At 37.5% G+C, this 144179-nt stretch overlaps 2 protein-coding genes across 3 annotated transcripts; one reads left to right on the forward strand and one right to left on the reverse strand.

The window, feature by feature from the left end:
• Positions 1-2822: 2822 nt before the first annotated feature.
• Positions 2823-88797, reverse strand: Micu3 (mitochondrial calcium uptake 3). Of its 2 annotated transcripts, XM_048456615.3 has the most exons (15): positions 88417-88797; positions 50938-51091; positions 47077-47108; positions 37302-37380; positions 34048-34095; positions 30978-31060; positions 28445-28516; positions 25911-25949; positions 17769-17864; positions 14593-14693; positions 13967-14138; positions 11244-11352; positions 9077-9234; positions 7571-7639; positions 2823-5331 (listed from the first exon to the last, which is right to left on the reverse strand). In XM_048456615.3, the coding sequence occupies exons 1-14, from the start codon at positions 88771-88773 to the stop codon at positions 7571-7573; spliced, it is 1569 nt and encodes a 522-aa protein (XP_048312572.2). In that variant the 5' UTR covers positions 88774-88797; the 3' UTR covers positions 2823-5331. The 2 variants fall into 2 exon arrangements, with proteins under 2 accessions (XP_048312572.2, XP_048312573.2); XM_048456616.3 differs by lacking the exon at positions 25911-25949.
• A 22582-nt stretch (positions 88798-111379) lies between these two features.
• Fgf20 (fibroblast growth factor 20) lies at positions 111380-119065 on the forward strand. The gene is made up of 3 exons (XM_048456546.3): positions 111380-111847; positions 117039-117142; positions 118225-119065. The coding sequence occupies exons 1-3, from the start codon at positions 111559-111561 to the stop codon at positions 118468-118470; spliced, it is 639 nt and encodes a 212-aa protein (XP_048312503.1). The 5' UTR covers positions 111380-111558; the 3' UTR covers positions 118471-119065.
• The last annotated feature ends 25114 nt before the right edge of the window (positions 119066-144179 follow it).

The raw sequence follows: 144179 nt of genomic DNA on the forward strand, positions 1-144179 counted from the left end.
GTGAGTCCATAGGTGAAACACTGCGGTGTCCAGCACCGCCAGCGGATAAAGACCTGGGTCAAAGTGCAGCAAGGAGAGCCTACACGAAGCGGGATTAGCAAAGACTGTGGTTTCCAAGGGGGAAGGAAAACAGGACAGGCATCTTGAGAATAACACTGAAAGCTGGAACCCAATGGGGTCATACTTTAACAATTTGGAGGGAGAGATGAAGTACGCCATTCTAGACTGGTATCTCTGGATAGATGATCCCCAAAGATCCTTCAAAGCCGGAGTAAGGGTGTTTTCAAAGCATGCAACTACAAAATTTCCCTTACTATGTGACTTTCCTCAGGGACAGTGGGACACTTTCCACTACAGAGAAAGCAAGCAGGGCGTGGCCTGGAGATGGTGAGTGGGTCACCCTCTAGGTGGGCCAGTGAGATGGAACCTGTCCGCAGGGATTTCCAGAATAACAAAGGCTTCCACGCTGCCAGAAGTGTTCAGATTCGTCAGCAGCACACACAGCTTTGGAGTGTGCTGAGTGACTTGAATCTTGAATGACTTAGTGACAGGTAAATGAGGGACATAAAATTTTTAGTAAAATGAAATGGAGAAAGTTACTAATTTTGACTAAGAATGAAACTTTATAGCTCTTTGGCTTTTAAAATATATACATACAATCCAGTGGTTCTCAACCTTCCTAATGCTGTAACCTTTTAATACAGTTCTTCATGTTGTGGTGACCCCTAACCATAAAATTATTTCCTTTGCTACCTCATAACTGCAATTTTGCTGCTGTCAGGAATCGTAATGTAAACATCTGTGTTTTCAGATGGTTGTAGGTGACCCCTGTGAAAGGGTCGTTCAACCCCCAAGGGTCATGACCTACAGGCTGAAAATCACTGACATAGTGAATACAACTGCAACACAGGACTGTGTCATGAGAACGTATGCTGAGCACAACAGTAGCACACATTTTAACCCCACTGTTCTCACAGAAACGTCTTGCAGATGGTGTCATGTCAACGCCATTAATGAACCTCCTACTGTTCTGTGACATGCCATGTCAATGGGACCACAGACTTGCGGACATAGATGATTATAAACTGTACGTGTATCCACTGGGACACTGTGGTCCAGAGGTAAAGTTCGGGGTAACAATTTTGTTTCCTTTAGAAAACTTCAGCAGCGCTGGTAAAGGGCACCAAACTGCCCCACGTACTCATGAGCACTACATTCTACAAAGCCATCTTTGCCATCTGGAACTCACGCGAAAACACATATCATATTTTACCTTTATGTGCACGTACTTAAAATTATTTTTCCTCTTAGTCTTAATTTTTTAAAAAAATCTTTTCCTATTCAGATCCCTTTTCCAGGTACCCTATTTCTCATTAGTATGTGTCCCTCTTGTCTTTCACAAAGTGGACAAAATTATCCTTGCAAGACAAATTTCATAGTAAGCTTTTTTATGTATTACAAGCATTGCATACTTACATATATAATGTTACAATTATAGGTATGTTCTTATTTTAAGATGTCAAAATACTTATAATATAAAGACAATTGATTACAAAGATGATATTTCACAGATCATAACATGGGAGAATAAGCCATTATTTTATAAGCTACTAAGAAGGTAAAACTGCTGTCCACCAAAGAAAAAGAAAATATACTTTATTATTTATGATTTTTATTTTATCTACTGAATAGCACACAATTCATAGCTTTACATCCTTTGGGAATACAAGCACTGCACTTCAAAAAACTGTTTACTTACTGACAGCAGAAGTGGGTTGAGGTGCGGTGACGCACACCCAAGTGTCAACAACTCAGGAGGCTGAGGTCAAAGAACTGCTTGAGTCAAGGCATTTGAATTCATTTGTGGTGATTTGAAAGAAAATGGTCCCCAAAGGGAGAGACACTACTAGGAGGTGTGGCCTTGTTGGAGTAGGTGTGGTTTTATTGGAGGACATGTGTCGCTGTGGAGGTGGGCTTTTAGGTCTCATATATGCTCAGGCCATGCCCAGTGAGACAGATCACTTCTTATTGCCTTTTGATCAAGATGCAGCCAGCACTATGTCAAAGGGAGTGGCACTATTAGGCAGTGTGGCCTTGTTGGAGTATATGTGGTCTTGCTGGAGGAAGTGTGTCATTGTGGAGGTGGGCTATGAGGGCTCATATAGGTTCAAGCCATGTCCAGTGAGACAGATCTCTTCCTGTTGTCTTCAAGTCAAGATGTAGAACTTAGCCAGCACTATGTACTGATGGTAGTGGACTAAACCTCTGAAAACGTAAGCCACCCTTTATAGGAGCTGGTGTGGTCATGGTGTCTCTGTACAGCAAAAGAAACCCTAACAAAAACACCATCCTTGGGTACAAAGTGAAACTGTTCAATTAAACTAAAACCAAACCAAAGTAAAACAGTAAAGAAAGATAACTAATAAATTTTTAAAATGTAATTTCTAGGTGTTCTTTTAATAAGATAACTCCTGTAAAATAGTAACACTAGCAACATGGACTAATGTAATTTTGGCTTTATTTTAAGCCATTTAAATGATTAATTCTTTGAAACAAAATAGACACTCTGTTAAGTCCCATGTAAACTTTATGAACATTTTTCTAGTGCGAACAATCATAGTTCTCTCTGAAGTACTCTGAGAAGGCTTCAAGGCTCTGCAGTTTACTTATGAACAGAGGTGCTATGAGTTCAATTTGACGGCATGTAATACTAGAGGAGTGGGTTTAAGAACAGTGGTAACCCATAAAAATCCCCCAGGTTAGGAAGTGATGTGTTCAGGAAGAGATTAGTTCGCTGGTACACACAGCAGCAGACTATAATGTTTCTTGGTTCAAAGGAGGTACATTTATTTTAAGATAATATAACAATGTAAGACACGTAGCTTTACAATTAAGATTTATAGTAAAACTCAGACTTTAAGCTAAAACAATTTATTATAAACTATTCTGAGAAGTACCTAGTATCATTTATCATGTAGACTTTCTTAGCATAACACTAAAATTCTATGTAAAATTTTTATAATTTGGAGAGGGAAATTTTGAAGCTACTGTATGTGCATTTAGTACATTATTTGCAAAACATTTAATATATTTCAATTGATGTAACCTAAACCCCAGGAAGATATTTCTATCTCCATTTTATAGACAAAAATGTTTAAAAGTGACACATAGGGAATAATTGTGATTCACTATTCTCTTATATTAATCAGAATATTTTATTCATTTCCATTTTTATATTATCTTGCCACCTTATAAATAGACCAATTCTCAATAAAGCAGTAAAGAATAGTGACTATGCTTATATTATGGGTGTTATTTCCTTGGAACAATGACAAGACTTATAAAGGATTTTTAAATAGGTTATTTAATTTTTAAATCATAGTAACAAGGTTTCTACTTATGTATAATAATATAACTTATAATCAAAGATTAATTTGTATGTTTTCAATCATTTTACATTCGTGTATTACCAAGAACATTCCAGGTGTGAGGCATGATAATATGAGTAGGTAGGTATCTCTGTCTAGACATCAAATGACTAAAATTTCAAAGTAGGTGTAATTAAACAAGTATACTATACTATATATGCCCATTTATATTTCTATATTGGTGCAATAAATAATACCAGACTAAGAATGTGGAAAAGTCTAAAAAACACAAAATCAATACTAATAACACCAAAATAACATTACTTTTAATAAATAGGCTGATGTAGATCAATTTCACATTCAATAACTTAGAAAAATAAAGCCAGTGTTTCCTATTTTCATATGCAAATGCAAAGAAATGGTTGGAGTGTATGCAATTTATACTAAATATGTCTTATGGAAGAAGATGAATGAACCTATTAATATTTTAGATATTAGATTAATAACATATAATACATGCAATATATAAATATATTAACTTAAACTCATTGCTTTATTTTATAATACCTTGTATAAACCAATTTTATCAGGTAGCCAAAGTTATATTAAGTATCCTAAAATTCTTTTTCAATGTAAAAATCTAGGATTTTGTTTTCCTCTTTCCCTCTTTTATTTCATTCTTTTTCTTCTTCTTCTTCTTTTTTTTTTTTACTTGTAGTGTTGGGACCTAAGCCCGAGGCCTCACACACGGCAGGCAAGCACTCTGCCACTGAGCGACTTATTTCCCCAGCATCTCTATTTTGGCAGGGTTCTTCTAAGCAGCCCAAATGCCTCAAGCTTGTATTACAGCCCAGGCAGGCCTTGAGCTGTAACCCTCCTGGCCAGTCTCTTAAGTGGGGTTTTTCAATAGAAAGTTTTATTTTCCCTTTTAAGACATATTGTTTTGATGTAATGAATTATAGAATTCATCACTAATGGCTGTTTGGATCAATTTTGCATGTGGTCCTTTTGCAAGAAACAAAAAGATTATCTTCTACCTAGTAAATATACATCAATCTTCTAAACCATTTATATTAGCTTTGATGCTACAGACATATATTACAATATCCAATATATTCCTAATATTATTTCTACATATTGTACTTGCAATTAGGAGCACGTTTTCCCCTGTGGTAATTACTACTACCACTGTGCTGACTCCTAACATCAGCATGTGATCACTAGGTTTTCTTTAAAAAAAAAAAGCTAAATTGCTTTTTAAATACCTGAAATCCTGTTGACCGTGGTACAAAAACAAAACAAAACACACAAATAGCAAAAACAAACAAAAATTTACACAAATCCAACAATGTATATTACATAAGTACTTTTAAAAGTTGAAAGTACAATGTAAACCATCATATTTAGTAAATTTTCACTTGTTTTCTGAAATTACTTCAGTGTGATTAAATACAAGGTAAATAACAGGTACTTATGAACATGTCTAGGGGCCCTAAGACAAATCAGAAGCAATATTCCTCGTCTGAAAACAGGTTCACAGCTCAAACCAGAAGGAAACGTGTTTCTGTTTTTAAGCCATCTATATCCTATCATTCATAACTTATTTTGAAATAAATGGCATTTCTAATAAATAAGTAATCTAAACAATTGTGAAGGGAATGAAAAAGTTCAGACTTCAGTCAATCGAGGTGCATGGTCAACTAATTACGTTTAGCATCTGCAGGAAGTTTTCTCTTGGTAGTACTAGGGGTCAAACCCAGGGCTACTGTTCGCAACTAGAAGGTTCAATCTTCCTTCGCTTTACACTGACAAACTCAGTTCCAGGAAAAAATATAATTTCATAATATTTCACCTTTCCCTTTATTTTCTGCATGCTCTGACTTCACACTTGGATCCATGCTCAGAAACTTGCTTCTTGCTTTGCACATAAATCATAATCCTTCAAACTTTGTTTTAAGAGGATCTAGTTAAAAACAAAACAAAACAAAACAAAATAAAATGCCAAACCAATATTTATGTAATTCAAGGTAATGACAATAATAAAAATTTTTACAAAATTTATATGAAGCAGTCATTAAAAACTAATTAAAACTGTCCACATGAAATATAAGAATCAAGTATTTAAAAACACTTTAGTTTAAACGTTTAAAAAGCTTTCTAAAATTGTATTTATTTTGTTTACTAATATGTGTGCATGGAGGCAGCACGCTAATGTGCCATGCTGTGCATATGGGAGTCTATTATTACCTGCCATCAAGTGGGTTCAAGTTGGCTGGCTTAGGGCCAAGTGCACTTATCCACTAAGACAAGTTCATGTTTTGTTAAGAAGCTTCTTTAGTAGTCGGTTTCAGAAAGGAACAGGATTGGGTAACCAGTTTGCACTATGGTTCTGTGCACTAACACGCTGTCAGTAGGATCTGTGGGATGCTATCACAAGTAAGACGGGGACACTAAACACAGGGATATAGAAACGCAACGGCACTAATTTGTCAGTGTGCTGTTCTTGTTTCGAAAGGCAATGCACAGTTCCTTAAAATAGAAGTATGGAAGACCCTGGGTAGCTAAGTCACAACAGCTACCTTAACAGATAAATAAGCCTGTGTGTCTCTTGAATCACTGCTTCCCAAACTGGATTCCATATACTAGACAGTAGATAGTTAGGCCTCCAAACTACCTCACAGAACACCCGTCACTGCAGTTCCTTTGTAGAAAGACAAAAACAAACAGTAGCACAGGGAGAGCTGATAGATTCTACGAGGACCATGGCACTCTGGCCATTTCTCTTACATTTCTCAGCTGACAAAGCCTGACGGTTGGTTAGTGCTGACGATTTGACAGAATCTCCTGGGAGACGTGTGAGGAGTTGTGTGGACTGCACAGTGTGCTGACTGGGATTCTGAACTGCATAAATGGGGCAGGGCAGTAAGCTGCAGCATGCAGCCACTGCTCTCTGCCCTCTAATGGTGGATGCGGTGTGCCCAGCAGCTTCCTGCCAGGACGGGGTGAGTCCCCTCAGATTAAGAGCCAGAGTAAGCCTTTTCTCCTTAAACTGCTTTTGTTGAAGTATTTTGTCACAGTCACATAAAATATAAAGACACAAAGCAACTTCCTTTTTTCTTCTTAAAAGCTGTTTACCATATGGAAGCACTTTGGGAAATATATAAAGAGCTTCAAGCTTGAGGGAAATAGTAAAAAATATACATAAGAACACATACTCATTTCTAAATGAGCAGCAAAACCTCCATCATGGGATCCTAACATGACTGACTAAAATTATACAGTTATTATTGATGTTTAAAAACAAAAAACAACCTTCTTTAGGAGATGAACAAATTTGAGATATTTCTCTGTTTCAAACAAAATTAGGAAAGACTTCCTGAATTACTCAGGGGTACAGCTGTGAAGGCCTATAGTCCATGTACTCTGAAAGCAGAAGTAGGAGGATCATGACTTTAAGACCACAAAAATCAAGAGCGAGGGATGTGAACCAGTGGCAGATCAGCTGCCTTGCATGCCCAAGGCCCTAGGTTTGATTCTCAGCAATGCAGTAGATGACAAGAAACATCCCTACTTGTGAGACCTGAAAGAAGGACAATCTTAGCACAGTGACACGCACCTAAACTGTCTTTAAAGGTAAAGCTGCCATTTTTGTGGCAACAATTTAGAACCATGCTCCCCAAACAGAGTAACACAAATTCCGTAGGTGCTAAAGCCCTTCTATTACACAGCACAGCTTAGATGTATCGTCCTGTGCCTGCACAGGTACAGAACTGCAAACTTAACATAAAAGCATCCTTCCTTCCGTTTTCCTTCTTTTCACTGAGCTTGGCTTAGAACTGGATATGCCGCTGAGGATGACTCTCCCGCTAATACCTCCAGCGTTGGGAAAAGAGGCATGCACCACTACACTTGGTTTATGTGATTTTGGAAATCAAACCCAGAGCCTCATGCATGCCAGGTGAGCATTCTACTAACTGAGCTATGTCCTCAGCTTTAAACCACGCCACTCTCATTGTCTACAAAATTGTAGGTGATCATTATATTTCTTTCAGCTATTTTCTTCTCTTGTGGAACATAGAACTTAACATGTGCTCTACCACTGAGCCCTAACCCTAATCCCTTCCCAGCTATTGCTTAGATGTCATAAAATATCTATTCTTAATTATTCCTGGGTAAATTAGAATAAACATAAGTTAACATACTTATCTGCTATGAAGTTCTTTTTTCAGGCAGGATTTGAAGGTTGGATATTTCTGAACTGTTTTATAGCCCTGTGGAATAGAAGATTACAAATGTCCTAATGAATGTGAGTGAGATCCAGTATAATTTGATTCATATGTAGAATCTAAATCTAAAAGCCAAATTTATGGACACAGAGCAGGATGCTGGTTTCCAGAGGCTGGGAGGGTTTGCAGACACAGGAATAAGCGATCCACAGGTACAAATTCCAGTCACACAGGAGGAATGCATTTTCAAGATCAATTGCATAGAACAGTGATCACAACTAATAATCACATTTATTTCAAAACTGCTTTAAAATAGATTTAAATGCCTGAAACTACAAAGAAGCACAAGATTATATCAACTAGATTAAGATAATGAATCTACAATGTATTCATGTAACAAGTGTGCAAACATTACACACATAGAATAGTGAACAGAAATGAGACTCATGGAACTTAGAGGGAAGACCATGCCCAAAGCTTACAGTGTAGTTCATACCAAATTAAACCTTGTTATTTTTGAGGAGAAATAAATGGATTCCTACGTATATCCTTACAAGTGTCTGCAGAGTCAAGTGAAATGTTAACAAGCTACCACTAGGTGGCACTGAAGCACAACAGCCTGGGCGGAAAGTCATTAAGCAAATCTTTGAATTACAATGTTCTACTTCAAATGTTTGTCCTGACACAGGAGGAAGACTGGCTACAGCAGCTGTCAATTGAAAAGGATTTTTCTCCCTCTCCTTCTGGAATGTCCATTAAGTACATTAGCAATATAAACATTTATTAAACCACACTGGAGCTGAGATCTTAAAAAGCAATTTTTAGAAAAGGAAGGATGATCTCCTGTAACTTTTTAGTATGTCAAAGGAAAAATAGTAATGAAAAATTATTTTCAGTTTATTTTATACATAGGAATGTATCTGCAGTAGCTTAAGAGCCTCAGTTTCCTAAAGGAAACATTCAATGTGCAACAAGGAATAGTGATGTTTCCTTGTTTACTACCAAGTCTGAAGGCCGATGACAAGATTACATTAAAAACAACAACAAATGGCAATACCCTTTCCCCAAAACAAAAGTAAAGACATCCCCCTAATTGAATATAAAAATGAATTAAATGGGAAATGGTGGTATATGCCTTTAATCCCAGCACTTGGGAGGCAGAAGCAGGTGGATCTCTGTGAGTTCAAGGCCAGCCTGGTCTACAAAGTAAGTTCCAAGACAGGTTCTAAAAACATAGAGAAACCCTGTCACCCTGTCTCAAAAAACAAAAACAAACAAAATCTTTTATCACCTTTCATTGTTTTTGAATGTAGGTAAGGAAATCTTAGTTTTTTTTTAAAATATCATTTCATATATATATATATATTATATATATATATATAAAACCTCATATATATAACCTTAAACTCTCACATAAACTCTTTTTTATGTGAACTTAGATTTAAAAAGGATTATCAATAGGCTTGAAATCTTCAGACTTACCCGGAATCCTCTATGGAGTCTGTCTTTCATAATTCCAATAAATTCTTTATAACTTAATTGGTCATCTTTGTCAACATCAAAAATTTTGAAGATAGTATTCACCAAATGTGGTGACAGTTTAAGTCCAGTAGCTACGTAGACGGCACGTTTAAATTCATCTAGATAAATATCACAAAAAATGAAAAGGTAGGAAAAGGTATCTTTTTTAGTATATAATGCTAATTATTGCAAAGGCTGTAAAATGTTTTTTGCTAAACATGAGCCAGGATGGTAAATGACACACGACTGCACTGTCACTGACGGAAGAAGAAGACACTGTGGTTTTAGGGAAAAGAGTGAGCAGGGGCTCTACTGGGTTAATAATACACTCCATCAATGAAAGCTGAATCAACAGCTACTGCCAGCAAGAGACTCTTTATCAGTTAGTAAGATAAATTCCCAAGAAAGAGTTCAGATGTGAGACAAGATTCTCCGAGGTAACTATTATACAGGATCTCATAAAACTTTCCAGAAAGTGCTGAGAATGTGGAGATGAGTGATTAACTGTGTCTACAGTGTGGGTAAGGGAGGAGGGAAGAAAAGCGCACGCAACGGTTTCAAAAGGCTGTGATGAGGTATTGAGCTAAGCCCCACAGGAAGGATGGTTTCAGCAGTGGGAGAATCTGAAGGAGCATGTGCTGTGAGGGAGAAGAGACCAGAGTATGTAGACAATCGGCAGTCTGGGTGAGGACCCGGGGAAGCGCTGCACAGACAGAGAGGTCAGGAACCTGCACACTCTCTAGCAGGTACTGGGGGAACTTGAACAGTTTTCCCACAGCAATTATAGCAAAGAAAGGTGAAGTTTGTTTTAGGGGAGTCTTCCACGTGTTTCAGGAATAGCTCGTGGAAGGAATGCCACTTAGGTGGCCTTTGCAAATCCCTTTAAGAAGCAATGGCCTGAATTGTTGTGCTGACAGCAGCAAAGGAGAAAGGTATTAATCCAAATATTAATCTGAACATTCGAAGAAGTGAGACTAAAAAATTTTCCTCTTTTATAGTCCCACAAAATAAGAAAGCAGCTTTCTGCTCTGAATCAAATAAACAGATACTAATTTATTTTTAAAGGATATATTATTGCCGTAAGATATATTACATTTTAAGTACATGATATATTTCTATTGTTTGTGATGTAAATATTTATTATCATATAAGTATCGTTTGGAGACATGTATATTATTTGTGATAATATATATCATTTGTGGAGACATGCCTTCCAACGTCTAAGCATATAGTTTAGAGAAAGAATGAAATATAAAAATTGTTCAGGTCTGTCTTATTCAATGAACAAAATGAGGCTGTATAACAGACGTAACATGGGTGTTGAGTGGTTCCGAAGCTGGCGGTTTGAATTCAGGCCTTCACGGTTTAATGCTCCGACCCCTTCTATGCTTTTGAGAGAACTAACTATCATCAACATTTTGGGGGGGGAGAGTGTAGTGTGACTTTTTCCTAGAATTTGAAAATAAAAAATTCAAAACTATAATTTGAGATCTAACATAAATAGGTTCTGGTAGAGGCTAGTAAAATTGACTTGAAGACATCACCACACCACACAGCAAGAGGACACGGTTATAAGGGAGAGAATCCTAGTAAAAGGATTTGGCTTTTTAGTCAACCCATGAGCAAAGAATGAGGGAGTCCTGAAGACATCAGTATTTGAAGTTATATGACAGATGTATTTCTTTGTAAATTAAAAAAAGATATTCAATTTTATATATCAGTCTCAAAAACCAGTTAAAATAATTTAATGGCTAAGTGGCTCTGCTCATGTATTTTTGGTTTCTGATTAGGCAAACATCAGTGAGAATTTGTGCAGATTGCCATGTGTTCCCTGATGTTACCAAGTAGCCTCAAGGTTTCTTCTTAGACCTTCTACAATAAACTTTATTAGTTCTTCCTCATAATATGAAATGAAAGGCCAAAAATAAACCCAGTAAGAAATCAGCACATTCCCTACCTAGACTTTACATACTTTTAAGTTCCAGAACTGATTTCCCACAGAAATTATGAAGCCATACTTTCAGGTAAGCTGATGCATGACCAAACATATCTCACTAGCCTCTTCCAAAGTCTCTGGGAATGAGGTAGGGGTATTTTGACTTAAACATTTTGAAGAATGATTTCTTACCTTGTCCTATGGAACGGCTTGCAAAGTTATACATATTGAGGGCTATTGCAAAGTCTTCTAAGTTGTTCAGAAATTGGAAAAATGACCTGAACTCATCAAATGTAATGCCCTATTTTGGGAAAAGAAATGTGAATCGATTAGTATTGACAATTAAAGTATTAAAATAAGTGCAACACATTTAATACAGGAAAACATTAGGATGTGCAATATATTTCATAATCTAGCACACCAGGCATATTTGGAAAAATTCTCTAAATAAAGTGTAGGATTCACTCAGACTTCCTTTCATTGGGTAGCACCGCTACTCTGATAACAGTGAACTGTTTTAAGACACTGTCCTGTTAACATCAAGTGTCAACAAGTGCTGCAATGAAATAACTGGAAAAGTTCCAACTATGATAGTCCTCTAAACACCATTTCTTAGACCTACAGGATACCCGTAAAAACAGATTTGCTTTGCATATTTATTCTTTCACCTGATTCAGCATCAGGTCATCAATATGTTTATAATGACAATGCAAAAATCAAGATGCTGACTAAGCGTTAATTGTTGGGAAATGACTTTTTCAGTCATTCAAATGCAGCCGAGACACCTGGGGGAGGTGCAGTAGAAGCAGAACATGGCACTGACAGACCCAGCCCAGGAGGGCACAAGACTATGAAGGAGTGTGCTCCTAATAACCTGCTCTGGGAAGCTGTGTTCACGGGCCACAGTGCTACCACTGGTGTTACTTCGGTTAAATAGGAACAGCATTTGAAATAAAAATAATGTATCTCAGGTTTGGATGTAATCAACCAAATTTAAACAACTGGAAAATGTACAGGGGGAAAAAGAGCAGAGAGCCAATGGTTCTAGCTTCCCAAATCTGGCTTTGACTGCAGGGGTAAGTGAAGAGGAGCACTCATAAAGGAGTGGTGGGTGGCCAGGGAGCTAATGAAGAAGGTAGTTTTCCAGACTCCCAACTTTCAATCACTCTGAGTTTCATCATTAGAATTACATCTAAGCCCCCTTTTTCTTTCATCTACTGAGCTCTATCAGACGTACCTAACTTTCCCTTCTCACCACCTACTCTGTTCTTGGTTATTATTTTTATTAGTTGCCAAAGCATTTTCTCAAATAAACTAAGCCTGTTCTGTCCCCAGGCCCTCCTGTCTAAAATACTCTTCATCCAGTTTTTGAACAGCTCACTCCACACAGGCCCTGTTCAAAGGTACTTCTGAGGAACTCTAACAGCCTGCCTTCTCCATCAGTCTCCACAGGTCCTTTCCACAGCACTTAGCTTTACCTGAAAGCTGATATCTTTGTTTATTTAGTTTTTCTAGTAAATTATAATCCTTTGTGCCTTTAGTAAGACCTTATATTTAATATCTCTGAACGAAAAGGAAGTGTAGAATGGGAAGTGCCATTCAGATACCAGGTTTTTCTTTTCTGTTATTAGGGATGAGTGGTAGATGAGGGAAAGATCTAAGTAGAGTACAGTACAAGAAACACTTGCTTAGAGAGTCTTGGACAAGTGTCCAATGTTCTTAGTTTCTCCTTTTCTAAAAGAAATCTGCCAACACCTGCAAGGTTGTTCTGAAGATGATGCAAGAGTTCAGAACAAGCAATTACCATTCAATAACATCTGTAGAGATATTTCTACAAACTGGGCTTGCAAAAAAGCTGAATTTAACTTTAGATTTTTTACTCTGAAATAATTTTAGATAGGAAATTAATTTACAAAAACTATGAAAAGTTTCAAGATAGTCATCCTGCAATTTGACCTTCTGAGTTAATACAGACTAAAAGCCCTATACAGTATTACATAGCTTGAATAGCACAACTTAACGATTTTTATTTCAAGAGAATTATCTACTGGTTAAGAAAATCCAGCTTAGTGGGTAAAACAGATAAAACTCCTTTGGTTAAAAGATAATGCAAAGTAAAAGCCAAATGCATCAAGTCTTTTTTTTTCTTCTTCTCATTCCTTAGGTCAGTCTGAGAATTGTTAGAACTCACAATGTGTCCACTCTAAACAAACTCAAACTATTTGCAAGTTTTCTTGAACAGTTTAACCTGATCCTTCCATAAACAAACAGAAGAAGGCAATAGATCCCAAACATCCCAGGCTTAAAGGGAGACTTTTTACAGCAGTTTCTATTGGATTGCAATGAAGCATTCAAATACCATTAGATAATGCAACTGCTCAAAAGGGCTGACACCACACAGGCTACCAAGCAAATACACAAGGAGTTGTCCTGGGTTCTTAACTATTCATGGCATCCAAACTTGCTGAAAAGCCTCACTTCAAATGCAGATAAGATCACTCACTCATCAATGGCACTTTTCAAATGACCTTTTATTAGAGGTGTTACACAAATAAACAGAGGGTGGCAGAAATAATGTCAATATCGACTGCCTTACAAGGTTTGCAACTAGTCAAAATATCTAACTCACCAGAATTCTTCTGGAAAATAATAACAGTCATAATTTGAAACAAACAAACTAACTAATAGTTTTAAAGATTTTTCAGTATTTCTAAGAATACTGATCTCTACTTGAATTCAAAATTAACAGGCCTTGGCATACAGAGGGGAAGAATGATATATATTCAAAATAGTTTTTAATTCACAGAGGAGTTAGATTAATAAAATCATTTAATAAATCTATATAAAATACCATTTATTAGACAATGTGTTTCAAGATAATAGATGTAACAAAATGAAGATAAGGGGTTAAATACCTTTTCTTCAGGAATACTGTAGCGCACATTTTCCAAAAATACTGCTGTATTTTCCACATTAGTATACCGTAGAAGAATATGGGCAAAATCTTCTTCACTGATAGTATTCATTCCATTAGAGTAGGAAAGAAATTCTATTTCTAGAACTTCTGTTTGTAGGTTATCCATAAATCTGTGGTAAAATAATGAAAAATAAACAAGATAAATGATCAATTGTTTACTGCACATTTAATTATAGGAAATAATTTAATTATGTAACAGCTCAAAGTTTCTGAGGTGGAGAGGAATTACGGTCACAAAGCTGAACCTGAACACATGCTTCTCTTTCGGGCTGGAGCCTGCTTGTCTACAGAATGGCTACATCACCTTGTTGGGTAGAAAGAATATTGGCCATTATTATTGTGGCTTACTGAGGCTCAGAAATTAATGAGGAATATACTTCTAAAAACACAAGACATAATAATTATATGTATTTATTTTTTATTTTTCAGTAACTGTGTGGCAGTGGGTACTACATGGGGTACCTTCTGTGAAGACCAGCGTGGCTCAGTACCACTGTAGTAGATGATTTCCCGAGATCCCTTGACTTTAGTAGTCTAATAAATTTCAACAGAAATAAAGCTCACCTATAAAAATCTTCAAAGTTGAGCTCAGCTTTTCCTTTCTTTCCAAAAAAGTGTACCAGAAGTGTAGTGTCTGCTACTAAGCTTGTGATGTCATCAGCACGCTTAAAAACATAATTTAAAGTTAGCAGTAAAAAGAAAAAACAAAGCAAAACAGGATATTCACTATCTCCCAAGTAAGTTATCAAAATATAAACCAAGAGGGGCAGCAGAGATGCTTAGTCGTCAAGAACACTTGTTGTTCTTCCAGAAGACCCAGATTTGGGTCCCAACACCCACACAGCGGCTCATCTCCACAGGCACAGGGCCAGACACGGTACACATATATACATGCAGGCCCGACAATTTTATATATAAACATAAACACATCGAAAAAAAACCCCAAAAATGTAGAGGCCCAAACATTAGAATGAAGAGCGAAGGATACCGTCATGAATGCAACTACAACTAAAGTGGTCAAATTTTAAAAACAGAAATTTGAGCAATATTGACTTTTATTCTCAAAAATATTAAAGTCATAGTTACATTTTAAAATTATTCTATCTGAAATTATTATGGTCATAGGATACCTGTACTTTATATTATCTAAAATAGTTTAGTTATTTAGACATCATTTAATTATGCTGCTTTTATATAATTATTTAGAATTTTCTAAACAACATGAAAAATTCATTCAAAAGAGGGATATTCTCCAAAAATTTTGATTATATGGAGATGACAGAGAACGAACCCAAACTTTTATAAAACAGCTTCCTTTAGCCATGTTTATTATATAATAACTGATTTTTTAAAATGTCATAATACATTTAGAAAGAGGAACTAGAATAGTAATTTATCACTATACTTTTTTTCAAAGAAAACCATCATGTAATTTTTTAAATGGTCAAGAAGTTAATTTAACAGGATTTCCCCTTCTTTACTCAACTTAATAAACTACATTTCCACAAACAAAATCCTACTGTGTCTGATTACAGCCCTTACAAACTCAAATGCTTTACGCAGCTCCCCACTTCAGACCCAACTTTAGAGCTTCGTTAGCCTTTCCCTCTTCTTTCCTTTCCTTCTCTACTTTATAAATTCAAGTGCACAACTCAGGAAAGTCAAATGATCACAAAGCTCCACCGTTAAACAGCTGTGCACATCTGCTGAGGGTGCAGCTGAAATGGTACTCATCAGAAGTCAGGAAGCAGAATGGTTTTCTAAAAAGATGGGTCTCGTGGTTGCATATCACTCATTGTCCACAGGGTACATTTGGCTAAAAGTTATATTAGCTGGGAAGCAGCTCAGACGGAGTAGGATATAGTTTAGAGGTAGTGAGGTATTGGTCAGTGGCAGTGCGTGTTAGCACGGCTCAGCCTAGCACCAGTACTAAACACATAAAAAGTTATTTTAAATTTCAAAATTTGTATAAAATACAAATTCATTAAAACTATAAAAATAAAGTTTTAAGACTGTCTTTTAACAAAGTCTATTGATTACAATGTGAAAATAACCTTAATCTCCAGAAAAGGGAAACTGTCAAACATAATATAATTAAGTTTCTAAATAATCCAATGGATAAGTAGAATTTACAGTACAAAATATTAAATTTCATTTATAAAAATCAAAATAATTTTAAGAGTACTGGTACTGACAAACTGATTTCAGTACTTGTACAATATACTTGTACTCTTGAATTATGTTGGTCAGAAATTAGTGCCAGCTGTGACATATGCAAATTTTCTTTATGTAATTTGACAGTAATTTTAAAAACATGGTTTCTCTATAATTTAAAATACCAATAGTTTTAAGCAGTTGTGAAATGATAAAATGAGAAGCTAAGATCGAAGTTACATAAAATATTTTAAAAATTGTGTATTATATGTAATGAAGAAATACATATGCAAATTTCTACGTTTTCCTTCTCACTCAGTTTGAATCTTGAAATAATTCTGTCATACTACTATCCATAGTAACATGAGAAATTATAATAAGTTGTGACTCATAGTTAACTTTCCTTTTCTATAATGTAGGGGTGCAGCAACAGAGATACTCTCCAAATTAGGCCCCACTTCAAACTTTAAAGAAACAGAAAATCAAAAGAAGTCACAAATGTATTTTACAATTGTGTGTGTGTGTGTGTGTGTGTGTGTGTGTACACAAACATGCACATATGCTTTCATGAGATCAGGAATCAATGTTAGATGTCTTTCTTACACTATCCACCTAATGTTTTTAAGGCAGGGTCTTCCAGTGAACTGACTTTGTCAATGCGGCGAGACTGCCTGGCCAGCAGGCAGCAGCTACTGTCCTCATCTCCTCCTCCTCCCTGCTGGCACTGAAGAATACAGAATGTGCCTCTGTGCCAGCCCTTCCCATGGATGTACGATGGCTGAGCTTGGGTCCTCATGCTTGCGTGCCAAGCATGCCAACAGTAAATCATACAGTTAAAGTTTAGAAAGGAAATTAGATGTCAAGTTTAATAGTACAGACTTAAAGCCTATTGATGGTAGCACGACATGAATAGGAGAGGAGAGGCAGCCCCTCCTGAGTGCAGCACTACAGTGTCCATCGACATCAAGTTCACACAGAATACAACAGAATCTGAGCTGGCTTGATTCTTATTTAAATGGGGACTGGCAATCTTAAGTGATACAATGATCAACAACTTCTCCATTCCTTGACTGAATGTTTATATCACACCCCTGGACATTTTGTATCCCTGCCCTTGTTAAACTGTTCACTATTAGTTGGAGAAGTTTAATTGTTTAAAACTAACATAAGAGCCAGCCATCTTTTATAAGTGAAGCATTTTAGTATTTCATGTAACACTGTAATGTTGTAGGATAAACAATTTCAGTTGAATTTACAAGTAGCATAGGCTACTATTTCAAGTTTCTAGTCCTTAATTAAAACTTACTATTATTTCCTATTAAATAAGTTGGAAAGTTACACTTTATATAACAAAAAAGGTCAATTAACCCAGACAGTAATAACAGGCATCTCTTGTCAGTATGATGCATATATTAAAATACTCTTTCTATACAGTAATTATACATGGCACATAGTACTTATCAGTTTACTAAAAAAGAAATAGAAAAAGTGGTACATTTTTTGCTTCATTTTGTGAGTCTAAAACCAAATGTAGATTAGATTAACAAAATGGCACGTGCAAAGACCATGTGGAGGCTTCACTGTACCTCTGCGAGGTCTGAAAAGAGCGCTTGGCTTGTGTTACGTCTCAGGGTATCCCAGTAGCTCCTGGAGACGAGTTCCTCAGCATCTGTTTTAAGTACCTGTAGAAGTTTTAAGAACAACACCATAAGTCTACGAATTGTCACAGTGAATGGCAACTTACATGCTTTATGTCTCTTCTAACCAAGAGAAGAGAGCCCATTAACTTACCTTTATGTTGTTCTGCTGCACACAACAGTATTATATTACGCAGCTAGCAGACCCATGGTGCTTTCAGGGATGAAATGGTATATAACCTGTTTCTAAGCACAATGCGGCTATGTCAAAAAGAATCAAATTCTTCAATCTCATCTGTCTCTTTGTTGAGACATATATTAACGTCTACAAAAGTATGACATGAAAATTTTATTTACACTTTGTGTGAAGTGGTATATGGAGATTTTTTTGTAAATTTGTGGTAACCGATTAAATGTCTATCTAATTTAAAAATTAGTTGTTTTATCATTCATTTCATTAGACTAACAAAATCAAAATAAACATATGCATACCTTATAGATACAAACTTTAATACAAAGCTTGTAAAAACATATAAATCAAATGTTGAAAACCTGTTCCAGTACTTGACAGCTGTGTCTACTCTGAAAGGGAAGGTACATTAATGCTTTCAAGGGCAGGGCACTCATTTTCATCTCATTACTGGCTAGAGTGATGGTATTTCTAAAGTTAAAAACTACAAGTCTAACCTGAAACTCTAAACAAAAATAATTAAAATCAGCTTCTGTCTGGATGTTCAATGAATACTGAAGTTATCAGGCTTACAGATCTTTTGGTTAGAGAGAGAAGACAATTTACTATGGCAGGATAGTAGAACTTTTTTCCTTTTCTTTTGTCTCACTTTTTAAAAGGCAGTTATCAGTGAGGTGTGGTGCATGTGGTTATATTCCCAGATACTTTAGAGTTCAGGACAGGAGACTGTTAGATCCTAAAAGTTCAAGGCCTGATTGGACAGCATAGTGAGACTCTGTCTCAGGCAAATAGACAGGAAATCTGGAGGAAATATTAAAACTATAGCATGCACTAGGAATATTTCAAAGGTATTTTTCTAATTTTAGCTAGCTTCATAATTAACTAGACAACACTGTCCACTACTAATTATTTGTTGATAATGAAGTATTGTTTAGCTGGAAACAGGTAACAGACATACATGCTGTGTGTCCACGTGGCCCCAGAATCCATGTGACAAGGATCTGTCATTACTGCTTTTTCTAACTTAGTTGATGACAATCAGTTACAAACTATGCCAGGAAAACTGGCTAAATACAAATGTAGCACAGTGCATTTTCCTTATAGATGCTAGATTAACAACGGGCTCATTTTATTGACATATTTTCAACATTTTTACATTTTATCTGCCACTTAGGACATTAAAACATGATTTTTAAAAAGGTTTATTAAACCTACTGAACTAGAAAATATGGCTTATTGACCCTATCACAAGAGCTAACGGTAACAACTTTGTGAATTCATGGTTTTTACATGTATAGAAAAGAAGCAACTTTATGAAGTTAGAGCAATACCCTGCATGGTAGGGTATCAACCTTTTGCCTCTTTCAGCTTCCATATAGTTACAATACTAGAAAATTTATATTTGTCTGTATATTTTACTACTTTAAAATTAAGATATTCAAAATATAACAGCTATATAGACCCCTCAAAGCTTTTCTTAATTCTTCACTTAGCTTGAATCTAAATCATGCTAAAATATGAGCTTATAGAATGCTGTAACTGTCTCTATTTTCTGTTTTATACCATCTTTTAAAATATAATGCATCTAAGGGAAGATCCAATATTTTCACAGCTATTATTACTGTAAATAAAAGATGTGGTATCCTCACTCATGCCCATGTATGTCTACTCTCAAACTAGTATTTAATTTTTAACAAATAACTTCAATGATACAATTAAGCATGAATGTTTGTAACATGCAAAACTGCAGGAAGATTTAACAGAAGAAAAAAATATAAATAGGACTGCAATAAAGTCCTTTCCTCAAATAGATAAGAAGCTTAAACTAGAATATAAAGGAAGAAATACAGAGCAAATTCAATATCAGAATATAGGTATATAGACTAAAGAAAGCGTACAACTGTAACCGTGTACTAAATGGTGATAAAGAGACAGCCCTGAGGCCTTTGTGTATAAACGAAAGGCAGCATGCAAAGGTTTCTTGAAGACATCTCACTGTGTGACCTCAGCTTTCAGCCCTGCACCAGTGGAACAAGTTAAGTGTGCACTTTCATTAAAAGACACGGTTCAAAAGAACTTCTAAAAAGGATGGAACAGGCAAAATGATGTTCTACCTCCTAAGCCTGATTGATATCTATCTCTATCTATATATTTTGGTCAAAACTCTGAGGCTAGGAATTAATGGAATTTCTTAAACTTTGCAGATTTAAGAATTTCTAAGTTTTTTTTTTCTGTTAAAGCAGGGTCCTATTCAGGTATTCGCAGTGATATTTGTGATAGGAAGAAAGGAGTGCAGAGAAGGAAGAAAGAAAGGTCAAAGGAAGTTCTGAACAAAGACTAACTTAGAGATAATGATTTGTCACTATGGTAAGCAAAATCACTCCCCAAGGCTAGCCATGACTAAAGAGCAAGTACTTCACATACTAACCCACGAACAAAACAAGTAAAATTGTCTTTATATTTTGTGCTGCTGTAGCAAATGTGGCAAGCAAGCAAACAAACAATAAAAATAGCCCAGAGACATGGAACTATAATTTAATGCTGTGTTAGACTAGTTTTTCACCTGGTCTGTCAAACTTTCAGAGAGAAGCTAACAGACAGGGAAGACAAAATGAGTGTCCCTGAAAGTTCCAGAAAGCAGTAACAGAGAAAGATGGAAAATCCATTTGGGTAATGGCAGTGAATTCTCAATAATAAAGGGGAGACAACAATTTCCTGTTTTTGAAGCTCAACAAATCTCACCAAAGAGAAAAGCAGAGCAGAGAGGCTCCCTGCAGCAAGACTACAGAAAAAAGACAAAGAAGACTTAGAATGACATTCTGCTACACTCAATGGAATCAGAGCTCTGCTCCACCATCATCAGAGAAGGTTCCTTCTGTGGCAGATGGGAAAGAATACAGACCCACAGTCAGACAACATACAGAGAGTAAGACCTTTGCACACTCTATCCTACAAAAGGATGCTATCAAAACTAACACATCCTTCTGTCTGCTTGTCTTGTTCAAGTCTCATGTGTTAGTTTCTGTTTTATCATATTATATTATATTATTCCTTAAAAGCCTGTATGTTATCTAATAAGAGAGAGAATGGGCGTTAATCCAGACAGGAGGGAAGTGGGGGAGGAACTGGGAGAAGCAGAGGGTGGGGAAACTGTAGTAGGATACATTATATGATTATATGAGAAGAAATCTATTTTTAGTAATAGGGGGGAGGAGACCCAGGTCACCTACAAAAGAAAAATAATTACATCCAGAGTTGACCTTTTAATTTCAATTATAGAAGTAAAAAATCAGTATATAAATTTTATCATTACATGCTGAGAAGCGTAAGTTAAATTAGAATAAAGACATTTTCAAAGAGAGGTTTTGCTTGTTTTCTTTTTGGTTGTGATGTGTATTGAACCCAGAGTCATAGACATGCTAAATAAAATTCAATGATATAGTTACCCATGAACTATATTGCTAAATCATCTTTTTCTTTTTTAAGGGACTCGCTCTTGAGGATGCATTTTATGAGTATTAGATTACAAAGGTTAGAAAGCAGTGAGATTAACCATGTGGTCTGGTGTCCACATATATACATGTACATACGCACAGGGCAGACAGCAACCTCAGTTATCTTCCTGCTTCACTCCCCACCCATGAGAAAGACACTGTACCTGGAGTTCATCAGCCATGTTAGACTGGCTGGCCCATGAGCTTGAGGGAGCCATCTACTCTTGTCCCACATCCCCTAGTGCTGGGGTTATAGACATGTCCCATCTACTTAGCCTTTATGTGGATTCTGGGAACCAGTCCTCAGAACAGCAAGTACTTTACAAATGGAGCCTGGTCCTTAGCTCCAAAAGAGAAATGGGGTAAAGAATAGTAAATATACAGGCAATTCTAAATAAACATTGATGGTCAGGAGTAGTGCACAAGCCTGGAATCCTAGCATTTGAGAGGCTGACACTGGAGAATCAAGAGTACAAAGGCAGCCCAAGTTACACAGTAAAATAATCACAAACAGATATTGGGGTAGGTATTTAAAATATCTAATTTGAGATATTAGAAAGAAGAATCATGCAGACACTGTACAAGAACTCCAATTATCTGTGCGGAGAGATACAAAGTTAACTAGCCTAAGTTAACTTAGGAAGTTAACTTAGGATTGTTACTAAGGAAGAACATAAAGATATTGCCTAGGACTTTTTATTTTAGGTATATCCATCAAAAACTAAGAAAGCAAACAAAGAAATACACTGAGTATCTTCAAAACTTAAAAAATAAATTTCAGTTAATCTAAAGAAGGAAAAACTAGGAAAAAAAGAATGATTTATAGAGAAAAAATAACTAAATTCCACATCAGAAAGTAATCATACAAATGTAAGTTGACTGAACTTCTAATTAAAACTTTCCCAGTTAATGAGAAAAGCAAAGCTGAAAAGGGTATAGCAGGTTACTGTGGATGAGAGACCAGTAATTAGCACCAGCTTGCTCAATGAAAATAAATGAAGAGGCCAAACAAAAATCTAACACAGACACATCTTAAAGGTTCTTACAAATACTATTTGCTTTTGGTTTTGGATTGACACTTGTACTTACAGTACAGAAGCAAGAGTAAGAGTCCTGCTAACTCCATACAATGGGTTGAGACCGTGTCATCAAAGACCTACATCACCACGTTCTTCAGCGCCATACACTCACACTGGAGCAAAGAAGACTCCATTTAAGGAGGCACTTGCTCAAACTGTTGAGTACAGAGTTTGGACATCTGCTGTGGTAACACAGGAAGAATCCTGGTGCACCTCTGCTACATTACTCAGGTGTTGGAAGTGCCCAGCTGAAGACAGTCTGGGTTACAAGCTGAACTAGCTACTTTCTTCATGAACCACCATGCTCACTTGGTAGAAGAACTGATAAACCCACTGCCAGAAACAATAAAGAGACCGAGCAAGAACTACCTACAAGGATTCCATTCATATAAGGTGAAAATGAGTAAACCTGGAGCATATTTTCAGAATGCCTAAGTAGTGACGTAAAGACCATTTGGGGGACAGACAAGAATTATGACATTATAAAGGGGATTCTGGGGCATAGCAACATTGTAGTTTTTGAATTATTTTATAATTATTCATTTTATTTGCATTAAGTTTGAGCTAAAATACACTTTTAAAATCAGAAAAAGCTTCATTATCATTACAGGGAACAATAATTAAAAAGTCTAAAATATTAATTAAAAAGGTAGTCTATACTTGTAACTAAACTAGATGGCAAAATATACCCAGAAATCTAGTATAGTGCCTACTGGAAATTTAGCTAATAATAATTTATCTATATTCTCACACACATAATGTATCAAAATAGATAAAATAAAAATGAAAACCATTTTGAGTAGACAATAAAATCTATAATTGTAACATTTAGTTTAATATACCAATTGACAGATTAAGCAGACAAACTGCTAATAATGACAGAAAAGGCAGAAAACATACAATTAACATGCATGGTAATATATATGTGTAAATATATGTACATATATATTACAACTCTGCATCATAAACAAGAGAAGACACATTTTTAATAATAAAGATTATTTATGAATATTGACATTTAGCCCATAAATCACATTTCAACATATGATAAAATACGAGAGAAACTGTATTAAAAAATTAACACATTTTCTGACAGTAATATAATTAGGGTAATTAAGAAAAATATTCTAATAAAGGATGCTGAAGTAAAAAATTTCTAACCTTTGAGATATTTGAATTACTTATTCTTTTGAATTTTCTCTTTTGTGGAAAAATAACCAAAACTTACTACGTGAGAAATCTAAAATGAATCTGGGTTACTTAGAGTAGAAGATCTACTGAAGGTAACTGCTTTATTCATAGGCACAGGGAGTAGCTTCAATCTTTCACTGCAGTAGGAAAATGAAAACAGGCAGAATTTACTGCAGGAGAAAATAATCTTGGGACAGGCTATTTGAGGGGTCAGGGAGTGTCTGCCTTCATGTCCAGACCCCACCTCCTTCCTGAAGGTACTTCAGAAAAATCATTACTAACAGGTAAGAAATTTTCTGTGATATGAAAAAGTTCAAAACATCAAACAAAATCTTAAGAGAGTTAAATTACGTAATCCACTTGAGAGTGTAGAAGACCATGAAGTTATATCACATTCACATGTCTCTTACATAAAGACAGAAATTGTCCTCAATAAACAAAATGAAAAATGTGCTAACCAATAAAATAAAAAAGATAATATGTTTTTCTGATCAAGGGTGATATAAATAAAATACAGACTGTTTATATCTGGCTAATCTCTTAGCTCCCGAGACTGTAAAGGACACACAGTTTAAACTGTATGGTAACTACTCATGAAATTAAACGAATTATTGAAACTGCTACAGTTAAAATGTGGTTTATACAAGGTTATGGAGTACTAAAGTCATAAATACTATTAACTATATGTTTAAAAGTACATATGATTTCTAATGTGAGACTTTCATTTTGTAAGTTTTTACAAAATTTTAAAGGATTAACAGAGAAATACTTTTAAAATCAACTAAAAATTGCTCTTTTTTGGAAGCAGCAGTACATTTTATAGAAAATGGTTCCCATTTCTTAAACAAATTTAAACACTTGGGTATGTGATTCCCATAGACTTGGCTTGCTTTCCAATAATTCCCTGTTGTTCCTTGTGAGTAGGCAGGATACCTGTGCTTGCTTGATGCTGAAACTGCCTTCAGTGTGAGTTTAAGTTTAAAGTAAGAGTTTTACAGTTTAGAGTAGCTAATTTGATATGGGATAACCCCTCTGTATGCTGTGAATATGTCTTATTACCACTGGTTAATAAAAAAGCTGATTTGGCCAATAGCTAGGCAGAATAAAGTCAGGCGGGAAATCTAAGCAAAGACACAGGGAGGAAGAATACGGAGTCTAGGAGACGCCAGCAGCAGCATGAAAGCAAGATGTGAGGTAACAAGCTTCATGGTAATATATAAAATAATAGAAATGGGTTAATTTAAATTGTAAGAACTAGTTAACAATAAGCCTGAGCTAGAAGGCCAAAAAGTTTATATATTAAGACTCAGAGTGGTTATTCGGGACCTGGCGGTGGAGAGAAAATTCCAGTTACACTAATTAGACAGTATGGAAGGTGAGTGCCCACCTTAGAACTGCACGTGAAACCTTTGACACGTGTCCCCTGAATTCAAGGACTTCCCAAGCTTGAAGGATACCTGGGAAATTAAATGAACTGCACATGTTTATAGGAAAGGGTCAGGTCTATTCTGAGCAGGTTCCTATGTGCTAGACTAACCAATAAGTTTGTTTTCAAGAGAATAGAAAAGTCAGAATTAAGAAGAATATTTATAGAAATTTTCACAATGAAAGAATGAAACTCATAATTGTCTCTGTGTAGTAATACAACAAGCAGCATCTTATACATCTTTTAAAAAGACTAGAGCAAGTAGGCAGGCAACAGAATTTCTGAAAAAGATGAAAACTAAAAATTAAAAAATCTACTCATTAACATGCTTTTATTGGCATTGACCAATCTAGATTTAGTTCTTAAAATACCTTTATTCTTCAGGAAGAGAGCCTATCTGCTCTATTTTTTTTGTATAATGCTTCATACATTGCTGAAAAATATAAAATTTCAATTATTCTACCAGAATTTCTGGTGGTACCTGTTCACTCACATTTATGTTAATTTACAGACATACAACTAATAAAGATACACGATTACTTTCTATATTTTAGTCTTAAAAAAAAACCTTTGGCTTGATTGTATCTTACTGTATTCAATAAATTCCAAAACATTTTAAATAGCAGATATTGCTTTAGATATAGAAATAACATTATCTAATATAACAGGTGAGGGCTATATACATAAAAACATTTAAAGGGTTGTACATACACTATTAGTAGGAGAATGGTATCCATAAAGTTGAAGACGCTGACATAGAGCACAAAGGGCCAAATGAAGTGTCACATTTCAGAATGAACCCAAGTACAGCGAAAGAAAAAAGAAAAAGACGACAAAATAATCAATTAGGAAGGGCAAATCATTATGCTACATTCTCTATAAAGCACACACACAGTGAGATAAATGTTAAAGATGAGTAGCAAAGTTTTTAATATCTAATATAATTAACCATGAAATGATTCTGTGCTCATTTCAACCACTTTCATTGTACGTGAGATGACTACGGCTGTGAGCAGACATGTTCCTCTTAAGCATGTCGTCTGTGATAGGTCCCAGGACCTTACATAAGATGGCAATGCTAGACTCGGCAGCATGGTGGTGACAATGGTATGAGAGGCCGGCCCTATTCGCTACTACGGCTGCTCTGATGATAGACTTATCTGTGGAGTACTATTAATACTTACCTGGCGGAAATGACATGAGGACTACATGAGAGTACCATTTTGTACGACCTTAACACAGACCTCAACACACTGTTCTTATTGATATGGAAGACACAGAGTCTTATTGATATGGAAGTATTTTGATTTGGATATGCTAATTTTTTGTCTAAAGAAACCATGACATTGTTATTAAGTCTACTAGCTAATATTTGTAATGTTTATTTTATTTTTAATTTTATTTTTTAATGTTTTATTTATTTTATATTTTAATTATATTTTCTACTGGTAAGTATCTAAGCATTTTAGCTCATTTAATCCTTATAAAATTACAGATGGTGACTACACTGTTTTATCATTTTAATTGCAAAACTAAAAATCGCGAGACAGGTAGGTTAAGAATCTTGCTGAAGATTCCACAGGTAAAGCACTATACAGGTAGTAGTCAAATCCTTCAAACTGGCTCAAGAGCATGGTTGACTTTCTTTTGAGGCTTTTTCTTATTTTTTATTTTAAGATAAATTTTAGTTGCTTCAAGCTCAACCTAATGTTTAGAATACATGTCTACTATCATTTGCATCAGCTTGACAAAAGCATTTGCATTTTACTTGATCCTCTATAGATAAAACACTATAAAGTCTATTCAGATTTGATTATTTAAAATATTAGTAATACACTGAAACCAAGGGCTGGCTGTTCCTATCAAATACAAGAAGGAGGATTTGCTGTTAGTGAGAGGCAAACTAAACACTACTTCAGAAACACTGAAAGGAACATCTCCTAACTAAGTTAAGTAATGAGCTCTTAACAGCGCTATGTAGATTAACATCAACACCTCTGAGGTGCCTTTGAGATCAGGCACTGTAATGAAATCCTTTATGTACGTAATATAAAATTATATACAACTTATTTGTTATTTTTACTTGCTCTTTAAAACTACATTTCCTCAATATTTGCTAGGGAATGCATCACTAACATGTGGATATAAGACAGGTCATCTAGGAGAAGCTGAGCTAATATAGATTTCATAATCTAGCCAGACTTCACCTAATTAATCCAAGATAACGTGATCACTATTATAAAATAAACACCTTAAATGTGTCTCAAAGCCCTCTATCTTGGCTTTTGTGTTGACACCGTAGCTTTCCCACATGTGCTGTGTGTTGTGTTTTCCTGTTCTCCTTTCCCTTTGTTATCTGGTGTACGTATTTGAAAAAAAAATTACTAATAACTAGAATTGATACTTCTAGTTAAATTCTTATTACATGTCAGCAAAACTATTTCTGATATTTTAAACAGCAAACGAATAACTGAAGATGGATAAATGTACAGAACTCAGAGTGGCCACCACAGGCTCAAACTGTGGCTTTTTCATTGAACAATATTATAGCTTTAGATATTTAAACTTTATAATGATCAGCTTCCTCATCCTTAATTATGTACAACAGGAAGGTTGTTGGATAGATTAATTGACAAAAATGCATGAAAAGCAGCTAGCCTTGCATTTGACAGTAAGGACTGAGAGCCAGTTTTTATTATGTAAACTGGCCTATTATCAAGACTGAAATATTTGGGACAAATAAAATGAAGACTGAGAGGATAAAATACTGTCAATTCCAACTTTAGAACAAAGCACTGGTATGTAATCCAGAAAAAGAATTTATACTACTTCTTATAGATGCAGAAAGTCCACCTTATTTCCTTATATTTACCACTCATTATGTAACATTATCATGAAATCATTCACATAATTAAACCTTTGCATATTCACCTTTAAATTTTTACATGCATAATGATCTTATTAATCTATTATATGATATATACCCTTCAAATCTCACAGATAACAACAGTATGGATGAAATGATTTAATGAGTATGACTGTGGGTACAGATATTTAATATCAATATTTAACAGAAATATTGATATTGATGTATAAGATACTGAAGTAATTTTACTATATTAAACCTTAGGAAACTTTTCAATAAAGGAAAAGATCCAAATTCTAAATGTTACACTGTTTCAACATGTAAAACATAGTTCTCACCTGGAAAAACCCACCTGAAACTACCATAAAGTATGTCTTACCAGCAGCGCACGTTTCTCTTCATCTCCTTTAGTTTCTCTCTTCTCGTTTTTTTTCCTGAATATCTCCTGAAGCTATAAGGAAATAAATCAGGAATCGAATTCCATCAGAATTTTAAGATACCTACATAATACTCTATGCTAAGTACATCCTAAAAATAAGCAAAATAGTTTCATCAACATTTAAACTACTGTAGTTACATTTTCACAAGAAAACCACATTCTTTGGTACTGGCAATTCACAACTGAGTTCCATGTGTCTAATGCTACAGTTTCCCTTGATCTCGATGACACAAAGACAGGGAGTCTGAGGCCTAGACAGAGAGAACACAGAAGCAGTCCTCCAGGAATCCGTCAGAGCTCAGCTCTGGTCTCACTGTTATTTCAGGCCACTCAGCTCCTACTGCTCTACTGAGCTTATGTAGGAACAAGGACAAGTTCTCGCAGTAACTGCACTGCAGACAGTAGACTGCTGACATCATTCCTCAGATGAGTTAATTCTCTGAGGTTCATTTTCTGTACTTGGAACATAAGGAACATCCCTTGCCTTATGGAGTGCTATATAAAATAAATACCACAACTAATTACCTAGCACTTTGCCTATTATTTCTAAGTAAATGTCAGCTAGTGCTATAAACAGTATTATTCTTTAAATTCTGTGGTTTTAAAATGGAAGCTTGCTCCTGCTTCTTTTACTGTAGAGGACACGAGCTCCCTGTGCTCACAGACGAACACTAAGGAGACTGAGAATGTAAACATGCAGGGTTGTCTCTTCAAAGGAAGACATGTTTTAATGTTTAAAAAAAATAATTTTCCACCCAGACAGCTGGGCATGGATGTGGCTAATTGCCTGGTGACCTTTGTCCTACCTGTATGGACAGGCCACACCAGATCCTCCAAAGACCCTTAAGAAGTCACACGTGGTCAATCTATAGAACCCATCTTTATGGGAGAGGTCACATGTACTTTACAAAGAGTTTTTTTTCTTAAACTATTTTTCTTTTTATTACTGTCTATACTCTTTTCCATCTCTCTCCCAAGCCTACATACATTTTTTAATAAATTTATTTATTTATTAAAAATTTCCACCTCCTCCCCGCCTCCCTTTTCCCTTTCCCTCCTCTCCTCCCCCTCCCTCTCTAGTCCTAAGAGCAGTCAGGGTCCCCTGCTCCGTGGGAAATCCAAGGTCCTCCCTCTTCCACCGAGGTCTATAAAGGTGAGCATCCAAACAGACTAGGTTCTCACAAAGTCAGTCCATGCAGTAGAATCAAAACCCAGTGCCATTGTCCTTGTCTTCTCAGTCAGCCTTCATTGCCAGCCACATTCAGAGGGTCCAGTTTGATCACATGGACCAAACAAACAAGTGGGTGTAGCTATACTAATATCTAACAAAATTGATTTCAAAGAGTTTTGAAGTAGTCATGACTTAAGCTTTATTGCGCTCATGGGACTGGGTTAATTTTCACCAGGAAACATTTTCTAAATTGTGCTGTGCTTCAATATGGCTAAACTAACCTGCCTGGTATCAGACTCTTTAAGTTTGAGCCAACACTGGCTACTGAGTCGTGCTGCACTTCCTTCTTGTCTCATGCTGATCACACTCTGCTGGCCATGATGTTTGCAGAGACCACATACACATTCTTTTTATTACCAATTTTCTGGATAGTTCATCATTCTTGTCTATGGAATTTAGACAGCTATCTCAACTTCATTTCATTTTCCCATCCCACAAGCAGACACCATTCCAAAAGACACGTGCATAAAGAGCTTTTAAGAAATGGGATTTCCAAAAGTCAGTGTTGATAAGAACACTTGTTCAAAACTATTTTAATAAAAAGGTCTGTTCTGAAAAAAAATAAAAGAGCCCTTTATATGCCACCTTTTCTTATTTCTAAACAGAAGATATAAAAAGATGGAACTGAACATTGATATTAATACAAGATTTTGCTACTCTAAGAAATAAATTAACATTACTTTTTATGTCAGAAAAAAAAAACCGGTGAAAGCATTCTTGCCACAGAAACAGATGGAAACAGAAGCAAAAGGAAAACAATTTGGGAGGAGAGATGGGAAACCGAGTAGCAGAAGAGGAGGGCCAGAGATCAAAGCTCTTGGTCGAAGGAAAGCAAGTGTGCAGGCAAGTGGGTCCACACACCTAAAATATAAGGTAACAGTGAATGAAGAGAAAAGGAACAGGAAAGTGAGCTCAAACTGATAAAGAGAGAAGTTCCTATGGTAAAGACAGTAGCAAGGCCAGCGTGACAGCAACTGAGTACCAGCAGGACAAACAATCTCAGAACTGCCTATTATCCATCAAGTAGAAAGTGTCCAACAAATTCCAAACTTCTAGCTATATTCATCTTTAAAAACTCAATATATTTATACTTCCATAAGGTAAATATTACTTGAGGTATATCCTTGCTTATTAGATTCAAGTGAAGCATCACTTTCCAGTAATAGTCACAATATCACAAAAACATAACATATTAGTGAGCAATATTCAGTTACTAGAAAATGCAGTAAATCATGTACCCACCACCAGAAATTCTTTTTTATCCACCATCTCATTTCCATCGGTGTCAAACATGTTGAAAGCTATTCTAAAACCTGCATGAGGTTCTGCCAGAAAAAGAAAGAACGTTCAACAGACATACAGACTGCAGAAAATAACCAATAAAGGAAAAGCAACATGTTACTATAAGTTAAATACAGTGAAAGGTATACTGAAGGACACATATTCCTGCCCCATGTATTTAAGACTTAGTATCAGAACTAACAATAAGCTTTCTAAGTACTTTACTGCTCTTTACTGCATAGCATCAAACGAAATATTTGACTCCATCCCTCTATAAACCAATATTCATATTTTGCCTACTTGTTAAAAAAGAACTAAGAGGTTTCTACATTTGAATTTTTTCTCTATGTTCAACTACTTGAAGTGGCAGAAAAGAGTAAAAATATAGCACAATGCACCAGTTCAATGTCTTCAGAAAAAATTAAATTTAACTAAAATCACCTGTAGAATAAATGTGATCATGAGAGGGTACAGATTTGTGGTTAAACTTCTAAGCACTTCAAAAACCAGAAACTTTCATAATACGCTTTAATGTGTAATTGGAGTCCTCCAAAATCCAAGGAACAAGTTTATTTGAGGAAGACTCTTATGCCCTATGTGTTGACTTAATTTTATGATCCTTTTCTGGATGCCCATGCTTTGCTTTTGTTTTGTTTTGTTTTGTTTGTTGTTGTTGTCTTTTGTTTTGGTTTGGTTTCTATAAACAAGAAAACCTGGATGAAAGAAAACTTGGATTACCTTTCAAGGAGAGGTTCAGTCTTTGGACAAGAATTCACCTTTTCCTCTGAAATGGCTAGCAGAAATCTAAATGTTCCCCCTACCCAACTAATAAACTTGCTAGCTTGATTTGATAGGAAATCCTGAACTTTGCCAAGAGCAGATAACCTTTCTTGCTTAACCCATCATAACCATCTTTGGAAATATCAGAAATGGAAGCCCTTCCCTTATTGTAGTGAGAGTTCATTTATATTTTAATAAATAAAGCTTGCCTGAAGATCAAAGAGTGAAACAGCCCCACTGCTCAGCCTTACAGACAAGGCAGTGGTGACATGCACCTTTAATCCCAGTAGTCATACTAGCTTGCCATAGAATCCAGGCAGTAGTGGTGCACGCCCTTAATCCCAGAACTATAGAGCATTATAAAACAGGAGGAGACAGGTCTCAGACACAGTCTCATTCTGAGATTTCTGGAGGCAGGATCACCATTTCAGACTGAGGCAGAGGTAAAAGCCAGTGGCTGTTTTGCTTTTTTGACCTTCAGGCTGAACCCTAATATCTGTCTCTGAGTTTTTATTAATTATGCTACACCTTATGAGTTCACTTCTTATAGATATTTTAGAAATATGCATTTGCTTTTATTATCATTCATGAAAACTGATACCATATCTGATAAGCAAGTTTTATATTTTTAAAAGATTCTGAAGAAAATATATGTGAAATGAACCTTTATAAGCACTGCTTAGAAGGCAAAATGACTAAAGGCCAGAAGGAAGCACTCACAGGTACATACCACAGATAATATGGCCACTCCTCCATACTTTCCTCTCATACTTTTATTAATTCTAATCACATGACTTCCTATAATTTTTCTGTCACACTCTTGGGAAATGTGACTGCACTAGACAATTAAAGCAGTCTATAGTAAGCGAGCTGATTATGTGTTTGCCTTAACCCCACACAACACCCTGCCCCATCTAAGTGGCCTCCTGACCAACAGTGTCCTTCTTAATTCACCATCACTAAGCTTATTACATTTTTTACAACTTGCAATTTTGTGTACAAAGAGAAATGTAAATTCATCTTTGATGCCCTCTCGACGTTGTGGTTTCACGCTAGGATCATCACAGACTAGACTGGCACTGTTGCTAGTGTTCAAGCTGGCTCAAGCCCAGGCGGCCTACTAACAATGGCAGAGCATTCTTTTCCAACACTAAAATTTAATTTCATTATGGGAATAAACAATGTTAAATTTTGATATGAACAAGTATTCACATGTTCACACTTACCCTTTACATATCACTCACAACTAAAGTAAGATTCGCACAGTAGTATAACATTTCTAAGCATAGAAATCAAATTTGAAAAATGAGTTTTACTAATGTTCTTCTTTGTATACATCTACATATTTCCTCATCTGAAATTTCCTAAATATTCTAATATTCTTTTTTTCTTCTTCATTAATTGGTTTCTGAAAGAATACTAGGAATGAGACATTGTTCTTGATATAGATGGCCCAAAAGAGTAACATTTAGCAATTATAGACTTTTCACAGTCATCACAAGAGTGACCACATAAACCAGTAATTTCAAATAATCTAAATTCTATGAAGAAAATAAAGCATGATGAAAAGATTAAAGGAGAATGGTCAGAGAGCTACTTGAGGAGTGGGGCCAAGTAAGGGCTCTTTAGTGTTTCTGAATGGTGCTAGTCTGTGTTGAGAGAAGCACTGACGGCTCAAAGAGCAGGGCTTCCTCCCTGGGGACAGAGGCCAAAATGGTAAGGCCAGGTGCCCCAAGCTCAGTGAGTACAGCACACAATTTCCTCTTATGGATGAAAACAAAGTCAAGCAAAAGCTCTAGTAAACCTTCCATGTATTTCATAAACATAACGTGCCAGAGAGCTCGAGCCACTGCAGTGGACAATGGCAGGCATTTGTATAGGCTCCCCAGCATTAGGAGACTCAAGACTTGCCGCTCTTTCACAGTAGACTTACAGAAAACCTGCTTTAAATGCATATAATAGAAGCTTTATAAACTATTATAAGTTCTGATCTTTAGGGTCTCATGTACCTTAAACCCCAAAGAATAATATATTTATAATTTATGAAAATTTTATTATTGTCACAAGCCAAGATATATAGGGTTTTAACTCTGACAATGTTATACTTGACATTTTCCTGTGATAATTAGACATGAATCTGTACAACAGCTGACATACACATGAGCTAATTTCCAATAGTATGCTAAGAAAGACACATTTTTAAGATCATAAGAAAAATACATTTAGAAATAAATTTAATGAGTATACTTACTTGTTAAAATACATAAAAGAAAAAGATATTCAGTGTAAGAAATCACACCTAGAAGAAAACAGTATGAATTATGCCTTATAAAATATTAACTTATATTTCACAAACATAAAAGCTAAATGTTGTATACAATAAAAACTATTAATAGTTTTAAGGTATCTGCTAAATATTGCTTAAATAAAACTACAATATTATAAAATCACTGCAAATGTTAAAAAATTCATTTTATTTAAATTTTTCACATGCCTCTATAAAAATTCCTACAAAATGCCCATTCATGATAAATATGCTGGCAACAAGAAACAAAATGTTACATTTATTTATAGTTTAACTTTTAAACTTGTTCTTGTTGTTACTCTATGAAACTGACATAAAACGGTCAGAAATGCTATAAAGACTTAGTCACTTTTTAGTAACACTTGAATGAAACATATTTACTTGCTTAGAAATTTGATGTGTAACATTCAAAAAAAAAATACACTTACCAGTCTTTTGCTGTCAAGTGGCCACTCACTACTTTTAAAACAGCTTGTACCCTTAACTGACTCTAAGGGTTTCTTTCTTAAACGCAGTGGTCCTATACTGAGCTCTCTGTATCCCATAATTACAAATCTTACCAAGAATGTGTATGAAGTAAATAAGTACACATTCTGCTACTGCATTTTCTACTTCTAGGCTACTCTTTCGTATTGTTAAAGCTAGAATTAATTGTGTAACTGACTAAGAAAAGGCTAAAAAAATTAAGTTCAGGAATAAGTCTGCAATATTTACCTACATTGCTGTTAATCTTGATGTTTGGTTAAAGGTATGAAAAAAAAACACCTTTCAATACATTGTGGACTTTACCTCTTCACTTATCTGATATCCATTGAAGCTTCACTAACTCTTTGTATAGAACAAAGAGACTAGGAGTCACCACTAGGCAGTTTGTCAGGGCCATGAAGGTAACTGCCCACTAGGCTGGGAAAACATTGCCTCCTGTTTATACTAGAATATGTGACCTAGAGACAGATAGTTCTGGATGACTGCAAGAACGTTATGGGAGAGAGATTCTGAAACAGTCAATGGCTGTAGAGATACAATTATCTAAGAATCCTCTTACTGTTCTAATTCACTTAGTAGGTGACAAAGTATTACAGCTCATATAAGGAACTTTAAAAACCATATAATTACTAGAACTAATTCAAGATTAACTTTACGAAAGGTTTAATTAACAGGAGGACTGACTGACTGCAGAGGGTCATAGCATGCATTTTGTTGGTAGGGCTAACCTGGCTACTGAGTTGGATTAATATTCACACAGGAGGAGAGAACAAAGTGATATAGCTGAAAAAAAAAAGTCAAGGAAAAAAGAAAATACTGCTGCAGATGAATTATAAATTCACAATTCTTTCTAATTATAAACACAGAAAACCAGAAGAAAATGAGAAGAGCAACCCTTCAATCTACTTAAGGCTAACTTAAGTAGGACAAACAATAACATAAAGTCAAATGCTACTCTAAAGTAATGGTAGTTTTTACAAGTACAGAATAAAGAACACGTCAACTAAGTTACAGTAATCAAGAGGCAGGAGGACTGTAAGTTCAAGGACAGCTTTGGGCTATTTAAAGAGACCTTGTCCTGAGTAGTGGAGAGGAAGGAAGAAGAGATGACAACTAGTTTTTAAAAATTCAATTTAAAAATTTAAGAATTTCCATAAAAACATGACATTGTTAAATTACTATTTCTTAATATAAGTGTTACATACTGCCTTTATGAAAGGCTGCTGAATTTTTTTTACTGAGTTATAGCTAAAAAAGTAAAATCAATTTAAAAATAATATTTAGTAATTTTAAAGATTTAGCTTTAAAAATTTCTGACCACTTAATGTTTGTGGGCATGTGTGTGCATACACACACACACACACACGTGAATACATATATACATATACATATATATGTAAATCAAATAGTTCAGTATCTCTCAACCACTTAGCAAGGAGATTCTAAACTCTTACAAGACCATGAATTAATGATTTTGCTAATATCAAGAATATGAGACAGATATAAAGTTCCTGTAGGTAATCAATGGGCAGGTGTAGTTATTTAAATTTAGACTAATCCAAATAAAATTATATTCTTCAGTTACTTTAGCAAAATTTGAAGAGTTCAATAATCATAACTTGCCAGTGGTGTCTATACAAAATAGAAGAGAAACATGAACACTTCCAACACTGCAGACACTTATTCTGAACAGTGCTAAATGAATTCTCCCCTGGAAATAAACAAAACAGACAGAAAACATTAAAAAAAAATGTATATAACATGTGGAGAGGTAGGCCTTCCAGGCTAACCTTTGCTTAGATAAAAAATATTTCTTTCCTCTATGCACTGTTTTCAAATTATATTGATCCATTTACTTTCTCATGAGATATATAAGACAAAAAACAATAAAATTCATTACACTTATCTATTCCTTTTGAGTTTTGAACATTCCCAATGCTATTAACTCACTCTAAAACATGAACAAAATTTCTAAGAGCATTTTATGTTTTGAGATGTCTTTGCTATGCAGTCTACTTTGGACGGGAGCAGAGAAAAATGTAGAGTTCAATAAAAAATATAGAACCCCCCCCCCCCGCTCAAAATCGTCCCACTTCAGGCTCCAGAAAAGCTGAGATCAGTGGAATGTATCACCATGCCCAGATCTCCAAGGAGTATTTTAATATACCTGAGCCCAGTATTTAAGTCCTAGTTTTAAAAAATGTCCACAATAAAAAAGCATCTCTTTCATTCATATTACATAAGAAAAATTGGGGAAATATTATAGACAAAAACTGCAAAGATATCTTTTACTTTTTCTTTTCTTTTAATCAGGGCATCATGTAGCACAGGTTAACCTTGTATATTCACTTACTGGAGAAGTAACAATTATTTCTTAGATACAAAATGAAATGAAGAAAATTAATACTTGAAGACCTAATATTTTTGAAAAGTACGTTCTATGTGCAAATGTAAATTTTTTTCAGTATGTTTGAAAATAATGAAGCTAAAGAGGTCATGAGTATATGTATATAGTGATATATCATCCTTAATCACACTATACCAAAATACCATTACTTACCCAGAAACATTTGCATTTCGTGGCATATATGTGTGTCTGTCTGTCTGTCTGTCTGTCTATCTATCTATCTATCTATCTATCTATCTATCTATCTATCCATACAATTTTAAATCCATGTCAATATTAAAATGCATAGGCACTAAGGTTCACTTACCTCTTTCTTTAAGATTTCTAAAGAGCTTTGATGATCCCTTCCAAACTGGTGGAGTTTCTGAGAGCATCTGACTTAATTCCTATAAAAGAAGGATTGAGATACTGATTAGTATTCAACTTTCTTACAACATAAATCTTAAAAAAGTACGTATCCTCCCCAGGAAATTCTCCTTTTAAATGACAGAAATGTGACATTAATCATCTTATTCTATAACTGTGCTTCATTCTGCCACAATATTTGCTCATAATGCAAATATCAAATAAATGGTAAAGATGCTATATTAAACTTAGTTAGTACGATTCAATTTCAGATAAATTTCCTAACTAGATGCATATAGCCAAGACAACTAGGTTGATAAAACAGCAAGCTTAAGTTCTGGAGTGAGGAGGTACAAGGGACTGCCCTATAAAAAGCCATGTAGATTTCCTCATGAATATCAGGTGATCAGTTGGCTCCATATTCTTCTTTGCTGCATGCCTGGATTTATCTGAGTTTGAGCAAAAGAAACAAATGAGTGAAGGAATATGCTAGGAATGAGCAGACTGTTTTCACGGGAACCCAAAGAGTCTTACTACTGGGGCAACAGAATATTGACTTCCACTCAGCATTCTAAAAGTAATTATCACTACTGCTGAGAAATTATTGGAGAATGTAAACAGTTGAGTCATTGCTTATATAAAAATATTTGAACAGATTATGCATATTCTGAAAAATCATAACTATAACAAAGCAACAATTGTAATAGGGTTGACTGTGAGGAGAACTAGTGAAAGAATTTGGTAAAATAACAAAATATTCTGAAGTTTAAAAATGACTTTTCTCAGTAACACATTTTTAGTAATACATTTTCACTGTAGAAGCCACTTCTCCTTATAGATTTGATCCTTATCTGTCACACTGTGGTTTCCAACAATTCTAGTGTCATCTGAAAGCTATGGAAATGCAGAGTAGCATTTGACCTTTTGAACTAGACTCGTGTTTTTCCCAACCTCCAGGTGATTTTTATGCACATTCAAATTTGAGAATACTTCAGACTTTTCCTAGTAATTGAAATCCAGAAAGTGCTCTGTGATGTTTATTAACAGTATTCTTAGACTGCAAAGCTGAGGAAGCCAGAAAATAAAGAAATCCTTTGGATGTCAAAAACAGGAACATGTTTAGGGGCTTTCCAGACTGTGTGTAGATTCTAGCATTCATTTCCTTCACAGGACTTTATCTGCACTGCAGGCAACAGATGCTAAGCTAATGAGTAGTTTCCAATAGGAGACTGCGGCAAACAGGTAAGACTTCAGCTGTGAATGACAAGGAGACTGGAATATTTACTGTTTAGAGAAAACTAAAATATTTGTGTTAAATTAAGAAATTTAAAAAAGTCTTCAGTATACTTTACATACTTAAATTTATACTATTTCTATTGTATAAATATTAATCTTCTCCCATTATAACTATATCCTGTGACCTCTGTTCTGATTTTTTAAAAATCAATTACCTTTATCAAGAGTCCTCTATGTGATTAACAATGAACTCGTAATAGCTCATTTAATTCTACTAACCAATTCTTGCACGTATTTTACTTAGACCTAAATTGGACAAGTAATCTTCCCAAGTTAGGCATATAAAGGAAATTACAGAAACTGATCCTAATTGATTTATTATTATTTATTATTTATTATTTATTATTCAAATTATTGAATTTATTATTCAAGCATTTATTTATTTATTTATTTATTTATTTATTTATTTATTTATTTATTTATTTTTGATTTTCGAGACAGGGTTTCAATGGAGTTTTTGGTGCCTGTCCTGGAACTATCTCTTGTAGACTAGGCTGGCCTTGAACTCACAGAGATCTGCTTACCTCTATCTCCCGAGTGCTGGGATTTAAGGCGTATGCCACCACCGCCTGGTCAAGTAGTTATTTTTAATAAAAATATAGTTTCTCCATGCCTAGATCATCTAGTTGCTTTTGTGATCATTTTTGTTTTCTGCTATTTTTGATTTTTAACATTTACTAAAATCTTTGTACATCTATTTATGTTGGAAATTTGTTTCTTCACTTGCAATACTTATATCTTCTATTATACTACTGTGCTACATAAAATGAATTTGGTCTTTGTCTCCAGCTCCTGGAAGAAAGACAAAATCCAGTGTTGAGTGTATATTAAGAAAATAACTCACAATCGTGTTTGGTCACAGAAGAAAGGATGGGAGCAAGGATAGGAAGAGACTGAGAGATAAAGACATGATTGGAAACTTACACCTCAGAAATAAAACCCAAGACAAGTCTAGACACTAAGCACACTGGAGCCCGATGAAGATGCTCGGAGGGCAACAAACCAATTCCACATGGAGAGAGGACAGACACTCTTGTTTAGGACACTTCCAGACCTAATACTTTTCTTCGTCATTTGGTATGTCTTAATATATGTTCTTTGTCTATAACCAGAACTACAGCAATTTTTGAGTTCCATGAGTCATTTTAGTCAATTACTAAACCAGCTGTAGGAAAACCCTGGAACTACAGCCAGTAAGGGCAGAAGTGAGGTACCTTGAGACCTCTGAACTGTGGTACTAACCTGAAAAAAAGAGCAGACTTCTGGGGCACTATGTCTTTAAACTAGTGGAGTCAGATACTAACTCTGGGTGTCCAGTGTTAGAATTAAATTGTAGTATTGCAAGTAGATAACAAATATGCATTTGCTGAATTAATTTTACTTTCCTAATGTTATGGTGCTTTTTATGTACTTAATTTTTTAATCACACAGTGCAAACATCCCCCTCACGCACCCTACACAGGAAAATTATAGGTTTAGAAAGGAAATTTATATTCAAAGTCAAATCAAACTTAAATTTTATTTAATATTCTTTTAATCTAACTTATAAACATCTTATAAAAGATCTTTTTATTGTAAATATTAAATCTTTACTGTCTATATACTGCTTTGTACTTTACTCTTTGACTTTTACATAATATGGACATATCTTCATGTCAAACAGTCTTTATTTTGATATTAACACCTATACTGTGACTGTTCATAATGGCTTTTAAAAGTTAGCTATTTACATTTTAAAATTCTATGAACACAAAAGATGTTCATCTGTATTGTATTCATCAGTGTTTATTTAAATGTGAAAAATGAAAATGTAAAGTATAAGCATATACAACCACACACTCCATCGGCTGTCCAGAATGATGACATCACTCATCACACAACCTTTAGAAAAATCTAGACACCTGTGAGTGGCCGAGGCCGAATAGAACCGATACCTTCTCAGAATCAGGAGACCTACTTTGATTTCCCAGTGACTTGCTGTTAGGTCTCCAGTTGGATCCACACAGCTCTAACAGTTACTCATTTACCTGTAGTACTTTGCTATCTGTAGTATGCTATTTACAATTATTTGATCCATTTCCCCAGTGAGTATACTGTTTCTAATTTTTTTGCTTTCCCATCTGTGTGTCAGGAAAGATGAACAGGATAGCTGATGTGAACATTTAGACATTTCTCTAGCATACATGCCTGTAGATAGGACCCCAAACATACATTGTAAATTTCATCAGTCATTATCAAAGTGAAGGCATCATTTATTTTTTTCAGTTGGTTCCTTCACGCCCTTGCTCATTACTGACACTGTCAAATTTCTGGAAGCTAGCCATTGGTGGGTATGGAATAGAACATCATTGCTTCAATTTGCCTATCTTTGGTTATTAATGAGTTAAACTACTTTGCATGTATTTACTAGCTATTCTAGCTATGCTGTCCATTATTTCTTATTGAAATGATTATCTTTTAGTATCTATTTACACAAGTTCTAGATAATTATAAAATCCTTTTACAAAGTTGTTTTTGGACAATAAATAATGAAAGCATTTTCCCATGCATCAAATTTCTTTTAGTGTTGTTGATGGGTTTGAGTAACTAAATTTTTTAAGTATTTAATTTAGTAAAATCTGCCAGTAACTTCTTTTGAGGTTTGCTTCATGTGTCCTGTCTAAAAAGATCCTCTCATGTGTTCTTCAATTTTTGCATTTTATCATTTATACTTTTTAATCATACATGAAAACACAATATAAAAACAAGCAAAAGCACAACTGACATTGAGAAGTCTGATATTACTCTTGGTGACTTCCTGTTCCTCCACATAACAAGTCTATATTCATTGTGACACTTTTTAAACATTTTTGAGTTGGGGCACCATGGAATTCTTTTAGAGTTGGATAAGAGCTTCTGACATTAACTTCTCTCAACAGTAATCATATGTATTTTTCAAGACAGTTATTTTCTTTGGTGGGTACAAAGATCTCTCCCTTTCTTAAGGGAGTGAGTCTTCCTTTTTGGTAGAAAAATCTCCTGACTTAGTACATTTGCATGTAACCTCTTCTACACATGGGAAGCAAGATACTCAGCCCTGACCTTTCAGCCGAGCTCCATCTGTGGGGCTGGTTATTATTATTATTTTTTAATTCTAGGTGGTAGGACTTGAGACTCAGGTGGGTAGAAGTTATCATTTTTATCACATTTTCAAGGCAACAGTGAAGGTGCTGCTCTGACAAGCTCTGAATTTTATGGAAAGCATCTCTAGGTGCTGACTGCACCACTAGCATTTGGAAGCAAGGACTGAGAGACTCAACTGCTTGCACTATAAGTTTTTCTTCTCCTGTACATGGAAGCATCTGATTATACATTATAATGTTCCAGATTTCATGAAATTGTCAGTTCTGGATCAAAGTTATGTTTATGGGGAGTGAGGTGAAGCCTGAGAATTTATGAGGGTAAAATATAACTGAAGGCATCTCTAATGCTATTTTTCAGTTCCCTAGAACTTCTTATTACCTCTAATACCTCCGAGCAGGAACATTATCTCTTTGGATACTAACAATCCATTGATATGTTAATGTTTACAGATAGAAGAATAAGGCAACCAATATATGCACAATCCTCAAATTTGTTTATAATTATACCCAACTGTTCACTAGACTATCAATTTACTTAGATAGTCATGACAGTATTTGATACATAATAAGTTATTTAGACATAATCATCATATTTGTGAGCGAATCATTGGTAAAAGAAGAACATTTTTGGTAAGTATCTATGGTGTCAAAACGTACAAAAAAATATACTTTTTACAAATTTGAGATAACTTTATAGTAAATATATCTATATAACTTCAGTGGTATATTATGATGTATTCATCCTTCAAAATATATGATATATACTTTAATGAAGAGTAAACTTACTAGCATCTAGGACTGCCCAGGATAGAAACAACTGGAGAACTGCCATAAGTGGGCTGCCTATGCATACTTAATACTAAAGCATTTCTGGGGCATAAATTATGAAAATGATGATGATAATGAAAGTTACTAGCCATGATGCATGGAGAAAAAAAGAACACAGTCTACTTCCAATTAGCTTTTATATATGCTGGTAGGTTCTGAGGATTAGCTTCATTTGCCCCCACAGGAAAAGCTATTATTTTAAACATTATTGAGGCATCAGTCTTTTCTCTATTGGTTTACAGATGTTCCTTGAAATGCCTCTGGATTTTTCTATTATCTATTAATTATCTTCATTTAGTTAAAATATTATTGTAATGATCCAATATTATTTTAATTATCAATATGATATTAATCTTATCAATCTTATTAATATGAGACATTTGTTCTCATCTCTGTCACCTTTCTATTTTCTTTTCAAAACCATTCTAAGTATGTCAGAGTCCTTATCCCAATTTTTATTTTTTTGATACTGGGTTTCTCTATGTAACAGCCCTAGCTGTCCTGGAACTTTCAGGTGGAAGTTCTGTCCCACCCAGTCCGGCAGCCATTCAGTCCCAAAGAAACACAGGCTTATTATTAACTGGCTCTTAAAATGTAAACTAACCCATAATTCTTGTCTATGTTTAGCCACGTGGCTTGGTACCTTTTCTCAGTGAGGCATTCTCATTTTGCTTCCTCTGCATCTGGCTAGTGACTCGTCTTTGCCTTTCCTCTTCCCATAATTCTCTTAGTGTGGTTGCCCCACCTATACTTCCTGCCAGGCTACTGGCCAATCAGCATTTTATTAAACCAATATGAGTGACAAATCTTTACAGTGTACAAGAGGATTATCCCACAGCAGAAGTTCACTTTGTAGGCCAGGATGGCCGTGAACTCACAGAGATTCACCTGCCTCTGCCTCCCAAGTGCTAGAATTAAAGGCATGTGCCACCATCGCCTGGCCCCAAATGTTTTAAAAAGTGAAAACTAAAATCAATTTTGTTGAAATTATATTAGAGTAGACTAATATTAACACTAATTTTTAGATAAATTTGATAAAACTATTATTATAATTTAGTCCCCATGAACATGATACTGTATCTATTCCTTACCTTGAAAGACAATTTAAAAATGTTGTACATGCTCTGTTAAGTACATGTGGTGGTTTGAATGCAAATGGGCCCCATGGATTGATCTCTGAATACTTGAGTTTCAGTATATACTTAGTGGCTGTTAGGGGAGGATTAGGAGGTACGGCCTTGTTGGAGAAAATATGTCACTGGCAATTAGTGACCTTTGCTATTTTGTGTTAGTTTTCAGATAGAGATGAGCACTTTCAGCTATTCTGGCTACTAAACCTTTGTTCTGCCATCATGATGCCCTACTCTCTGAAACCATAAACCCAATTAAACAGTTTCTTTTGTAAGTTGCCTTAGTTCTAATGGTTGACACAGCAACAGAAAAGTAACTAAGACAGAAGTTGCTATCTGGGAACGGGCTGCTCCTGTCATGAGAAATTTGGATGCATATGGAAGACTTTGGGAATTTGGAGTAGAGGAATGGTTGAGTGCACTAAGTAGGACTCAATGGGCCATCCTATACTAGGAGCCTGGGAAACAGTCCTGAGAGCTATGTGGACTGTGGAAGCTCAGCTCAAGAGACGTCAGAGAGAAGCAAGGACTTTAACAGCAACTGAGCCAGAGGCCATTCTTGTGTTATTTTGGGAAAGAATGTGGCTGCTCTCTGCTCTTTTCCTAAAAATTTCCTTGAGGTGAAATTAAAATGCAATGAACTAATTTCTTTGGCAGAGGAGATGTCAAGACAGCCTGACTGTGACTCCATCACACTATCTGTACTTACTATTATGCAGGTCCACAGTGAAAAAGCACAAGTAGGGAAAAAGAAATAGAAGTGTACAGTTGAATGGAGAAAATAACATCAGAAAATTTAATGACAAAGTCAAGGTTTGTACTGAAAGAGATAAAATTGAAGAAAGGCCTGATCTAAAATAGAATAAAAAAAGTGGTGTCCTCATGGGGAGATCACAAGTAGCTTTCACTCTGTGAAAGGGAAGGCCTGAGGAATCTCCTCCTAAGAATGATTCGAGGGCTCAATCCCAGTGGGCAGCTGAACTGGCAGCCTCATCACATGGTATTGGCCTTAAAGCCATGAAGCACATACCAGTAATGGGTTATGCAATCTTCTTCCAAGAAAAAGGAGAATGACTGAGGCCAGGCACTGCATGACAGGGCAGTCCCTGCACGAAGGTCCGGAAAGGCCATTGTGTGAAGCTGTAAAAGTGAAGCCTGGATTGTGCTGGAAACTCCAAGATGTTAGAGGTGATGGAGACATGGGATATCTTCCAAGGAGAGATACCAACAGGGAGTAGAACCATCCCAAGAGAAAAGTATGTTGCAGGCAGCAAAGATGAAAGGACAGAGCCATTTCAGCCCTCTACACCAAAAACAAAACCACAGGACTTGGAGTCTGCTCCTCTGGGTTTCAGTCTTGCTTTGGTACAGTATTCCCTTACTATGCCACAATGCCTCCCTTATGGAATGGCAATTTATATATTGTGCCACTGTATGTTGAAAGTACGTAATTTGCTTTTGATTTTGTAGGTGTTAAAATTAAGAGATTGCCTTGAGCCTCAGAAGAGATGTTAGACGTTGGACTTTAAACTGGTTTGAGATTGAACTCAATCATGAGTTCATAATTGAAGTCAATTATGAGGACTTCTGATGTTGGACTAAATTGATTTTACATTATGATATGGCCACTAGAGGTCATGCAGGCCACGCAGTAGAATGTGGCGGTTTGAATGAGAATAGGCCCCAGAGCATAATATATTTGAATATTTGATTTCTAGTTGATAGCTGTTTGGGGAACATTAGAAGGTGTGGCTTTGTTGGAGAAAGTATGTCAGTAGGGGTGAGATTTGAGGTTTTCAAAGACTTGTTCCATTTTGAGCTAGCTCTCTGCTTCCTACTTTCAGATCAAGATGAGGGCTCTCTGCTAACAAACCCATTGAAATAATTTCTATCCTAAGTTGCCTTGGTCATTGTGTTTTGTCACAGAAATAGAAAAGTAACTAAGATGGTACACTTTTAAGTACCTGATAGATTTTGTTGCTATTGTGAAATGTATCTCAATGCAGTGTTATAATCACTATTATTAATTTAAAATTAAATTTCACCATGTTATTAACTTTGATTCATCTATTTTAATATAGAGCAATAACTTGCAATACTTTTATTGGATATGATTTTTAAAATTGTTAATTGCTACTATTGTAGTTCTTACAATTCCTCTTCTCCACTCCACCCCTCCCCAACCTCATCTTCCCCTCCTCTTTCTCTTTGATATACTATATTATGGCCATAATGCAGCACCTGAGAACCTGGCTACTTTGTAGACAGGCCCTTTAAAAGTACCACTAATGTTATCATATAAAATCCCCCTAAATTATCAGAGGAAAGACCAAGTGAAAACAGAGTGAGAAGATGGCCACAGAAAGGATAAAAGCCTCAGAATAAACCACCTTACTAATACTCTGATCTTAAGTTTCTACTTTGCAGAACTGTGAGGTGATAAACGCAGTGTAGCCACTTAGGACGGGACACTTTATCAAGGCAGTCTAGAATCCGCAGCTAATGAGGAATGTCACTTTGCTAGCCCTCTAGCTATGACAGCATGCCCCTTTATCTTACATTTAACTGTAAAGAGATGTTTCTCAAGTTTCACAGGGAAACATGCATCTGCCATTATAAGCTCTGCAGAATTTCCTTTTACTAGTTAAGGAAGTTAAAAATAGCTAAGTTAAAAGCAAGAAATCATCAGTATGTTAGAAGTCACTTTGAGGCCCTCCCTGATGTCAGTCTCTACTATCTGAATATGTTAATTTTCCCCTTTCTTTTGGCAACTGTGGATGTATCCTTACATAACTATAGTGTTATTTCCCCAGTTTTGATTTCTGCCTGACTGGAGTTATATTTTTTGAAAATTTATTAGGCCTATTACTCATATGCTTTTTTTTTTAAACCCATGACAAGCTGTTTACAGACTTCTGAACCTCTTTTGTATGTAACTAATAGTTTCTCTAGGTATGAACACCAATATGAAATAACCTAGTCATAAAGTTGATTAAGTTTAACTCTGCTAGGCACATGTGAATGTACTGCTGTAGAATTTAACCTCAGGTATGGACTTGTTGAATAAGAGTCTATAGATATCTTCAATTCAGTAGATAATGCAACTGTTTCTAAACAAGGAACACTAATTTACACTCACACACGACAATTAGCCTCTATCTTCACTAGCACATGGAACTGACAACCTTCTTTATTTACTTACATTATAAAGACTAAAAATACTATCATTATGTGATTTTAATTTGTAAAAACCACACACAAAAACATATAACTATCTAATCAGATAATGTGCATATGTGCTTACACATGTGTGTATTGTGTGTGTACATGCATATCTTGTATACCAAGAGCTTTAACTTACCTGTTTAGAAAGTGACTTCCACGTTTTAGCAACTAAAATAAATATAAAATAATTAGATAATATTGTATGTAATGTATATCCATATTTAGTAACCATATATAACCATAACTCAAAATCAAGCTTTTATGTTCAAAAGGCAGATGATTTTACCCTCAATATTTGAATCTAATATATGATCTTTCCATGTTATCTACTTGTTTTAAATATTGTAACTTACAGTAAGTAAAATCAGTGTCACAGAACATTTTTCCCCCATAATTGGATTATGATTGGTCCTTTCTGGATCCATAGCACAAGTTAAGCTACTTAATGTTAAATATTTTATGTCACTTGAAGGACAAATGAAGATACTTATAAAATATTCATACTGTAATCAGATGAATGAGTATTTCTGGAAATAATTCCTTGGTGAGGTCTCTCCAAGATAGAAACTATAGTGGCAAAAAGAAGAAAAGTAACAGGAGAGCTGGGAAAGTTCTTATCCATGTTCCTTCTGTAGTTGTTCTAGAAGTATCTTAGAGGCAGAAGTGTAGTAGCTGAATAAAACATTTTCTTTATCATGTCAATGATCTCAATTTAAACAGTAAAATGCAGGTACATATGAACAGCCAAAATAGTTGTTCTTCTTGTTCAGCTCCTACCATTGCAAATGGCTAAGAATTATCTCCAGGTTGATAGTAATTAATTCCTACAGTGTACATGCATTAGGAAAACTGGTAGACTAATTGGATCTACATAGCAAGTCTGTATAATTAAAAATATATCAAATTTAAAGTTATATGGAAGACACAATGCTATATAACTCTCATTTTAGGGCAATACACTAACTCATCTTGAGATCAAAGGTGAAGATATACTTTTAAAATTTGGAAACTAATTTTTCTTGGAGATCAATTCTTTATTTCATAACAAAATCTTTCTTTTACCTAGCAGCATATGTCAACAGGCGATCAAGCCCTGAAATCACAGGATTTTGCTGGTAACCTTACCTATGCTACTGTGCACATAATTCTGCAATAACTCTTTTTAGGGAATAGAACAATGAAATAACAGCTTGAAAAGAGTGTAAGAAAAATCCATAAAAAGTACAAATACATGGACATGGCTTATGCAATGCTCAGAAACTATTTATCCAATGAAGAAATTAGATTTACTCCTAAGTTTTTGGTTTTATAAGATTCCACAATAGATTATTTACAAAAGACATATTCACTCTGCAGGATATGTACCATGTTTAATATCATTAGTTGTTAAAGAAATAAAGACTAAAGGACCAGTAAGACAAGTCTTCAATGAGTGTTCTGACTTTCTATATTCCTTATTTCATAGTAAATCATTGAGTATATAAATATAACAGGTAGAGGGAGGCATTGAATCTATATTAAATATTAGAAGCATTTTATTTCTCAGGTTTGTAGGCTGTTGTTCATCATATCTGTGATACATTTTTGTATCTGAAATATTTTAATACTGTATTTTTAAAATACAAATTAAAATGATTCTTGATACTATAAAAAATAATTACATATTTTAATCCTAAAAGGGGAATTTACCTGTCAGACTCTATTCTAAAGAGAAAAATAAGAAAAATTAAACAATACAATTAACAATGTGGTATATTTCTACAATTAATGTTTATTTGAGCTACAATTTCTAATACTTAAATGCAGTTTTCTATTGAATGTCATTATAAAGATGTTCAAAGTCCTGATTATGAATTTGATAACAGTGATGAAGACAGATCCAAAACTGGTTCTAGGCTACTAGTCACACCCAATTTGGTCTCAAAAAATTCTTCATGAGGTTATTATTATTTTCATATTAATAAAATTAGTATAGAGTGCTCAAAAATAGAGAATAAATAAACCACATTATACCATGTCAATTAAGTCAAAGGGCTATAAATTTTATCTTAGTCTTATAATTACTATTAAAGAACCCTACTTAATTTTCAGCCTTTTTCTGCCCTACACATTTACAGGTGGCAACTGTAAACATACTATTACTCTCTTGGTTTGTTTATTCTCAAGACTTTCCCGCTTGTAAAAAAACAACTCCTACTTTTAAATTTTTTGGGGATTAAAATCTTGCATCATCAAGTCTCTACCTCAAATTTCAATCCAGCTACATTTCCTTTCCCTGACAGAGCCAAGCATCTCAAACAGGTACCTGTCAGTCACTGCCTTCGTTTCTTCATCTGCTATTCCACTATACAATCTAGTTTTGGTCCTAGTCAATTCCATAAAATGTCTGTTTTAAAAATCTTTAGCAACCTTCATATTAATAAATCTGGAAAATACTCTGTGCTAATCTAACTTGACTTTTCAGCAAGTCCGCTCCCTGAACCACCCCAATCATTTCCTTTGAACTCTATGACTGTACCACTCTAGGTTTTGTTTTTGTTTGTTTTCCTGTGTCTCTGGACAGTGCTCTTGAGGCCTACATTCTCTAGCATTTGTACATTCATCTTTTGAAGTGTAAGAGTTCCTCCCAGTCATGTAAAATAGTATAGTATTTCTCTGGAAAATTTCAACATACGTAACATTAACTGCTAAACATGTACAGACAGATCCCTATATTCAGACCTCTTCCTGATCTCCACCGCCGAGTACTTAAAGCATCAAAAGTCAATCCATTGAGGGCTGTGATAAAGCTCAATAGAAAAGCACTTGCCCAGCATATACAAAGCCCTGGATCCAATGTACAGCACTGAGGGAGAAGAAAGAATTAAAAGCTAGTCTGCACAAGTTTGATGAATTATTGAAAAAAAGTTTAATGTTTGGTTTTGCTTTGGAGGAAAAGGCCATGGCTGTTCAATTATCATATATTTTTATAAGAAATTAAAGCAAATATTAGTCAATTTTATTTGGAGTATTAATTTTAGTTATCTTTCAGTGAGCTAAAACTAGACAAATTCAACTTTTACATATCTGATGCATCTCAAATACATCAGTGAAAAGTTTAGTCATCTTTTTTTCCTTCCTCAACCTCATTATTACAGCTCAGCCATCCAGTTAACCTAGCCCAAACCCCTTCATACTAGAGAATGTTTCAATACCATCTTTGGAGATTTTGAAAGCCTGCACTACCACTAGCAGGTTGTAACAGTGTAAAAAGAATACCCAAGTTCAGAACAAAGTCTCCTGCCCTTCCCTGACTACCTGTTATCTGTGAGGGGGATTTTCTTTCCACACTTCACTGAGAAGAACATATTAAAATAGGCTGGATACAAAAATGCAAAAATCTTGCTACGTTTTTAAAATCAGTTACAAAGCATTTCCAGAAAATGAGCAATGGTCCAAATGTTTGAAAAGCACTCCTTTAGCATAAGGAAAAGTGAGAAAGAATTAGCCAATCTTTATACTTCAGGAGGTAGGACAAATGCAGAAGACATAAAAGCAGAATTCATGAGCAAGGATAACTTCAATGCCAGTTCTCAATTACTTTATTCATTTTGGATACAAGAAATAGTAGGAAGAACATTTATCTCTTATAAGAATATCTAAAATAAGGTAGTGTTTAAGTGCAATATGTAAGGGAGTGACTCAAAATTCTGAAATTTTAGAAACAATAAAGGTTTTAAAGAAATAAGTCTGCAATCATTGCATAACAATGAATTCTGAATTGTCACATTGCTTTTGTAATATATTCTAAAATACGTATACTGTTTCATATTTTTACAAAATAGATTTTTCTCTTCAAAGTTCATTTTTATTGTCACCTATTTATCCTGACCAGAACTGCTTAGTCTCTATTACTTTTTTCACCATCTTTGAAAGTGTTTGAAAATTATCATACTACTAATATACCAAAATTGTTATAAAGGTAGAATTATGAAGGTAATTTAAAATCTCTACTTACATTTGGGCTCATCTGTTGTAACAGCCAAAATAAAATCATATGGAGTCATGAATAACTGTCCTTCACATTCTATAGATGCAAATAATCGAAACCGCCTCTCTCGAGATGTAGCATAGAGGTCCAAATCCTCAGTAACGGCTCTGCCAGTAGCAACCTGTGGTTAAGAAAGCAGGAAAATATTACCTGGGTGGAGTGCCACCACTTTTAAGAAGACTGATATTTTTAAACTATTAAAAGAGAATTATTCAAGTAAATGTGAAAGAGTAAAAACCTCAATCCCTTTATAAAACCCCAGTCTCTTCATAAGGAATTTTTTTACAGTAATAAAATGAATTAATGATTGAAAGATCCTACCACCATGTTATTAAGGGACTGAGGATTTTAAACAGTCATCCCTCAGAAGGGTTCTTAGGGCTTAGTCAGAGAGAATATTACAGACCCACTGGCACTGGGACACCAGTCTTTTCCAAGTGCTTAGTATGCATTCCATGAGCTTGTCTGTCTTTTTTAGGGAGACCCCAATGCCTTGAGGGTTGTTGCTTATGGCTTGTGATATGTCTACAGAAGCCTTGGGATGGTGATGTTTGAGGGTTGGAGCTGAGGTCATAATCTAGAACAAAGTACAGTTAGCACCAACGATATTCTGAATTTTGAATAGGATTATCAGGTGCATATACATCATTATTTGGAGAGTCCTCTGCTTCCCTCAAGGCCCTTCTTTGTAGACAGACACATCAGGCTTGAAAATATTTAACAGTATCTACAAATATTACTTTGGACTAAATTCCTAGAATTGATTTGTCAAATAGTCTCTTAGATACTAGTAAGCTGCCTTCAAAAAATTTATTTACTTGATTATAAATTAAGTTTTTACATGTTAAAAACTATTTTATATTAGACACAAATCTTATTTAGAATGAGAAGATTACCTGTCTTTACTTTTGTTTGTGACATTTTAACACAAACTATTAAAATCATCGAGGTACCTAATACACTGGGACTATTTACGAAAAGAACCTAAAAGAGTTTCTACAAGGAGACTACATTTTTAAATTCACACTATATTCTATTAAATGAAAACCCAAAAAACTGATTAACCTTTTCCATCATTTTCAACTCTTCTTTCTGAAAATATGAAAGTAGTCAAGATTTTACTAAAAAGTTTCATACCCACTCCCCCAGTCACACCAAGGACTGTGCACAAGTTACTAGGTCCTGATGGCCCCTTCCCTACTTTTTAAATAGGTATATAAGAAATGGAGCATATGTTATCTGTCCTGAAGGAATCCATATGAAAGAACATAGCACTCGTTAGAGGGAAAAGGAGACAAACATGGAGACAGAGAGTCAGTCAAATGAAAATAGAAGAAAAACTGCATTGCAAGTGGTGGCTAATATGAAGGCCTGGCAGGGGCTCTAGAGAGCTGGATCAGTGGTTAAGAGCACACAGTGATTCAGCACATACTCTTCTTGTAGATGTCCTGGGTTGGTCGCTGAAACTCGGTCTGAAGGCTCACATCCTTATGACTATTATATAAAACCCTGGGATTGTATTCTTAGCCGATCACCAGCTTCCACCAACCCCAAAGCTAAGAATGAAGAAGGGTCAGAGGAACAGGGACTAATCTAGGAAACAGGGACTGGCCCTTTAAGAAAGGCTTCTCCTTGCTCTGGCACTTACCCCAACACCAGAGAGGGAGGCAGGAGCCTGTCAAAACTCTGAAGCAGAGTTCACAGATTGAACTTCCATCTTTGGTGCCCTCCCTGACCTTTCCAGGAGTTTGCCATTCCAATAGTTTGTCATCTTGCTCTTTTTCCCTCAGTGGTTGGTGTTTCTCTGTTCCCATCAACCTGTAATTTTGTGTCCAAGACTCTCAGCATCTCTACTTTCACTTCCAGGCATGTAGCACCTGCTAGAACATTTCTTTCTCAGATTTATATACAATGCCTGTCTGTCATATTCATCCCAGCTCCCTCTCTCTAGGTCCCCCTTCCTCTCAATATATCTCCCATCTCCCTCTAAACTTCATGTCTTAAAAAAATCCAATAAATCCAATCAGCACCAGACACACACACATGTGTGGGATCATCCACAGGCAAATAGTCAACTTACCAATGTTCCCCAACACACAACAGAAAAGTATCTCTCTCTCCCTCAGCAGTCATCAGCTAGGAGGGGGTCATCAAGAGTCTCTCTCTACTTATGCTGAAACTCTTAAGTCGACTTTGTGGCAGGCTTGGGCGGGTAAACCATAGCTGCTCTGAGTTTAGCCATGTAACTGTCACGTAAATCTTTATATTTGTATCTGTAGATCTGACTGGCTCTTAATCTTGGATTTGTTTTCAAACTCACTATTAAACTCACTATTCTCCCACTGAATAATTTACCTTTCTAACAAATGCCATATTCTTAAGTTACCTTGTGAGTATGTCCTCATATTAGCTAATGGACTTTTACTGTCAAAACTTTAAAAAAATGTTTTTGGTGATTAATATGCAATATTCCCACCTAGATAAATGCTTAAATTGGTGTCAAATTGTTTTTTAAAATCCCACTGGTATTTGTTTTGACTGACACTCAATTTTTAAATATTCATTGTTGTTAAATTTTCTTTTACTCTAGCCCCACATTGGATACCAAAATGTTGTTGTGTTACCCACTTTATTCTTTGGCCGTTTGGATTTTTGGGGGGGCCCTCCACCCAGCTCCCAAATAAATCACACAGAGTTTTACTCTTACTTATAAATGCCTGGCCTTGACTTGGCTTGTTTCTACCCAGCTTTTCTTATCTTAAATTATTCCATCTACCTTTTGCCTCTGGGCTTCTATCTTTCTCTATTTCTGTATATCTTTCTTTACTTCTTTCTCCAAGGCTTGGTGTATAGCTGGGCTACTGGCCCCTGATGTCCTTCTCTCCTTGTTCTATCCTGCTCCTTCTTTTTCTCCTCTAAGATTTCTCCTATTTATCCTCTGTGTCTGACAGACTTGCCTATCCTTTTTCTTGCCTTGCTATTGGCTGTTCAGCTCTTTATTAGACCATCAGGTATTTTAGACAGGCAAAGAATCAGAACACTCCACCCAAATAGGAAAGAATATACCTTCTTCTCTGCAGTTCATGGAACCTTCTCGAAGATTGACCACATACTCGGTAACAAAGCAAACTTCCACAGATACAAAAAAATATTAGTAACCACATGTGTCTTGTCAGATCACCATGGATTAAAATTAGAATTCAACAACAATGCTAACCCCAGGAAGTCAACAAACTCATGGAAGTTGAACAGTCAACTACTAAATCACCCCTGGGTCAAGGACGAAATTAAGAAAGAAATTAAAGACTTCCTTGAATTTAATGAAAACAAAGACACAACATACTCAAACCTATGGGACACTATGAAAGCAGTGCTAAGAGGAAAGTTCATAGCAATAGGTGCCCAAATAAAGAAAACGGAGAAAGCACACATTGGAGACCTAACAGCACACTTGGAAGCTCTAGAAAAAAAAGAAGCTGATTCACCCAGGAGGAGTAGAAGACTGGAAATAATCAAACTGAGGGCTGAAATCAACAAAATAGAAACAGAGAAAACAATCCAAAGAATCAATGAATCAAAAAGCTGGTTCTTGGAGAAAATCAACAAGATTGACAAACCCCTATCCAAACTAATCAAACGGCAGAGAGAGAACATGCAAATTAATAGGATCAGAAATGAAAAGGGGGACATAACCACAGACACAGAGGAAATTCAGAGAATCATTAGATCTTACTACGAAAGTTTATATGCCACAAAGTTGGAAAATGTAAAAGAAATGGACATTTTTTTAGATAAGTACCATATACCAAAGTTGAACCAAGAACAGGTGAACAATCTAAATAGACCTGTTAGTCGCGAAGAATTAGAAGCTGTTATCAAAAATCTCCCTACCAAAAAAAGCCCAGGACCAGATGGTTTCAATGCAGAATTCTACCAGAACTTCCAGGAAGAGCTAATACCTATACTCCTTGACGTATTCCACAATATAGAAACAGAAGAGTCATTGCCTAACTCCTTTTATGAAGCTACAGTTACTCTAATACCAAAACCACACAAAGACACAACCAAGAAAGAGAATTACAGGCCAATCTCACTCATGAACATTGACGCGAAAATTCTCAATAAAATACTGGCAAACCGTATCCAAGAGCACATTAGAAAAATTATCCATTATGATCAAGTCGGCTTCATTCCAGAGATGCAGGGCTGGTTCAACATTCGCAAATCTATCAATGTAATCCATCATATAAATAAACTGAAAGAAAAAAACCATATGATCATCTCACTAGATGCTGAAAAAGCATTTGACAAAATCCAACACCCATTTATGATAAAGGTGTTGGAGAGACTGGGAATACAAGGATCATACCTAAATATAATAAAAGCAATATACAGCAAGCCGACAGCTAACATCAAACTGAATGGAGAGAAACTCAAAGCCTTTCCACTAAAATCAGGAACGCGACAAGGCTGTCCACTCTCTCCATACCTCTTCAATATAGTGCTTGAAGTTCTAGCAATAGCAATAAGACAGCATAAGGAGATCAAGGGGATTCAAATTGGAAAGGATGAAGTCAAACTTTCGTTATTTGCTGACGATATGATAGTTTACATAAGTGACCCCAAAAACTCTATCAAAGAACTCCTACAGCTGATAAACATCTTTAGTAACGTGGCAGGATACAAGATCAACTCCAAAAAATCAGTGGCCTTCCTTTACACAAAGGATAAAGAAGCAGAGAGGGAAATCAGAGAAACATCACCTTTCATGATAGCCACAAATAGCATAAAATATCTTGGGGTTACTCTAACCAAGGAAGTGAAAGACCTATTTGACAAAAACTTTAAGTCTTTGAAGAAAGAAATTGAGGAGGATACCAGAAAATGGAAAGACCTCCCCTGCTCTTGGATTGAGAGAATCAACATAGTAAAAATGGCAATTCTACCAAAAGCAATCTATAGATTCAATGCAATCCCCATCAAAATCCCATCAAACTTCTTCACAGACCTTGAGAGAACAATAATCAAGTTTATATGGCAAAACAAAAAACCCAGGATAGCCAAAACAATCTTATACAATAAAGGAACTTCAGGAGGCATTACCATCCCTGACTTCAAACTCTATTATAGAGCTACAGTATTGAAAACAGCTTGGTATTGGCATAAGAACAGAGAAATCGACCTTTGGAATCGAATAGAAGACCCGGATATTAACCCACAAACCTATGAGCACCTAATTTTTGACAAGGGAGCTAAAGGTATACAATGGAAGAAGGAAAGCATCTTTAACAAATGGTGCTGGCATAACTGGATGTCAACCTGTAAAAAAATGAAAGTAGATCCATATCTATCACCATGCACAAAAATCAAGTCCAAATGGATTAAAGACATCAACATTAATCCGTCCACTCTGAACCTGATAGAAGAGAAAGTGGGAAGTAGTCTACAAGATATAGGCACAGGAGTCCTCTTCCTAAGTAGGACCCCAGCAGCACAGACAATAAGAGAAACAATGAATAAATGGGATCTACTGAAACTGAGAAGCTTCTGTAAAGCAAAGGACACTGTCAGTAAGACAAAAAGGCTGCCTTCTGACTGGGAGAAGATCTTCACCAACCCCTCATCAGACAAAGGTCTGATCTCCAGAATATACAAAGAACTCAAGAAACTAGGCACTAAAACTCTAATTAACCCAATTAAAAAATGGGGTACTGATCTGAACAGAGAATTCACAACAGATGAACTTCGAATGGCCAGAAGACACTTAAGGTCATGCTCAACCTCCTTAGCGATCAGGGAAATGCAAATCAAAACCACTTTGAGATACCATCTTACACCTGTCAGAATAGCTAAAGTTAAAAACACCAATGATAGCCTATGCTGGAGGGGATGTGGAATGAGGGGAACACTTATCCATTGTTGGTGGGAATGCAAACTTGTGCAGCCACTTTGGAAATCAGTGTGGCGGTTTCTCAGGAAACTGGGAGTCAACCTCCCTCAGGACCCAGCAATACCACTCTTGGGAATATACCCTAGAGATTCCCTAACATACTACAAAAGCATTTGTTCAACTATGTTCATAGCAGCACTATTTGTAATAGCCAGAACCTGGAAACAGCCTAGGTGCCCCTCAATAGAAGAATGGTTAAAAAAGGTGTGGAACATATACACATTAGAGTTTTACTCAGCGGTAAAAAATAATGACATCTTGAATTTTGCATGCAAATGGATGGACATAGAAAACGCTTTACTGAGTGAGGTAAGCCAGACCCAAAAAGAGGAACACGGTATGTATTCACTCATAAGTGGATTCTAACCATAATTAAAGGTCTTTGAGCCTATTATTCGTGATCCTAGAGAAGCTAAATAAGAAGACGAACCTGATGAAGATTATTTACCTATCCGCCAGGAGGTAGGAAATAGTCAAGAGTCCCAGGTAACCTTGGGTGCATGGGGGGGGGGCGGTGGGAGGGTTGTTGGAAGGGGAGAGGGTTAGAGAGAAGGGAGTAGGGGAGGAATGGAGAAAGCTCGGTTGACCGGGATGGGGGGAAGGGAGGAAGGATGAATGTGGGATCAGGGAAGAATATATTTCAACTAAGGGAGTCATATTAGAGTTTACAGGAAACTTGATTATATATGGGATCCCAGGTCCAAGGAGAGATCCCCAGATTGTTCTCTGGACAGAGGAGGGGGTGCCTGAACCAGCCTTGGCCCGTGACCATACTGATGAATATTTTGCTTATCACCATAGATCCCTCACCTGGCGTTGGATGACGATACAGATGGAGGCCCGCGTTGGAGCACCGAACTGAGCCCCCCAAGTTCCAAACGAGGAGCAAAAGGAGGAAGAAAATGACGAAGGACTGCGAGGGATACTATCACCCACTGATACAAGGGGTCGGATCTAATGAGAGTTTACCAAGGCCAGATGGACCGTGACTGAAAGAGCATGTGATCCAACCAGATTCTCTGAATGTGGTTGGATTTTCTGAATGTGGCTGGCCTGCAGTCTTTCCGAGAAGCCATTGACAATGACACTGGGACTGGTTTCCTCTGCATATACTGGATTTTTGGGATCCAGTCTGTTTGGATGCTCACCTTCCTGGACCTGGAGTGAGGGGGGAGGAACTTGGACTTCCCACAGGGCAGGAGACCCTGACTTCCCTTGGGGACAAAGAGGGAGGAGGAGAGGGAGGGGGGGAGTGGGAGGGCGTTGGGAGGAGGGGCGTAAATGGAAACTTTTTATAATTTAATAAAATTACTAAAAGAAAAAAAAAAAAGAATCACAGCTTCACAGAGTTAAACAAATGTAACATAAAAGAATGCAACACATCTTTGCATCATTAAAATGAATCGTTCACAGCATAAAGAAATGTAACACACCTTAAAGTAATATTCCACAATAATTCATTCTTTGAAAATTTTGTACACCCATACAATGTATCTAGACAGACTGTGTTTACTCCTCCTCCCCCCACCTTCCCTCAGTGACCTTCAACCTATTTCCTCCCAACTTCATTTCCTCTACTTATTTATTGTTTCTGACAGTCTGGAGTCCAACCAGTGCTATCCATATGTACATGAGTGTGGGGCCATCAATAGGCAAAATATAAACAGCCATATTTCCAAAGGGGTGACTCTTCATTCACCAGCAATTATCTACTGCCCACAGATCCTCCCCCATTCATGTTGGAATTTTTAAAAATTAGCTTACAAATTAGTAGATTTCTGTAAGGATTCTTCATATATCTTTAGTATTGCTTAACCTAGTCACATTCCCTTCTTTCCCCCATCTCTCTGGCTCATATCATATATAGATCAAACTGGCCTTGAACTCTACACCTGGCTTGAATGATGTTTTTTATGTAATCTTGAATTCAGGTTGTTAATATTTTATTAAGGATGTTTGCATTTATGTTCAAAATGAAGACAGGCTTACAGTTTTATTTCTGTCTTATTCTGGTTTTAGTATCAGAGTAATACTTGCTTCATAAACAGAGTTAGAGAGCCTTTCTTCCTTTTCTATTTCCTAGAATAATTTGAGTAGTATTGGTATTGAGTCCTCTTTCAAGTTTGGTAGAATTCTGCAGTGATTCCATCGGCCTGAGGCTTTTCTTAGTGGAGAAATCTTTTTGCACACACTCCCTGCCCCTGGATGCTTATGATTAATCAATAGCCTTAATAAGGTAGTTCTTAGGTATATGAAGATATGTTTGTTAGGTAATGAGTGATATATTATAGTATAGGAATTAGCTATATCTTATTAATAATTCTAAAGTTTTAGCCTAATAAAAAATTCTCCAGCATAAGTTGCCTTTGTGTTTGTGTTTTAGATATTCTGACAAGTATAAGATGGAATCTCAGAGTCATTTTGATTTACATTTCCCTGATGGCTAAGGATGGAGAAATTTTAAGAGTTTCTCTGTCATTTGATTCTTGAGAATTCTCTATTTAGATCAGTACTCCATTTTTTAAATTGGATTATTTGTCTAGTTTGATGATGTCTAGTTTCTTGAGTTCTTTATATGTTTTGGAGATCATCCCTCTGTCAGATGTGGGGTTGGTGAAGATCTTTTCCCATTCTGTAGGTTGCCCTTTTGTCCTATTGACAGTGTCTTTTGCATTACAGAAGCTTTTCAGTTTCATGAGGTCCCATTTAGTAATTGCTGATCTTAGTGTCTATGCTATCGGTGCTCTATTCAGGGAGTTGTCTCCTGAGTCAATGTGTTCAAGGCTGTTCCCCACTTTCTTTTCTATCAGGTTCAGTGTAACTGAAATTATGTTGAAGTCTTGAATCCACTTGGAATTGGGTTTTGTGCAGGTGATAGATATGGATCTATTTGTATTCTTCTACATGCCAACATCTAGTTATGTCAGAACCGTTTGTTGAAGATGCTTTTATAACCCATTTTATTGTTTTGGTTTCTTTGTCAAAAATCAGGTGGACGTAGATGTGTGGATTTATGTCAGGGTCTTCGAATAGATTCAATTGATCCAGTTGTCAGTTTTAATGCCAATACCAGGCTGTTTTTATTACTATAGCTCTGTACTGGAGCTTGAGATCAGGGATGGTAATACCCTTGGAAGTTCTTTTACTGTACAAAATAGTTGTAACCTGTTTTTCTTTTTGGGTTGTTGTTTTTTCATATGAAGTTGAATATTGTTCGTTTAAGGTCTCTAAAAAATCGTGTTGGAATTTTGATGGGAATTGTGTTGAATCCTCCTGATCCATAAGCGTGGGAGATCTTCCCATTTTCTGATATCTTTTAAACCATTCTGGAAATTAATATGGTGGTTTCTCAGAAAATTGGGAATCAATCTATCTCAAGACCCAGCAATACCACTCTTGGACTTATACCAAAAGAATACTCACTCATACTACAAGGACACTATAAAACTTTTAAGACAACTCTGAGGTCTCTCAGCCTTAGTGCTTTCCCCCCTCCCCTGGGAACCAAAAGTCTAACAATTACCCACACACGTACTGAAATGTTGAAAACTTTGCATCTCCCTGAGTCTTTGTGAATGTTCTCCAGATAGAACTCAGTTGTTGAAATTGGGGCAAAATAACCCATAAGATGTTGACTCAGTTCCTGATGTTTTGACTCAGTCCCTGGGAAGGGGCCAAAGTAACCCTCAAATGTTTCCTCTTACCTCACCTGATCTGGAAACCACCCTCCAGTCCTGGCTCAGACCAATCATTGTTAATAGCCCTTTGAATAAGCCAATCCCAATGGTTGGAAAACAACCTCCAAGTATCCCCCCCCCCCTTGTTTCTATGGCTTTTTGCTTTAAAAGTAGCCTGTGTCAGCTATTTGGGGTCTTTCTGGCTTCTTGAATGCCGAAAGACCTTGCTGCAACAGAATTAATTAAAATCCTCATGCTTTTACATCAACTGAGGTGTGAGAGTGTTTTCTTGGGGTGACTCCTCCTCAGTAATTGGACTCCAGGGTCCAACAGACACTTGCTCAACTATGTTCCTAACAGCTTTATTTGTAATAGCCAGAACCTGAAAACAACCTAGATGCCCCTCGACCAAAGATAAAGAAAATGTGGTACATAAATCCCTCTGATTGCATTAATGACTACCCTGGTTATCAGTGGACAGCCTTCATTCAGTGACTGATGGAGGCAGATTCTGAGACCCATGGCTAAACACTGGGCTAAGCTCTAGAAGTCCTGTTAATGAGCAGGAAGAGAGTTTGTATGAAAAACAGAGGGGTCAGGAAATTTCTGGAAAACCCACAGAAACCACTACTCTGGCTCATGGAAACTCACAGAGTATGAACCAACAATCAGTGAGCCTGCATGGGGCCAACCTAGGCTCCCTGCATATAGGTGACAATTGTGTAGCTCAATCTATATCCTGCTATTCTGCTCCCATTTACTTATTAGTTAGCTTTGGCTAACTATTCCTCATACTGGATTGCCCTGCCCAGCCTGAATACAGGGGTGGTGCTTGGTCTTATGGCAGCTTGATATGCCATGCTTTGCTGAAGTCCATGGGACGAGACCTGCTCCCTTCCTGAGTGATTACAAAGGAGGGGTGGATTGAGAGGGGAAGGAAGAAGTAAGGGGTGGGAATAGAGGGAAGGTGGGAGGCTGTGGTCAGAATGTAAAATAAACAAACTAATTAACAAAAAATTCTCAGTGACTTATACATTCAACATTACAACTTAAATCTATGTTTTCTCATCAGTCTCAGCAATTAAATCTTGCTCCATGTTGGAATTAATGAAAAATCCTCTTGCCAGAGATCTATTCTGGGAACACCTGAACTCCTAACTCCATTTCACTCCTGGGTGCTGTCCTTTGGTGTTCTTCCTGCTGTCCTCTACCTGGGACCTTCTCCTTTCCAGGCATTTCCCTGAATCACCGTATATGCTTTCCCACCCACACCATCTATTAGGTACTCACCAGGTTTTCTGAAGACTTCTGTTTAGAGTCTGCTAATTAGCAAAGCAGCGAATGGCTATTCAGTATATTATTTTAAAAGAACCACTTTCTGTCTTAGAAACTCTTCCTTTTGTTGATCTATTCTACTATTGAGACTCTCAACTTTAAATTCTTTTGCTCTGGGATATTTGTTTGGTTCTTGTGACCTCTACTTCTACTTTTGAATGTTTTTCTAGATTTCTTTATAATTACCCTTCTCTAAATTACCTTACAATCCTTACCTTGAACTCTTTTCTGTATCTCTAGTTATTTTTCTTATCTTTATGTTTTGCTGCTGGAGAAATTACTGAGCCCCTTTGCAAGCACCATGTCACCTTGTTTCCTTCCTCTTCTGATGGCCGATGTTGACCAGCTGGTGGGCCAGTTGCTTTTACTTTTTGTAGAGTAGCTTTTGTGGTGAAAAACAAAATGAAACAAAACTCACTTCTTTCCTGACAATTTTTCTTAAAGTGATGGCTGGATAGGCTGTGGTAGCTTTGGTTCCAAGTCCAAGTTTCATTGTGATGTATAACTAATTTCACTACACTCAGCACAGAGTGTCTTGGGCATCTCAGTATTTTCACTGCAGAGGTTTTGGGCATTCACTACTAGATGGGACACAGCTCATAAAGTAGCTTCAGTTTGCTGGTCTCTCTGTCTGACATGGGTTCAGCTGCAGGCATGGGGTGACCATCAGTTTCTGTGAGTCACATAGGGGCTAGGCTAAAGGTGTGCTGTAACATTCCTGTAAGAAGAGTACCTGTCTATATTCGAGACTAGAGAGGGTTGGCGAATAAACAGGCCACCCAAGGCCACCTTTCTAGAGTCAAAGGTGTGTTGACAAATCCCCGTCTTCCTCTTGGGACCTCATTGGGCACACTTCTGACATTCAGTTGTAGTGACATTTCATTTGTATTTTAATAAATAAAGCTTGTCTTAAGATCATCAGAAAAGTAAAACAGCCACATTGGCCAGCCTTACAGGCAAAGATGACACACACCTTTAATCTCAGCAGCTACAATGACACACACCTTTAATTCCAGTAGCACCTTTAATCCCAGAAGCCACTCTAGCTGCCACAGAAACCAGGCGGTAGTGGTGCACACCGTTAATCCCAGAACTAGAGAGGATTATAAAACGGAAGAAGACAGTTCTCAGTCACAGTCTTATTCAGAGATTCCTGGAGGCAGAATCACAATTTTCAGACTGAGGTCGAGGTAAGAGCCAGTGGCTGGATGCTTTGCTATTTCTGGTCTTCAGGTTGAACCCCAATATCATGCTACATTCAGTTGTTCAACTACTTCTAGCTGCAGGAGGAGTTGTGCTGGCAGCTACTTTACTGAGCCACACTATTTAGAGTTGGCTTTGAACAGCTTCCTGAGAGCTACAGATTATCAGTCTTCAAAAGTAATAATGGTAGCTAGGCCGTGGTGGCACATGCCTTTAATCCCAGCACTCAGAAGTAAAAAGCAGGCGGATCTCTGTGAGTTCGAGGCCAGCCTGGTCTACAAGAGCTAGTTCCAGGACAGGCTCCAAAGCTACAGAGAAACCCTATCTTGAAACAACAGCAAAAACAAAACAATAAAGTAATATTGGTAATGGCAGGGTTAACTGTTTCAATAAAAAGACTTCTGGGATTTTTCATCTTAATTATTTTAATAGAGGGAAGATTCTAGTTTTTAAAATCTCATATGCAGAAATATACTAACACAAATCTGGTTTAAGTATTCAAGTTGGAAACAATTCTTTAGACATTTTTCTAATAGATTAAAACAGAAATATGCATATTTAGATTTTATTTTATAGTGATCGTGTGTGTGTATATGTGTGTGTGTGTGAGTGTGCATGCACATGAGGACCGAAGACAAATTTGTGGAGTGGCTCTTTCTTACCCTTATGTAGGTCCAGGGATCAACCTCGGGTGTGGCAGCAAGCACCTTTACCCACTGAGCCACTATCTGGCCCCACATATTTATATTTTAAAAAAGGTTTCTATATATGTAAAAAATGGTTATCAGGTATATAAAACTACAGTTGATTATGTAAATCAATTTTCCCTACTGCAAAAGTTTTTCCTTATGTAATACTTTTTCAAAAGGATTTTATAAAACTCAAAAGTTACAAGAACAACTGGACAATGTTTATATATCAGGAAATTCTAAAGAAGGAAAAGTTAGATTTTAAAATTTGAATGACTATTGGGTGTTCAGACATAGGGAAAGCAGTTAGTTGTTGGACAAAAAGACAAATATGGACATCACTTGGAAGGGGTTGAAAGTAGGCAGGATACAGAAGCAGCTTCACAGAGGGTCTGAGAAGCAGTAAAGAGAATGGAAAACCAGAATAGGGCACTGGGGAAGATGCAGCATAGTCCCCAGCCAAGTATAAGACCAAGCTCTGGATCTCAGCCAGGACACAGGTGATACTCAGAGGTTCAAGCAGCATGCACACTGCTGCAGTCCACTCTTCAGAGATGAGTGAATCAAGTCAGGAGAGCAGCCTGGATTAGGAACAAGTATTTTAGTCCTTGGAAAATTAGCATAAAGTCACTGGGGTACAAGGTGGGAATTTAGGAACTTTCTTTAGAAAAAACGCTGGGACTAAATCACAGGGATCAGTTCCATCAATGTTTAAATGGGCTCACAAGCAACTAACTCACTCCTTATATATTTCTATTGGTCTTGGTATTTGATGTGAAGTTGGAACTACAGGTGCACAGTTAGGTGAACTTTACAAGAAGAGAATACAGCAACTAGTCCAGCTGACAGAGTTATCTTCATTAAAAAATCATCTCCTTTCCCAATGATAAGGGCCCCTTTCAGTTAATCACTTCTCTATTTTGTTAATTAGTCTCAATTTCTCAAGTATAATAATCAGTCCAACTATGACAGAAGAGAGTTCATTTCTTTATTATCTATGGATCCAGGAGGAATATTCTAGGACTAGGGTTGGATGTGGGCTGAAATAATTGTGCTTCATGCAGCAATTCATAGACCCAGTGTAATGGTGACTGCCACAATCCATCAAGGAGAGGGTGAAAAGATGTCAAGAAGTTCATGTGGGAAGTACTTTAGGGTCAGGACGAGGACAGGTATGATCTGCCTCTGCTTACATGGGCAGTCACTTGGCCACACAGCGTGAGAGATGCTGGAAAGTGAGGAGCGATCTATACGTTAACTACTATGGAGAAAGAGATGAGACCAAGGTTAACAGTTTACACTCTGCCACACCACCTTTGGAACACCAAGTACTCATGTGTCAGAACACAGTCCAAGGATGGAGTCATATGAGGAGGATTCTGAGTACTTGTGAGAAAACTCCAAGAAAAGAAGAAACTTGTGACCTCGGCTTCTTCAAAACGTGGAGCTGTTCTTGGAATGTGCTTTCATGCCCCTCCCAAGTGTAGTGGATAGGCGTGAGCTTACTTCAGTCTACTATTCATTACAGCTGCCTACTGTTATCTGTTTATATTCCTCCAAAGAAAAAACATGGTTTTGCCACAGGCAGCTTGTCCTTGCAATTTTACACTTTACTCGGGTGACTCGCTTTAGCCCTCAGAGTATAAACTGCCTGATGTTCTGAATAAAGTTAGCTATCATGTGAGATTTTACTCCATCTCATTTTTTAGATCTCTGTTCCCCCAGGTTTATGCCACAAACTAGAAGGGTAAACATTCATGTACTAAAAAGGATGAGGGAGAAAAACACAAACACTATGTATGTAAGAGGGATTTAAACTAACAATAAATAATCCAAAACTGAGGTATTAGAAGGTTAATGGCAGGTAACAGCTAAGCTGTCTTCATCAGTTTGCAGGGACACAAAGCTTCTGTGACTCACTTTGGCTGACAGCCTACGTACACATTTATGGCCATGCAGGCTGTGTCTCTCCAAAGTCTTCAACACAGCCATCATTGATTTGTAATTTAATGTTTGTACTCGCTTTACTTCTAGCTGTGTATTTCCAAATTTGTCAAAATGCTTCTGTACCTCTTCCCCGCCACCCAAACACTGCCCTATGATTAAGAAGCGATTCAGATCTGGTTCTCTGATCCTGGATGTTGAGATACTCATATTTTGTTCTGTTTTTCACTCATATGAGATGGACCTATTTTTTGCTCTTTTTCCAAAAAATCTCATCTCTGTATCTAGAGGAAGCTGAGCAGTAACTGCTCTATAGTTTATAAAAACATAATTTCAACTAAGTATAGCTGAGAAGATTATGATGTTCCTATTTTACTCTCTAATTAAAAATTGAAGTACTCCTAAACTAAATCTAGTGACAAGTTCCTATAGTTAAAATATCAACCAAAATAACTAGAGCTCTAACTCTAAAATTCTGAAAGTTAAACTTCTTTCATCATTGTTAACAAACCTCATTCTGAAAATGAAGTACCAAATTCCAAAATAATGAAATAACACATGAATATTTTTGATAAATATTAACAATTAAATGTAACACAACTAGAATTTTGTGGCTTTAAATTGAAATATTCTAACAAGACTTTGAAAAAAATCTTAGAGCACTATTTTTTTTTTTAACAAAAAAGGCAAATGCAGACACCATGCACTTATGGGAAGGCACTGCCATAGTACTTTAAAATTCTTTGCAGTTTTGAAATATGGTCTGATGAATTCCAGGCCTTCTGTGCAGTTAAGGACGATAATGACTTTCTGACACCCCTGTTTCCACTCCCAAGTTGGGATTACAGACATGCACCACCACATCTGATTTCACATGATGCTTGTATTTAGACCCAGAGCCTTATGCATGATGGGGAAATGCTCTACCAATTTGGCTCCTCAGACCCAAAGGATTTTTACATGTAAGTGAATTTTGATAATGAGAAATGAAAATGGAAAATTTTTACAGCAGATGTTTTAAAACACCTGTTTCAAACTACCCAAGCACAGAACTCAAAGCTAGCCCATGATTCATCGGTACTCACAAGGCCAGAGTAGAAGATAAAATCATAGACTTTTAGAGTTAACAGAAAATTTAAACCTGTCTTTTATTATTATTCCATCTAAGAAATTACATCTTACACTTTCCAGAAAATTAGAACAATTTGACATTCTTTTTCACATTAGTGAGGAACGCTTGGGAAATCTTATCTCTACAAAAATCTATCATTTCTTCACTATTAAAAATTGGTCAGCTTCACTTCACGTTCTAATCTCATGTTTCCTACTCATAAAAAATGGGAGAAATCCGGGGCTGAGTAGAGAGCTCAGCAGAATATTTCTTTTACAGTAATAAAGACATGATATCAAATCCCCTACACCTAAATAAAAGCTGGATGTGGGTGCATGGATTCCTATAACTCCAGAACTGGGGGTGGGAGCAACTATTGAGGCTTACTAGCCACCCAACTAGTGTCAGGTTCAGTGAGAGACATTTACAAGGGAATAAGGCAGTTATCAGGACACCCAGCTGATGGCTTCTCCTGGCTACAGGTACACATAGCAAGGCATCTGTTTACTTATGCACACATATCATGTGAGTGTGCTTGCACATGTGCACATATATAATTTAGTAATAAAAATTAGTAAACATTTCCAATTTACTGTGTAGATCCTCTAAATTCAAGCTGACAGAACTAAGATGAACTTAAAGCAGAAATTTTTAAAAGTTCTATTTTTAATTACTGTGCTTTCCAAAAGAAGCAAAAATAATGTGTCAATGCAATTATGATCCTGGAATTTCCCAGTGCAAACCTTTGCAAACAATATTTAGACGTTACTTATTACTGGAGTTTAACTAGGGCCTCGAGGCAACAGAGTACATCATTATCCTTCCTATGAATAACAGAAAGCAAAGGTTCACTGCCAAGACACAGTCTCGTGTTACTTCGGGTCAGCAATGTGAAAATTTACTCTGTGGTAAGGCCTGGTTTTCCCAGGGAGGCAAGATTAAATGCCAGATAAGGGATTTACTACTAGACAATTAGAGAAATTAATGCCTACAAGCTGATAATACCATAAAAAGGTAATTTGAAACAATTACCTGAACAGTGTACATTGCATTACTTTTTAGCAATCAAGAAACAAAGAAATGAGAATGAAGAATAGCAGGAAAAGTACACATCATTTGTATTAACCAGATAATTCAGAATCAACATCATTACTAATTTCCTTTAAAATACATTTGCTTTAATTAAATCAAATAATACTAAACTTTAAAAATAAAAAATAATGTATTCAATTATACATAGGAAATTGAATACCTGGTCCTATCTGATGCTGGCAACTGTACCAACAATTTTCATAAAACATTAAAGACCAAGTAACTTTTTACATTTACATTTAGGAATCTGTTGGGCAAGGATCTTATGGGCCATATTTATGATTTTCTTCAAGTAGCTACAAAAGCTGTTCATGGTAGTATTATGTTAACTTTCTCATATGGCTTGAGGCTTATTTAAGTCTAAGAAGATAAAAGAGGTAGCACTTTCTTAGCTTGCTGGGTGGCCCAAAGGTTAAACATCAAATTCCCGGGGCGGGAAAATCCCAAGGTACTCAAGGTAAAATGTTTTGATGCTTAAAAAAATAAATCTATATGGAAAAACACAGCTGAAGACAAGCCAGTAGTATATTCCTGGCTGAGATCAGATAAGAATAAAGGTGTTAATAAAAACAGGCCATTTATAAGAGGTTGTTTTGTTTTGTTTTAGGTGCGTGGGTGTTTTGTCTTTGCACCACTTGCATTTCTGATGCCCATGAATGCCAGAAGAGGGCATCAGATGCTTTGGAACTGGAGTTACAGATGGCTGTGAGTCTCCACGTGGGTGCCAAGAATCAACCCTGGTTCTCTGAAAGTAGCCAGTGATCTTAACTGACAAGCCATCTCATGGGCTCCATGATTTATATTATTATGTAAATTGATGCAATAGCTTATTCTTTATAGATTTGTCAAGTACACTTCTTAATAACTGATAAGCTATAAATGAGGACATTCCTAAGAAGGCAGTGCAAAACCATGAACTACTGCTTGGAGCTTCTGTCTTCTTGTTTTTTGAATACCTTATTCCTCTAATACCTCTCTTGACCTACAATTTCATGGTTTTCATCCTCTACTGAATACTTCCCTTTGAGTATGCCTATTGCACTACCACCCCCACCTTAGAAAGCCTCTGTCTTACTTTCCCATTTAGCTAGCATTCTTCTCCTCCCTTCTACTTCTTTCCTACTTTTCCAGCAGGGCTATTGGAGAAAGCAGTCTACATTTCCTGTCTCAGATTTCTTCTCACTTTCCTTTGAACTTAAGCAGGCTCGTCTCTCTTCCTCCACTAAAACTATTTGTCAGGGTTGTCAATGACTTCCTTGTTGCTTAATCCATAGGTCAACTCTCAGTTTTCATCTTACACCATTTAGCACAGTTGATAACTCCCTTGAAAAAATTTTTTGTCGATTTCCCAAACTTGCTATTCTTCTGCAATTCCTGTCCATCTGGCAGTTCCTTTTTGGTTCCTTTCTTTAATTAAAATTTTCTTTTTATATGTATGAGTGTTTGCCTGCATGTATGTTTACTCACCACGCTGTGTTTAATGGCCAGGTATCAGACATGTGAGAAAACTCCATGATACCAACACAAAAGTCTTGTGACTTCAGATTCTTCAAAAAAATTATTTCTTTTTTAAAAAATGGTAAGTTAATCTTTTCAAATTACATACATTTACTCATTTATTGTACATGTGGTGTACGTGAGTGCCTGGCATACTGTGGAAGGAAGCTGAAGGACTACTTGGGGAGTTGTTCTTGGATGGGCTTTCATGCCCCTCCCGGGTGTAGCAGATAGGAATAAGTTTACCTTAGATTATTCAATACAACTGATTATTGTTATTTGTTTATGAGCTTCTATGGAGGCATACACTTGCCTGGCATGTATGGCTTGTCATTGAGATTGTACACTTTACTCATGTGACTCCTCTTAACCGTCAGAGTACAAATTGTCTGATGCTTTGAATAAAATTGGTTATTGCATGAGACTCTAGACCGCCTCATTTATCAGCTCCACGGTCTCACCACCTCTAGGGCGGTGACACCCAAAGCGGCAAGAAAAGGGCATAAGATCCTCTAGAACTGGAATAATACAATAGACAATTGTAAGCTAACTTGTGGGTACAAGGAATCAAACCCTGGTCCTCTGCAACAACAGAAAATGCTCTTAACCATTGAGCCATCTCTCTTAGTTTCCCATTTGGGGTACTTTCAATTTACACCATGCCCTAAAATCAGCCCTTAATCTTCTTTTTCTTTTTATCTATAGTTATTTCCCATGATGCTTTCATTTATCACACAAGCAACAGCAGTTATTTAGTTTCTTGGGTTTCCCGGTGCCTAGAGGAATTTCTGACTTCTACAGGTTCTCAAACATCTGCTGAATGAGTGAATGCATGACTGCAGTTGTAAAGCCTACTGTAACTGTGACTCTTTTAACAGTTAAAATATATTTGTAAAAGGGACATCAAAACTAGAGTGCAATTCAGTGGTAGAGCCCAGGGTGAGCATGAGTGAGATCCTGGGTCGGATCCTCAGCACTTTGAAAAAGGAAAATCAAACAAACAAATTGCAATAATTTGTTATTTTGTTACAGTTTCAATGTTAACTGTTCCCCCAAGATATTCATGTGTTTGAATCCTTGGTCCTCACTTGGTGACAGTCTGGAAATTTGTGGAACTGTTAGGGCATGGGGCCTAGCTGAAGAAAGTGTGTCACTGTAAAGCCAGGCTCATTCCACTAATCTGAGTTGTAAAACCTTTGGGAAATGGGCCAATGGAACAGATCACCTAGAGTAGAAGGGAACAAGTCTTAAGGTTACTGTCCCTTCAGGTTTCCTGTCTTTTTGCTTCCTGAGTGTTAAAGGATGATAAACCAACTGCACCCGTTCCTATCACCACAGAGCTCTCAGCGGCCATGCCTTCGCCACCACGATAATGGACTGTATAATCTTCATCTCCCTTTAGTAGCTTCTTGTCAGGTATTTGGTCATATCAGTGAGAAAATTAACAAATACATATCTATTAAAATATATTAGTAAAACATAGATGCAGAAGTGATATTGTAAAACATAACCATGTGTCCCTCTAGAAGGGGACATTTCCTTTTAGTGATTTATCTTTAATTTTCAGATACACATATTACAGACTGTTTGACATAGAGTTTCATCATATAGCCCTTGATGATATGGAACTTGCTATATAGACAAGGTTGGTCTCAAATTTACCAAGATCCTGGGCTAAGATATCTAATTATTATAAACTACTCAATTTTGTGTATAGGAAATAAATTGAAAACTAAAAACAGGATGTTCAACTTTCAAACCACTAGAAAGACAAAAATCAAGAAAATGGATTCAATCTATGCCAAGAGATACAAACAAAGAAACATATATTCATAAAACAGCAAAATCAATGCAAACGTTCCCAATCGCAATAAATAGATCCAATCTAATGACAAAAGACACAGAAGGAACATATATTCACAAAACAACAAACATGTTCCCAGTCACAATAAATATGATAGTGCTAAAATGCCTCATTAAAAAAAAATTACCTCTTGGGATTAGTGGGTTTGCCCATTAGTAGAGTGAAGGTTTATTATGCTGTACAAGAGTCCCAACACACACACAGAAAGAGAAACTATCATATAGTGCTTTTCAGAAAAGTTTCCTTAGAACTGTCACAGTTAAACATTATTGATAATATCTGAAAATACATGGAATTAAAGGCTAGAAACATTAAATGGGAAAATGAAAAACTCATAACTAACCATGTAATAAATAGCTACAAATCATTGAGTAACTGCTAGAGAAAAGTATTATGAATTAAATGAATCAGAGTTGAGACTTTGGTAAATCTCAACTAAAATGGAAAGAAACCACATGAGAAGATCTGAGAAACAGCACATGTATGGTGCTTATTAATATTATTTCTAATAAATAGACTATATAAACTAACCATTTATCCACTCTTCACAAAATTAACAACATAAAATGTGATGTTATCAGGCTGGGAAATAATTAATAAAAACTTCATAAAAAAGTATTATGAATTAAAGTAGAAAGTCGATTTCTGTATTACATGAAGATTTTAAAAATATCACAATGATTTTCAACAAGAAGCTAAGCTTACTAAAAATAAAAATAAATCACCCATGTTACTTGGGAAAAAATGTGAAAACTATATCAGTTTATAGTAGATACTTGCACATAAAGATCAGGGGTATGTAATTCATAGTAAAATTACCGGCATGAAAATGATAAAAATCTAACTCAGAACACAAGAATAGGCGAAAGAACAGAATAGATAATTTCTAGAAAAGAAACTTTAAAAAGTTCTCTACTACAAGCTGGTCATGGTGGCCCATGCCTTTAGTCACAACACTCAGGAGGTTGATGCAGGTGGATCTCTGTGAGTTCAAGGCCAGCCTGGTCTAGACTCAGGCCAACGAAGGCTACACAGAGAAACCTTGTCTTAAAATAAAAATGTCTCTACTTCACTAATCAGAAAAATAGAAAATAGATTATACAAGCAATCAGTGAACAGTATTAAGTGAAGGTGGAATATGGAAGCCTATTACTAACTGCATATGAAGTGTATCTTGGTAAAACCAACTTAGACAAGAATATGGATAATGAAATGGATACAGTAGATATAGGGTTGATATAAAAACATAGTGGGGAAATAGTTCAAGAATATTTGATCTTAAATTTTCTTGTTTATAGATATATATGTTTATATGTAGATAAAACAATTTTTAAAATGGTATATTATCTTTTTAAACAGATTTGTAACTTTCGTTGAATTTGTTCTTGACAATTTCAGACATTAAGGCCATGCTGGTTACTTTAACTGTCTCCCTCTCTAACCTCCTCTAGCCACTCCACTAAGCCATCTCCTCTCAAAATGCCCTTTCAAACACATTCTCCTTTGTTTCTGAGTCCCACTGACTTTAACCAGAATCACCTGCGTGATCATGGGTTTAGAGCCCAGTGGACACCTCAGTGAATATGTAACTAAAGATGCTGACTGCCCCTACCATAAAATCCTTCTATAAGGAATACTCACTTCATCTGGGAAGGGGTGGCCCATGGGTCCTTCTTAATATGTGACTGATTGCCTGATGGTGGACACAGTATTGTGTAGGGTCACTGTAGACATCCACAGCTGCTGTGAGGCTATGACTACATTGGCTTTGCCATTCCCAAAAGTCAATATTCACAGCCTTTCTCCCTGTCTTCTGGCTCTTACATTCTTTCTGTGTCTCTTCTGCAGTGATTCCTAGCCTTAGAGGTGGTGGTGTAAATGTCCTGTTTTTGGATTAAGCACTCAACTGTTACTTAAGAATAGTGTGTTATCTTTTATAAAAATATATTTTGAGATATTAATTACATTTGTATATTATCTTTTCATGAGAAAATAGAAAATGTATTAGTCTAATCTTGAGAAGAATTAACAACAATCTATAGAGGCTGCCACCAGGGTCATAAAGACAGCAAACGAATCTAGGACTAGAAGTCAGTTGTTTTGACACCTAATCCAGTATTCGTTCCTATTACACAACTTGGTATATTGGAATAAAAGTACACTGCTTTTGCAATCCTTCAGGCTTATGTTCAAATGTCAGCTTCACCACTTTCTATTTAGGTAACCTTGGGAAAAAAAAAACTATCTTGCTGAACTTTAGCTTCAAAACAGATAAATACTAAGCCTACACATTATAAAGACAAAGCAAAAATTAGTGAGAATACTTTCTCTGGTTATCAAGATCTTATTTGGCTGACTCTTGACATAGTCTAAATGCTCAGCTCCATGTCACAGGTTTAAACTAAGTCTTTCTGTGTTGCTATAGGTTGGACACTCACTACATTTGTCCATGAGGATAAAATTATTCCAATTACCTGCATTTCCTACATTTTATCGCTTTTCTCCCAGCCTCACTCACTTCCAAACACCTACTGTATACAATGTGCTGACACTCTTTACTTCTTGAGTCACAGCTAGATTTTCAAGGCAAAATCTTTAGCTATCCACCCAACCATGGCCAGACAGGCCTGGCTGTACAAGGCCTCTGCTATGGCTTCAAGATGAAGGTCCCCATTAGGCTTATGTGTTGAAAGCCTGCTCTCCAGCTGGCAGCACCATTTTTGGAAGTGATGCAAACTGTATAAGGTGAAGCCTCAATCAGAAAGTCAGTCACTCGGGGAGTATTCTGATAGTGTTGTGTCTTATTTCCAGACCTTTTCTCTCATCTCACTGCTTCCTTTCTGCCCTGACATGAGCTTCATGCTCCTGTAGCCATGGTGTTCTGGTTATGGTAGGTCCCTAAATAAAGGAGTTAAGGGCTATATACTAAAATCTGTGAAACCTTGAGCCTAAATGAATCTTTTAAGTCAGTTTTACATATACTTTGGTATGCAGGTTCTAAGACAGTTTTTCTAGGTGGCAATTAAAAGATAGGAACACAAATACAACATCAGTGTTTACACTATTTTCCCCCAAGTAAGTTACCCTGAACTTACCAACTATATTACTCAACTTGAGCTGTCAAAACTAGTGAGCTCAAACAGCAGAAATTCATTCTAATAGTTTGGGAGGTGGAATATCTGAAAACAAGGCACTGGCACATTGTTTGGTTGTAAGGGTCCTCTTACTGGTTTGCAAATGCCCACTTTGTTGTTGTGTCCTCTCTGAAGAGGTGACGGTGCTATCTCCATGTCATCATTGACCTTCATCATTCCTCAGCAGCCCAATCTCTGTCACAGCCACATGGGTCAGAGCTTCAAGATGATCTGTGGAGGCCACCAACGTTCAGTGCATACTGCCAACCAGAGAGCAACTCCTCTGCCCCTTTCTCTACACTCTCACACAAGCTTTAAAGATGTTCCAGCAGGTTGCTCTACTCTTACCAAGTGGGCATTTTACTCTGTGAATGCTATGCATCACCTGAAAACAAACAAGATAGTTCTTAAGATCACACCCAGAATCCTTGGCCACACGGTCCCTGTCAGTGGAACTGTTTGCTTCTTTGACCTACGTCAAGGTTAACTAACCAACAACCTCCCTTGAAACTCCTGCATCCCCAGGGTTTGGGAAATCCACATGACAGCACTGACAAAATGGCACCCTACTGGTAGAATTTCACACTGTCTGTTAGCCTTGGCCCAGTATCTAGAGATTCTGTAACTACTCAAATTCTGACCTAGGCAGAAGGTTTCCTTCCAAGTCTGCTTACTTCTGGGGTATTCTTTCAAATTGTAATCTCTTATTCATAGCTGATCCCTCACTGAGATAATTTTTTATGATATTAAAATAGTTGCCACATACCATTAGACATTTGTTAAAAACCATAAACGTATAACACCAAGAATGGAATTTTAATGTGTCTATATTTATATCTATCAATACTAGGGAGTAATAGTTTGAAAATATAAGTCTATCAGTTGTACCAAACATATCATGCTGCCAGATACTGGTAGTAGGAGAAACTGCATATGTAGGTGTATGTAAAACCTTTACTTTCTGCTACGTTTTGTTGTGAATTTAAATCTGTTTTTAAAATGGCCTGTTATTTTGTTTTGTTTTTGAAAGGAGAAGGGAAACTGTATTTTTCAATATTACTCTTAAAAACTACAGTACACTTAGGGAGTATATATTTCTGAATAAAAGATGTAAAAATATCAAAATATTAATTTTTAATTCTGGAAGATAAATATACTACTTCTTAACTCTTAAGTTTGGAAAGATTATATAAAAGCATATAAGAAAATGCATGAACAAAAAAAGGTATAAAAATTTCAAATGTTCATTTTTTCATTACAGAACTCATTGAAAACAATGTTTATTGTTTTTATTTTATACACTAGGGAGTGGATGCATGGTCTTGGACATGTTATACATATGTTTATATATGTGATATATAATTTGTTCATTAAAATTTATATATTTGAAATTTTCCTAGTTCTTAAAATAAGGGCTTTAAAGTTAAGTTATATACCTTAACTCATTTGAGCAACATTTTTATCACAATGATCTAATTTTGTCCCTTATGTCTTTATTGAAAAAGTTTTTTTCTGTACAATATATTCTCATAGTGTCTTCCCCTCCCCCACCTCCTCCCAGATCCTTGCCATCTCCTGACCCATCCTATTCCACGCCTCCCTTTTATTCTCTTTCTTGAGAATACAAGCAATCAGGTAAACAAACAAACAAACAAAAAAATCCCAAAATCAAATTTTTAAAAAATTTCTTGGGTTTAAGAAAAACCCAAGAAACACACACACACACACACATAGACACACACTTTGTGGTAAGTGGGAATGATTACAGAGAAATCTTTCCCCCTCCCCAAGACAGAGTTTCTCTATGTAACAGCTCTGTACTGGAACTAACTTTTACGGACCAGACTGGTCTCGAACCCACAGAGATCCACCTGCCTCTGCATCCCGAGTGCTGGAATTAAAGGCATGCACTGCCACCGTTCAGTCAGAGATACAGTTTTAAAGTAATGACTGAAACACAACTCTAATTTAGTTCTTACAACATACTAAACTACGCACCCAGCTCTTTGAGACAGGATCTTATTAACTTGTCTAAACCGGTCTCACATTTGCAGTCCCTGCCTCAATCTCCCAAGCAGCTGAAACTACAGGCTATACCACTTTTTAGAACTTGAATAAGTTCTAAACCACAGATGATTTAGTCTTGGCAGTCTATTTCTATCCATCCTACTGATGCTTTTGTTTTGTTTATCTAAGGGTTATTTAAATGTAATAGCAATGAAAGACAAAAAGACATTATCTGGGACCAAGTTTATAAAGCCAATAATTTAATTTATAAAAACTGATTTGAATGACAGTTTGTGAAGAGTTTTCTGTATAACTCAGGATGGTTTTGATCTAACCATGCTGTGGTCTCAGGCTCTCAGGTGTTAAGATTATAGGCATGTATAGCCACACCCAGCTAAAACAGAGATTAACCTGAGAGTTACAGGGAATTGTGGAATGAAAATAAAATTAAAACAACCACTAACCAAATAAGATGCTACTTAGCACTAAAGATCTTGGACTTTATGGATCCTAATTCCATGACACTTCTGAAGGGTTGAAACGATCTCCCTGAAAGGTTAAACAGTTTAATCATTGTCAAAGAGACAGACAATGGCAGAGAAGTCAGTGTTTTTATACATCCTATCGTATCTGAGAAGCGTTTGTAAAGGCGCAGTTAACACACAATTCTAAGTAAGCTTTTATGACTTTACTCTTGCAGACTATTTTCAGATGCTTCTTTAAACTACCTACAAAAGTGCTGGAAATGGCCTCAGTGTGAGATAGGTACCGACACAAGCAGAGAAACACTTGTCATTCAAAGAAATAGATCAAATTCTCTTAAGCTCTTGGCCTCTAGGATCTGCACAGCTTTTGCCAGGGCAGGTTCCCAACTTGCCAGCAGATCACACAATGCTCTTGGGAAATGGCTCTAGGACCGTTGAGGTGTTTAATTTAGCAAAAACTAAAGTCAATAAATTTCTCCTACTATGAGGAAACTCTGGAACTCAAACAAGAAAGCAAATGTCACAGTTTCAATAAGCCAGTGGGAGTGTACTTTTGTGGACTGAGATTATCAAGGAATGAACATATATAGATATGTACACATACACACATACCTATATGTTATATGTTATATAGAGTTATATTTGTTGCAATTCTTAGACTTGGGGTTTTATCTATTTTTATCTTTTAATACTTTTTAAGTAAAGCATAACATTCTTAAAGTGAAAGCTTAAATATTAAGACATGATATTTGAAGTGGGTAGTAGAAAAACTACATTGACTCAATGAATTAAAAGACATTTATTGAAAATGTATAGCCAAAGAGTGGAGGAACATAGAAACAGTCAAAGATTTGTCAATTAAGGAAAATAGTTGTTCTTGATAGCTAAGATAACATATTGTATTTTCTCACAAGAGAATTTCCAACATAGTACTGTGTCAATTTAGAGAAAAGAAAATTCACTTTCAGTGTTTAAAAGATAATATATGTTCATTCTAGCTTCATAGCTTTAGATGGACAGTCAATACGTTGTGCTTTCAGTGTGGCTCAAACAGGAAAAACAGTCTTGGTGGGAACTGAAAATGGAAAAGGGTAATTACCATATTGTGCACTGGAGGAAAAGTTGTTTCATTTTGAGGTGGTTCATCATTAAGGAAGATTCCGCCAATTTCCAATCTAACCTGCTTCTCCTTCATAAGCATATAGCTGGAGTACATTTCTCAATACCTTGCACTTATATATACACACATATTATCAAATTTAGGAAGTGTAATAGCATGAATGGAATATATGTCATTAACAGGCCTGATCCACAAAACATTCTCATTTGTTCTTCCTGTTGTTTTAACCTTGTAATTATGTATGATATCAGCATTCTGATTAATCTTAGAAGCTATCTGTTAAAGAAAACAAGCCTACCTTGCACTCTGAGTCCCTAAATAATCATATAGAAGATAGAAACATAAAGAAGTCTTGTTAACTATATATCTAAAACAATATTAAAAGATTACATTGTGTATTAACTTGAATATGGGTCTTAGAGATGATGTGAATTTCTTAATGGGAAACAAAATGAAAACACATCTTTATGGAGAAGATTGTTGTGAAATAGAATATTTAACTAAGTAAAGATGTGTTCTATTTGTTTTGCTGCAGAATAGTTTTTTAACTATGTAAAGATGTGTTGTATTTGTTTATGTTGCATTTGTTTAACTATGTAAAGATGTACTGCTGTTTCAACGTGATTGGTCTACTAAAAAGCTGAATGACCAATAGCTAGGCAGAGGAGGGATAAATGGAGCTGAGGGATAAATGGGAAGAGACAAAAGGGCAGCTAGCAAGCCAGATATGGAAGAAGCAGGAAGGCAAGATGAACAAAGTTGATGAGGTAAATGAGCCTCAGGGCAGCACACAGATTAAGAGTAATGGGTTAATTCAACGAAAAAAAAAAAAAAAGAAGCTAGCTAGAAACACGCTCTGGCTAAGGCTACTGCTTAATGGATATATGTTGTGGAATATTAGTTGAAGATGTGATACATTTGTTTATGCTGTGGAATATTTGTTTAATGATGCAACTTTTCAATGTTGTATTTGTTTAACTCTGTGAAGGTGTGTTATTTTGCCTGTCTAAAACACCTGGTTGGTCTATAAAGAGCTGAACGGCCAATAGCTAGGCAGGAGAGGAATAGGTGGAGCTGCCAGGCAAAGAGAATAAATAGGAGAAAAAGAGAAGAGGGGGAGTGACAAAAGGAGAGGAGGACGTCAGAGGCCAGCCACCCAGCCAGCTACTGAGTAAGAAGTAAAGAAAGTTATATAGAATAAAGAAAGATACACCCATAGGCAAAAAGTAGATGGGATGATCTATCTATCTATCTATCTATCTATCTATCTATCTTTCTTTCTTTCTTTCTTTCTTTCTTTCTTTCTTTCTTTTCTTTTCTTTTCTTTCTTTTTTTGGTTTTTTGAGACATGATTTCTCTGTAGCTTTGGAGCCTGTCCTGGAACTAGCTCTTATAGACCAGGCTGGCCTTGAATTCACAGAGATCCGCCTGCCTGGGATGATTTTTCTTAAGAAAAGCTGGCTAGAAATAACCCAAACTAAGGTCAGACATTCATAAGAAAGAATAAGTCTCTGTGTGATTATTTGGGAACTGAGAGGTGGGCTCCCCAAAGAGTAAAGAGTAACAAACAAAACATCAATAAAAACATGGAAGACAGTAGTGGTGAATGACATTGATGAACTGTGGGAACTTGGCTCAAGAGGTTACAGAGAAGAATATGGGCATGTTTTCTAGTGAATATTCTCATGATATTTTGGTGAAGAAATTGGTTGCCTTTTGTCCTTGTCTGAAGAGTTCACCTAAGGATAAAATGAAGAGTTTTGGATGAATTCTGCTTGCAGAAGAAATCTCAAAACAGACTAGAATAGACTCTGTCATGTGGTTTGTAGTGGTAATTCTAATAAGATTTATAATGAAAAGAAGCAAGCGGAGCAGGGTAATACAAAATAAAAATTTTGAGGTGAAAATGAGCACCAGGAAGTGGAATGCAGCCAAATTTTGTGTTCAAGGAGATAGATGGAATAAAGGGAGTGGTGACCTCAGGACAAGATTTCACCTAGGTAAATTTACAATTTGTGAAAAGTAACTAAAGAAAAGCTTAGAGGCCTGTGTGGTGGGACACACCTTTCCCAGCACTAGAAAGGCAGAGGCTGGCGGATCTCTGAGTTTGAAACCAGACTGGTATACATAGCAAGTTTCAAGATAGCCAAACTTAGGCAGTGAAAGACAGTTCGTGAAGACGTAATTGAATGAGAGAGCCATGTTTCAGTCGCAGCCAACAGTAGACCTTGGCAGCTTGGCCATAAGGTTCTGGCTTTAGAGTCAAGGAAAGAAGAAAGGAGTTGTGGAATAAAGCTACTGAAGCCAGGCCTGTGCAAAGGGTATTCCTGAACTGAGGTCTAGAGAGGCCATTGTGTGAAGTTGGGAAGTTGAAGCCTGGATTGCTTTGGTGACCCCAAGATGTTAAAGACATGCCAGAACTGTAGGGTACCTTCTGAGGAAAGTTGCTAACAAGCCGTGGAACCAGTCCAAAAGAATGAAGAGTGTTGCAGTCAAGAAAGCTGAAGAGACTTGGAGATCTGAAGAGTGCTTTGACATCAGACATGGAGTTGCCAAGTTTAGAGTATGCCCAGCTGGTTTTCAGTGTGGATTTTTTCCAGTGTTTCCTTGCTATTTTCCCTTCCCTGCATTTTGGAATGGTAATGTATATCCTGTGCCATTGCCATTATATGCTGGAAGTATATGATCTGCTTTTTGATTTTGATTTTTACAGGGGAATTACAGTTAAGAGATTGCAATGTGTCTCAGAAAAGACTTTAGATTTTGAAACAAGTTTGAGACTGTTATAGACTGTGGGAACTTTTGAAGGTGAACTAAATGTATTTTTGCATTATGATATAGCTATAAGTCTTTAGGTGCCAGGGAGTAGAATGTGAAATGACCCCCAAGAAAATGACCCCAAAGGAAGTGACACTATTAGGTGTGGTCTTGTAGGAAGAAATGTGTCACTGTGGAGGTGGACTTTGAGGTCTCTTTTGCCCAAGTTTCCCTCAGTATCTCTTGTCAGTGAATTTCCTGTTGCCTGTAAGATGTAGTACTCTCAGCTCCAGCACCATGTCTGCCTGCATGCCACCATGCTCCTCATCATGATGATAATGGACTGAACCTCAAAAACTGTAAGTAGCCACCCCAATTAAATGTTTTTTTTTATAAAAGTTGCTGTGGTCATGGTGTCTCTTCACAGAAAAACAAAACAAAACAAACAAACAAACCAAACAAAGAAACAAAAAACCCAAGAAATATATACATGTTCAACCTGGAACATGTTTGAGGGTACCGGAAAGAGTATATGCTCTCTATATCCTTTTTTTAAAAAAAAAAAAAAACACAGTTTTACATGATATAATAAGTGCATCAAAACATCCTAGAATACAGGGGTGCAAACTGAAGTCCACAGAAAAAAGCCACACCTATGTTGACTGACTAATTAGAAATTCATGATTGTGGAGAGTTGAAATGTCACAGATCCAGAACCAAATGATCCTGAGATAACTTTGCAATAGCTACTAATTGCCTGCCTGCCTACTCCTGACCTATTCTGTGACTATCACTTGAAATTTGGGGAGATGTATTAACTTAATTGAGCATCAGCTTTCTTTCACCAACCCAAAAGTAATGAATTTTATCAGATAACATGTAAAACCCCCAGCACAGATTTGAAGCTTTGCTATACTCTACCTCCTGGTGTTTCCACCAACTATTGGAAAAGCATCTTTCTTCTGTGCTGTAACAACAGAAATTTCATGAAGTTTCATTAATGAAACTGTTATTATGTTAAAACATGGTATGTGGGAAAGCTTAAATCTGTTCTCCCAGAGTACAGCCACTCATATTTGGCTCCTGAATAACCCATCTTATTCCCTTTGAGGTGAGGGTTTTTGCATCTACAGATAGCCTTCTGTGACAGCTTTCACTGCTACTGTTTTTTCCATGACCCTCTTGGTTTTCTTTCCACATGTCTGGAACTTATTTCTCTTATCTGCAGTGCTCCACTGGTCAGTTCTTTAAGTCATTGATGCTCACAGGGCTTTCCCTTGATCTGCTTTGCTGTTCACATAGTGTAAACCATACCATTCTTTCTTACGATTTTTAACACTTGATGATTCCCAACTTCATCTCTAACACACAAAGAGTTCTCATGAGAGTCTGACCTATGTATCCAACTGGAAGTTTTCCCTTCATCATTACCTTCATCTCACTCTTTAATAATTTAAAAAAAATTATTTTATTAATGGTGATACTGGGGTTTGCCTCCTAGGTGCTAGGCAAGTACCCTGCTACTATACTACCCACCAGCCTTCATTTTCCTCTTTAATAGTTCCTATTAATTTTTCAAGTCTCATCTTAATGGTACTCGTTCCAGGAAGATGCATTTCTAAGGTGTGGAATCTAGGGTATATTTCTTTCCTGTGTGGTTCCATGATACATTCTATTTTTCCCATCACAGCATTGTATTGTGGAACATTATAGTTATTTGTGCTCTCACTAAGTTATAAATAGAACATCCATTTTATTTCATTTATCACTCAATCCCTAGTACCTAAATATTAAAATATTTATTTATTTTGAGAAAGGGCCTTGCTATGTAGCTCAAGCCGAGTTCAAAGTTACTATGCTGCCCAGACTACCTTCCAAAAACTATTCTTCCTGCCTCTGCCTGTCTTCCAAGAGCTGAGCTGACAGATGAATACCACCACATTTGCCCCTAATAAATATTCTACGAATAAAGTATTTAAATGAACAATGGACAGATTGATATATTTATTGTATTTCCAAGTGAAACATGTAACAAAAATCTTGGTACTATATCCGTGAAATTTAAGAGCAAAAAAATCCCAAAGAAACAAAAAACAAGGTTTGGTACGACAGTTTAAAAAATATTAATCACTTAGGGCTAGATGCACAAATTAATAATTGAAGATCTAATTTTCTTGCTCAAAGTCCTTGGTTCAATCTCTAACATCATTAAAATAAATTATTCAGAAACAATTCTTTACAAAGACTTATGGCCACTACCATAAATGATCGCCTCTAGACAGTGCATTATCCTTTAGCAGATTAAGGGCAATGACATGTTGTGCATTATTCTAAAAACAGAAAAATAGGAAGTGAGGGAGTGTCACTGAAATGCCCCTACATGCTTCTCTTCTGAAGTCTTCTTCCTCAATTGGTGGTGCTCTTTAAGGAACCCTATGTGAGGTGAGGTCTAGTGTATATTGGGGATGTCACCGAAGTGAGCCTGATGGTTTCCACTTGGCTCTGTTTTGTGGTCCACCATGATGTCAACTGTTTCCACATGTTTCTGAACTGTGAACTGAACTGCTCTGTACGCCTTTTCTGCCATGAAAGGTTGAAAACTTTCAGAACTTTCAATCATAATAAATCTTTGCTAGCTTTAGTTTATTTTATGTCAGATTATATGATCAAAGTGATGTAGAAGTAACTAATTAGGGATGAAAGGAGCCACTTGCTGACAGAAGTACTAAATTGATAGTTATTATGAGCCAGGTGGTCAGAAGTCTCAATACATAATTTTACATGTGCAACATCTCAAAGTAAGAAAAGCATAAAAGCATTTGCTTGAACACTAATGCTAAAAAAATACATAAGGATGCAAACAAACAAAAATTTTGATTATATGCTTAGAGTGATTGAAATAAAAGTACACATTTTGTACCTGCTATTACAAAACTATAATTATTCTGTTATAATAGCTCATTCTATTATAACTTAAATGTCTAGTCATTAGTCCTCACAGGTACATAGTACAGCATATGACTTGTCTGCTCAGTGACCTGGGTTCAGTTTCTATCATCAGCAAAATAACAGTATACTATGAACAACAGTCACTGTCAATTTTCATGGGGTGATGTGCAATGGGCTTTAATTTTAACATTCATATGCAAAATAGTCATTGAAATTAAGGCCCATAAAACTTAGTAGTGACCCTGAAAACGGCTCTTCATGGAAGATTAGAGCAAAACATCCAGATATAGTATGGTGGCTTGAAAGAAAATGACTCCCAAAGGGAGTGGCACTATTAGAACACATGGCCTTGTTGGAGTAGGTGTGGTTTCGTTAGAGGAAGTGTGTCACTGTGGAGGAGGGCTTTGAGGTTTTATATATGCTCAAGCCACACTAAGTGAGACAGTCTACTTCCTATTGCCTGCAGGATGTTGAATTCTCAGCTACTTCTACAGAACCATGTCTGCCTGCACACTGTCATGTCTCAACATGATGAAAATGGACTGAACCTCTGGGCTGTGAGTTAATTAAATTAAATTAACCTCAATTAAATGTTTTCCTTTATAAGAGTTACTGTGCTCATGGTGTTTTTTCACAGCAATAGGAACCCTAATGAAGACACATAGTTCTAAGTCTTATCAAAACAATGTGGCTTCTCACAAACTATGCCTCAATAAGAAGAAAAGCTCCAGAATAAACAAAAGCTCTGAAGATGACAACAGCATGACAGAAAACACCTTAGAAAATACTATGAATGCAGGTTCAAAACATTGAGATACTTCTGTATAAGATGTATAAGACATCCAGGGTTATAATGTAGTCTACCATTTCATGTTCATCACTAATTAGTACACTTTATTTTTAAACATTCCTTTGAAGATCACTGCATCTGGAGGTGAGAGTCAGCAAGCATGGCAATAAGTCAAATACTAGCTGTCTCTCATCAGCAAGATCTGACTTATACATCAGCGTGAAATTTCCACACTCTTTGCTTCCCAATGTTGGTACTGGGTGTCTGTTAGGTACTGGGAAAAAAGTGAATTGAATTTTCCAAAGTGGATTAGGGTGCTGTAACTTCAACTGGTGTTAGAAATCGGACATTGTTTCTTCTTGAAATGTTTGTCTTAGCTTGATAAATTCAAGGTGAAAGAAAAAAGGAAAACTTGGTAAAGATGGTAAAGTAGCTCAACTCAATCTTTCTACAAAGCATGTGGATGAGTTTCTTTTCTGTTGCTATGATAGGATACTCTGACAAACAGCAACTTAAAGTAGAAAATGGGTTAATTGGGCTTAAGGTTCCAGAGAGGTTACAGTCCATTACTATGGCAAAGGCATGGAGCAGAAGACAGTCTGGCAGGAAGAAGGGTGATCACATTTCATCTGCTCACAGGAAGTAGGAGAACAGGAAGTAGGGCCAGGTTATAGAACTCAAAGCCTGTCCAAGAGACATAACTTCCTCCATCAGGGGTCTACCCTTTATACATTCTATAATCTTCCCAAATAATGCTTCCAGCTGGGTACCAATCATTCAGACAAATGAGGCTATTGAGGATATTTCATATTCAAATGTATATATGCATATGTTATCACATATATATATTTGTGTATATATGACAAAATATTATATGACACATAAATTCATAAATGCAACAAAGTATAGGATTAGTATAGTTGTTTTAATGACTTCAATTGTACTCTTTAACCTTTGGCATATCATTCATTTCTTTTCAATTATTAAAGAAAAATTATATAGCCAGTCTCTAAGAGGGTAGCCATATTTTTCTTAAAACAGTCCAACCCCATGATGGCTAATGTTGGCTGTCAACTCAACAGGATCTAAACTCACCTACGGAACAAACCTCTCAGCATGCCTACTAGGAAGTTTCTAAACTGGCTAATTGGTATGGAAAAAAGAAAAAAAGCCTACCCCAATTGTGCATGACACCATTCCCTGCACTGGACTGAATACAAATCACACTGTGAGCTGAGCATGAGCATGCACCTCTTTCCACTTCCTGACTGTGGCTGTAATGTGACCAGCTGCCTCATACGCCTGCTGCCAAGACACTGTGAGCCAAGATAAGACTTCGCTTTCTTGCAGGGCAGTGGTGGTATAGGCCTTTAATCCCAGCACTTGGGAGGCAGAAGCAGGAGGATCTCTGTGAGTTTGGGCTAGTTCCTGGACAGCCCCAGGTCCCAAAGCTACAGAGAAACCCTGTCTCGAGAAACAAAAACAAGCAAACAAAAAAAGACATAACTAATACAAACCCCAAATCTGGATGAAGTCAAAAGAATAAATATTTCTTCCTTCAGGTTGTATGCCAAACCTAGTCTTCTAAAAGTGAATGTATTTTTGTAGTTAGTGTAGTTAGGCTGAAGGCTGGTTATAATGCTCTGTGAATGCTTTTTTAAAATTTAAATTAGCATTAGAATTAAATTAGGATGTCAGGCTTAAATTCAGACCCATTGCAGTTCCAGAAAAGAAATAATATAAGAAATATTACTAGAAACTTTTGTTTGTTTTGCTTTTAAAGAGACGATTTCACTGTTTAGATTTGGAGCCTGTCCTGGCACTCATTCTGTAGACCAGGCTGGTCTCAAACTCACAGAGATCCACCTGCCTCTGTTTCCTAAGTGCTGGGATTAAATGTAACTACCTCCCAGCTACATCACAAGAAAAAAAATTTAAACATGAATTTCTTTAATAAAAGGCCTTTAAGTACCTAACAGAAGCAATGAAAAAAATGTCCAAGTCAAAGCTCATTATGGTGAAAATTTTAATATTCAGATAATAAAAAATATAAAATGTTTTACAGAAGGAAAAACTACCACATGCAAAAGGTGTGACAACTATAATGTTGAATCAGAGCATATGAGAAGGGTAAGATACAGGACTTTAGGATCATTTTACTTAAGCAATACATGGAAAATTGTGTACAATGGAAGCAATAATAATGTAAATAAATACATATAGCTAATAAAGGGGCTGAGGAGATTATTCAGTGATCAAGCACTTGTGTGGCTTGCATGATGCCCTGGATTTGACCACCAGTGACAAAAAAACAAACAAAAACCGTGAAATATGAATGAAGGCTAAATAAATCCACTGACTGCTTATTACACACCAGCTGTTCCATTCTGTTCCAAATATATTAACTTATTGAACACCCAGAGCACCCTTTGAGCCTGTTAGTCTCTTTCACAGACACAGGAGCTGGCATTGAGACACAGAGACTTCATCTATAATGGCACAACTAGCAGTGTCCGAGTCAGACGTCTGGCTTTCTGAGCACAGTCAGGTGATAAGGGCTTGTAAATCTAAAGTCACTTTTTAAAAAGAAGGAAATAAAAAACTATGTGCATGCTCCCTACCTTGGTAATCTGTTTCCAGAGCAACTATAGTCAATTAAAGTTCTTGCATGGTCAAACAAGATGCTAAGGTCATGCTACTCTCCTAAGTCACAAAATAGCTCCTCTGTTCTGTGGGGATCCAAGGTTGAGTGTGTTTGCCAGCTCTTTATGGTTTTTTGTATAAAATTAATTTACACAGTGTGTTTATGACTTATCACTAAACAAAAGTGAATAGTGTAGCACATATTGCCTAACCTAAATGCACAGTCAACCTTCTCCCAAACCATACCAAAAAAAATAGCTGTGTCCTTGAATCTGCTCACTACTGTATACTTACAGTACAAACACGACAAAATTTTAGTAAGTAAAGGGGCACAGCTGCCATTTTCCTAAATGATTTTCACCAAATCTAGCTTCTATTCTTCTAGTCCTGGAGTGGAAGTATTCTCAAGACCAAGTTTCTAAGCCATTTGCATGACAATTAAATACAGAGCTGTGACAAAACAAAACCACACCACGCCCCTTACCCTTGCCTTACCTTATATCACAAACTCCATTACAGCCCAACATTTTCATGTGTCACTTCGGCAGGAGTGGGCTCCATTCATAGCTCACCATCATTCCCGTCCTATCTATCTTCTGGTTTGTTTTAACCTACTACTCCAGGGATTATGATTTTTAAGGAAAGAGAGAAACGTACTACTTTTAAATAATTTTTTTTCTTTTCCAGTTTGGCAGTATTTTTCATGGCATTTCCAGACACTAATGCGGCAGATTTTGATCTATTTTGACACCTTCAAAACTCATTCTGCACTTGCTTCTCCTATCATTTTTTTCCTTCCTGCCTTGCTCAGTCAGTCTCGTCCTCTTATTCATGTGGCCCTCCATCACTTCTTCTTTTTAATGCCTGTCAAGTCCTTTATTTGTGACACGTGTGTGGTGAGGGCGAGTCTGGTTTGCATTTGCTTTCTCGACGGTCGCTGCAGCAACCTCTATGGTCCTGATGCATCACTGATAGCATCACCCACATCTTCGCAGCATCCCTGTGAACAGGGACGCCTGGCGTTGATCTGCGTCGCTTACTGGAGGTTGCCCACACGCCGTCAGCGTCCACAGGGCCTCCACAACCTCCACTGCCCAGTGTCACGGTGACCCCCGCCCCCCAAACCCTCCCTGCGCAGGTGGGACACCTGGCAGCCCAACTCTCCAGTGTCACCTGCGCGCACGCGCTCAGGCACTTACCGTCTCCTTAGCAGCAGCCACCGGGATGGGCAGCAGCCCCCTGGCCCGGGGCGGGTCTTCGGGTTCTGGGGCCGCTAACTCCGAGGGCTCTGCTCTGGGGTCCCCATACAGCTGGTAGCACACGAGGCCAACCAGCCCCCCGCCCGCCGCCGCCGCGATGCTCAGCTCACCCCAGCGCCGCCGCCGCCACGCCGCCTCAGCCACGGCCCCCTCGTCGTCCTCGCGGCAGAAGGGCCGGCCCGACAGCCCTGGAGCCGTCCCTGCAGGCCGCCCCCACGGTGACAAGAAGGGCTGCTGAGGGCCGAGAGTCGGCGACAGCCGAGGCGGCGGCCACAGAAGCCTCCGGAGCGCAGCCATAGCGGGAGCCGCGGCCGGAGCGGAGGGAGAGAGGGGGGGCGGGAGGGGCGGTGCTGAAACCTCGCGAGAAGTCGCGGCGGGGCGAGCCCGTGCTGCTGCCGAGCGACAGCCGCCGACGCCCGAGCCCTGCCCTGAGCTGCTTGGGGATGTCAGCGCACCCCGGGAGAGCTGTGGAGCCCCGGAAAGGCCAGGCTCTTCAGCTCAGCCACGCAGTCGTCGTAGCTAACGGGCCCCGCAGCCCGCGGCACCTGACAGGGGAACCCATCTCCGGGGAACCGCTCGTGGGCGGAACTCCGGGAGCCGAGGCTACGGGGGCACCCGGCGCCCCTCCCAGAGGCGCCCGGCTCCTCACTGCGCTTCGTCCTCGGACGCCGTGGGAATGACTTGTGGATGTATCTTCACGTGCACAGCATCAAGAAAACAAAGTGACATCTGCTCCAAGTCATAAAGAGTGCATTTCTGAATTTAAAATAGGTGTTTCGACTCCAGAATGATGGTTTCTGGAACTTGGGCAAGGACAGACTAAAGATTTATAGTTAGCGTTAATATTTTGGGGGAACACTAGTGCATGTGATATTACTCAGGTCAATAAAACTCTAGAGTATGTGAAACAAAGGGTTTTCAAAATTCTTAAGGCTCCGTTTTGTCCTTTGTTGTGTGAGGCTGCTGGTAACTGACATGTGCTGTGTCCTCTTTATTTTTCTGCACGTTATACTTTTGCGTACACATTGCCAATGTCAGCTTTATGGCCGAATTATGCTTGCTCTGCTCTTCATGTAGAATGGTGCCAGGAGCCCCTGAAATGTTTCAGATGTAGGACAGGCAATAAAGACCAGTAGTTTCAACTAATTGGTTATGATTCCTGCTATATAAACTAAGGACTAGCAGAAGCAACCAAAATAAAGTTTTCTGGCCTACATCCTTCTACTTCTGTTCCTCACCACTTACCTGCAAGTAACCTATCGCATATGCTGCAATACATTTTGCTTTAATATAGGCTCATAGAACTTTACTTCCTCAAAGCTACTAAAAATGGTAAAAAAGAAATGTCTGTGACATATAAGGGCAATATCTATTTTAGGATATTATCTGTTTTTCCACTTAATGCTGCCAGGAAGACTCCTTACTTTTACTCCTTACTTTTCCCGGATTTTTTTTCTCAATTTTTTTTTTGTCGTCTCTGAATTCTGATGTTTTTAGATTTCCCAAAGCACTTACTTCCCAGAGGTACATAGTGCTGTGTGTAACTTAATTATTCTAAACTTGTCTTCTTTGAGCTGAATGCAATTTCCTGATATTTTTGTAATTTTCCAACATGAACTATTATTAGTAATTTTGGACAGACTAGATTTTTTATTTGTGGCGTGTGAAAAGCTAAGAAGCTTTGAAAAGAAATGGGAAAGAAATATATATATATACTGTTACTACATATGAGGAAGACAATGAGTTTGCAAAGATGACGTTATATGTATATGACATATGCCCACAGTTATCTATTTTCTCCAGTTTTAATAAATTTATAGGTCATATTTTCTCCTAAGTATTTTCTCTGGGGAGAAACCAAATTCTCTTATAAGAGTTACAGAGTACTCCAGTGTGGGATAAAAATGTCTCATTGTGCGCAGAAGTTATCTAACTTCCCACACTCTCTTTCTTCTAAACCCAAACTGTTAAGAAAACTCATTGTTTTCTTATATGCTCTGTAACAATAGCCACAGCAAAATAGCCAAATTGTTATCTCTATAGATAGTGTTCCAAGTTTATTTATCAAAGTAAAAGTGATGAAAAGCCATGGTATTAGGAATTTGGGCCTTTTTGAAATTTCAGATACTATGTTTGGATAAATATAGATTCAGCCTAATTTCCCTCTTCTGGGTTAATTCTAAAGGGAACCAATGACTACCCTCCACCCTTGCAAAGTCCATGCTCCATGGTTAGAATTCAAAATTTCAAAGAAATTGCATTCACTGTGGTCTAAGTGAAAAACAATGTCCCAAAAGAAAAAGTAAAAATGCAAGGATTAAGCCAGGAATGATTCTTGAAGAAAATGTGTCTCTTAGACAACTAGAAATTACAGGTTAAAGATCCAGAGTCTCGTCCTGACTGTACAGCAGCAACTGCAGTGTCTTGGAGGTCACACTTTCAAATACGGGACTGAATAGCTGGTTCACCTTATGGATCTGTTACATAATCATTTTCATTTCATAAACATATACACATGCCTTTTATAGCATGTGTTTGTTTGTTTGTTTTGCAGTTCTCGGACACATAGCATCTCTTACATGTTATCTTCTCTAAACTGCAATTGCCTCACTTGCTTTGTTTTTTCACCTTAAAAATTGCATCTCCTATGCCAGATGGTGGTGGTACACACCTTTAATCTCAGCATTTAGGAAGTAGAGGCTGATGGATCCCTGAGTTCAAGACCAGCCTGTTCTGCAAAATGAGTTCTCCGACAGCCAGGGCTACACAGAAAAATCCTGTGTCTTAGGGTTTTTGTTGCTGTGAAGACACCATGACAATAACAACTCTTTAAAAGGAAATAATTTAACTGGGTGGCTCACAGTTCAGCGGTTCCATCCATTATCATTATGGTGAGACATGATGCTGGAAAAAGAACTAAGAATTATACATCTTGATCATCAGGGAACAGGAACTGAACTAAAGCTCTGGGTATTGCTTGAGCATATATGAGAATTCAAAGCCCACCTCCACAGTGGCACACTTCCTCCAACAAGGCCATACCTACTCCAACAAAGCCTCACCTCCTAATAGTGCCACTACCTATTAGCTTATAGGGGCCAATCACATTCAAACTATCACATTCCATTCCCTGGCTCCCATAAACTTGTAACAATATCATATACAAAATACATCTAGTCCAAGTTCAAATGTTCCTGTAGTCTATCATAGTCTCAATAATGTTTTAAAGTTCAAAGCCTTCGTCTGAGATTGGTGCAATCGCTTAAATATCATCCCCTATTGAATCAAAATAAAGAAACAAATCATGCACTTCCAACATATAATTGCACAGGTTATGCATAACCATTCCAAAGTGCAGGGAAGGGAGCACAGCAAGGAAATACTGGACAAAAACAATATTGGAAACCAGCTGGGAAAACTCCAAACTTTGCACTTCCATGTCTGATATTGAAACACTCTTCCAATTTCCAACTCCCTTCAGCTTTGTTGACGGTAACACAATTCTTTCTCTTTGGTTGGTTCCACTCTCTGTTAGCAGCTTTCCTCTGCAGTATCCTACAGCTCTGGCATCTCCAACCTCTTGGGATCTCCAAGGCAATCCAGGCTTCACCTCCACAGCTTCATGAAATGACCTCTGTAGGTCTCCATTCAGGGACAAGACCGACACATGTCTGGCTTCAACAGCTTTCCTTAGTTATTCTTGGACTCTAAAGCCAGATCTATGTGGCCAAAGGTGCCAAGTTCTGCTACTTACTGCAGCTGGGACATGCTGCCCAACCCCAAACCTGGTCTATTAGCTGCTTCACTAGTTGTCTGTCTTCCGTGGTTTCCTTCACTGCCTAAGCTTGGTTGTTTTGGAATTTACTCTGTAGACCAGGCTGGCATCAAAGAAGTCCACCAGCCTCTGCTTTCTGAGTGCTGGGATTAAAGGTGTGCACCATTACACCAGGCTTTCTTTAAATCTTTTTCACAAAGTGGAAACGTACCTGGGTGGGATCTTGCCCTGAGGTGGCCATTCCCTTCATTCCATTTCTTAAACTGTTTATCTCTTTGAACACAGGACTTAACTCCATTCCACTTCCTGGTGCTCCTTTTCTCCTCAAAATGAACATTTTGTATACTTCCTTGCTCATTTTGCTCCTTCTCATTATAAATCTTCATTAGAGTTAACATGAGTAATCACATAATAGAGTTTATATTAAGCTGTTTTGAGATTTCCTCTGGTGGCAGAAATTATCCAAAACTCTTCACTTTAACCTCAGGCAGATTCTTTAGACAAGGGCAAAAAGCAGCTACATATTTTTTTAAAACAAAAATATCACAATACTAGTCTCTAGGCAGCATATTAAAATTTATCTCTTCTGAAACCTTTTGAGCCAGGCCCCCACAGTTCATCATGGAGCGTTCTTCCATGCTCCTACTGGTATGGCCCATTAAACAACACTTAAGGCATTTAACTGCTTTTCTAATCCACAGTCCCAAGGTCTATATTCCTTCAAACAGTAGCACAGTCTATCACAGCAATACCCCCGTCCCTGGAACCAACTTCTGTCTTAGGGTTTTTATTGCTGTGAAGAGACACCATGGCACTGGCAACTCTTATAAAGGAAAACATTTAATTGGATGGCTTACAGTTCAGAGGCTCAGTCTAAGATCATCATGGTGAGACGTGGCAGCATATAGGCAGACATGGTGCTGAGAGGTCTATATCTTCATCCAAAGGCAGCAGAGGGAGACTATGTCACACTTGGCATGGCTTGAGCATAGACCTTGAAGCCCATCTCCACACACACTTCCTCTAACAAGGCCACACCCACTCCAACAAGACCACACCTCCTCACAGTACCACTCCCTATGAGCTCATGGGGACCAATTACATTCAATTTGTCCTGAAAAACCAAAAAAAATTGCATTTCCTGACCTAAATATGTTAGCCTTTTGATACTTGCCATCTTGTAAATGAGGGTGTATATTTATATGCTGAAAATGTGAAATTTAAGTGTGCCCATTAGGAACAACTAAACGAAACTCCTATGGAAGCTTATCATTTGTCTTAGCTTATGCTCTTGAGCCCCCAAAGCCTGACTAGCTGGAAAAGCAATACAAGCTTTGTATTTCTGCATGCCCACCCTCACCCCCAGGCTCACTCAGTCCTGACTACAGCAGTACTGTAGTGATCTTCTCAATCCCAAACAACCTCCCCAGTCATGGAGGCTGTGTTACTTAGAGGCAGTCTGTACTTTGTGAGATTGCAACCTTCTCTTGCCCTTTTGTCCTGAGATATAGCCACCAGGACCTGGAGCTCAATTCCTCATGTTTGAGATTATGGAGGCCCAGTTGCCTGAGGCACCAGGGATCTGTTTTCTATTTTGAATATCACTCGCCTTCATACAATATTCATACAACTTCATACAATTGAATACAATAATCTGTACTCATCCTTTTTCCCTAAATCTTACCTAGGTTGTAGCTGAGCAACGAGGAGCTAGAATGTTTATGCAGTCCAGCTCCTGCCACACGATAGGACCTCAATAGTGATAGTTAAAATGGAGGAGTTTTATTACAGCTGTGAAGCCGAGAGGAGGAAGTAAGGATACAGAACGGGGTGGCCCTTTTTATATACATGAGACTCCAACAAAAGATTCACATTGAATAAAAGATAGATTTACTTCCTAAAAAGTCAAGCTGTACATCTGGAGATGTAATGGATTCAAATGGGAGGCAATGGTGGTTGTTCTTGATTATCTACATGGCAGGATTTGTAGTTACAGGAGATACCTATGTCTGGGAGAGAGTAGAGACTGAGGTAGAGGAATTAACTAAGAGAGGGCAGATATCTGCCCTCATAGTCACCTTACAGAAGGTGGCCCAGATACAAAACTACAAGGGGGTCTCAGGGCAAGCAGCATGTTCCTGTCAGCCTTCTGCAGCTTCTTCCCGCTTGGATGTGACTATTACCCTATCAGCTGCTGCAGTCTTCCCTGCTGACTCCATCCTCTTCAGTCTTCCAATGTGGGCTAAATACCAGCATCTTTCCAGGGAAGTTTTGGGCCTTTGGTGCCGGTTTGCAACTACCCAGGCATCCAGCTTCATGGGCTGAGCAGGTACCAGGGGTCCTAGCTTCTCTAGCATGCAGGCAGTCATTGTTGGACTCCCTCACCTTATTGTGTAAGCCAATCAGATAAATTCCCTTTTATAAAATACGTTCATTCCATTGGTTATGTTTCTGCAGAGAAGCATTGCCCAATGTAGAGGCCAAAAGGAAAAAATGAAAGGATCAGGTATGGAAGGTGGTCATGGAGAAGGGTTATTTCCAGAACAAGTTTTGAGATTTTAATACAGGGACTAGCACTTTAAATATTACCTGACACAATCACATTGGAGTAGAGCCTTAAATCTCAGTCATTATGATCCACTAAGGACATCTTGCATCATCCATGGTCAAAAGTCACTGGCCTGACTAGTCACACATCCCTTTTTATTCTCATGTATCTCTTTGTTAGCAGTAAGTAACCTAATTGTTGCTAATGTACGTTTATATTCTAACATCAGACTGTTCTAACACCAAGTTGTGTCTAGTCATGACCATTACACCTATTTAGTAATTTAAATGTAATCTTCAAGGTCCTTGCTGTTGGCACTTTATTGCTTATTCCTATTGTGTAGTCCTTAAACTTCCAGTTTTTGCATGGTAGGGACTTTCACATATTTAGGGAATATTATGGAACAGCGGCTCAGAGTTGCTACCAGCAAAGCCCCCTGTTCAAAGCAAGTGAGCCCATCATATTATCATTCTCCTCTTGCTCACTCACATGCTGCGGTAATTTGAATAAAAATGGCGCCCATAGAGTCACAGGGAGGGGAGTGTCACTATTAGGAGGTGTGGCCTTCGAGTAGGTGTGGCCTTGTTGGAGGAAATGTGTCACTAGGAGTGAGTTTTCAGGTTTGTAATGCTCAAGCCAGGCCCAATGACTCTCTCTCTCTCTCTCTCTCTCTCTCTCTCTCTCTCTCTCTCTCTCTCTCCCTCTCTCTCTCTTCCTGCTGCCTGCCAATCCAGTTGTAGAACTCTCAGCTATCTCTCCAGCACCATGGCTGCTTGTGCACTGCCATGCTTCTCACCATGGTGATGACGGACTAAACCTCTGAACTGTAAATGAGCCACCTCAGTGATGTTTTCCTTTCTAAGAGTTGCCATGTCATGGTGTCTTTTCTTAGGAATAAAACTTTGACTAAGATGCAAGTGACAGTGATTAAAGCTCCATGCCCATCGAAGGGTATCTTCTGGCAGAAAATAGCTTCCTATTTCCTTTCTGCTAGTCATCCATTGCACAAGCACAATACCAAAGTACAAGACAAGTGGTGAGTTTCTGAAAACTATTGGCAGTATTTACTAAGACTCAACATTCGCTTGTCCTATGGACCATTAATCCCACACCTAGTTGAAATAACATAAGTGAGAATTTAAGTCTCCCAAAAACACAAGCATGCATTCAGACCAGCATTGCATGTGACGGTCAACAGAGTATAAGCTCCTCATATGCCCCTCGGTGGAAGTGTAGACGTAAGGAGGGTCCTTTGTTTAAACAACTGGATACTGTAAATTAAAAAAGAATTCTAGGCTGCAGTTTGCATGTAATCATATTAATTCATTTCACAGGATAAAACTGAGTCTAAGAAGTCAAACACAAAAGCTCATTTGTGGTGCTGAAAAGATGGCTCAGTGGTTAGGAATTGGCAGCTCTTCCAGAGGACCTGGTTTGGGTCTCAGCACTCAACTGGTAGCTACTAACTGTCTGTAAGTCTAGTCACAGGGGATCTGACACCGGCTTCTGGCTTCCGTGGACACAGATTCAGTATTCAGATATACATATAGTCAAAACAGTCACATTCATAAATTTAAAAATTAGATTTAGTGTGTATTATTTTGTGTGTCTGGGTGTGCACAGGTGCATGTGAATTGTGTGCATGTGGAGGTCAGAGAAACGTCTGCAGGAGTTGCTTCTCTTCTCCCATCATATGGGTTTTGGGGAATCAAACTCAGCCTACCTGGCTTGGCCAAAATGCCTCTGATCTCTCAGCCAGCCCTATTCATTTATTTATAATGTAGAATTCAGGACAGTTGGTTCCCTGGATGGTGATGAGACAAGTTAAGGAAAGAGACTTCCCAAATCCTGTAAATATCCTGGGTGAAGAAATGGCACAAGTCTCTGCTGTTTCAATATCCATAAAGCTATACTCTTAAATCTTGCATGTCTTTTTGTATATGTCACTACATAAAATGTTTATTTTAAATGAAACATTTTCTTCTTGATGCTTTTAATATATATCATCTAGAAAATCTTAAAGAGTTATGAGCTATAAATTTAGGCGCATATGGAGCTAGGTGTGAACTGAAACTGAAGAGTTCGAAAGTTAAAGGGATTTAGATGATCTTGGCACAGACCACAGAGCGTTAACCAAAGAGGGTTTTACAAACTGTCCTTTTCGGTACTTGGAAGCTATAAAAGATGGTCTAGCTATTTTTAAATTTATTTAAAAGGAAAACCAAAAGACACTTAGGATTGTAAGCAAATGCCCAGTGTTTCCCATTCTGTGGCCTATAGAACTCTCTTCTGCATTCTCCATATGGACAGACTCAGCGGGTACCTGCTCTTAAGGTCTGGTGCAGCTAGTGTCTACCCGTGTCTCTGGCTCTAACCCCAGTCTGGCATGTGCTTGATGGGAAATTGCTTTAAGGGTAGATATCCAAACAGAAGGACAACCTTCATGACAGATGGTGAGCTCAGCATAAACAGGGAACCATCAGAAAATCAAAGGCAGCAAGGAGAATTCACTGTACGTACCTGGAGATCACCAGTGGGTCAGCAAACCAGTTTCATCTTTTGCCAACATCTGTGACTTAGGGTTGTTTGTTTAGCATTTGGACCAAGTGAAAATTTCAGGACAAGCTCAGAATTCAGAGGAAAAAACGGATGAGTGGGTCGTCTAAGGGTGAGTTATGCAAATGAGACTGATCACCACAGTTTCTTCAAAACTCACCCGAAAAAAGATGACTTTTCTGGCTGACATGGCATTAAACTAGAAGTGGTTACGACATAGATGTGAACTGTACATTTGAGAGAAGGGCCTTTTTCTTTTGTAAAGAATGTTTAATGCATCCTTATTTTGCCATTGAAGCAGTTGACATTTATTGAAAATCTGGAATGCTTGGTTGTCAAATGTACTGTTCAAATAGTTTTGGCAAAGACATTTCGAGACAGATAATACTTTTTGTTATCTCAGGAAGTTTCCTTCTGCTCCTCCCAATTAATTCACTGTCCTTCTTATCCAGAAGTCAACACTGAACTTATCTCATATCTCTCATAAATTTAATTGTCTTTGCACATTGAGGTATTTACCTTTTGGGGTGTTTTATGTAAATTGATGTTATCATTTTCAAGCAATCTGATTGTCTGGCTGCATTAACTCAGCATGTTATATATATTTATTTAGCTTTTTGTTTATACCAATAATTCTTTTTAGAGAATAGTATTGTACTTGCTCTACTATGATACAGCGATCCATTCTTCTGTTGATGGGCATAGGTACTATATTCAGTTTTAGCTCCCACAATTGTTTGCATGGGCATATCTTTTTTATTTCTTGGAGTAATGCCTGCATGTAGAATTTCTAATAATTTCATAGATATATGGTTAGCCACTCAAGAAACAAAAACATTTCCCAAAGTAGTGGTGCTATTTTGCACCTTCAATAACCAGGGGTGAGCGTTCTAGTTGTTTTATATCTGGCATAGAGGTCATAAAGGTGGTTTCTCAAATTTAAGTGGCTAATTCCTAGATGCATTGCTTGGAAAAATCACCTGATACTTAGTTGAGTTTTGAAAGCCAGTGTTTATTTAAAACTCAAGATTTAAAAGTTTATGCTTGTGGTTTGTATTAAAATAAAAAGATTTTGTTATGTAGGTAGCATTCATACACTAACAAATAGGAGGTTGTAGATAGAAATACAGAAATATAAGGTATGCTTAGGAGAGCTTTAGAAACTTCACCCACTTGTATGCACAAAACATTTATATGTGGATTTATTTGGATGAATTGTAAATATATAAATCCCATAATTAAAATCTTCTTCATCTTTCTTAGAGCTATGACTCTAAGGGAAGGAGAATTTAAGTAATTTGAAGAGACAGACTTGTGAAAATTAGCCTGTAAAGCCAAATTAACTATATTCTCCTATTAAATATTATTGAGAAATTTGGATAGGCTATCTTGGAATATTAGGTTGGATGACAATAGAGACAATCTAGACAAGTGAACGGATTCCTTCTTTTGGCTTTTGTCTGCTGCCCCTCCTTCCTTTCCCCCTCTCCTCGGAACTTCTGTGTATTAACCTAAATGCTTCCCCTTTCCCAGTGATGGCTCGTGTACCCTAGTGCACCCTAGGCACCCTAGTGCCTAGTTTCAGCGAAGCACCACAACTCCCCAACTTGCCACTTCCATCAATACATCTAACAGCTAGCCTATAAGCTTCAGGAAGGTTCCACTACATTTCCCCCCCCCCCTTTTTTTTTACAGGATGGCCATTGTCTGTTAAGTAATAAGAACTTATGTTTTGGTCAATTACAAGGCCCCAGGCTCAATCCTCAGAAGCCCCAAAGAAAAGGAGAAGTGAAAGAAGTTTTCAAAGTCAAGGGTATCATTGTGGGTTTGAGGTCAGCTGGTTTGCACAGCAAATCCCAGGCAAGCCAGGGCTATATTGCAAGACTCTGGCTCAACAAGCAAACAAGCAACCTTCTGTGTTTTTAAAAGAACGGAAGTGTTTGTTTTTATAAAATTACTGAAAATTCATAGCAATTCTTTCTTCAGGGCAGTGAGAGTGTGGTTCAATTATTATTCTAGCTTCAGAAACCCAAGTCAACAATCTTCCAGTTGAAAATAAGGTCGAGCTGCAAAACAAATTTCAACGGTAACTGTTCCTCAGAAATACTTACAGCTTGGGATTGACAGCTTTGAGGAAATGATACCGGATCTGAGTTTGCTGAAGACATAAAAGGTCGCTGCCAAAATTTTTTATGTCTTATTTTATAAACCCAGAGAACGAACTGCTGCTGTAATTATCTTATTTTGCTGCAGAATCTGGTAAACACAGTTTTAAGGGTGTTATAGTTCTTAAAGAAATCTTTAGTGGTTGCATTTGACAGAGTGAACTCCAAATCCAGCCACTAACTTCTTGCCGTTTCATTTATTTGACTTAGCTTTCGTCCTTGAACTCATTTCGAAGCTTCACTGCCAGCTTGAACCTTATAGCTTGTTCACAGGAATAGTTCGAGTCAAATATTCTCAGCGTCAACACTTTCTCAGAGTCCTGACAGCTGCGTAGTATCTGCTGACCTGCCGTTTCTTCCCCGTCAAGACTGTTGGCATGTCACAATTTTCTGTGACTTTTTCGTCTTGTCAATCACCTACGCCTTGTAATTTTGCTATTTTTTTCTTCTCTTCACGTTTGGAAGTCAGAATTACATTCAGAATTTGCCAAGGGTAGAATAGAAGCTGGGAAATGAAACTTGGCAGCGTTTATTGCAGTTTTGCAAGGTCCCCTCTTGGCCTTGTCAAGGTCTTGGGATGTGACCACACCGTCCTCTAGTGGCTGACCCAGGAAAGGCCGGCAACAACTTTCCTTCAGTAATAATGTATGGATTTATGTCAAGATCAAGTGCATTTCCCCCTAAATGTACTTGGTTTTTGAGAGCCAAGTTACATTCTTATATCTCTGAATTCTATAAATTAGAATAATTATTAATTGTGAGCAATGTTAAAGTAAATTCAAGAAATTAAAGCAACTGCTTGAGGTTTCTAAAAAAGTTCCAATGTACATGTCAGTTAAGCAAAAGGATACTTATTTAATATGTAAAATATGCCAGAGTTCATAGAGTATTTGCCAATACAATTGTTACAGTAACTCCGAGAGTTTTAAGCTATGCATGGTTGTTGTGGGCTTTTAACTTTTTCAATTTTTATTGTTTGAATATTTCATGCATGCAATATAATATGTTTTAAATCCACCCTCATAAAACTTCCTTTTAATTTCCTCCCCTGTCTTTCCCTGACAGCATTCCTTTCTCAACTTCATGTGCTCTGGTTTTCTAAAAGCCACTGACTCTATTTAGTGTTGCCCGTACGTGCCTGGGTGTAGGGTTATCTACTGGAACATGGGTAACCTTCCATAGGTCACATCCTTAAAGAAAACTCACTCTTTCTCCCAGTAGCTGTCAACTGACAGCAACACCTTTGCTAGAAACAGGACTTAATGATTCCCCTCCCCCATTAATTGAGATATTTGGACTGACTCGGTTTGGAGCAGGCCATGAGCATGCAGTCACAGCTTCCAAGACTTCATTTGTATATAGGAACTGCCATATTTGGAAAAGACTATTTTGCTGCAGATATTTATTCCCTCTGCTTTTTACGATTTTTCTGCTACCTCTTCTGAGATGACACCCTAGGCCATGGAGGGCAGGAGGTGATATGTATATATGTATGTATGTATACGTTTTAATGCATGTATATGTATGTATGTATTCCATTTTAAGTTCAGTCTTCCATAGTGTGTTATTCTCTTCTTACTCTGTGTAGTTTCACTAGTTGTATGGCTCTGCATTAGTCACCATTACTACAAGAAACAAACAAAAACTTCCAATGAGGCTTGAGAGACGTGTTAATCTAGGGGCACAAAGGTAAGAATTTATTGGGCAGTTCATCACTATGTCCATTTTGCGGAATATACAATTAGGTTCCACCATAGGACCTAGCCAGTCATGGGTTGCCGCTCCAGTTAGTGATCTTAGGTTTGAGTTCTGTCTTGTGGAGAGGGCTTTAAAACCAATGATTTTAAAACCTAGCTGATTGCTCCTATGATATCGATGCCACTATTGCATCAGTGAGTGCATTTTGTCAGTTCTGCTGCTATCGTAGGTCACAGAGTTTGTAGTGGTGTAATGTTGTTGACTACTTTTCTATCCCAGCAGTGAGCGTAACACCTGTCAATGTGGAAGCCAGTAGGGATGACACGTCCAGGTCTGTACCATCTTGATTCCTCCACGCTCTATGACCCTAGGGTGTGGTATCTTCAATGAAAGTAAGTGCTAGAAGATAATCAAGAACAATGGGAATAGCTTACAACGTTTGGGGGCGCATGTAAGGTCCCACAGTAACAAACTATTCAAAAGAGGCATTTCATAGCTGGCACTGGACTTTTTATTTGATGGTGTATTGTCTCTAGGAGGGGCCTTGCTCCAGGATAGAGTAACTCTGCTTAGATTCTTTTTATATGTTTGTATTTCTGGGAGTTTCTACAGTAGTAAGTTTCCGTATGGTATTTGTAAAGTTTTTAGTGTTCATTATCCCTCCTCATACTCTTTCCTCTACCCTGTCCTCTCACCCCCTCTCACTTTAGCCTCCCCTGTTTATTCCTTGATTTATTTCCTTTCTTGCCTTTGCAGAACTTTCATTTTAGCAGGAGTATAATCGCGAACCAGTGTTTATGTTAGGGTGGAGCTTCATCCAGGCTCTTCGTAAGTCAGACAATCTCCAAAACCATACTGGCATTATCTGTGCTCTTAGCCTCAGTACTGTGGTTGGTTTTGTCTTCATATGAGTCAGGTCTCTCTGCCAGATGCACCGCTCAGCTTCCTTGCGTTAGTCCTTCTCACGCTGGATTGGTCACTGTGTCTTCCTAACCTGGGTCGCGTTTAAGAAATTTTAAGTCTTCTTTTCATTCCTCTTATTTGGTTGTCCTCTTGGAGGGATGGATTCTTCCCTATTCCCCCAGCTCTAGTTTGGCTAAACTCCTGGGAAGCTTCGTAACCACAGGCCAGGCTCCGGTTTTTTCTAAACAGGACTAATTAACTCGGACTTCTAATTAAGGGAAAGGAGTGCATAAATAAGATTTTTGTCAGCTTAGCACTTTGCTTGAACTATATAAAATCTCAGGGTGGTTTAATAAGTCACTCATCCATTTTCTTTTTTTTAATTTTTATTTATTTATTTATTTATTTATTTATTTATTTATTTATTTATTTTTGACGTAACCCTCCAAATTCTGTACACTTCATTCCGCAAATGCTACAGTTATAAAATGGATATAATCTTAGGAATTTTGCCCAATTGTGTATCTATACAGATCAGCTAAACACGCCCAAACCTCCAGAGGTAAAGAACTTTTATCTTCATCTGGTCCAGCTGATGTTGAGCACAGTTTAGCGTTAACATTCGTCCCATCGTGTTGAATCCTTCAAACCCGAGCTTGGGTGTACTCCAGTAACTTTTGGAGTTGCGCCTGATCTTACCCGTTTTCATCTGAATCCACTGGGGAACAGGATCATTTTGTTTTTGTTTCTAGGCCAGGAATTACTTGGTTCTGAAAATCTTGTGAGAAGACACGTCGAGAAACAGTCAGGCATGACAGTGGTTGTGTGACTTCTATATTGAACATGCCGTGAACAAATTTATTGCTATACTTTCAGAATGTTACAAAAATGAGTCTTTAAACAATTTTGCTTTGAATATCATTAACATTGCGTTTTTTGTAATTTTTGAACTGAGTAGAGAACTCAGCCTTGTGAGTGTCTGGTAAATGGTCTATTTTGAACTACTCCTCTAGCCTGACACTTACTTGTTTCTTAGGAAAATATTGTAAGAAGAAATTTCTGCCTAGTTTACAAAAGTAATCATTCAAAGTAACATCTTTTCGGTCCTAGTTTTTCTAACAATAGTATCCCCTTATCTGTAACCACATAGTTTTCTAATAGCCTTTTCCTCTCAACATTTTATCATGAGGAATTCCAAATTGAAAATACATTTGAAAGGATGAAATAGTGGGCACAAATATACCAATTATCAGCCTTAACGCTGTGTATTTTGTAACTGAAGGATGCATATAAAGCAGCACATTATTGTACAGCTATGTGCATTTCCTAAAATTGAGGACATTCTTTTATGCAAACAACACTTCAAAGAGAACGCCATTCATCCTTGTTATTGATGTTATTACAGATTAAGCATGCACCTCCACATGTGAAATGGCAGTTTTATTTCTATCTAATTCTAAAGAGACAGCATATTTACTAATTATTAAAATGCATTCCCTATGTTTTATGGAATGATTCAGTGTTTGAAAGAGTACCACTTAAAATGAAATTTTAGTGACAGTTTCATTCTCTTGGAAAATTTAATTTATTTGAATGTGATGATTTAATATTTATGTCATCATAACAAAGACATTCCCTTAGTGTTCATGTGGTATTATTCTTTTCGAGAATGAAGACTGTTTCAAGAATAGTTTCTTTGCTTGAAATGGAAAATGACAAACACCTTAGTAGCATCTCTGGACACATTCATAATGAAATAATAAAAAGGGTTGAAAAGCAGCCTTAGTTCACTGTTCAGTGGCAGAGTTGGGGGCCATCAATTAATGCGTATAAGTCCTTTTCGACCAGTTTTTCATATAATTCAATTGTTTTTTAAAACATCATTTTTATTCTTTTTTATGTATTTGTAGAATTAGCTGTTAATGAACAAAACAGATACAGACCCCTTCCTGCATGAAATTTCATTTTAGTAGGACTGAGTTTCTCTTTAGTGTGGTACTGATGCCAGACAACTTTTAAACATGGCCAGTTTCACGTAACCATACTAGACGGTCTGTGTTCTTAACATTAGCAATGTCAATTGGTTTTTCTTCTTTGATCTGCCTCTGGACAAGTAGGAGGTACCGTTAGAATTAATTTAAATTGTGTGTATTTTTTCACTAGCTTCGTGGTACTGGTAATAATAATAATGAAGTCACCTTACTGTCAAATGAAGCTCTCAGTTGGAGTGATCTGGCCTGTTCCTCCCATGAAATTAGTATTAAGTATTTTTACAGTAAATTTTTACGAGCTTTCAAATGAAAATGAAAGGTTACATGAGACATTAATGGACACATGTTCATCACTGTGACATCGGCTCCTGCTGAAGGTCTCGGTGTCTATTCCCTCAAGCCCATCTCAAAAGAGTATTGACTAGCATCTTAGCTACTTTAAAGGCAGAAGGAGAGGATCACTTGATAGTGAGAGTTCATGATCAGCCTGGGTAGCTAGCGTACAGACCCCATCTCAGAAAAGGAAAACACAATTATGGGTTAAGTTTTCCACAGCAGAAAGCAGAAAATTTCTTTCTTTCTTTCTGGGTTCCAAATATCATTGCTAGTTCTCATGATGCTATAACTTCACGTGTTGTAGGGATTCAGTCCAATAAGCCAAAGGTATTGGGGTGACTATTTTTTTTTTTTTTTGCTATTTATGCTCTATCTTTGCCTTCTTGGAACCTAAGTCAGAACATGAAATGTTAGATGGTCTAACATTCAGGGAAAATGATAACAAATGTAGTAATTAAAAACCATTCCTTGTATTTTCACACATAGTGATCCATGTGTTCCTACAGTACTCACACAAGCTGAAGAGATAAAATTTTACTATTCCAATTTTATGAAAAGAAAAATTCTGAAAATGATAAAAATTTCCCAAGGTCTTACCACAACAAGCAACGCTATCCTGTGGTGTGGTGCAATTCTGTATTCTGTCAATTATGTTTTAAATAAATGTTGATTGACCAGTAGCCAAACAGGAAGTATAGGTGGGACAACCAGACAGGAAGTAGAGGTGGGTTAAGGAGAATAGGAGAAATTTAGGAAGGAGGAAGCCCATTCCTCCCTAGTCCTGCCCAGACATGGAAGAAGGAAGATGTGACCTGCCCTGCTAAAAATGATACCAAGCCATGTGGCTAACATATACTAGAATAATGGGTTAGTATAAGTTACAAGAGTTAATAAGAAGCCTGAGCTAATGGGCCAATCAGTTTATCATTAATATAGACCTCTGTGTGATTTCTTTGGGATTTACCGGCTGTGGGAACTGGGCAGGACAGAAACCCCAACAAGCAGGTCCTCATGTTACAATCCTGCTTACATTGAACAAGACAAGGAAAAAAACACAAAAGAATAACCAATGCGGGGGGGGGAAGGAAAATACATGGTTAAATTATATTATGTGTTTCTATTACTTTGTTTCTTTTTGTGGTTAAAGAAATGGAGAATGGAGCCCCTGTATTCAAATTTACGATTGGTGTAAATACAATTTGTATGATTTTATTTTTCTAGTTGGGTCCCTAGAGTATACATCACATTTAATTTCTAGGTCTCTTTAGTTTTCTTTAACCTGTACATTAAACCTTTGACATTTTGTAAAGAGCATAGGCTAGGTGTTTTGTGCACTGCCCCTCGGCTGGAGTTTATTTGACATCATGATGAAATCAGGTTATGAAATTTCCACTGGAATAATACATAAACAGCATTGTATTCTTCTAGGGGTCATGATGTTAGTGTTCATTGTCAAGTTGACAAGACTGAGAGATAACTCTGGTGATTAGTAAAACACACTGGCCTGTGTTCATCAAGTGTTTCCAGAGAGGACTGCATCAGACAGCTCTGATGTAATCAGCGGATTGATCCCTTGCTGAGATTAGAACATGATAGTGTAATTGAGAAGTACTATTATTGGTATGTAATCACTCATAAATGGATTCTAGCCATAATTAAAGGACATTGAGCCTATAATTCGTGATCCTAGAGAAGCTAAATAAGAAGGTGAACCTAAAGAAAATCATATAGTTATCCTCCTAGATATTGGAAGTAGACAACATTGCCAGGCAAAACTTGGGTGCACGAGGGTGTGTGTGTGTGTGTGGGTGGATGTAAGGGGAGATGGGTAGAGAGAAGGGAGAAGGGGAGGATTTGGGAAAGCTTCGGGGAATGGGATGGGTGGGAGGGAAGAAGGGTAGATATGGGAGTAGGGAAGTAAATATCTTAATTAAGGGAGCCATTTTAGGGTTTGCAAGAGACATGTCTCTAGAGGGGTTCCCAGGTCCAAGGGGAGGTCCCCAGATTGTTCCCTGGGCAGCAGAGGAGAGGGTGCCTGAATTGGCCTTATCCTATAGCCACACTGATGAATATCTTGTATATCACTATAGAACCTTCATCTGGCGATGGATGGAGATAGAGACAGAGACCCACATTGGAGCACTGGACTTATCTCCCAAGGTCCAAATGAGGAACAGAAGGAGGGAGAACATGAGCAAGGAAGTCAGGACCACAAGGGGTGTATCCACCCACTGAGACAGTGGGACTGATCTAATGGGAGCTCACCAAAGCCAGCTGGACTGGGAGTGATGGAGCATGTGATCAAACTGGACTCTGAATGTGGCTGGCAATGAAGGCTGACTGAGAAGCCAAGGACAATGGCACTGGGTTTAGATTCTACTGCATGGACTGACTTTGTGGGAGCCTGGTTTGTTTGGATGCTCACCTTTATAGACCTGGATGGAGTGGGGAGGACCTTGGACTTCCCACAGGCCAGGGAACCCTGACTGCTCTTAGGACTAGAGAGGGAGGGAGAAGTGGGGAGATGGGGAGGGGGAGGGAAAAGGGAGGCGGGGAGGAAGTGGAAATTTTTAATAAATATATAAATTAATTTTAAAAAACCCAAATAAAAATGATCTTTCTCTAATTCCATAATTTGTTTTTGCTTTTTAGTTGGTATTCTTTCCTTTTTATTTTATAAAATTTCCTTTTATCATTGACTGTTTCCTTAAACAATTGCCTGCAAATATTCTTATTTATTTTGATGCTCAGATTGTCATAGATTAAACGTAATGTCCCTTTCTTACATTCTTATAATTTTCTCTCTTTCTTGCTTGCTGGCACCAAAAAGATGCCCCAGTCCTAGACCCAAAGGGATAATCTCTTCAAGCTTCCCAATCATTTCAGGATGTGAATAAATTAAAGAAACCACGGTCTAGATGTTAGGTATGTTCATTACCTGGGCATATGTTTGCATTTAGGCCCTTTATAGTGGATAGAATACACACACACGCACACACACACACTTTAGGGTGGTGGTAGGCAGAGATAGATAGATAGAGAGAGAGAGAGAGAGAGACAGAGAGAGACAGAGAGAGAGAGAAAGAGTAAGTAACCACTTGTAATTCAACACTGCTGAATCAATTCTAGTCTCCTGTGCTTACTTATGTAAGCCCCTCCCCCACCCTTGGTGTATCTATCCGTTTTTTTCAGTCCTCCCATTCTCTAGCTTGTACTGCTGGGAAAAAGAAGCATTCCCACCGTTGTTCGATATTTATTTATTTAGGTGCTTGGAATGGGATTATATAACCAAAGGCCTGCCTTACAGAGCTGCTCATGTTCTGAAAGCAGTGTCTGTTTTGTGTGCATTGTCATTCTATCTGCTTCAACGTATACAGCTAGGTTCTTTTGTTCTTGTTTTTATTCCACCCCAAACATCTTTACTTATTTTATTTTACTTTATAAAATAGTCAAAGTTCTGTAAAAAGTTCTCAGAGAAGTGTTACTTCTCTTCCTTTCCATCTGTCTATTTTGTCCAGTAAGAAGCTTTATTAGTTTCTAATTCATTTATTTTTAGTAAGCATACATGTGTAAACTTCCGTTTTACTTTCTGTCTTATAGAAAACGAGCATTCTGTATATAAATCTTTTTAAATTTGTATCATATTCTAAGGATAATGGATATTACTTTATGCATCATTCTCATTTTTAACCATCTATATAATGTTTCATTATTTTTATCATAATTTATTCTATCAGTTTATTAAAAACAGAAATTTATGTTGCTACTAATGCTTTATAATTATACATAATGGATAATGTTACACATAGAGATTTTTGTTTTATTTAAGGTGTCAATCATGACTTTTAAGTGAGTCAATTTTTTCTCAAGTGAAGTCCATATAGAGTCATTGAATATGTAAAAACAAATGTTTATGAGACTATACTAACTGAAAAGGTGTGCAGGATTGCATGGTCTGCAAAACTGAGACTACATTTTGTGTAAGTAAAAATCATGCCATATATTTGAATAACACCAGGGTAAGTGGGGTCTCTAGGAAGCATAGGTAAGGTTGATTAGATTGCAGTGTATACTTAAATGTTGAATAATGTACCCTTGTAAAACACTCTTCAAAATTATTTAACTTCCCATGATATCATCACAGTATGTGCAAAAAAATCTTTAACGTTATCTTTTCCTGTCACATGACTAGAACAAACAAAAGAACTCCTTATCTTTTTGTTTCTATTCTGGTCTTTTATAAAATAGCAGTAAGCACCATTCAAAAGCTTACACATTAAAGCTTTGCTTTGGGTTGTTTTTTTTTAAGATTTATTTTGCATTTCAGACAAATTGCATTTGCTGAATTATAAAGTAAAAACACCAAAAATCCTACTCAACAATTGAAGCTGTGCAAGACTTCATACACAGAGGAAGCCTTATAGTTTTAAAACCTCTTTCCAATGTGTATTTTCACATTTATGTCTCATAGCAACCTTGAGTACAGTGAACTCTGGAGTGCTGCTGTCTTTATTCTACAAAGAAAGGATGTTAGACTCTGAACTAAAACCCAACAGAATACATGACTTTCCTCCTCAATACCTGGCAATGCTTATCTTTTTGGGTTATTGGTGCTATAGGAATCACACAAAAATGCTAAGGTACACAAAGACAAGGGAGATGTGTGTGTGTGTGTGTGTGTGTGTGTGAGCAATACAAGAGATTTAAGATTTAAGAATTCTAATAGTTATAAATTACACACCATGCGCTGAGAGTGTTTGTGTGAGGAAATACATACTAAGCTAATACTTCTAGGAGCAGGTGGCAACAATATATTCATCGTCGAATATTAACAGTGTTATATGTTGCGTAGAACTTAGATCTTGAAACAAACCTCATTAAAAGGCACTTAATCTCAGTTTAAAACCTTCAAGCACCCCCTCTTTAAAAGTGATCAATGTATGTTCTGGCTGCCTGAGCTATCCTGCTATGAGATTCACACAACTTTGATCTAACTTTCTTTGATTTAACACTGCAATTAAAAAGATTTGGTTCAAAGTAAAAGCTCATTGGTTGATGCTTTACACTGATGTGATAATGTTTACACAGATGTGCTTTGAAATCTTGATTATGGTGGATTTGGGGGTCCCACCACAAAACAGGTCGTTGTTATTGGAAAGGTAAAATAATAAGACATTTACCTGGTACAACCTTTAAGCAAGACTTATCAATGTATGTTTCTAAAGTAATTAATCTGCTTGCTGTTTATAGCCTGGGCTTTTGTTTTATTTTGTGTCTATCAAAGGTAAATCACTTGCTTTAAGGACTCTTTTATAGTCTTGTCCCACAAGGGTCAGTAGTTAGACCTTGGTGACAAAAAAGTGTAACTTTACCTCCTTTAAAGCACCTGCCAATCAATTATCTGAAGGAGCGGGAGGAGGAGGGGAGGAGGAGGGAAATGAGGAGGGTGAGGAGGAGAAGGAGGAGGAAGAAGTAGAGAAGGAGGGGAAGGAGGTAACATTTAGAGAAAACAAAACAAAACAAAAAGTCAAATCCATCTGAGCTTCCAAGGTTAGGCCTTTGCTGAACAGAGCACAAAACAAGACTGGAATTCTAATATTAGCTATTCTGTAAACTCTCTGTGTAGGGAAAGAATAAATCTGACCAGTGATCTCAGCTTTTCTGCCACTTACGCATCGCACTAGCTAGCTCTTGAGGCTAGCTAGTCGTATAGAGTTTCAACATTTAAGTAGATGTATGTCTAACTCCTTCAGGTCAATTTTTCTTTTGCAAATATGTTTAGATACTCTTATATTTTACCAGTCATTTTTGAAATCTCAGACACTCATCAAGAATCAATATAAGCTTAGTTTCTAGGAAATTATAGCTAAGAAAAAGGAAGTGCTCTCAGATTGGATAAGGGCCCAGGGGCTTCTATCATTCCCGACACTATTTGTATTCACAGCAAATTATAGGAATGTGAACCAGCCTATTTGGATGTCCTTGTAACCTCTCGATTCATAATTATACTGTGTTATTTTATTATTCTAATGAGAAGCCCAGGACCTCCACACACAATTTATGAGTTCCACGTAGGTATAAGTCAATCCTGGTTATAGCATTTGCTGAGTTAAGATAAACATTAAAGAGAACTTGAGAAGGGGGGCAGGGTGTTCCCAACTTAAGCTTGATTATGTAAAGAAAATCCCCCATCTAAATGATAAAAGAAAAGAGTAATGCTTGTACATTTTATTAGTGTTTTAAAATTAGTGCGTTAAACTGTCAAAGCTTTGATTTTCCTTTCATGTGTGTCTGGGCAGGCCTAAGCCTCGGGTAACGCCCTTTCCCCTTCTCCCTCCTTGCCTTTCTTTGCACCTGTCCACTGCAGGCTCCCAGCAGCTTCCAAGGAGTCCAATTCTCTTGTACTCTCTTTTTCCTCCTCCCACCCATCTCCGTTTCTGTACTCCCTCCCCCTCCTGTATTCTGCAAGCTGGGCTCCTTCTCCCAGGTCTCTATCTCTGCAAATGAGCTCACTTCAAAGGTGGTACAGGAGCGGCCAGACAACACCGTGGTTGTCCCACAGACAACCCAGAATACCAGGGGTGTCGGCTGAGCCTCCCCGATTTTGCTGGCTGACTGACTATGGCCAAGCGCAGGAATGAGTTTTCCAAGTGCTTCCTTCAGTCACTTCCGAAGAGAAAAACGTGTTGAGAGGAGGCTGGTTTAAGATTTCAAACAAAACCAACCTCCCAGGCGCGCATGAAAGGACTTGATTAGCATATGTCAAGAGGACCCGCATATATACCGGGAGTGTATGTACACAGGACTGTGATCTGATCAGTTTGCTGAGCTGGAGCCCCAGCCCCCAGCCCCAGCCCCAAATCAGCAGTCTCAGCTCTAGATGTTTCTGCAAAGCCAGCAGCCAGCTCTCACCTACCCAAGGAGAGAAGATCGCTTCCAAGACGGTGCAGTGCACTGTCCCTGCAGAGACCTCACAGAAGTAACCCGGCCTTAACTTTTTGTGCCTATTTTGCTATAATTTTTTTCTGCATTAGCCTCGCCACCCACGCTACACTTTATATTGGGGTTCTCTTGTTTTTCGGAATTTCAGCCTTCCTGTACAGCCCCTCCATGGCTCCCTTAACAGAAGTCGGAGCCTTCTTGGGCGGCCTGGAGGGCTTGGGCCAGCAGGTGGGGTCACACTTCCTACTGCCTCCTGCAGGGGAGCGGCCACCGCTGCTAGGCGAGAGACGGGGCTCGCTGGAGAGGGGCGCCCGAGGCGGCGGGCCGGGTTCCGTGGAGCTGGCGCACCTGCACGGCATCCTGCGCCGGCGGCAGCTTTACTGCCGCACCGGCTTCCACCTGCAGATCCTGCCCGACGGCAGCGTGCAGGGCACCCGGCAGGATCACAGCCTCTTCGGTAGGTACAAACATCCTGTCCTTGCGCCCCCAACTCCCCTCCTCTTCTCACCTCCTTCACTCCAAGCTGACGGAATGAGCCTGGGCTGCGAGCTGCCAGAGACCCTGGACCCATTGGGTGCTCTGGGCTTGTGAGAAATTGCCCTGACCTGGAAGAGCGTAGCTCCTCGTGCAGAGTGTGGGTGGAGAAAGCGTGGGTGAGTACCTCACCCCGGGGTAAGATGTCGGTCTGTTTTCTCTGCTGCCTGGGGCCCCAAGTCTTGGACTAGGAACCGTGTTTTACACCGCTTCTCTCCCCCTCACCCAGCCTTGCCCCTCAGGCGGTTTTATTATTTTAAGAGGTTCCTATATCGCGTCCTCTTCCCTTCCTTACACACTTAAAAATCTGTGTCCACTTTTTCTAAATTATTAACGGGAAGCATCCCGGTTGTTATGCGGCTAGTCCTCCGGTGTCTCTGAAGGGATGGTTCTTAAACAGGATATGAATCTTCACAGTTCTACTTAGAGGACTACCTGACTGCAGTTTGCTGAGCTCTTGCCTAGCGGTTGGGGGAGGGTGGAAAGAGATGGAGAGAGGGAGGAGGGAGAAGGACCGAGCATGCCCACCTGGCCAAGGTTCCCTTTAGAAATTGCGAAACTCGAAAGCAGAGATCTTGGTATTGACCTTAGGTAAGAGGAAATGGGAAAGCGAAAGAAGATATGGCTGGGAACACAGAGAATCGTTTCTATACGGGAACGTCCTATACAGCAGTGTCCCGGAGCAGAGGGGGTTAATAGGATGAAGCCGATTCTAGATTAGATCAGTACAGCTTCTACTGTTAATTACTCCTGGGCCAGCCAGGTTACTAGCAAGCGCCCTCCCGCAGTGTAAGTTCTGCTTTCTTGCCTGCACAACACAGGAGAGAGGCTAAATCCGGTGGTTTGCTAAAGGTACCTTCTGATTCTAATATCCCCGGGATCCTTCCCTCCCCTGTGGCTACATTTGTTCCTTTTCATCAGTTACCCTGCTAACATGTTCAAGGGACTTTCCATATCGAATCTGTGATGTCACTGGAGGGTGTCGTTATAGCTTAAAAAAAAAAAATACATGATGCCATTGATTTGTCAACACTGTTCTTTTCCTCACGGAATTTCTCGAGAATCTCCTGTCGGTATTGCGCTCTTTCCTGTCTCATCCCCAATCTCAGTCTTACACTCCCACTTCTTCTTGCACTTGTAGTGCTCATTAAAACTTTGGCAAAGTGTAAATCTCCGTTTCAGGAGCGCGCGTAACCTTAGATGGGTGAGTAAGCATGTGGTGGTCACTTGGCAGCACTTAAGGGCTTAGAAAACTGACTTTAAAAAACCCACGTGCTTGCAGCTTCCGCTGATCTTCCCATTCCCACCGACTATGAGTCAAGGGTGTCATGACCTAGTGGCCAACCTGAGGTCACTTTTGGAAAGTGGTTTTTTTTTTTTTTTTTTTTTTTTTAAATGGAGAAGCCTGACATTGTGAATCTAAAGAACCTGCTGACACCAGGTGACCCAGTTCTCTTTAAGAGCAACTACACTCCACTTTTAACATGAAAGTCTCCCCAAATGTGGCAACTCTTTCAGGCCAAGCCACTGGGAGATAAATGTAAGCAATATCTGACTTCCCTCCCTCAAACCAACGGAGTAAGGAAATTCTTCCCACAAGCTGCTTGTAATGCAGTTGTTACCTCTTCCCCTGCTGTGCTCTGTCTCTTTAGAAGACAGATTCTATTGGAAGAGATTAATGAATACTTGCAGACTTGGTACCTTCAGCTGTATTGAAACCTGATCCTTTAGGAATGGGTGTGGCATATTCTTGCAAGTATACTGTAAAGCTTATATACTGTATGATTGTTTAGGAAAATATGACTTTGATTCTGTGTTGGCTTAAGTCATGCTTTGGTGGGAGATCATATAGAGAAACAAAATAATCACTGTTATATAAAAGGAAGACAACCCATATTAGTATTTGAGCCTAAAGGAACAGCCTCTTTATGATTCTGCTCTTAGTGACCTAGATATCATAACTGACTTCCAGAGGATAAGGGACAAGGTCATGTTTAATGTACGCAACACAATGTGCTTCTTCATCCTCTTTTGCTAGTGCCTTAACAACTAAGTATTTAATGAAAGACATAAAAAACATCACTTCTGTGACATTAAAATGAGAATTTTGAAAAAAAACTCCTCAAGGACGGCCATTTGAAATATTAAATAGCACTACAATAATTTTATAACAATTTGAACACAAAAATAAAAACTCAAATTGTTAAAATTAAAGCCATATTAATTGAACATGAACAGAGAGTTCTCAGTGAGGCTAAAATAATATCCCACCCAAGCTACCTGAATCTCTCTTGCAGAGTTTCTCTGCACAGCAGTATAGAAGGAAGACTTTACCTAACACGTAAACATAGAATCATTCCTTTAGAAAAAAGTGTAGCCTGAGATCAAACATATTCATTTAAAGCCTTTCTCTTTATTCTCCTTTATTCTCTATAGATTTGTCTGATGTGGTTGCATTGTGGGTTGACTCACCTGTTTATTATGATTTGAGAAAAGGCTGGCTTTGAAAACGATACCAGAAAGACAAAGGACCTCCAAGTCTTTTTATGGGACACTGGGCATTAGAAAATCTACCTAAAATCTGTGATTACTTCTTAAGGAAAGTGCTTCATGTCTATTCTTTGGAAAAGAATTAGCTTAGTTGCCACCTCATATTATAAGTAAGAAAGACTTGTCAAATCTCATTTAAGAATCAAACGATTACAAATTGCTATGTGGTATACTATTTCTTTGGTGAGAAAAAGGATCAGAATTTAAAAGTGTGGCTAAAATCTTTGGAGGGCCACAAAAACACACGTAATCTTTTCCCCATCAGTTCCATGAGCCATTGCAAAATCATTTATGCCTGATTATGCATAAGGTTTTACATGTTGTTTAATAAAGTTAAAACTATTGGATATAATTATTCTAAAGACATGTGTAATCATTTTTACTTGTGTAATTACATATTTTGGACAGCATTATCTTCAGATAAGATTTAGTGTGTAGGTGGAGTGTGTCCTGGGGTAGAAACATTGTGTGCACAACAGCCACACATACTTTTTAATTTGAGTGAATATTCAACATAATTTAAAGTAATTACACATTCATAATTATATCCTGGGTGAGATTCCATTTATATGTATTTATGCCAATTATGTTTCAGGTTTGTATTTTTGTTCCTAACACGGATCCTTCACTGAGAAGCTCAGTAGTGAGTGTGATTTTCTCCTGTACCCCCAGTACACAGTTGCTATTGTGCTGTGTCCTGTGGAGTCTAGACCTTCCCTTCCCTGCTCCAGCCTCTCAGTTAGGGAGACTGGCTCTTTCAAGCCTTTTTGCAGGCTGTTTAGTAGTGTATTAAGATCCCTGATAGCTCTAGAGTTCTACTAGTCTGAAAGTCCTAATAGTTTGAAAGAGCTCACCTGTCTTACTAAAAAAAATCTATGTTTTGTTTGTTTGCTTTGGCAAATAACAAATTAATCTCTGGGTAGAACAGAGCTTTTCATATCAGCAAACAGTCAGATTCTATACTTTGTCTTGGCTTTGGGAGTATCACATGCCCAAAGAGGAACCTGTACAATAAATCCAGAAATGAATTAAGAGCAAGAGTCAGGCTACATGGTACACATTTATGCTATTCGTAAATCTTAGGATGTGGTGAGGGCAAAAAGCCACTGATGAAGGCAGATCCAAACAGAATGTGTATGGCGACCCTTTGTCAGCAGTCTAAGGAAAGATCCAGAAAGAGAGATCATTGGTCCAAAAGTTAGTGTGTACAGCATAATAGGGCATCACATAGAGAGACCATGCATCTTTTTAAACTGTAGTTTGTTAGTGTGCTAAGATGAGGACTTTCAAAGATAGTTTATCTCTTAATACATCAAAACATCTTCACAAACTATACATAGAAAAATCTATTTATATACTAAACTTTTGGTATTTGGCTATTATATATAATGAATTATAAAGCCTAAATTATTTCTCTGAACTGCACATTTTATTATTATACATCACAGAATAGGATAGGGCACATTTTGTAATGTACAGAGTCTAGAAACTATTGTATTTCCATGTGTAATGTGGTAGAACCATTAGGTTAGGGCTCAGAAAATATAGCATAAAGCACCATCTTTATCAGTTACAAAGGCATATCAGTCAATATTTCCAAACCTCAGTTTCTCTTTAGCATGGGAATAAAAATATCTTCTCTCTTAATTATCAGAGAATTTTTAAGGCTGAGGCAAAATTATTATCTCTTTATTTTAAAATGTTTATTCTACGTGTATGGGCGTTTTGTCTGCATATGTGCCCTTGTACCACATATGTACTGCAGGGCCCATAGAAGCCAGAAAGGGTATCAGATCCTGTGGAAATAGAGTTGTAGCTGGTTGTTCTCCGCCAATTGGGTGCTGGGAACCAAACCTGGGTCCTCTGCTAGTACAATATCTTACTTAGATTTTCCCATGAACCAAAAGGAACCTGGGGAAGGAAAAGTGTATTTCACTTGTGATTCCCAGGACCTCACTTAAGGAAGTCAGGTCAGGAACCTGGAGGAAGGAAGGGATGCTACTAACTGCCTTGCTTATTATGGCTTGCTAAGTTTGTGTTCTTACAGCACCTAGGACCAGCTGCCCAGAGATGGTACTGCCCACAATGGGCGGGGTCCTTCCGTATCAATCATCAATCATGAAAATCATTATGGCTTTGCCTGCCGACCAACCTGATTAGCATTTTCTCAATGGAGGTTCCTTCTTCTGAGATGACTGTAGCTTGTGTCAAGTTGATAGGAAAAAATCAACACAAACCGCAAGTGCTCTTAGTTGCTGAGCTTTCCCACCCAGAAGAAGCCCTTTTAGAAGCTTTAAGATAATGTTATACCCATACTAAGTATATGGGATTGGTATGGTTATTGTACATGAAATCAAAATAATCAAAATAATTTATGGAAAATGTTTATAACTAAGTGGTAGAACCATGCAAGACCAGAAATAACCCTGTCACCTATTCATCCATGATGACAGTAGCTTCCACCTGCTTGTTAAATGCCTAAAAGCGTTGATCTTTATTACTGACCTTCCTATAGTTATATGTTCATTAATCAATCCAAATCTTTATTTTGTTTATAACTTCAGGTATCCTGGAATTTATCAGTGTGGCAGTGGGACTGGTCAGTATCAGAGGTGTGGACAGCGGTCTTTACCTTGGAATGAATGACAAAGGAGAACTCTATGGATCAGTATGTATTATCATTTTTCAATTATTATTATAATTCTTGAAATAATGATTTTAATTAAAATTTCTATATAAGAATATCTAGTGACATTATTATATGTGACCGACAAATTATTTATTTCTACATATATATGTAAAAATTAGAAATCAATACTCTAAATTTAAGTGTGTTGATGTCATAGTATACTCATTCAGTATTACTTTTTTAAATTTTCAACCATTATTGCCATGATCTCACCTGGCCTCCCTGTCCCGAGTCTTTTCAATTCCTCTATATTTTGATCCTTCCTACCAGAAATAGAACACTGGGTATCAGCTCTGGGAAAACACAAAAAGTATGCAATGTGTGGTGATCTGAAGATAGAATTACAAAAAAATAAATAGAATTTTGAGAAAGTACATGCACACAATGTTCATGGTATGTATTAGAATAAATAAACAATTGTGGTCTCTCTCTCTCTCTCTCTCTCTCTCTATATATATATATGTATATATATATATATAGAGAGAGAGCGAGAATATTTTGAAAATATAAAAAACCATTGGACTTCTACTTCATCTTCCTTGGTATTAATAGTAACATACTCAGAAGCTAATCATGGGGAAATTATTATCGAATAATACATTTATAAGGTGATATCTGATGTGAAGTGATTAACGTGAGTTAGGAAGTTAATTTGTAGCAAGATCTTGATTCTCCCAACTTGATAGCAAAGGTTTAATGTTCGTGACTTTGGCATCTATCTCATGATGGGACAAGATGTGCTATGGACCCACTTGGTGATGGTGGCAAAGAGCTGATAATACAGAACACAGGAAAGCTAAAAGTCTTTATTGCATGTTTGAAAATGAAATCGAGAGTTGGGATATTTGGTTTAAAGTTCCTTGAACTAATCTACTGGATAAAGTAATATAGAAGAAAAAATTGTGCCCAATGTCTGAACAAAATCAAAATAAAACATTATAATTTAATTTGATAAGGAACTTGCTATAAGCAAAGACGTAATATAGAGTTGAGACTTTTATAGGGAACTTATTTCGAAGACATTTCTAAAATGCTGTATTTCTTTTCTCTTTTTTTTAAAGGAGAAATTGACTTCTGAATGCATCTTCAGGGAGCAATTTGAAGAGAACTGGTATAATACCTATTCATCCAACATCTATAAACATGGAGACACTGGCCGCCGGTATTTTGTAGCACTTAACAAAGATGGAACTCCAAGAGATGGTGCCAGGTCCAAAAGACATCAAAAATTTACTCATTTCTTACCGAGACCAGTGGACCCAGAAAGAGTTCCAGAATTATACAAAGACCTGCTGATGTACACTTGATGAACCTAGAGCCATTACTTTTAAGTTGCAGTTCCTGTTCAGTAACACTGAAGAAGACAGTCAGAATATTAATTTTGTTTTTCACCGAGAGACTATATTGGTGAAGAGTATCAAGAATAAGAAATTAACTTGAAGCAAAGCGAGATCATTTTTCATAAATGGATTGTATTTCCTCAGTCTCCTTGGCCCAGTCATGTCAATTGATTGAAGCTGAAATCAATTAATCTGTGGATAATGTGAACCTGCTGCTGACGCCTCACCTCTCTGAATAATGTTTACTTGGACAGTTACCTTAAGGATAGATACTTCATGTTGAAGAAGTGAATTAAGATGACATAATTACTGCCTCATAAATTCTGAGGACCTTGTAGAAATCTTCAGGTTATAACAGTATACATAAAACAAAAAAATCAAAATTCTAGATGACTTTGAGCTACAGAACATGCCACACCAAGATGGAACATTTCTTTTAGAAGAATGGACCTATTTATACATTTTTCAATTTATGAATATTTATTATATATATTTATTTATTAAAGAGTTTATTTTTACTGGTATATGAAGACTATACAAAATAAAACAAACAAAAACAACAACAAAATGTTCTTTATTGTGCCTTTACATTACTTTGGTCTTGGGATGTAAAGAAGACTTCCTTTTTATAACACATTAACCACAGAATAAAGCATTCATTTGGTTTTTAAAATTAAGTACAATGTAGGTTATATTTCTATGCAATGTCTTGACTTCTAAATGTAACATAGACCTTTTGACCTTGAAAAATGTTTTATTGACTTGTGTTGAATTTAGCACAGGTTTGAAAGAAAGTTAAACATTTTCATTTTATGCTTTTGGTAACACTGGTTTTTCAAGTGAGAGCTGTTATATTTATTATAGAAGACAACTTTAAAATGAGAAAATTTTAAGTGCCCTAGGAAAAATCTTTAGTATTTTGAACTTACAATGTTGAAGTTATCAAATAATATAGTCAATTTATGGTTACTTGTTTTCTAGATTTTATATAGGAAAAAAATGTTTCTCTTACCCCATGTGATCATAGAAAGAATTAGTCCTTGAACAACCTCTATGAACAATGGCAAGGTCTTAACTATTGAGTTAGGTGTTCTTCCCATTGGTACATCCAATATTCACGGATGGTTATTACATACTAGACATTATGTTGGGAACTAAGGAATGTGTCAATCAAGAGGAAATCATCCCTGCATCCTGGATCTTAATGTGTGGTTAGAGAAAGTTTTATAAAACAAGAAAATTAACAAATACCCTGTGTGAACTGCAATGCACTTCAACAGGTAAACAAGTTCCATAAACAGAAATAAAAGAGGAGAGAACAGATTCATGGAGAATAGATGGTCCAGAGAAAACATCTCTAAGGAGGTGAAATTTCTGGGGGCCTCCAAACATAAAGAAGGAGTTAACCAGCCCTAAAGGTGTGGATAAGGGAAACAATAAATACTTTTCCCTTCAAGAAACCTAAGCTTCTACATGTCCCATTGATGACTTCAAAGATATTGATGGCCAGGCAACTACCAAGCAGAATTTTCCAGGAGTGTTTTAACCTCAAAGATACTCATATTTATATAAAATATGTGAACATTTGCTTTCCAACCTGTTCACACAGATTTTTGTAAGGGGAGCACTAGTTTTTCTTTCATTCTTTCTTTTCTTTCTTACTTTTTCTTTTTTAAATCTTTTGGTTCTTTAGAGATAGTGTCAGAGTAACTCTACCTGATCTAGTATTTTCTATGTATACTAGGCTGGCCTTGAACTCACAGGTCGTCTTATTAATAAATGTGAGTACTAACCAGCTGATGAGCTTCTGATGGGAATGGAACCTCTACCGGCAGATCTGAGGGAATGATCTGAGCTCTGGCTGGGATCCTGAGCATTCCTGCCTTTACTGGCTCTCCCCACATTTCATATTGTTGTGAGGAAAGATGTGATAGTCTTACCCATACTGCAGCTCTCCTGTTTTGGTATCATAAATAACTACAGCTGCTGTCTGCTTGAGTAGGAGCTTTACTCTCATCAGATTGCTTCTCTGCATTGACTACTTCTCTGATTAGGGATGCTGTGTAGGACATTGGTGGAATTGCTTTGCAGATCGTGAGATGAATGAGAGTACTAATTATTATGAACAAAGAAGTTGGAATGGAGGGGATTCAGCAGAAACTAGAGTACTATTTGCATGTACATTGTATTTTGGTTGCTTGACTCTAGATATGAAAATCTCTCCTTCACAACACAGTGCCACAGCATTTCTTCATTATACAATTAAACGCATTAGTGGGTATAGGGTAAGCTTTTAAAGTTCATTTAGTTCCAGTGAGGGTGATCCCAAGCTTAATTCTCGAACTAGTTACTTGTCTAAGGTCGACTAATCATGCATACCATCTTAGTCACAGAATCTAATGTAAGGATCAACTAACTGTGTCAAATAAAGCCCTTTCGAGGGTCTTCCTGAGATATCAAAATAAGACAGGTTATCTCCTGGCATGGCAGGAATTAAGAACCAAGTAAGTTTCCAGTTTCTGGTTCTCAGTGATAACATGAAGGAACACCTAAAGCACGGTTGAAGCTAAAGCTAAGTAAAAGAAGGGTGATAGAGATTGTTGTGGAGACTTAGTCTTGGGTCTTAGAATACAAACAAGAACTCTTAACAATTATCTGGCAAGATTTGAGAACCTCCTTTGTTTCGGAGAGAAAGAGTCTTGATATGTAGGTCTTCTGGCCTAGACCAGGCAAGTCTCCACCGGCTTGGTGCAATGCATGCAATGCATGTGCTTTTGCCTTCTCACTGACTGCACTATGGAGAGGTGCCACCGTGTCTGACCCATCTCCTTCTTTTTAAATCAAACTGCCAATAGCTTTTACATTGTTCCTATCCTGTCACTGAATACTGGATATGTTTTGGGGGTATAAACCTGTCTTTTTAGTTTCATAAGTACACAGATTAAGAGCAACTGTGCTGTAGGAGTTAACCATGTAGGCCTTAGGAATCTCTTCCATACATAACGGATGCATATAATAACATTTGGACTTTTAGATGCTGCTAAAGTATTGATAACAATGGAGACACCTGGGAGAAAAAGAAACTTATGTTTAATTTCCCCTGAATCCCTGCCCAATGCTCATGCTTTGATGTAATACCCCTCTCTCCCTGTGGAGCAGGTGTGACTGCTTCTTAAGAATGGACCATAGAAAATGAGGGGTCCTATACCTATTATGCCACATTAAAAAAATCTGTTTTGGTAGTACATTCTCTAGCAGTAGGGATTCTCCTTGCTGAATGGATGCAGTAAGCACCACAGTGGGGAAAACCAGAGTAGCAATAAAGCCACAGGTAGCCTCTAGGTGCCAAAGAGTACATCCAGCGGATAACTAGCCCAAAGCCACACCCAGTTCTACAAAGAAAAGCAATCAGCTTCTGCCAGGAATACTAATGCAATTCTGTTAGTTTAAGGACAATTCTGATGCTACAGATTTTTAATGCTTTTACCTAAATTTTTTAATGTGAAAATTAAAAATAACCAATAGCATCAAGTTATTTTTGTATGACTTCCCCAAATCAGACCGTTCTAAAGAACCTCCAATTGGACCATTTTAATTTGTGTCTTTCATACTGTTACCTCAAAGCTTTATCAGGCTACAATGCAATGTTTCAGTTATGTAGAACTTATGCATTGCCTTATACTTGTAGTAATGCCCTTATTGAATGTTCTATTAGTTGTAAGTAGAAACATTTAATTTGTATTATTATGTTGCTGAAAATGTCCTACTGGGTTTTTCTTTTGACACATAACAACCCTGATTATTTATGACTATGCTAGAATGTGTTCCAATCATCTCTATTTGGCTTTTCTAGTTGTTGAAATGGCATGGCTTGACCTCTTTCTTGGGAGAGCATCCCCCACTCACAGCCATTGCCTATAGGGCTATGCTATGTAGGATGCTTTAAGATCATAGCTATTTTTCACCAGAGTCTCTGACAGGCAAGTCTGAAATACACCAGACAGTGACAGCTGCTAAAAATGTTCCTACATATGCTAAAAATTAGCTTCGATTCTAACCAGACTGAGTAACCTTACATTCAGGTCCTCAAAGTATATTGACATTGTACTACAACCTTGTGCTACAGCCTCACTGAGTAGGACCAATTTGCAGAACAGAAATGCTAGAGAACTATGAGAATGACCAAAATTCCAAAGAAGCCAAAGAGCCAAAGAAGGCTCTTAAAAGTAGCTTTAAAGGCTCTTTAAAGTAGCTCTTTAAAGGCTCTTTAAAGTAGCTTAAAGAAGAGACTCCAAAGTCCTTTTCTTGTTGTGAAATTCCCTTACTCCTTTTTTTGTTAAGATAGCATACTGTGTTCCTCTGCCTACAAACATCCTTTATGGTCTGTGGCTCTCGCAGAGCTCACGTTTTCTGAGCGTAGCTGTCCTTAACATCTTCATGAGAACAGCCGTGACTGCTTGCACCTGACCCTCATGGTTAGGCTTATTGATGTTTTCTCCTAGGGGAAGAGTTGCGAGAAGCCACATTAGACCCTCACTTATACTGCTCTCCCAGCTGTGTGCTAGAAGGTCTTAGAGGGCTTGGAAGGTGATAGAGTGTACAAAGTGTGGCAGGTTAACTTAAAGGGGATCTCTGTTTGTGCTGCTGGGGGAAGTCCTCATTCATGCTAGGGCAAGCCTTTATGATAGTATAGCTATTTGGGAGCCATCAAAGTTCCAGTAAGGAGCTCCTCATATAGATACCCAATCAACTCATCGATTCCCCAAGCTAGACTTGAGTGAAATCAGATTTGGGTCTTTTGTTGATGCTCTGCCTGGGGTGAAAAGATACTTGTTCACGTCTCCCTGGAGAAGTTCAAACAGAAGCAGCTTCTGATTGGTTTACACATTTTCTTCCAAAGAGAATTTGAGTATTTATTTTGTGTATCTCTGGTAGCCAAACATCCCTATCTTTCTTTATTTCCTCCAGAACCATCACTCCCCAGTAGTTACTGTTGCAGGGAGCAGAGGGCTGTAGGACCAGTTCATGCTTTCCTAACATGGCACTGATATAAATATCCAGTACTGGCTATGATGACTAGTGCTGGACCTTTGGGGAGGCGGGGGTGCAGGGGTATGAGTCAGCACAAATTGACCAATACCAGATGCCTGGGGAACCCAAAAGTAAACAATGATGTAATCTGTTATATAACTACTTTTGGCAAAATGCCACTTTAATGTAGCTTCTGTGGTGTAGGAGGTCCTTCTCTCTCTCTCTCTCTCTCTCTCTCTCTCTCTCTCTCTCTGTGTGTGTGTGTGTGTGTGTGTGTGTTGCTTTCACTGGTTTGTCTTGAGACTAAGGGTGAGCGCCCTATCCCTGAGTACTTAAAGTATGTTGCATGTGCTTAAAGGTCTAAGCATGTTCTTAAATTTCCTGATTTTTTTTTTCTCTTCAAGACAGGGCTTCTCTATAGCTTTGGAGCCTATCCTGGAACTCGCTGTTGTAGACCAGGCTGGCCTTGAACTCACAGAGATCCACTGGCCTCTGCCTCCCAAGTGCTGGGATTAAAGTTGTATCCCACCACCGCCTGGCTTCCTGGTTCTTTTTGATTCCCTTTCTGTACATGCTCTCAGAGCTCAGGCCCATCAGATTTATAAGAACGTCTATGTTTATAATGGTAAGTTTAACCAACCAAAATCATTTCCTCAAAAAACCGTGTTATTCTAAATTTAGTGAACAATTCTGCTCCATTGCCTTCTCTATGGTGCTTCAACACAGTGTCAGGACATACTCTCTGTTGCCTCAGGTAGCTCCTTGATGCTGAATATCACAAAGTATTCTTGAAGTTTTCCCATATCAATTGACTAGACTGTTACTTTCAACCATTTTCCAGAAGTCATGAGTTAGGGGCAGTAGCACTGTGAAGGGAGAAATCACTTTGAAGCTAATGAATAATACAATTGTACCGCCGATCACTTTTAGCTCTGAAATTGAAATTTTGGTGGCCATCACACGTTGTATTATTTGTAAGTCGTGGTCCTAGAGGTATTAGTCCCCAAGGGTAGGAGTCAAGTATAGTGTTTCTCAGAAGCAGCAGTGTGTTTTTAGCGTTAATGAAAGTGCTTGTTTCTAGGCCTGGCTTTAGGACTCCACCACCATTCTGCGAAGGCTTATCATTTCTTTGGAGACAATTCTGCTCTAATGATTATAATATCCATATTTAATGGCAGAGATCTCATTTACCTATTCATTCCTGAAAGTGACCAGTTACCACAAACAGATTCACATGGGTAGCAATAGTATTTGAAGGCTACTCTATGAGTTGTTATTTTAACTGCAGCAAAATGAGTAGCTGGAGACTGACTTTCGTATTCGAGTCTTGTTATTTGTGTAGGGACATGATAATAGATCTCTATCATGGCGAAACACTAAGGAGTCCTGCTTTGGTTCTGTGGGCTGTTTAACCTGTAAAACATCATGCTTATCATGTTCTACTATCTAATGTTGAACTTGCTACGAGACACAAAGGTGGCAATACTCATATGTCGCAATTTCTTTGCTTTCTGTTTAGTCATGTGGCCTTCAACAACAAATTCTTTTTCTTATTGGGTTCATCGTTTATTTGCTTCCCATAACACCGTTCCTAGAAGATTTTTGTTTTCTTCCCCAAGACACAGTTGCTAGCTGTCCTCTGCAGTGCTAACTGTCCTGCAACTCCTTGCTCTGAGGACCGCAGTCCTCAAACGCACAGAGATCTGCTGTTTCTGCTTTCTAAGTGGTAGGATTGAAGGCATGCTCCATCACCACTATCCTGTCCTAATGGCCAGTGGGTATTTTTTTTTTCTGCTAAATTGCTGTGTTGTTGGTACTCATCAAATTAATGAGGTAAGACAGGGCCCTGGATACAACTTTTTCTAACTACTAATCAATATGGTTTCTTTGAAATGAAAACTGTGTCCACCTGCATGAGGTCCAGGATTTCTGTCTAAATTCCATGTACCTAGATTATACCATGGCGCTTGAGAATTTGTTCCCAGAGTAAGACAATAAAGATAGAATTCTGACTACATGAAGGCAAAATACACTGGTGACCAAAATCAAGAGATCTGCATTTGCTATGTCAGTGACCACGGATTAGTAAAAGGCTGATGTAATGTCCTCTATTTTAGACTCGTCAAACCAGTTTGATAGAAGGATAAATGGTGTTTGGGGTTATTCTCAGTTTCTCCAACACCCCTATTATGTAATTTGGTGTACTTCTATGGCACGTTGGCATCATCTCATATTTGCCGTCGTGCCGCTGCTGAATTATTCCCGAGGTCCTCTTTCAGCACAGCGATTGCTTTGCTCCTGCTCCGACCTTATAGAATTGCAATGAGTGCCTCGCAATTACCCACTCATGAAAAAGAGATTCCACTCCAGGGAAGCCGTCTTGGGATTCCTGCATCTTTCAAATTATCACACCGTAGCAACTTCAGTAGCTTCTCTCCAGATCCTTCAACTGCCTGCTGAATTTTCTTTTGATATTCAGATTCCCCAGACTTGCTGCTCTTTAGCTTGTGTCTAATTGATCTTGAGACTCTTGAATATGGTCTTTTGTTCTAAACAGGTTGTAGGATTTAGAATCTTTCCAGGTGGGTCTGATAATTCAGTGGGCCTGCATGCTAAGCACTATGGAACTGTTTGTCCTTTTCTTTGAAAGACTGGGTCAGATCCTCAGACTGTAGGTTTCTTACATTTAAAGAGATCAGAAAATAAATCAAAGAAAATGCTTTAGAAGTTGTCCTTTGTTTTTCATGTACAGGGAGACGTCTATCCTTAAGATTTACGAAGTCCTTGTTTCTGAGTTCCTTCTTTTGGCTCGGTTCCCAGTCATTTTAAAGTGGCTTGTTACTATCTGTGTGGAGACTTTGCCAAGGTTGTTGCCATGGCTGCAGTGCCTGCAAATTTAGATGATTCTTGTGTCCTATTGATCTCTAAATCTTATCAGTTCACCAGCAGTCTTCTTCTAAATTTGAGGTCACATTAGCCCAAATCTAAAATGCTTTTGTTTTAGTCACAAGAAAATTATTACACAGATATTATATAATTTCAAAGGTTTTCATTAGCCAGCTTTACCACAATTTCCCATTGAAAGCTTTTCAGGGGCTAGAAACCTAATCCTTTGAACACAGACTTAAATTTCGGGAGCACAGAGGGAGGTCAATACAGAAGGACAAGGAGGGAGGAGGGACAAATAACAATAAGGATATTTATTAAAGCCACAAGGAATTATATGATCTTATATTTACCCCAAATTATACACAATTTCTATGTATCTATGTATCTGTATTTATGAAGTTATGCCACTTCGGCTTACAATGTTTCCCATAAGAGTCATAGAGTATTTAACAGTACCAAGCAGAAGAAACCTCTCTGTTTGACTTGTAGTCTAAGTGATTCTACAAGTAATATAGGATAATGCTCCTGCCCTTGTAGCATCTCAGAAGCCTCTGTTGTTGAAGATACCGCAAACTTCAGACACAGGACTCCAAAGGTTCAAGCAGGATCTAACCTGAACATCTTCTTCCTGAGGTCTAGCTTTCATAGTACCAGTAAGTACTATGTAAACTGCCAAGGAAGGGAAGAAATCAATAGTTCTATGCAGCTGTGATATCTAACAAAGACCACCATGGCAAGAAACTCCTAAAGGTACAATAGTGGCATTCATGTCTTGGCAGTAACCAATACCTCTATAATTGGACTTAAGGCTCACTCGATAGGAGAGGTATCATGAATGGTACTAGAAACTTAGCCAACTAGTAAGGGCTAGTGAAGTCATAGATCTTTAGTGAGAACCTACTACTTCTATTGGATCAACACAATTCCTAACTACACTCTAAAACTTATCCTATGCCCACAGATAAGTGTAACTATCATCTACCATCCTAGAAGTTTCTCTTTCCAGCACATGAAGACCATTAAAAAAAGTTGCAGCTGGGTACAATGAAGAGATAATGTGGAGCCCAGCCTTAGCAGATATATCTACAATGTAACTCCTAAACCCAAGGCTCAGGGAACACCATGGAAGAGAGGATGGAAAGATTTACAGATCTTACAGATCTAGAAGATCAGCAAATCCACTGTGAGAGTGTGTCTTCTAAAAATGATAGGGAATTTATACCCATGATACCATGATACCTCAACCCATGATACCTGGTTGCCTAAACAGGACCTGAACAATGATAATATCAATTGACAAATCACAGGGTTCCAATAACAGGCCAAGAACTATCGGCAAGGAATGACTGCTGAGAGAGTGAGAATTAATCTCTACCATGGTCAAGACTCTTAATTTATTATCCAATATAAAGTGTTCAGGATTGAAACCATCAACACAGAACCACACTAAATGGACTCAGAGGATTGCATACACACACACACACACACACAATTCATATATATATATATATATATATATATATATATGAATAATAAAAAAAGTTTATCAGTTTGAGAGAGAGTGATGGGAGTGATTAAGAATCTGGGAAGTGTTGAAAAGAGGGGACATGAGAGGGAATGGAGGGAAAACAAGGAAGTGAAAGTAACATATTACATGTAACATTTATATTTTAAATGAACATTTTAATGAAACCAGAAATAAAAATGTAAAAATAAAAAATAATTTAAAAGAGTAAGCTTTCTTTGACTATATAATCTACTATCTGGAACTTCCCAACACAGAATAAAAAGATGATTAATATTAATTATAGCCCTAGAAAATATTTTCTGAATGTTAACATAGAGAACAGCATATTAAATATAATTTGCTAATTACTTTAAAAAGGATCGGTTTCTAAAGATAATCTTTTGGGTCTTGTGTTCATCTGTCTTCTTTAATCTGAACAATGGCTATTTGAAATTCCTCATTGTTTACATCCCTGAATCTTTGATTATCAGTTTTATGGCCAGTATTATTCCACTATTTCTTGATGTTTTCCTTTTTGTTGTTGATTTTGTTTGAATTTTTGAATCAGGATCTTATCAAGTTGCCCATGCTAGATTAAAGTTGTTATGTAGCTATGGATGGTCTTAAACTCATGGTGTACTTCATTCCTCAGTCTTTTGAATGCAAGCATTGCAAATGTGTGCTACTATGCCTGGTTTCTTATGGGAGACTTCATAGTTTAAACTTCATATCCATACATAGACCAGAGATTGATTTTAAATAATTTTTTGCCTGTGAAATGTCTAAAACATTAAGATATATGACATCAATTTATCTATAAGTTTATTATATACATGTCACTTAGCATAGTTTTAAAAGTACAAACAGAAGAATAATTTTAAGACATATATCTGTAGATGCATTGTATAGAAATATAAATATGTCCTGATCTATTAGTATACTTTAGGGTTTTCTTATGGCTTACCTTTTCTAAGTTGTATTTAGAAGAAATAATCCATATTTTTTTTTTAGACACTATAATGGAATTTGCAGTGCTGAATATTTATTAGGCAGGGAATGAGAGACAGCAATCATGAAAGGAAAGGCCAGAGAATAAAATAGGGCAGAAGGGTTAATGTGTGAAATAGATGTCTGTCAGATTTTCCCACCTTGTCAGGGAGATGTGGAGCTAAATGGCCCTACTACTCTGTATTGAGTTGGCTAAAGACTTTGATGTTTTCTAGATCAGTTGCAACATATGGGCTGCAATAGGAATTGCAGGTTTCTGTAATTGATGCAGGTTCTGAAGAGACAGAAGGCACTTGTGCAGTTGGAGGGAAAAAACCTTCCTGCTGTGGGATAATGCTCTTGTATACTACAAAGATTTGTCACTTGTATTGGTTTAATAAAATGTTGGTTGGCCAGTAGCCAAGCTGGAAGTATAGGCAGAGTAATCAAACTAAGAGAATTCTGGGAAGAGGAAAGGCAGAGGCACAGTTGCCACACAGATGCAGAAGAAGCAAGATGAGAATGCCTCATGGAGAAGAGAAAAAATACCACACGATCAAACATAGACAAGAATTATGGGCTAATTTAAGTTGTAAGAGCTAGTTAATAATAAGTCTGAGCTAATAGGCTGAACAGTTTATAATTAATATAAGCCTATGTGTGCTTCTTTGGATCTGAATGGCTACTGGGCCAGGCGGGACAGAAACTTCTCACAGCAGTGAGACAGAGGATGACAATATAGAGAGAGCAATCCATATCATTGTAGTCTACCACTCTTTGTTTTGATCCACATTTTCTAAGCATTTCGAAAGGACTTTCAGGATTCCATTTTAAGGAACTTTGAACAAGCACAGTGAAATAAATCCTAGCCCCTGCTCCTGAAAGTGGACTCGTAGTCACAGGGATAATCATACTCTTCATATAGAATTGCCCAGCCTCCATTCCCTTACCCTCACTTAACCTGCTGCTATTCTTGATGACTTTGAGTAGTCAGATCCTGACACTGAGGACTTTGGGCCCTTGAACTTCATAAATGTCTCAGATTGGGGTTGTTGAAAATGTTTCATTTGATTTAAAGTTTTCAGAATGTTGTAAGAGACACCCACACTGGGCTCTGTACACTTTTCTGCATGTTCCAGTTTTTGAAAAGCAGTCTGTCTCCTACTGAGGATTGGAGCCAAGTATCCAGCCAAGATGACAATTCCCTGTATTTCTTGCTGGCTACCACATACAAGGAAGATGAAGTACCAAGGACAGCTAGTCATAGACTATAGCTTAATGAGATTTTTAATATGCTCGCTTGAAGAAGTATTCCTCTTTGAGGACCAGGATCATGAAAACTGGTGAACCAAGAGTCAGGGAGTGAGTTGTGTAAATTCCCCAACCATTGTTGAGAATGATGGTGTGCAGAGACACTTTTTCCTATAGTACTCAATTCTTTCTCACTGAGAACGTCACATGGTATAGAAACATCCAAATTGTGACTTATGATACACTCTGGAAAGCATGATTTTATCACTGAAAAGCATCACTTCTGAATTTGAGCTTTATTAGTGACTTCACAAGATTACTGCACCTCTCATAAAGGTCACAGCTGGTGGATGGTGCAGAACTTGTCTTCTCCCCATTTCTACTCTGCTCTGTGGGATCTTGTGAAGAAGGGAAAAATTATTGCAAAGGTGATGCTGACTGAGATACAGTGGGTCAGAAAGGCAAATCCACACCAAAGTCTATTGCTGTTGGAATAAGTTATATGCCTTCCTGTGTGACCTTAGCTACTTCCCTCATTGCTATGGTAAAACACCAGGAAGATGAGACTGAAGGGAGGAAGGGTTTGTTGCAGCTCAGGTTTTGCGAGGATATGGACTATCTCCATAGGGAAGGCTTGACGGGGTCATGATGGATGGTCGCTTTGGAAGCCAAACTTGAAGCTATTTGCTTTCTTGTTGATGGATCAAGAAAAAGAGAGACTGAGGGCAGAGAGGCTGGGTTGTAACTTCCATGTGACCCACTTCTTCCAGCTAGTACACAATGCATACCACAATATCCCCAAACAGAATCACTGGTTGGTGATCAAGTGTTCAAAAACATAAGCCTGTAGGGAACCTTTTATATCCAGTCCATGTTGTGATTCTAAGAGGCACATTTGACTAGAGAGCATCCTTGAGGAATGGTGCCTTAGTGATGCAGTTTTGGCTTTTGTTGTCAGAATGTTGACATTCAGAGACACTGGCATATCTATACATCTTGAAAAATAAAAGTTCATGATACTGGCCTGGTATCTAACCTCCATTTCTGTTACCACAACCACATCTTCATGTGATAATTACTCAAGCATGAGAATGACTAAAGCCACAGGCTGGTTGATATCATCCTGTTGAGGCATTTTGTGTACTTGATTAAAGCCCGTTCTATAATGAGAGCTCCTGGGTAGGTCTCAGATTTTCTGTTTTCTTCAGGGATTCACACATGCTGGGCAAGTACTTCTACCACTGAGTACACTCTCAGTCTAGTGCTGACTTTTAATAGGAAAATTTTCATACTTATAACCACTGCCGTTTATCTATAGACGCTCTTTCTCTGTCAACTATCTCTGATTTTTCTAATCACATTTTTGTTTAATACTTTGATCAAAGAGAGAAATAATTTTCCACTACCTTTAAATCCTTATGTCTTCTAATCTCTAACCAGATTTTATTGTCTAAAATGGTAAACCAGATACATGGGTAAAAATTTGAAATTTTGAGCTTTTCCCCAGTTAGCCTATAGCTGCTCTCATCCATATAATGAGATAGAATCTGTGTGTAAACCAAGGTTGGACATCTCTGCCTTCCATAAGCTGGTCCTTTGCAATGTCTTTTTTAGTCGTAGAAGTGAATTTAGGAAAAAGTGTTTATGTGATGGTAGTTACATGTGGGCCCAGATTTCTGGACTTGTTGATATGAAGGATCTCAACTCAAGTTGATACCAACTCAGATGGGAAACTGTCACTTTATGGTCATACGGTATCCCATAGTTTGGCTACCAAATTGTACCACAACTGGGTAATATGATAAAAGTTGTAATATTTGAAAGGCATATACTTTCTATGGCAAATTTTATGAACTTGTTCCAGTATAATGGGTTTTATGGTATGATTTCCACACTGGGACTTCCCATAAATCTTAGGTTACATCTTTTGCCAGTTCAGAGGTCTATCCATAATTTGTGAGGTTCTGATGGCCCAAGTAAGTGGTAGGGTACAACTTGAACCCAACTGTAATCTCAGAATCTCTTACTTTCACAGAAGTACCCTGATTGATAATTTTCAGTGCTGGGGATCATTTCTATGGCCTCACACATATTAGCTCAGTATTCCATCATTGGATGATGTCCCCAGGCCCTTTGTTTTATTTTAATAGCTATTTTTAGCATAGTTTCTAACAAGTGCATATGAGAAAAGTGACTACATAAGGCCTAAGCTGTAGCTAAACTATCTGAGAAACTGCTTAAAATTCATTTGAAAGAGTTATTTTTACTCCATGGTTCATTGAAGACATTGGTTATTACTGTCAACAGACTCAGAAAGTTATGCTCACAGTTAATATGACTATGTTTGTATGTGTGTGTGATATACATATATTTTTCATTTGATTGAAAATAATTTTTTCTCACATAATATATCCTACAGTTTTGTTCCCTTTACTTCTCCCAGTTCCTCTCCACCTGCCCTCCCATCTGAATTTACCCCGTTTCTGTCTCTCAGTAGAAAACATACTATAGGCTTTTAAGGGAAATTATTAAAATAAAATAAAACAACAGCTATAAAACACATCAGAATAAGACATGGTAAACGAACAGAAGGAAAGGAGCCCTAAAAGAGTCACAAGAATCAAAAACTCACTCATTTACACACTCAGGAATCCCATAAAAACATTAAATTGGAAGCCATGATATATACACAAAAGATATGTAGGGTAGAATGAGAATAGCAAAATATGTAAATAAAACAAAATAAAAACCAATAAGATTTATTTTTGAAAGCCCCACTACAACGTTATGAGACAAGAGATCTGCAAAGATACTGTTGAGTTCATTTTCTCTTGGCCATCTCCTGCTGGTCATGCTGTCTGCTCGTAAGATTAGTTTCTTTCACCAGTGAAACTCCCTTGGAAAAAAGTAAATTTTCACTTGCAATTGGTTATCAATTACAGGTAGCTTCTGGGTCAGGGATGGGAACCTGTGTCCACTTCTGCTTTTAGCTCTAGGATACCATCTGGAACGGACCCATGCAGGCCCTGTGGATATTGCCTTGGTCTCTGTGAGTTCATATGAACACCAACCCTGTTGACTTAGACGGCCTTATTTCTTTGGTGTTCTCCTTCTCCTCTGCTCTCTTTCTGTATTCCCCTTCTCTTCTACAGGCTTCCCTGTGCTCTGAGGCGAGGGATTTGACAGAGGCATCCCATTTGGGGCTGAGAGTTCCAAGTGGGCCTTAAGTCAAATCAGATGTTGGTTAATTACTCCCCAAAGCTTTATGGTACCATCTCACTAGCATATCTTGTAGGCAATACATCACTGTAGATCAAAGAGTTTGTGGTGAAGTTGGTGTTTACCTTTATCCTTCAGTAGCATGCAGAAAACATTTCTGTACCAGAAATGCTGGAATGTGGGGGTGGAGGCCCTATGGAAGCACCAACTCAACTTCTCCAGGTCCAATGAGTGGTGTTGGTGTTGTCTTCAGCAATGGGGTCTTGCCAACAGTTTGTAAAACACAACCAATAGTCTTGGCCATAGTCTTGGTTATTTGGGGGTTCCCATGGAATTCCTTTTGTCAACAACTCAGTTAGATGTAATCCAATTCTGGTACTGCAAGATTCATTTGGTGACTAGAGATGGCAAGCTAGGGCTCTGCTTCCCCATTGTTTGGTGATTTCATTTAGATCACCTTCATATATGTATATATTTTGGGAAGAGTCAACTAAAGTAGGTTTCCATACTACCCTTTGAATTGCCCTTAATTTTAGCTGTCTCTACCTGTATTTTGCCACTTTCTCTTTGTTCTCTCTATCTCTCTTCTTGATCCCCCAATTCTAGTCCCCACCCCATCTATTCATAATCCATTAGTGTCCTATTTCCCTTTCCTTGGGAAATCTATGTAATTACCCAGTCATTTACTCTATATCTAACCTCTGTGATTCTACAGATTATAGCTTGGTTATCACAGATTTAACAGCTCATATGCACATACAAATAAATAGATATTGTTTTTGTCTGGGTTACTTCACTCAGAATAATTTTTTTCCTAGCTCCATCCATTTACCTATAAATTTCATGGGTTCATTTTTATTTAATGACTGCGTAATATTCCATTATGTTAGCACACCACATTTTCTTTAACAGTTCATCTGTTGAGGAGCGTGTAGGTTGTTTTTATCTTCTGTCTATTATGAATAAAGCATCAAGGAACAGGGCAGAACAAATGTCTTTGTGGTAGGATGAAGCATCCTTTGGGTATATGACCAAGATTTGGATCTTGACACCCATTTTTTTTTTTGAGGAACCACCTCATTGATTTCCATAGTGGCAGTACAAGTTTGCAGTCACACAGCAATAGATAAATTGTTCTGGAATCCTGCTAGGTATGGATACTGGGGGGGTTCCAGGTAAAATGTGTTGGTAGATATTGGGAGCTGACACTTAAGGATGTGAATGGGCTAGGAATCAGGTGTTGTGGGAGTTCACAGGAACTGAGAAAGCAGGATGTTCCACCAGAATCTGCTTAGTCCTCTGAGAATGGCAGCTGGGGTGAGAGGATCAGTGTGGAGAAGGTTGGAGGGGAACTGTTTTATTCACTGGAGATGGGAGCAGAGAGGAGGAGGCCACAGTAGGTGGCTCGCTACAAAATCAGGGATGCTACTGAGGGATTGGATTTGGAGAAGGGGGGGTGTGAATATCTGCAGTTAGTCTACTTTCTTCTGGCTGGAGTAGGCTATACGTTCTCAGGGAATGTGTACTGATGTCGGGGGCTGTGGTAATGTGATGAGCCGTGGCACCAAAGGTTGGAAGAAAAGATCTGGTTGAGCCTTTGGAGATGTGGGTCAGAAGGGAGGGACAGCTTTAGCAGGTGGTTGGATACAGAATTGGGGGTGAGGTTGAGAGGTTGGATTTGGAGTAGAGGGAGAGGTGAAGGTCTGGGTTTAGTCTCCTTGCTTCCCTGGCCAGAATGTGTATGTTTCGAATAAACTTGGAGTGGATCAGGAAACAGAGGAGAGAATATTAAGGCTTGCAGAATGTCCAAGTTGGTTGCTTGTTTTTCTTAGAAGGAACAATGAGGAAATTTTTTGTACTTCTACCCAGGCAAAAATAAGCTGACATCTACTACAACTAATTTTATAAACAATATATTGATAATTATAAAGTAAAATATTGATATGACAAAATATGTGGCATTACTTTCTAGAAGAAAAAATATGCACTATTTATTCTAAAGGAAAAATCTTAATTTTTAGTCTTCGGATACATCTTCACTATCACTTAGTTCAATCACTTCATTTTGCAAACAAGAAAAATCTTTTATCTCATTGATTCTTTTCAATGAAGTCATGAAACATTTTTTGTTGTTTCCAAGTTAGTAAATTTATCCGCTTGCTTTTAAAATTCTCTTTTATGATGCTGGCTAGCAATGGTGAAATTAGCATGTTTTGATCTTTGTGCAAGTTGTTCAGAAAGAACTTAAAAGAAGTATTTAGGAAAATCCAAGTGCTGAAACATTTAAGATATGCTTTGTGGTCTCAATTTTCTGTGATTGTCAGCCAGAAAGTTTTCTGATTAAGATGGCTTGCCAATTCTCTGCCAAATACATTATTTATCACACTAATGGGGATTTCCTATTCGAGATGTTAAAGACTAAATGTTGCTAGCGTCATTTCCCTTAAAATAATTGGTATAGAGAAGTTGACATAATTTTAATAAATTAATTAAGGACAGGGCAGATGTACACGAAGACAAACAGGTAGTTTGTTGAAATACAGTAGATTTAGGTGGATTAGAGAATTTTTGTTCATTATTGACAGAGAAAATTGAATCTGAATGTAGCTGAGTTTATGTTTCTTTTTCTGAGATCCATTTTCTTGTAAGAGTGGAATAACTTTTATTAAGGACTTCATGTAGTTAGATTAAAATGACAGTTAATGTAATGTAGTTGGGTGTATAGATTTTAGAAGATCATGAAAAGTTGCTCTAAAGTGAGGTGAGTTTTAGGAATATATACACAGAGGTAGTTAAGTTAACAAGGACTCTAAATTTTAGTTAGTGTTAACTACATACTAACAATATGAGAATCTGTAATTATAAGCCTGTATCCTTAGGTCAGGTATATTTTTGGGATTAAAATAAACTTTACAATTAGAGATTGTGATACACACTGTAAAGGAAAATAATGTGACTTAAGAAATCCTATTAGAGGCAGTTCTTCCAACAAAGACAATCAGGAATGGGTTTTTCTTGTGGATAAAAATGAACCTGTGTGTGGAAGGCAGAATGTCTATAGACAGTAAGCCAGAGGTCAGAATGAAAAAGCTTTGTGGTTATAAAAGAGCCTGATAGGTCCAAGAAATTAGTAAGGAGGTCAGGGTATCTAGAGTAGTTAATAAAGATAAACACCGCATAGGAATAGATAGGGACATACGCCACATCATACAGGCTCCTACAGCCAAGTCATTTGAATGTGTTTTAAAGCACTGGAAGGTTAAAGAGAACGACAATATTTCATCAATGTCTTAGTCTAGAAAGAATTGGGATAGCTTAGATGGGAATGTTGGCAGTGAAAATGAAGAATAGCAAATTGATACTGAGTATTTTGAAGATAAAATTGGGGAAATGAAGAACATTAAAGATGGTAATAAAAAGACGTGTAAAGATGTACTCCGGTGTCTGGTTTCAGTAAATGTGTGTATATATGGTAAAGGTGTTTAACAGTATTATTTGTAGAGATAACTCAAGATTGTATTAGAGAAAATAAATGAAAAGTTCCGTTTCTTTCTTTTTTCTTTTCTTTTCTTTTTTTTTTTTGAGATAGGATTTCTCTGGTCCTGGCTGTCCTGGGACTCACTCTGAAGATCAGGCTGGCCTCAAACTCAGAGACCTGCATCTGCCTCCAGAGTGCTGGGTTTAAAGGCATGACAACCATGCCAGGCGAAAAGTGAAGATTTTGAAATGCTAATTTTATTATACCATGTAGGTAATTAACTGAAGGCCAAGCAAGGAAGTAGACACTTAGGCCTGTAAATGTTGGCTGAAGATGTAAATTTTCAGTTATTAGCATGTAGACAGCAGGCAGAAAAATAATAAAGGTACTGAGATATATTAGACCAAATAGAAGAGGAAAAGACATTTAAAGAGAGGGAAGGAGCAAAGCAGAGAAGTGCCACATGACATGATGTAAAAAAGATACATTTATAGGAGAAATAAGCCATTAACCGTGTTGTGGTCACATGAGAACTTAACATGTTGATTAAAATTGGCAGTTTAGCAATCAATGGTGACTTCAAGAGCAAGGGGATTAGATCAGATTAGAACAGGTTGAACAATGAAAGCGAGATGTCCTAGTGGAGGGAAGAAATAGGGACAATTATGGCGGACATCAGTGGTTGACTACTCACTGGCGCTTTTCTCAAAGTCACCAAACCCCTGTTCTTTCAATGATGTCTGAGTGCTCAGGTCCCTTAGGAGGACCTTTTACAATTTTGGGGTTGAATTGATATTGTCTAAATGAATCATAGTACTTTGATTAATTTTGATATGTGATTTGTTAAATTATGAAAATGCTAAAAACTAATACCAGAGTTAACTAAACAGCTTCAATTTGGGGACACTACTTACCATTGATTATATGCAATCACCATTGATTATACTCAATTTCACTATTCTGAAAACACCTTTACTAACTAACAATTAAAATTATTTCTATTTATTGCTTTCTTGCTGTATACCAGATGTTGCAGAATGGAAGCTATAATTCATGCAAAACACAATTACATTATTTTGTAACTAATGAGCCAAGACAGAGAGAAATTAAAGTGTCCGTGGTCATAAACAGACAAATAGAGGAGCAACCGCTGACTTTCACAAGCCATGAGATTGCACATTCTCTGCAAAATGGAGTCTGCTATACAGTGTGTCTATGCAAGGGGTATTTTACGCCTATGCTCGCCTGCACTTGTCTGGTTTTTTCCTTGCTCAGACTTGCCTTTTTGATGCCACTGGCTGTAAGCCAGCTATATTGCACATGAAGATTAACTATGTTGATTTTACCAGGCTGACCCTATTGGAAGATAAGTTTTCTCTGAAGATGCTGGGGGAGGGCATGAGCTGTTTAAGGACTGGCCAAAATAAGAGCATTATTTGTCAAATTTATTACTGTATATTTCACATTAAAGAAAAGACACTTGTGGCATTATTTATAAAATTGTGTCAAATAAATATTCTGCAGAATTATACAGTGTTTTCAGAGCCTGGTTTTGATATAATGGTTGAGTTTCTTTTGGAAATATGCAGATGGGTAGTGCTTTGAAATGGGGAGAAATTAGTATACGTTATGTTTTTCTAGGAATTAAAAAACCTCGTTTTCATTTATGATGCTGATGCCAAGCCATAAGAAGAGTTCATAACTTTCAGAACTTGTTTTATCTTCTGTAAAATAGAGATACATAGATTTCATTTGTTCAACTATGTTCATAGCAGCACTATTTGTAATAACCAGAACCTGGAAACAACCTAGGTGCCCCTCAATAGAAGAATGGTTAAAGAAGGTGTGGAACATATATACATTAGAGTTTTACTCAGCGGTAAAAAACAATGACATCTTGAATTTTGCATGCAAATGGATGGAAGTAGAAAATGCTTTACTGAGTGAGGTAACCCAGACACAAAAAGAGGAATATGGTATGTACTCACTCATAAGTGGATTCTAGCTATAATTAAAGGTCTTTGAGCCTATTATTCGTGATCCTAGAGAAGCTAAATAAGAAGGTGAACCTGAAGAAAATTATGTAGTTATCCTTCTGGATATTGGAAGTAGACAAGAGTGCCAGGCAACCTTGGGTGCACGGGGGGTGGGGGGGATGGACGGAAGGGGAGAGGGTTAGAGAGAAGGGAGTAGAGGAGGATTGGGGATTGGGATGGGGGGAGGGAGGAAGGATGGATATGGGAGCAGGAAAGTATATATCTCAACTAAGGGAGCCATTATAGGGTTTACAAGAGACTTGATTCTAGAGGGGTTTCCAGGTCCAAGGAGAGATCCCCAGGTTGTTCCTAGGACAGCAGAGGAGAGGGTGCCTGAACTGGCCTTGGCCCATAACAATACTGATGAATATTTTGCATATCATCATAGAACCTTCTTCTGGCGATGGATGGAGATAGAGACAGAGACCCTCATTGGAACACTGGACTTAACTCCCTAGGTCCAAATGAGAAGCAGAAGGAGGGAGAACGTGAGCAAGGAAGGCAGGACCGTGAGGAGTGCGTCCACCCACTGATACAAGGGGACTGATCTAATGAGAGTTCACCAAGGCCAGCTGGACTGGGACTGAACGAGCACGTGATCAAACCGGATTCTCTGAATGTGGCCGGATTCTCTGAATGTGGCTGGCACAGGGACTGTCTGAGAAGTCATTGATAATGGCACTGGGACTTGTTTCCTCTGCATGTACTAGATTTTTGGGATTCTAGTCTGTTTCGATGCTCACCTTCCTAGACCTGGAGGGAGTGGGAAGGAACTTGAACTTCCCACAGGGCAGGAAACTCTGACTGCTCTTAGGGCTGGAGAGGGAGGAGGAGAGGGAGTGGGGGGGAGTGGGAGGGTATTGGGAGGAGGGGCAGAAGTGGAAACTTTTATAAATTAATAAAAATGAAAAAAAAACAATTTGAAGCACCTAAAAAAAACAAAAACAAAAAAATTTGTGTTTTACATAAAAGTATACTCTGTGTGTTGTAAACTATGTAAGTTTTGGCATATGTATAATGGCATGTATCCATTACTAATTAAATATTGTATGGGGTATCTTCACCCTGACAAAACTCTATGCATTCCTTACTTACTCCTGCAACCATTAGTTTATAGATGACTTTTATATCAGTGCATCTCAGCCTGTGGTTCATGACCCCTGGGGTCATATATCAGATGTCTTGCATAACAGATATTTATATTACAATTCAGAAAAGTAGCAAAATTACACTTAGGAAGTAGTAAAGGAATAATTTTATGGTTGAGAGTCACTACAACTTGGGGAACTGTATGAAGTGTCATAGCATCAGGAAGGGTGAGAACCACTGTTCTATACTTTTATTTTAATCTTACTAGAATCATATACTAGATAGTATATGTTTTTCTCTTGATTATTTTTTAATACAGCAATATGCGTTCAAGTGTCTCCTCCATCTTTTCAGGGTCTTAAAACTAATTTAGAAAATTATTTATTTAATTTAGTATGTATGTCACTGCATACTTAAGAGTATGTGGATGTTAGCATCAAAGTGTGTGTGTGTGTGTGTGTGTGTGTTTGTGTGTGTGTGTGTAGACCAGAGGATGACATCAGGGCTTCCTCTATTGCTCTGTTTCACTGAACCTGAAGCTTACCATTTCCTCTTTGGTTGCAGATAAGCAATCTCCTACAAGAGCCATCCTCTTGCCCACTTGGGATTATTAGCATGTAAATCTGTCTTAGATTTTCTCTTGCTGTGAAATGACACCATGACTACGGCAACTCTTATAAGGGAAAAGCATTTAATTAAGGTGGTGGCTTGCAGTTTCAGATATTTAGTCCACTATCATCATGGTGGGATGTGGCAGCATGCAGGTAGACATGGTGCTGAAGAAGAAACTGAGAATTCTACATCTTCCATATGCAGGCAACAGGAAGCAGTCTGAACTAGGCATAGCTTCATCATAGGAGACCTTCAAGGCCATCCCCAAGGTGACACACTTCCTCCAACAAGGCCACACCTACTTCAATAAGGTCACATTTCCTAATAATGCCACTCTCGATAAGCTTATGGGGGCTAATTTCATTCAAACTACCCCAAAAGCCATGGTTTGCTTTAGTAGTTCATTTATTTCTTGTGCTACAGAAAATTCAAATGTCTTACTTACCCATTCACTCAGGAAGGAGATCTTGATTGCTTCCAACTTTTGACAACTATGAAAAAAATACTCTAAACATCTATGCTCAGGTTTTAAAGTATACATGTTTTCAACTTCTTTTAGTAAACAAGGATTTCTTTTACTAGATTGCATGGTGATACTATGTTTACATGATTTTGTAAGAAAGTACCCAGTGTCTTCCAAAGGAGCTGGATCACTTTTCGTTTGCACAAGCAATGAATGAGATTTCTTCTGCCTCCGAATCTCTCTTAAAAGTTGGTGGTAGTGTTTTGGATTTTGATCATCCTAACAAATGTGTAGTGAGTTGTTGTTGTTGTTGTGATTCTAAACTGTGATTCCTTAATGACATGCAATCTGATCTGAAGTTTATTGTTAATCTCTATCTTGTCTTTGTGGAAGTTCTTCAGAGTTTTAGATTTGACAATCTACTGTCCCCACAATCTTGGTACCTAACTGGGAGTGGAACTTTTAGGGGACAGTCCTAGCTGGAGGTGGCTGGGTGCCTACTTTTGAAGCTTATCTCTGAAAACTAGATTCAGTCTCATTTTCTTGCCCCCCAGGGGGTGAAGAAATTCTGCCTTCATAAACTTTTGCCCAAGTGCACAGTGACAAGCAGTCATTTGATGGACCATGTGAAATTATGAGTCAAATAATTCTTCCCCTTTCAAGATGTTTTCTCAGGCATATTGGTGACAGTTGTGCAACTCAGAATGTTATGATAGAGACATAAGTTGTCCTTTGTAGCTTCATGTGTGATTCCCAGCTGGCCATGCTGTTCTGGCAGGTGATGGAAACTTTAGGAGGTAGGGCCTAGTTGGACATAATAGGGTCTTAAGGAAATGCCTCTGAAGGACAGGTTCCCTGCACCTTCCTTGTTCTCTGTTTCTTGTCTACCATGAAAGTGAACAACTTTCTTCTCTAAGAGTTTTTGTTGCTGTGATATCCAGCTTCATCACGGCCCCTAAATCTATGAAATTGTGGTCTATGGACTGAAATTTTAGAAACACGAGACAAAAATAAATCTCTCACTGCTTTAGGTTGCTTATGTCAGGCATTTTGTCACAGCAAAAGTAATTGGCAGACAAATTGATCATCAATTTTATACTTCATTGACTTTCATTCTTGATTTTTTATAAGAGTTCTTTCTATATTTCACATAATAATTCTTTGTTATTAGACATATCATTTGCAAACATTTACCCCAGTTTGTGGCTCATTTTCTCACTGTCTGAACATTCTCTTTCACAGAATGTAAGCTTTAAATTATAAGTAATGGTTCATTTTTGTCAAGTTGGCACAAAGCATTTCTCCCATTGAACCCTTGATCTGCCTTCTCTCAGTGATGAACTGTGATCATGGCATGTAAACCAAATAAATCTTGTCCTCTCCAACTGTATTTTGATCATGCTGTTTATTACAGCACCAAAAAGCAAACTAGAACAGAAAGTGATAAGATTTTCTCCCAGACTGTTTTTTTTTAAAGTTTTGCAGCTTTATATTTTACTGCATTTCTCTGGCTCCACATCTTATTATTTCTTTATTGTTGCATACTTTGAATATATTTTTCATTTTCTTGTTTTCTAAGGTATATTTACAATTTTGGCGTTCTGGTTTTTTTTTTAGAAGTATATTGTTTAATCTTCAGGGTGTTTTTTTGGGTGATTGTCCAGCTCTCTTTCTGTTATTGATTTCTAGTATAGTTCTGTTATGGTCTGAGAGCAAACATTGTATGGTTTCTCTTCTTTTAGATTTGTTAAGGTTTTCTTGATGAATATGAATGTGATCTCTGTTCATTAAGTTCTATGTATGGCTGAAAACTACAATCTGCTCTTTTTGGATGAAGCAGTTTATAGGTATCAAATTATCCAGTTGATTAAGGAGGATGTTGAAGTATTTGCTGATGTTCTGTCTTTGGATTTACATATTTTACAGTTCTATCCGTTTTCCCCTATAGATATTGATGCTCTAGTGTTATACTCATAAGCATTAAGTATTACCTTCTATTCTTGGGAACTTGTTCTTTTTAGCGTAGACTCTTCTATTTGTCTGATATTTTCTACTTCCTTTTATTGAAAATAGTTTTTTATACAGTTCATTCTGATTACAGTTTTCCCTCCCCTACTCGTCCCAGTTCCTCATTACTTCTCTTCCCATCCAAATCCTCACCTTTTCTTTCTCTCTTTTCTTAAAAAAATGCACCTAAAAACAATAAAATAAAATGATAAGATAAAACAAAAACAAATAAACCAGAATAGGGCAAAGCAAAGAAGCAATAGATAAACAGAAGAGAAAGAGCCAAAGTAAACACAAGGAAACATACAGACACAGAGATATACATGTTCACATACTATCAGCTAAATTTTTAAATTAGATTTGCAAAATATATGATAGAGAATTTTGTGCTTAGTTTTTAGACAAATTGCTTTATAGAGTTCTTTTGTTGAATTTTTAAAAATCTGGTTTCAATATATGAAAATACAGGCTTCACAGGATGAATTTGGCAGTGTTTTTTCCTTTCTTCGCATTAAAGAAATCTTCATTTAATGTGCATGGGTATTTTGCTTGCATATGTGTCTGTGCACCGTGTGCCTGCCTTGTACCTGCAGAGGCCAGAGAAGGGCATTGACTCTCAAAGAAATGGTGCTACAGACAATTGTTAGCTGTTATGTGGGTGCTGGGAATCAAGCCTGTATCCTCTGGAAGATCTTTCTTTTGTTTCTTTTTCAGGGAGTTTGCGAAGTTGTGATCATATAATCATTTGGAGCCATTCATGTGGCTTCTATATATTTATTTTCATTTTGGTGTTGTGATTTTTTTCGTGCCTATGTGTTGCTTTTGGTATCTCTTTTGTTTTAATTTGGGGATTTTTTTTTATTGACAAACCTTCTTTTGTTGGCACAATCTCTAAAATTACTCAGAGAGAAGAAAATAGATTTCTATAACCTTAACACCAATACACCACACAATATTAATAATGTACTTAAAATAAACTAAAGCCCACCAGTGCTCTTTAAGGATCATAAAGATGAAAGCAGGAAGACTAGAGGAGGGTGAATATCAAGGCCAGTCGAGTGAATTAAAAAACTATTCAGAGTAAGCTTGAAAAAAATCAGTTAACAG

This window comes from Myodes glareolus, chromosome 23, assembly GCF_982192425.1.
Source record: "Myodes glareolus chromosome 23, mMyoGla1.1, whole genome shotgun sequence".
NCBI classification, from domain to species: domain Eukaryota; kingdom Metazoa; phylum Chordata; class Mammalia; order Rodentia; family Cricetidae; genus Myodes; species Myodes glareolus.

Coding starts and splice junctions, on each gene's coding strand:
- Micu3 (XM_048456615.3), bottom strand. CDS start 88,773: ATGGCTGCGCTCCGGAGGCTTCTGTGGCCGCCGCCTCGGCTGTCGCCG. Junction 51,092..88,416: donor TGGCTGCTGCTAAGGAGACG/GTAAGTGCCTGA, acceptor TCTTAACCACAG/GTTGCTACTGGCAGAGCCGT. Junction 11,353..13,966: donor ACAGTATTCCTGAAGAAAAG/GTATTTAACCCC, acceptor TTCCCAAAATAG/GGCATTACATTTGATGAGTT.
- Fgf20 (XM_048456546.3), top strand. CDS start 111,559: ATGGCTCCCTTAACAGAAGTCGGAGCCTTCTTGGGCGGCCTGGAGGGC. Junction 111,848..117,038: donor GCAGGATCACAGCCTCTTCG/GTAGGTACAAAC, acceptor TTATAACTTCAG/GTATCCTGGAATTTATCAGT. Junction 117,143..118,224: donor AAGGAGAACTCTATGGATCA/GTATGTATTATC, acceptor TTTTTTTTAAAG/GAGAAATTGACTTCTGAATG.